At 40.4% G+C, this 144179-nt stretch overlaps 2 protein-coding genes across 2 annotated transcripts; both read right to left on the reverse strand.

Annotated features, from left to right (window-relative positions):
* Positions 1-3826: 3826 nt before the first annotated feature.
* On the reverse strand, positions 3827-45149 carry LOC131558556 (mucin-5B). Its single transcript, XM_058806377.1, has 47 exons — positions 44962-45149; positions 43061-43316; positions 41540-41654; positions 40120-40207; positions 39140-39267; positions 38514-38739; positions 37575-37700; positions 36735-36852; positions 35359-35497; positions 34660-34761; positions 34374-34443; positions 34001-34138; positions 33298-33462; positions 32351-32445; positions 30761-30887; positions 27515-27767; positions 26509-26561; positions 26025-26125; positions 25573-25724; positions 23723-23861; positions 22897-23007; positions 22255-22434; positions 21628-21864; positions 20605-20761; positions 20263-20391; positions 19748-19832; positions 19509-19546; positions 18305-18460; positions 16943-17035; positions 16074-16315; positions 15402-15579; positions 14859-15109; positions 14257-14440; positions 13544-13736; positions 12606-12784; positions 12063-12132; positions 11790-11911; positions 11388-11419; positions 10770-10947; positions 10091-10195; positions 9387-9427; positions 8706-8828; positions 7685-7780; positions 6252-6380; positions 5345-5384; positions 4547-4670; positions 3827-4001 (listed from the first exon to the last, which is right to left on the reverse strand). Exons 1-47 carry the CDS (start codon positions 45041-45043, stop codon positions 3827-3829), a joined length of 6321 nt encoding a protein of 2106 aa, XP_058662360.1. The 5' UTR covers positions 45044-45149.
* Positions 45150-53995: 8846 nt separating this feature from the next.
* MUC2 (mucin 2, oligomeric mucus/gel-forming) lies at positions 53996-116143 on the reverse strand. The gene is made up of 66 exons (XM_058807654.1): positions 116074-116143; positions 114224-114488; positions 111686-111800; positions 111446-111536; positions 110957-111066; positions 110518-110734; positions 109964-110089; positions 109148-109265; positions 108695-108833; positions 108065-108175; positions 107368-107437; positions 106867-107004; positions 106165-106329; positions 105504-105598; positions 104482-104612; positions 103580-103831; positions 102636-102688; positions 102269-102378; positions 101709-101860; positions 101131-101269; positions 100483-100593; positions 99999-100178; positions 98800-99039; positions 97429-97585; positions 96221-96349; positions 94205-94355; positions 93451-93494; positions 92677-92877; positions 92311-92340; positions 91449-91943; positions 90720-90984; positions 89461-89657; positions 87858-88316; positions 86899-87054; positions 85613-85847; positions 84327-84482; positions 83041-83196; positions 81741-81910; positions 80351-80611; positions 79284-79421; positions 77815-78150; positions 76012-76617; positions 75149-75355; positions 74065-74202; positions 72919-73056; positions 71612-71797; positions 70417-70599; positions 69187-69384; positions 66396-68140; positions 65052-65226; positions 64250-64497; positions 62963-63146; positions 62636-62840; positions 61812-61996; positions 61105-61171; positions 60665-60765; positions 60474-60505; positions 60125-60299; positions 59399-59503; positions 58760-58800; positions 58005-58127; positions 57459-57557; positions 56667-56795; positions 55948-55987; positions 55536-55665; positions 53996-54433 (listed from the first exon to the last, which is right to left on the reverse strand). The coding sequence occupies exons 1-66, from the start codon at positions 116141-116143 to the stop codon at positions 54178-54180; spliced, it is 12630 nt and encodes a 4209-aa protein (XP_058663637.1). The 3' UTR covers positions 53996-54177.
* Positions 116144-144179: the final 28036 nt, after the last annotated feature.

The raw sequence follows: 144179 nt of genomic DNA on the forward strand, positions 1-144179 counted from the left end.
CACACGAATCTGTAGAAGCATCAGGCACAGCTCTCAGATCACTCAATCTTTATTCTCCCCCTCACCCAAACGACGATCCATCGAATTTGCCAGATTCTTTTCTTTTCTGGTTCATTACTAATCAGATAACTTTCCTGAGTGATATTTAGACAAATTTTTCATGTTTACCTTGCAACTTTCCAATTGTTAAGCTGGTACACTGAAACAAAGTAGGTGTAGCATTCTTTTAAACAATCCCTTCTGTATCAGAGGGCATTTACAGTTCAGAGTCTTTGTTCTCAGCTTGAGATTCTAGATATCAGAATAGATTGATCTCGATAAAGCACATCATAGATAACACTACAGGTCGGATTCCACAGCCAGGGGATCGCTCAGTAGAGAACTAGGTCAAAGAATAGCGCCTCTCCCCAAATAAAAATTCAGAGTACAACCTGAATTTTCTACTCCTCCTTGCAAATGCCAATAACTGGTAACAAAAGCAAAAAAATAAATTAGCTAAGCTACGTGAAAGTAGTGCTGTGAACTGACCTTTCCAAGCCTCAAACCAAAAGTCAAGTCAGAGTTCATCTTATAACAGCAAACCAGATTCAGAGCACACCAGTAAAATGATAAAGTGTCTTAGGAATTGTTCACCTGACATGAGGCAGTATCTCTGACAAATATTTATTTTAGCAATATGTGACAGTACTTCCTGGTGTGCTGGCTCAGAACTGTTCAGTGAGTTGGGAGTACCATCCTCACATGATAAGGAAAGAATGGCTCCAGGCTGAAACCAGCTGAGCCCTGGCCCAGCTGGCTCAGCTGAGCTCTGGTTCTCCTGGGGTTACCCTATTGAAGTTTGTGCTGGTGTAAAGAATTCACGCAAAAGGAAGAAACAGTACTTGGAGTCATGCCACTGATTTTCCTTGAGTTGCACCAGGGAAATGTTTGACTTGCAGAGACCAGTCAGTAACTGGACGAGATGGCCTAGGGTTACAGATGAAGGCTTGACCCTGGCACACATGAGAAGCACCCACATGGCAGTGGCAGCAGGATCATGGTCAAATCAAGCTCCTTCAGACAAAGTCACCTGTGTTTAACTTTGCCTGTTCTGGTGGGGAGCTAGTGGCAACAGCCTGAAGAAGGACACACAGACTTCTGCTGCAGTCCAGCTTGCTCTGTATAAGCAGCAGTGCTGCTGCTGCGTGCAGAGGCACAGGCTCTAACCAAGAAGGGCCAGCTTGTCAGCATCTTGATCAAACAGCCTCCAGACTGATTTTTGGTTTTGTGCAGAGGGAGATGTTTGACCCATTGACTTGAGTATTGTGTGTAGTAACAGTCACCACAATGTAAGCTATTAAACTATTAGAGAGGGTCCAAAGAATGGCAACAAAGATGGTGAAGGGCCTTGAGGGAAGTTGTATGAGGAGGGGCTGAGGTCACTTGGTCTGTTCAGCATGGAGAAGAGAAGACTGAGTGGAGACCTCACTGCAGTTACAAGCTCCTCATGAGGGGAAGAGGAAAGCTAGGCACTGAATTCTTCTCTGACCAGTGACAGAACCCAAGGGAATGGCCTGAAGTTGTGTCACGGCAGGTTTAGGTTGGATATTAGCAAAAGGTTCTTCACCCAGAGGGTGGCTGAGCACTGGAAAAGGATGCCCAGGGAAGTGGTCACAGCACAAGCCTGACAGAGTTCAAGAAGCACTTGGACAATGCTCTCAGGCCCATGGTGTGACTCCAGGGAATGTCCTGTGCAGAGCCAGGAGTTGGATTCAATGATCCTTATGGGTCCCTTCCAACTCAGCATATTCTGTGATTCTATAATATTTACTGATTGTCTTTATTTACTGACTGTCTTTTAGCTGAAGAAGCTGAAGTTCTCATTAAAAAGCCTTTACCTTGCCACCAGCTAAGTAAGACTCTGCACCTTGAAACAGAGAATCAGAAAGTTCTCTTTAAAACCTGGCCATCAGGCCTCTAAGTAGTATCACACAGGCCAGTAGATGCTGGAATGAGTGAGTAAATGGGAGTGCCAGGTGTATCTGGGAATGAGGAAGGTGCATGTGAGATTTCACATGATCAAAAACATCCTGGAGATGGCAATATGCCTTTGGTTTGAGCATTTCACTCGCCTGAAAAGCAAAATGCATGCCAAAAACAAGCCAGAAAGCATGCCTTTAAATCAATGCCATTCTCAGCTTCTGTGTAAAATCTCATCATCACTGAAACAGATAAGAGAATAGAAATCTAAAGACAGCTGGTATGATTAGATTGTGGTTTATTCCCTTCTCCTACCTGAAGATAATACAGAGACGTGAAAGGTTTCTGATCTTGTTCCTGCCAAGTCATCTGGCTGACAATTATTGATTTGCAGGGTTGGTTGGCTGGTTGATTTGCATGAGTGTGTATATGACCACTTCCAGAGTCTACTTACTATCTGATGACAAAAGCACTCAAGAATGACCTCTTCCCCTCAGGGAAAGGCAAGGAGGAAAGGAAGGGATGGCTTATTTTTTTTCTTTGCATTGCAAAAGCATTTGAGCACTTGATTTGTATCAATAAAAACAGTTTTCTGGACTAATGTGAAATTTGTACATAAGCCTCAGTCAAGCAATTGTGCCTTCCAAGGGAGCTGCATTGCACAGAGAGTTAGCTGAATTATTTGGAGGTTCCTAAAACTTATAATCAAGCAACGTCAAGGATTCCCACAATTTTAAGATCAGTAACACCATGATGAGACAGTACATATCAAAGAACCATGACATCTGCTGGAAGGATTTATTATGAAAAATAAGCAAATTGAAGATTCCTTGGGGCTCAAGAGCTGCAACACTTTAAAAATGGAAAACTAAAGTATAATGAATATAATATCTACTTGGTCAGTTCAAAAGCATTCCCTGCAAAACAATTCTCAAAAAAGCCTCCTCAGCAGGCTGCAGGACACTAAGAAAGTCACTGTCTTCAACTGAAGAAGAAGTCTTCCTTCAGGCCACAAAACACAAATTGCTCAAATAACAGAACCATCTGCCTTCCTTGTGCACTCTCAAGGTATTGTTGGCTCATCTTGATCCCTGTCCACATGAAATACTGTCACCAGTACCACTGGGCATGCTAGCTGAGAACCAATTATTTGTAACACAAATCATAGTCACACAACCAGTAGCAAGACTGAACTAACACACAGATGAGGGCTTGATGTTGGCAAATAATAAAAACCCCACTGTGAGATAAGGACTCCCAATAAGGATGCAAATATATTCATTTTGTAGTGTATATGTAAGACCCATGTTTTTACACTCCTGATATAGTGCTCACAGTGAGGAAGGAAAAAAATCACCTTGACTTCCTCCAGTGATGCAGAGTCACAGCCAAAGTAGATTTGAGACAACTGGGGAGAAGAACAGAAATGTGGCCCTGAGCCAAGTCCTGCCTCTGGGTGAACTGCAGCTGTGGAAGTGATTGTTGTTTCACTTCTAAGGGAAATGAAATACATGTGGTTATGGTTTAAAAATGTGCACTTTCTTCAGGCAGGACTTTTGAAAGGCATCAGCTGTCTCTAGAGTGTCTTGCAATAACCTTGGTGTATATATCAGTGTAAGATTAAAGACATCAGCCACTTTGCCCCGTTAGCAGCATCACTAAAACAGGAGAACAAGTCCTCTTTGAAATGCAGTTTATTCTACAAACATTTAGAGTAAAATCTTAGCTAATTTCCATAACTGCATATAATACCAGAAAGAAAAAGCGCTAGTATGGTCATTTGAAGGTTACTCACAGCTGTTTTCTAAACTACTCACTTGCTAGGGAAGGACTAAATGGGGGATGAAATATTTCCTTTAGTTCACACTCATGTTATCCTCTTTGGGCATTTTGTTTCCACACATCCACATTCATCTATGTACATATATGTGAACTGGACTGTTCTATGGTTTGAGCAAACCAGTTCCACCTTCACTTTGTGGCTTCTTTTTTCATGGCAGCAAGAGCATTTGTGTTCCATTTCACTGGCCTCCAAAGAATACCTATAGAAATGAGATTTTTCATATCAGTCTGCTGCCTGTGGTCTTCCCAAACTCATCTGTACTTACTGCTCCAAATGCACATACTACTAAGGAGCAAAATTTCATGTCTATTCTTCTGCTTATTCATAACAGCCTTTCCTCAGGATCCTATTGGCCATGCAGGGCCAGATCCTTTGACATCAGCGGGGAAAATCCCAGTAACTTCAGTGGATTTTGGATTAGGCCCATTCTAGCAAGACAGAAAGGAGCAATTCATGCAGAGAACAAAAGGCAGGAAAGCCTCCTAGAGCTGTTCAAAAACCATACAAGGACATGCTTAAGAGCACGTTCAATAAATGTAGCTGACGTCCTTCCCAGGGGATCCATTTTCCTCACTAAGATAAGGCACTCTATCACACTGAAGCCATTGTTAATGACTGCTCTTCTGCACACCCAGTTTCCCAGCAAACAGCAGGAAGGGGACAAACAGCAGTAGCCCACTGGTGACAAGAGCCCAGGAAGACAAGCCACAGACGAGGACAGAGAGAGAAAGGCTTCCTACTTACACGGAGTAGGTACTGCACATCCCTTCACAAAAGGGCACTGGGACAGGAGCAGCTGACTTGCAGTTGCCATGGACGATGTACTGCTCCTTCACATTGCGTTTGCATTTGTGTGGGAGGTCAATACCTGCACAGAAGAATGCTTCTGTTAAGCTTCTTCAGACTGGGGAACAAATGTTTTGAAAGGTATCTGGTAGTAAACCAAGGACAATTCATCCTAGTAAAATTTCCCACAGTTCAAACGCACAACCAAACCCACAAATGAGAGTGCAAAGAGGCATTAATTCAGCAAAATGATTCCCCACCAGTCAATGTACTTTTCCATTTGTGGACTAGCTTTAGCATGTAAATATACTGTTGAATCAAGACCTAAAGGAGGCATGAAGGGTTTAGGTTTTTCTAACATGGCTATAAAATTACCTATGTGGCTCTATGACAACCTGGGATTTCTGAGTGGATGCTACAGAAAAAAAACCCCAAAAGTTTATTTCTATGCAATTTGCAGATGCAAGAACACAGAGAGTATCTCCTACAAGTTTTCTTATCAGGAGTATAGTTCAAGCAAACAGTAATTCAGTTATTTAAAAACACAGAAAAGAAGATAAAAAATTTTAGTGTTCCCATTGGAAGAATAAGGCAGATTTTTAGTCTTGGCTGTGAGGTACAGAACAGTTCTGCTGCTGTAAAAGTGTCTTTCAGTCTGTGAAATCTGCAGGCTCTCAATCCATGCAGAAACAGGGCTACAAGCAGGGAAGGACCAAACAGTATTGGAAAAGAGAAGCAGTGACTTAATGCACTCACATGTCTTACAACAGCCATCTGATGACACCTCAACTGTCCCCTGTATTGAAAGTAACCAGAACAGTCAGTTCAGATGCATGTAGTCCTAAGCAGACAGTAGCAATGATGAGAGTTCAGTTACAGTCCCTCATCTCTAATCCATACAAATTCCCCATCAGACCTACTTGTGTACCAATTATATATAAAGCTGCTTAAAGAACCCAAACCAGAACAAACCACTCAGCAAGGAAGGGAGAGAATTTTCTTAGAACTACATATCCTCTCACAAGCCAGGTAAGATGCCCTGTAATACATGCCTGATCTTATTTAGGTCCTATTGAAGCCAGTGTAAAAACCCCAGCCAGAGACAGAGACTGCCAGCTGTCCCTAGAATTGAGCAGCCTGGCCTGGACAGAGCCCACCCCAGAGCAAACTCAAGTACATGGCTGTCCTAGTCCCTGCTTTGATCTGCTGTGAAGTCCCAAAATGCTACTGAAAGTAACTGGAAACCACCAATAGCTGAAAGCCTGGGTATGAATATTACCCCTTGCTCATTCATGTTCCATATCCCCACTTAATAGGACACCACATATCAGAAGACATTTTGTTCATCAGTCCCACAAGGATCCATGGTGAGTCACCACTTGTTCAACTGCATTTTATAACACTGATGTTTCTCAAGTGATGAAAATCCTTCCTTGCTATTGCTCCAATACCCTTCTTTTTCAAGTTCTAATGCTTATCCCACAACAATGTAAATGATGTGGGCTTGTTTGCAAATATTTTTGGCTTATTTCCACGGGACACAGGGCTGGAAAAGCACATTTCTTTCAAACAAGGAAACATCAAGAAATACTCAGCAACTATAACTCCCAGGCCAGGATCAAGGCTCACTACAGAAGTCTTTCTCTGGCTGTAAAATACTTACTGGCACACAGTTTGCTTCTTCAAATGGCAGGCAGACCTTTATTGTACTAGTCAAGGAAAACTGGCCTGCTGATTCAGTGCATGTGTAGTGAGTACAGTTGTCATATGGATCTTTATAACTCTTTCCAACCTGATAAAAACAGGAAAAAAAATTAAAAAACAAAACCAAAAACAAACAAAGACAAACAAAACCCCCAAGCCAATGGAGTATAGCAAAAAAATTAGAAAACTGAAACAGTAATAAAGTCAATGAACTGGCAGAGACTGGGCTGCTCATATCACTCTGAAAGGACTGAGATGTCTGCAACTCATATCTACAAATTATGTACCAAGCTCACCCACTACCAGTCTACGCAAATTCACTTCTGTGGCCTCCCAGGGGGAAAGAACGAAAGAATGGCAGAATGAGCATAAAGGTATTAGCAGAAATGCCAGAAGGTAGGTGTGCTAATGTTTGTGGGCTGAGATATACACAAAAGAAAAATAACTCTTTCAATGGATTTCAGCAATTTTCTTTTTTAATATATGGAAGAAAATGAAAAGGAATGAAAGAGAAAAAAATGTCTTTGCAATAGAGACTAATGCATAACTGCAAAGCCTCCTCATGCATAGATAAAAACTATATATTGGAACAGAAAAATCTAGCTTGTAAGATAAATTATCAAGGAATAAAAGGATGAAATAGAAAATATGTAGAACTCAAGAGCTGTCAGAGAAGCAACTGCATGTAAGACAAGCCACTGGTTGAAACAGCATCATTGACCATACACAGGAGTAGCAGGCTGTAACAAAACCAAAAGAAGCTAGAATCATGAAGCCATAGTATCATTAAGGGTAGAAAAGACCAAGCCATATCATTGAGTGTAGGATCATCAAGCCCATCCCTAAAAGGTTCAGCTTCTACCTACACAATGTTACATTCACAAGACACGATGTTTTAGCTGTGTGTGTTACCAAGTCACACAACATTACAGCAGCTGTGTCACTTGACTTCTGCCTCAGCAAATTCAGAACCAGTGGCAGCACAGCCCTATCAGCTTGCTCACACTGTATCCCTGTATCTTCAGGGCAAGACAATGAAACTGCTTCAGATGGGAGCAGTGTGATGTGAAGCCAGCACAACATATCTCTGCAAGAGCAGTATCACACCATGTCACCATCCCTTCTAAATTCTTTCTTGCTATTTCATGTCAAGAGAAGTGGAGGTAACATGATTCCCATTCCTGACAGAGATTATAATTGTCAGCATGGTAGTGCCTATGAAATGCACACAGCAGGGAACAGCTATATAAACATCTACATTCACTTTGGAAACACAGATATTTTTACATCTCCTTGAGGTCCTCCCAGCCTTGAAACGCATGGCACTGATTGAAAAAATGCTGAAGTCTTTTTGATAGTTCAGCCTTGTGTGCAGAGCAAGGGAGTGCTTACCTCAATGGTCACATTGCCAAAAGGAAAATTTGCCACACATGCCACTTGCTGGCACTGGCTGCAGCACTGACCCTTCTCTTCCACATAGCGAAAACCCTGTGGGAATAAAGTTTCCATTTATCCATCTTAATCTGTGTCTTGTTGCTGAAGCATCTTTGGATCAAAGCTACACTGAAGATGGCAGAGGAAATGAGCGAGCCTTCTGGTTTCAATTCTGTTGTCTTTTGAAATCTGTTGGAACCACATTAAGCCTGACAATCAAAGCTGGTAATTTTCCTGCCTTACTGAATAATGACTTCTGGGTACTTCAGTTGCTGTGAAGACCCTGTCATTGACTATTCTTCTCTTCAGACTAGCATACAAAAGAGGTGAAATAAATTAATTTAGCACATGATTACTTGCACAATCTGCCACCACTGTTTGGTCTGATATCATTATCTACAAGAACTATTGATGTCAGACATGTGAAGATTTTCTCCCCGTGCTTTAGGTATGCATTGCTTTTCTGCTGGCTGTGGGAGTGGCTGGCTTCAGTAAAAAGTGTAATGAAAGATTTTGTCCATTTTTAACACTGGTGGTGCATCTGTCCTTATCTGGGCATGAATGGAAAAGCAACCACCCTACTTATATTCCGTAACAGACTAAACAACTTGAGTGCTAATTCTCACAATAATGAGGAGCAGTTGAGTATTCCCCATCCACAAGTGAAAGTGTCTGGAAAGATATAAACCACTGTGCAGTTTCCTCACAATCTTCATTTACGAGCTGACTATGGACAACATGAACAGAATGACACAAACATCTTTCAGCAGTCAGACTTTAACAGGTTTGCAATCATTTCCCCTCACAGCACTTTTCCAAGGGTGACCTCTTAAATTTGCTGGAGCAAAAATAACAGCACCCTAAAAAGGACTTTACAAAGCCATTAATAGAAGAGTCTATCCTGCTGTGTTGCACAGATAAAGCAGTTACACTGTCCCTGTTTCAACCCATCAGGCATTGTGGTCAAGGAGGTGCTGACCTGCTGACAGGTGGTTTGGCACTGCACAGGAAGGCACTGGATGCGGTTGGTCTGTGTCACGGGATCCTGCTCATCTGTGCACACACAGTTCTCACAAGAGCTTTTAGGCACCATTGCCCCTGGCTGGAAATACAGGGGAAAGAGAAAACCATGACAAGAATTCAGAGGGTTCTGGAATAAACACCCCCCTGGCCTATTGAAAAAACTAATGCTTATGAGGTTTACTTTTGGAAGAATTTCCTGAAATGAATACACATCCAGATCTCTAAAACTTCACCATTGGTATCACAAAATGAAGACAAGGCTGACATTCCTAAGTGTATCAGTGACGTTAAATGAGTTTTCATAAATTTCAAGCATTTTTGGACAGTTTGAGCAAGCAAGCAGTAATCTTACAACATTCAATGAGCTTTAAAATTTGTGTTTCATTACAATTCTGACCCATTGACTCTAAAGTGTAGGCAAGATCTCTTTTAGTAAGCAAGTTACTGGCTTCTAGCATTGCTATTGAATAACCTATCCCAGAATCACAGATTGCTTGGTAGGGAAACTTACTGGCAAGGAAGAATTACAAGCCATTCTAATCCTGCTTTTTGTATGAGTATTGAAAACAAGAACTTCAGATAATTCTGACTCAAGCAACATTAACTCCTAGGAAGAAGTGTCTGGAAGAAGGCCTACCTTAAATTCAACTCCTTCAGAAACACATACACCTTTTGGTACTGTAAGAAAAAAAAATGAAAAAGGTTGTGCTAGGAATGATGCAGTTTCTGTACTCCTCTCTGAATTGTGAGTGATTTAGAGAAGTCAAAGAGTAGAGCTGAACTTAATAGCTCACACAAGAGGGGGGAAAAAAGCAACTAGTACATGGTGATATTTGGTATTCAGAAGCCCATATGTAGCATCTGCTTAGATGATATGCATTAAGTGGGGATAATTCCATACTCTGGTATTTTCCATAATGTAAAATTTATTTGCCTTTGCCTTTTTTACCTACACTTGAAATCACTTGAACTTTTCTTTAGTGTTAACCACTATGCTGGTAACAAAGCTAACGGACTTATTTGTGTGAATCTGGAAATATAATTTGGCAGCAGAGCTTCTGGATGGGTTCAGTTTAACCATCATTCAGTACATGGTCAATAGCTTGACCATTATTCAGGTCAACTCCCTGAATAATGAATACAGAGAACCCTAACCAGTTATTCCAAATAAAAAATAACCCAAAAAACAACAACAAAAAAAAGGGGGGAGAAATAAAGGGAAAAAATAGCTCAATTGTAAAGGCTGAAAAGAAAGAGGCTTCTGCCATGATGCTACCTCATTTAGAAAAATCAAATACTTCAAAGAACAAATAAAACATCTTAAGGAAACAAGGTACTTACTACAGGAGAAGACAGGGCAACAACCATCCTCAGATATAGCAAGCACTGGTTGGAAACCTAAGTCACATCCTGTTTTGTTGATAATGCAGGTTTTTATATCACATTCTGCAATACACAGCAGAGACAAAGTAAGCCAAAACCTCCCATCCAGCAATGTTACTTATGGAGAGAGCTTGGAAAAAACCATCCTATTACCATTGCCAGGATTCTCTGTCCTACATCTTGATATAGATACTGGGAATGGCCAGGTTTAGGAGCAGGCCACTCCTGTGCTGGGATGGGCATTTGGGACTGGGAGGGTGCAAATGCAAAGCTGAGGGCAAACATATGTCAGGAAGCTTTAGGGAAGCCTGGAAGATGAACACATCCTCTCTTACTGGTGATGAGAGGGAAGGATCACCCTCTCATCTCAGAAGAACAAGAGCCAAAGGATCCTGTGGAACACCTGCTGGTCCCAATGATCCACAGGAGATTTTCCAGTGTAAATATATGTCAGGTCATGGCACTAATTTTAGAGAACAAGGTGGACCAGAGGAGTTTTTTTTCTGCTAGCAAGAGCTCCTGGCACATAGATGCAAAAAATGACCACTCCAGTGTGCTGTGGGGCACCACATCTCACTTAAAGATTACTGATAAAGGCAAATATTGTCATATTACAGCAAGTGAAGGATCTGCTCACCACAGACTGTCTCTGTGCAGCAGGGGTCTTCCAGACGTGGTTTTATTTTGCGTACAAAGCCTTCTTTTGTGCAGTTGAGAGTTGGAGATTTAGCACAAGGGCGGGGGAAGCAAGAGATGTTCAAGGTTGCTTCATCACAAGTACAGTATTGGCAGTCATGTTCCCAAGCCTCTCTAGGCTATAAAAACAAAAGGGATAGCAGTTCAGAGAGAAAAACCTGGAAGCATTAAATCAATGAATGCCTGCTGCAAGCCAGTGTAGGACTGAGCTGACTGAATTTATTGTGTAGGAAAATTGCAATTCAAATCCCAGAGGGAGAAGAACAGAAGAGTAAGAAAAAATGGTATTATTTGCCACCTTCCTTTTCAGGTTTATGTGTTTCCAGGAGGAAAGCCTGATAGTTCTACCAGGAAACTGATTCCCACAAACTGCTGTTTCTGTTTCTGTACCTCAAGTACAGAAACAAGTGCTGGAGTTAATAAAATCTGATTTTCTCCCCAATGTCATTGCAGTTCACTGGTTTTTAAGCTTAGAAATAAAAGAAACAACTTATGCAGTCATTTTTGCAGAAGGTCACAGAACACAAACTATAAAGACAGTATTTTCCTTTTCTCTTACCTGTTTCACTGACCCATCTTGCGCTGTGCAACCTATAAAATGAATTAGATGTTACTTTAAAGGTAACTCCATCAGGGAAAAGAACAGAAGCAGAAAAACAGGAACAGAAGGAAGGTATTGAAATCTGAGAAACAGCGACCAAGAGAAATTCAGAGTGCAAAGTCACAGGTTGTAAACACAAAAACATCTTAAACATGCTATTCTTTGTTCTTTTGAAAGTTGCATCTTTTGCATATAAGAGCAGGCAGAAGCTCTCAATCTGGAATGCTCCCAGCTTCCCCAGAAAGGGTCAGTAACAAGATCTCCCCTGTTTCCTCTGTACCCAAAACAACCTCCTTAATATGCACTTCTAGTCAGGCTCTGACCCCCATTTCCCATAGCACCATTTATACCATTTCTTACCACAGACTGACACACAAAGGCCATCATGATCATTCAGCAGAATTTTTCCATCAGGACAGTAGCATCCTTCAACAAACACTGGTGTGCTATTTTGGGAAGGAAGGGTGTTCGTAACAACTCCTCTGCACAAACAGAATATAAATGAGAATGAATGAGAGGCAAAAATTGCCCAGGGCAATCAAGGCATCTAAATCCCAAGGGAATGTGAACTTCAAATTTCCCTGGCAATCTTCACATTATGGACTTGAAAACCGCCTTATGGAAATGACCCACCTGCTGAAGCAAGTGTTTCTTTTTGCTTCCCCGCACGGCTTGTACACCTGATCCCGAGGACAGCTGGCCTCTGTGGAACATTGCAACACACACAAGTTAAGAAGCCCAGTCCCAGGTGTACCCTCCGATGCAGGGACACGAAGGGACAAAGCCCAGATACCGCGGCCACCTCCCGGGTCGGCACGGCGCGGCAAGGGGGCCCTGCAGCCCCAGCCAGAGGGGCCCATGGGGCCAGCAAGGGCCAAGCGCCAGGACCAGCAGGGCTCGCCCTGATTCACGGGGCGGCCCGAGCAGAGGGAAGCGGTGCGTTGCCATCTAGCGCCCAAGCTGCGGGGAACACACACAGCTCCTCGGCTGAGCTACTCAGGAGACACCGGGGGCTGGTTCCCCCTTGTTTTGCACCAGGTCTGGGCGGGAACGACCTCGTTGGTTTGTCCCTGCTGTTTCTGAGGTCCGGAGCAGCAGGGGAGGGAGGGCAGAGCAGACTCGCTTCTCCCCAGGGGGTGTTTTCCGCGCTAACCCGCGGCCCGTTCCCAGGCTCACCGCAGCGCCCGCCCGCCAGGCCCCGCCAGGGCACGCAGACGCCGTGGAGGCCGCAGAGCGCCGCGTAGGTCTGCACGCTCTGGCACTCGCTGCTGGGCTGCCCCTCCGAACACCCGCTGGCCACGCACGCCTCGTAGTACGGCTGGGGGGGCACCACGCCGTGGCACTCCGTCAGGGTCCTGCACAAAGCAGAGAGAAACCTTGGGCTGCTTCCAAGGAAGAGTTCAATTCAGAGCCAAACCATCCCCCCTGCTCCGGGCAAAACCTCAAGGAACAACTACAAATTGTTCTCATAGGCAACACACCCCCACAGCTTAATAAAGAATGAGCTTTGCCTGCCATTCTTTATTTACAATGCTTTGAAAGGAAACAATATTATGTTGGACTGCTACCTGCAAAGGCTCCTGCACAGCTCATAGCTGCAAGTCTAAATGCTGACTTTTTATGCCAGCATGTTTGAAAATCCTGCTTTAAACCACAAAATTGTTTTAAAAACAGACACATATATTTGCTTACTATATTCTGACTGTGTTTCATATAATTCAGAGCTTTAAGATACTAAATTTTAGCTAATTCCCACTTGCCCTCTCCAGAACTGACAGGCAGAGGGAGTGCCAAGCAGCAGATACAATTAAGAGAGGACTGATTTTGCTGATGCAGCTTAAAAATATCTGCCAAGCTCAAGAACACACACATCAGTTCACTGCTTTTTGTATTTTGTAAACACAAAAACATCTTAAACATGCTATTCTTTGTTCTTTTGAAAGTTGCATCTTTTTGCGTATAAGAGCTGGCAGAAGCTCTCAATCTGGAATGCACGAGGTATGCAAAACTTTGTATTTTCTTCATATCCTAGAATCAGTTCACCCAAGCCATTTAGTGAAGAATGAAATTACCCTGTGGATTTTTCTTTATGATACTTTTGGGAGTTGCCTTACCAGATGATTTTACACAGATTAGAAGGCACACAATGCTGATGATCGTCAGTCTTCGATGGCTGTGAGACACCAGGGTTACAGTATCTGTTGGTAGGATATGGGACTTTCCAATCTAGTGCCATCTTTTTGAAGGACTTGACGACCTCACCATTCCTCTTCATAGAATCATCAGACTTCTGGTTGGTGCAGGTACCTGGTAGCAATATAAAAATGACAGTTCAAGCACAGTTGATGCTGATGAAGCTGGTTTTAGAGAAAATCTGGGGGGAAGTTCTCTTCCTTGTGTGAAGGGAGCAACATGTGGGGTTCTGGATAAATTCTCACAAACTGTTTCTAGGAAGTGAAGGCTCAAAGAAACAGTTTGCCAGCTACTCATGAAAACCAGAATTGATGTGTTGGATGATACAGTTCTTCTGGTGGCCAGAATAACTGAGATGGCACAGGACTCTCCACATTTCCTACATTCCTATATGAAGTAGATATGATGAAAAGGAAGGGCCTAGAAAAATTCTATCTCCATCCCCCAACAGACTGTGGACAGAATGAAAGATATTACTTAAAACTACATTTCCTGACAGTGTCTTTCCATTAAATAAATTTATTAACATTTGTGAGAAATAGTGAAGTTGCAAGCATTTAGAGATTTTACAAGAGAATGAGAGATAGAGGAAAATTCAGAGCAATAATTTTTGTCAGCTGATGAGGACACTCACCACAGAGTCCCATAGTATTGTTATAAAACTTGCTGAAAGGGAGTTTTATGTAAAATGCAAGTCGACTATAGGAGATGTATACCTCTAATTCAGGTATTTCAATTATGGCATAAAGGCCAGAACTGGTTATCCTGATACCATTCTTAAAAATGTCTGGAACAACTTTCTTGTCATCAAACAAAATCTAAAAGAAAAGAAATAAAAGTTTTTTATGGGTGCTCCTTCATTGAGTAAGGAACAGGATTAGTGCAGCTGGAAAGCAGAGTGGCACAAATTCAGACCTTAGGTGCACCAAATGGTGTCTGTCAGTCATTTAAGCAGTTGTCTAATATTCCTTGTTAATATGTTGCAATTTATATTTGAATACTCCTATCAGGACAAAAACCACAATTTTCAGCTATGTGATAATTTCTCAGATTTTTAGAATATGCAGATTCTATTGATACAAAGCAAAAAAAAGAGAGAAGAAGCAAAGCAATTGCATTTGTTACCCATTCCATGTTTTACAAGCTTAATCCTTTGTCATCACAAGATGTTTGGCAGTACAGTAATATAACTACAGCAAAATAATTTTGAGAATTCATCTAAACACAATACTTTACCAAGTTTGTTTCTTTTCCATGTTCCTTAGCTTGTGTCAGAATAACAACAGAGTTGGAGTAAAAAATTATGAGGGACATTGAGCAAATTGCTCCACCAGTGGCAGCGCAGTAGTAGTTGTCTATGTGAATCCAGAAGTTGTGAGAGTCAGGGTGAATTGACTTCACAAGGACATAGGTGCAGTTTTCTTTAAAATGGTAATATGCTCCATCAAAAGTCACATAATGCTCATTTCCCCATCCACTGCAAATACCTAGAAGACAGAATGACAGGCTTCAAGTTCGACTTCTGAGCTACCTGTAAGTACAAGCTGGTTTTAACCTTTTTACTTGCTTCCAGTCAGAGACAAAAATCCAGTTTGATAAAGAAAAATTACTCTAGCAAGGACATCTGCTTTCAACAGCCAAGATTTCAGATGGGATTTCTGTTCCATTGTATCCTACTGAATTGATATGAACATAATATAGATGTTGACCAGATAGACTTTTCCTTTTTGAGGCCCAGCTGAACATAACATAAATTTGAGGAATTTTCCTGCCACTTACACTGACACTCAGAGACTTCACAGCAACCGGTTTCATCAGAGTGTTTTGTGATTGGGAAACCATTGACACAGAGTTTCAGTTGCTGAGGTGGACAAGTCATGACAGACAATTTGATATTGCTTCCTTCTCCAAGGCAAGTGGCTGTATGGCAGTTTCCAAAATTCCATGTTTCATTAAACTATTGATTAATTGAAAAAAAAAAAGGAGAGGCAAATAACAAAGCAATTTCACAAAATCTTTAAAATCACACACAGCAACTACATTCCATTCATTTAATTGTCTAGCATGGCAAAATTTGGTGTTTACTCTGGCTCTGGAAACCAGGCAATATGAACCATATAGGAATAAAGAGAGCCTCGATATCTACTCTTTTTGGTATATATGTTAGGGTCCTGATAACTTCTGGTGGTAGGACACTGCCAGATGTGGCTTCCTAGTCTTTGTTCAGCTCACATACAATCATGTAGGTGCTTCAGGTGAACAGAAGAATCTTCAGCTTATTCTTTCAGTGAGGGGTTTCTGGCATACTTCTAAATCATCTTGTTCAGCCACACCTACAGTCCAGCTGTAGTGCTGGATACCAGCATCAGAGGAGAACACCAAACCTTGGCTGCAGGCAATGCATGAATGGTGGAATGATGAAAGATTAAACACATCTTCAGAGTCTCTCACCTTTCTGGGAGGATTGAGTGCAAGACAGTCACTCACAGAAGTCCTTGTGGGAGCAGGAACTTGATTTGCTACACCAGGAGCAGGTGTTGGTGGACAGGTTTCAGCATGTGGATCACAGACCTTGAGGGTCTCAGAATGACCAGTTTTACACTCTGCCCAAATTAATTCAATCTGACATGATTTATTGCAGATGGAGTAAGCACAACGACCTGATACATTCACTGGCAGAGAAACATTTTCTCCTGCAAGGGCAAAACCCAAGTGTTAGCCTGAGGCTGCATTCTCAGCCCTGCATTTAACCATCTGTACCCAATAGCCATGCTCAGGGGACCGTCTGCAGCTCCTGGGATTCGGTGGCTGAACTGGACAGCAGTTCATCCAAAGGGCAAAGACTGAGGGAGGGCCACAAGGCCTAATCTGAAATCCTGCTCTTAGGTACCTTGGAAGGATTTGAAAATGTGTACAAGAAGAGCCACTACTGATTAAATCACCAAGTGCATCTGCTCTTCACAAACACCAGGAGCTAAGTGAAGCAGGAGCTACTAACAGATGAAGAAGAGTCTTTCCTCCTCTGCTTTTGGAATATTATTGTCAGTTACAAGCTCATGTTCAGCAGTTTGGGATTCAGGGCTCTGCTGACATCAGCAACTGCTATAAGTTTCTTTACACCAGGGGTGTTCAAACCAGAGCAGAGTTATTGGAAATTGGAGAGTTGTAGTTCTGAAGGTGTTAGCTACAGTTCAAAGATGTAACAACTTCTGGTAATATCTAATTGTGACAGGCAGAATGAGCACTTGCTGAAGCACTTTTATCTAACAATACATCTTTCCATGTCAATGGTGCAGAAAATAAATTGCATGGTTTCTCACCCATTTGTATCAATTGTCCATTGTCATTGCAGAAGCAGGGAGTGGCTACCTCTGATGAGGGAGGTGCAGATGTTATATATTTCTTATGTGGTTCTGCGGGAAATCAAATGAATTAGTATTTAAATCCTCTACTACTCTACTTTTAAGCCCTACGACATCTCTTACATTCTCTACAACTTCCAAAAAAAATTTTAAAAAATCTTTTTTTTATTTCCACTACATTCTGTACATGTCCACACGGAAACCATCTTCTGTAATTATAAACACTCCCTCTATTACACAGTAGGGTGCTGTAATACTACACACACACCCTCCCACATCGAGTTATTTTTTTTCCTATACAGAATACAATAAACACCCCTTCTTGTGTCATTTTTTCATTTCAATTTAATGTTTCTAGCCCTGCAGTACTTCACCTGACTTTGGAGAGGTGATTTCCAGTGGCACTCCATTTGGACTTTTAGTGCTTTCTTTCAAAGAAACTGTTGGTTTAAATAGAAACAGACCATGTAGACATTTTACTATGCCACCTACATTTTGCTTTCAATAATCCTGCCTTTACTAGGTACTACTCCACTGTATTTATTCAATTTTTTAACATTTTCAGTAAATACCAAACACATGGGTTCACTGTCAAGTATTTAGCTCTTCCACTCACATGGGAAGAGAAGCTAACATTTCATTTTCTTTGTTGTCCTTGTATAATTTGCGCTGCCAGGATAATATATATATATATATATATATATATATATATATATATATATATATATTTACACTTTAGCCGCTTATTTTTATTTCTAAAAATCATGTGGCAAATTCCCCACTTTTCTTTATATCTTTTAGGAAAAAGAGATAAAGAAATTTTCTGATTTTTCACATTCCATTCATGCTGGAAAATGTCTTTGGAACAGGAGTTAACTGCCAGGAAGCTTTACTTTCATAAGAAAAGTGACCTGTATAAGACTCACTTATTCCAATAGTACAATAAAAACCAGAACGTGTTATGGGTGATAAGAAGGAGAAAAAAAAGATTTAGAAGTATAGAATATTGAGACTAATGACACCAGAGTGTCAACTGTGATATGCTCAAGCTTATTGGAAACGTTGTATGAAAAATTGCTGAATCTTTCTATTCTCTCTTAGCCTCACTGACAGTAAGGTCAGCAAGAACCTATAAGATTGCACTTTTGGTCGTCACCACAAGACCCACAAGCTCTGATCCCTCCGTTTTGAAACTTCAAAAGTCTTAAATACTGTTGTTATCCTAGACATGCTGTAGGAATCTTTTTCCAGGATGGATAAATCTTATTACCATTGTGGACTTCCACAGAATCACCACCAAGTCCCTTATCAATCTGGTACCTTGTGCTGCTGTAGTTGGAGTTCTGCAGTGGGTGAGGGTTTTAATGATCTGTCCATTAGGGCCACAGACAGCTTCACCACACCTGGTCCCGGACACATGGCTGTACACAGTTTCATTTAAGGTGTAGGTCTTCCCATTGTAGCAGCACAGGCAAACTGAGGCGCCAAAAGAGAAAAAGCCATGGCAACAGAGGACACTTGCAATATAAATACAAGTGAAAAGCAAACCAAACTCTGCATTTACCCTTCTGAAGGTCACAACATCAAACATGAATTACCTGGCTAAGAAACTTTCTTAGTTGCTCTTTGAGAAGCTGCACTGTGAGTGTATCTCATTTATTTAAAGTGTGTTGGATTTTTCTGGTTCCTGGTGTTTCTTGGAGTCAGCTTGCATGGAGGAATTACTGGTTGGTAAAAGCAAGAGAACTGATACTGGCCTAACTCAGCATTGGAGCACAGGAGAACTCTCTCTGGGCAGGCAATGTGACTGGGATTATTGCCTTTCTGGGTGGCAGAACTCTGGCTCAGGAGGTGTTGCACAGCCATTTCCATCCACAAATGAGGAGCATGCAGTGGTACACAATTTCATTTAAATATATGAGAAGTTCTCCAGATTTTGGAGACTGTACATGTAAGAACCAAAGTATCTATTACTGTAACAAAATCAGCTAAACTGCAAATGTCTTATCTATTGGGTCACCCTGTGTTTTGGGATGTGCTTTCTCCCAGATATGGGAATGAACTGATACTGTACCTTAACCAAATGTGTCCTTTAGGCACACAAACACGTATCTAATAAGCTTAGTTTATTTTATTAAATGAATGGTCAGCACTTTTACAAGATTTGCCCTGTTCTGAAAGTACTTATTAAAAAAGGTACCATGAATGGTCGGCTATAGACTACTCTCTATATGTCTTCACTGACTACCAAGGAAGTGGAAAAGTGGAAAAGCAGTATTAACCTGTGTAAGATGAATCCTACATATTACACCTGTCCCCTTCCTCCTCGTGATTATCCTTTACACAGTTCTTGAGGTCAAAGGCTGCCTTTTTTCTATCAAAGTATATCTGTGCAGCTTTGCACCCTAATACTAAACTACCTGTCTGCCCTCCTATTGCTAATGTGTTTGGTAACATGTAATATGTGATGTTGGGTTGTTGCATTCCTGCCATCACTCAATGCATGGTGAGGGTGAAAAGTTACCTTTGGAGTCTTCAGCGCATAGTTTCTCTTCAGGATCACTGAAGAGAAAGAGTGAAAAAGAATTGTTTTGTTGAAATTAATTCATATATGGAATAACAATGTCTGCAACTGTACTACTTTTACAAAAAACCTACTCCTGGATTTAATGGTAATTGCCACTGCCTATAAATATTAACAGAACATCTCCTAGTTTGTCCTTTTCAGTCCTATTCTACCTTTCTCACCATCAACTGACTTACCATGAAGTGCAGTTGAGGAGGGAGACACACTCTCTGCTCTCCTCATCAAAATATGGCTTGTCAGGACTACACTCTGGGTAACAGCCTGGAAAATTAAACAAAGTATTCTTAGTCTGAGTTACATAGGCACAGGAAATTACATAAATACCTCTACCAAATATAGATTTGATCCCCAAATGAAAGTGATTCCAGTATGAATGTTCTTTTTACTACCAATTATTTTTCCAAGTCCTCTTTTTACCTCTCTCCCCAAAGTTTTAATTTACTGCATTTGTCAACAGGTAATTATTCTATAGAAATTTATATTGAATGGTATTTTATCTCTTCATATATTTAAAGGCAGCAGGCAAATGATGCTATGAATGGCACCATCACACAGTGAATTAGCAAGGCATGGTCAATGAGCTTCTGGGACAGATGGGATAACCTTTCAGTCACCTTGATGCTTCAGACATTTAAAACCAGACTAGTAGCTGTGACTCCCATAAACTGCATTAAAGTCAAGGAAGAATTACCTTCTAAACTGTACAGCAAGTTCCCACATTTCCCATGTGGGTTTCTGCAGGTCCTTAGACAAGGGGCTCCACAGGGTTTATAGAACCACTCGTGTTTGTCAGGTGGGTTGTAATAATCACAGAACACAGCTGGAACAGAAGAATAAAAAACATTTAGGTCTCAGATACTGGGCAGGGACTATTTTTAAAATCTTGTTTAAAAGATTTTAATAAGGTAAATATGATAAAAAGAGCTTGCTCAGTCACACATGCATAGCAGTGTAGGTGTTCTGCTCTTCTGTATCCCGTGTGCCTGAGCACCAGGGGCGCTGCTTTCTGTGTGCCCTTCCCTGCAGTACTCACGGCAAATGGCAGGGGTTCTCCAGTTGATGCAGACACCAGCTCTGCTGCAGCTCCTCGAGTAAGCAGCGACTGAGGTACAAAAGCACTCACAGTCTCCCACACTGTCACAGCCACAGAAGTCAGACACACAAGATTCATAATATGGAATTGGGTTCACCTGTCAAAACACCAACAGAGCTGTCACCACAGCTGTGTCTGCTGCACTGTGTTTTAATGAGGAAAAGGGTTCTGAATTTCTGTCATGTACATGGTTTGTGACAGACTGGAATTGTCATGAAGGAGCCATGATATTTCACAACAGGTAGTTTTCTATTTGCACCTGCCTGGTAGAATTGTACTCTAAATCTTACTATTCTCATATGTGCAATGCTGCTACTTACACTTAAAATGCCTTCCCAGTGTGATTTCTGCAGGACTGAACTACCTTGTTTTTGCTTAGCACAACTACACAGTGCGTACTCTTCAGCTGAGAGACAGTGATTGAGTATGAAAGAAAATCCTATTTCCACTAAACTTCTTGTCTCTTGTTTTTTAACCGTTGCCAACATAAACGAACAAAGGAAATTAAGCCAAGTTTGTTTTTAAATTTTTTTATTAAAGTGCACTGAAGCTTTTTATAGACATTCTAATTAAGAAGAGTAGCCTTATTTCTGTTTAATTAAATTTGTGAGTCAAATAAACCAAATAATTAGTCTATTTAGATAACTTGAACGAACTTCCCAAGGATCACCACACAAACAGTCCTAGACTAACTTATCTCTACATTTTACAGATACCTAACTTTCTACTTCTGGTGGCCAACTATTATCCTCTTTATCTTCAGTTGTTCAAAACAGGCACTGCTGCTTCCTCAAATACTGTGCAACAGGTTTTAATTGGCACAGCCGTGAAGTGAGGTTTTGAGAGAAGTAGCGGAGTACTACTTTAGTAGTAGCTTCACTACTAAAAAAATGCTGCAAATGTGCTGCAAAATAGCAACAAATATCTAGTGTGAAACCATTGAGGATGAGAGAACAGGATTACCTTGCTGTGACAGGCTTCAAAGATGTTACTCTTAATGATGCTGCAGTGCTTCTGTCCCAGGGCAGACTTGAAAGGCTGATCTGCACACAGGTCTGTCATGTTTATATTTGAGCAGGTGCTTGTTATTTTCCAGCTGTTTCCAAACTCCTGGATGCTCATCTCCATGGACTGCCCTCTGGTTGTGAAATCATTCCTTGAGCGGCCATCAAAGTCCCCACAAAGACCACAGACTTTTCCCTATGTAATGTGTGTAGGCACAGTTAATGCTTTTTGTTATTTTGAGTGCAGCCCACCCTTTAACAGAAATAATTTATAGAGTCTGTAAAGGCAAAATAGGTGCAAGTTTCTAAACAGAAAGCAAAAAATGGCTCAGAAAAAGTTGAACTTCAAGTGACATAACACTCCCAATGTGTTATCCATACTTCTTGCCCCAAATATTCTGGAGTGTCTTATACTGACTGAACAGTGCAATAAAACACGAGAAGTGTCCCGCTTGCTGTTTCTTCTTGTCCACTAAACCAAACTTTTTCCAAGCCTTTTTTCCAGGCTCTGGAAAAACTGGGGCTCCAGTTCTGGATGCATAACTCTGACTTTGAAATCATAACTCCCAGTCCACCCCCTACTTACCTGGAAAGAGGGTGCCACGTGAACAACAACAGTAGTCTTTTGGTCCCACATGAAGTTCATCCCTTGATTTGTTTCAATTACAATATAACCTCCTCTGAGGTCCACTTTGTAATTTTTCTCAGCTCCTGGATCAGTGGCTATCTCCTGAATTCTTCCTTCCAAAAGCCTTATTTCACTGTTCTACAAAGGAACAGATGCATTGCATGGAAGGAAAACAAATAGAAAACTTAATGCAACAGCACTGGCAATCTGTCTCTCCTTCTTTGTCTTATTTTTCTGTCATCTTCACACTCTGTCTTGGTAGATAGGTGAGCCACAGCCCCAGATGCACAGAGTCTACTGTCACAAATGAAAACACACACACACACACACACACACACACACACACGCACGCACACACACACAAATGCACATTTGTAGTGTTGTTGACTCCTTGCATCTTTCCTCTCATGCACAGAAGTGTTCAATCCCTGTTAAAATCAAATACCTAAGCCTTTCCCAAATTCCCTGCCTTAGCTTGCTGGCTGTTTGACTTCCATAGGTACTTCTAGCAGCAACTGAGGTGGAATATAAGAGAATGATTCAGTAATTACTACAAAATCAAGACCACAGCTCCTTGGTTATAACTAGTTCTAGACAAACCTCAAAAATCAGTGTGATCTTTAGGGAGCAGATGGAGCGTGACTTCCCACAGGCGTTGTTCTGAATCACAATCCGGAAGGTGCCAGCATCCATGTTATTAGGGCAAAAATCCTTAGAAAAACAGATAACATTCTATTAGATCTTGTCAGGCAACTAGACCAGTTATAAGCATTTTTAGGAGCTCTAAATGACTGACACTCTGATCTGACTTGTTAATTCACTAAAACTATAGAATTTTGGCAGTATCTGGTGGAAAATGACCTGGTGGCAGATGCATTTTTGACCAGGATTTTAAAAAAGAAAAACTAAGGGGGGAAAAGAACTTGTCATAGCAACAGTTCAAAAAGGTAAAAATATATTTTCTTAAAATTAGGAAAACCAACTGTAATTTGGGGATGACAAAATGTTTCACTGAGTGCTGTCTCATTACATTCAATGATTATATATGAGGCTCACACGTTATCCTCTGTGTGCTTCCATCACAACAAAAATAATGTCAGTCTTGCATGACTGATGGAAACACTTTTCAACACCACGTTTTCCTTTCCCTTGAAAATGGTGGAATGCCTTCAGGAAAGAGCAGTCCAACCAAGGAGTTAATCATTTGGGATCACACAGTGCCCTCTTGTGACACTTCTGAGAGTCAATTTGCTTTGTTTAATTTGGAAAATCTCACTCTATCAGCTCTAGGTGCAAGAGGAGGGGAATAGGCTCTGCTCATTGGTTTGGCTATTTTGTATGGGAGTGCCTTTTAATTACCCAGACTGAAGCCTACACTGTGGGGTGTAAAAAGCATATGGATGGGAAATTGAAAATAAATTGATACCTGAGCTAGGATATAGTCACAGTCTCCCAGGAAATCAAACTTTTCCCCATCAAAGCTCATGTAATGCCCATTTCCATACACAGTGCAGGTTCCCTTGCAGGGATTGTCCGTGCAGTTCCATTGCCTTTTGTTGCAGGTGCTGGGAAGCAAAATTCAAAGAACAACAATGTTTGCATGAAACATGGGCTTTCCTTAACCTCAAACAGGGGCAGAATAATTAAAAGGCTTGTTGTTTACAGTGCCCTCTCAACTGTTCTAAGATCATGCTATGAGATGCCATATCAATCAAAAGTTCATGTTTGCTACCCATAAACATTTATTCTATTATTTCCTTCAAATATATTTTTAATAATCGAGTCTTGGCAGCAGATGGTGGGGGTTTAGAAGAAAAATTCAGGGTGAAGAACTGAATATTTCAACCATTTCTGAATTTTAATCTGTGAAGGATCATGTTGCAGTTCTGTTACAGTGGTGTGAACAAATGTTATCTCTGTCTTTCCTTGGGTCTGGCTGAGATGGAGAGGATTTTTTTCCCTCAGCAGCCCTCACAGAGCTGTGCTTTGCATTGTCAGCTACAAAGGTGTTGGTAACACCTCAGTGTAGCGACTAGTGCTGAGCAGCACTCCCAGAGCATCAGTGCTGTGCATTCTCCCCCTCAGCAGCAGGCTGGGACATGGATAAGGTTTTGGGAGGGGACAGAGACCGGACAGCTGTCCCAAGCTGGCCAAATGGATATTCCAAACCATGTGATGTCTGCTCAGCAATAAAAGCTAAGAGAATGGGAGACTGAGGTGGGAACAGAATGGTGTATGTTATGATGTTTGTTTTCTGAAGCCCTACACTTCTGTTAGTGGGCTGGACATCACCTGCTAGTGGGGACTAGGGGATAAATATTTTGTTTGCCTTTTCTTCTGCATACAACCTTTGCTTTTGCTTTATTTTGACCCATGACCATCTCATTTTCTCCCCAACCCTGTCCTGCTGAGGAGGGTAGTGATAGAGCAGTTAGGTGGCCACCTAAGGTCCAGCCAAAGTCTACGCACCACACCTTAACAAACCTCACTTTTAGTTCAGGAGGACTGTAGACAATATTTAGTTGTTATAGCTGTGATGCAGAGACTGCATTTTCTTTCCCATGTGTGTCCTCTTCTCATGAGAAAACTAAGCCCTCACTGCAATAAAACTTCTTAATGACTCTGTGATAGCAACAACAGCTTATCAGGTTTTGACTTCACAGGTTAAACTTCACTGCCTGTACCAATGGTGATCAGACCAAAGTGTTTCTAGCTCTCATTTTCTGTGCATCCATTTGGCAGAACTATACAGTCTCATCCTTGCTAAATAATGGATAAAGATTGAAAGCATTTTACCCACCATGATCAGTAATAACAGTGAAATCTATGGCACCAGAAATTTGAGTAACTAGAGTATTAGTTTATCTTGAGAACTATGGATCTGGAAGTACTGCAAGTCTCAAGGGAGGACCATTGCAATTCTTCTTTGACTAAATTCAGTCATTTTCCAGGGTTCCAACACCCACAAACTCAATTCCCCCTTATTGAATAAGAAGCCACACACCAGCCAGAGTAAGGTTGATGTTTCTGAAGCTGGTGGGGAAACAGAAAAGGATGGAAATCGTTTAACAGAAGATATTGGTGCTTGTTCTCTCCAAGTGCAGGCTCAGTATTGCATGATGCAGAGAAATACTTCCCCTTTTATTTTTACTAGCAGCCCAATGGCTCTCATGATGAAGAGGAAGGCTTCAAAGCACACCCTGTCCCATGGGTGCACTATGGTCTGGCAGTTCTGACAAACTTTGCTATAAAGCAAGGCTCCCTGGGATAACGTACCATGTGTTGCAGTCCACTTTGATGGTTTCCCCAGGTTTATAGAAGTGTCCTCCATGAACACATGGGCACTGATCTTTGGGAATACATCCTCCACTGCCATCCAATACCAGTCCATCAGGACACATGCAGCCAGAAACACATTCTGTGACATACTGCACGTTAGAAGATATGGGAGAAGACAATTTGTTAGTGCACGGCAAGAACAGGGAACCAGCAGAGATGTGCTAGCTCTGGATGCCAAAGTGTTGGCTTTTTTAAAAATCTCCTTAATTGCAAGCTAGTGGAAATCATGCTACAAACATCACAGGTAGGTTGTTAGCTACAGCTGCTGTGTTATCAGTGAAGCATTGGTGTGTGCCCAGCATGACATGTTCCCATCGGTGCTCGATAAGGACAATCCTACATGCACAGCCCTGCTGTGCTGTGCCCCTGCTGGGAGGTGAGCTCCTTACACAGTGCATGTCCTGCGTCTTGCAGCTTTTCTGACACTCTGATCCAGTTGCTCCAGGACCTGCAGAGCTGCAGTTGAAGTAATACATAGGAGCTGGGCAATCTGCAGTAGGAGAAAACATTTCAGGAAGTAATTTAGAGAGAGCAATAAGGATGCCATCAGCAATTGCAAAACCAGTCAGAGGATTTCAGATGGCAGCAGGTGTCTATCATTTAAAGTTTCTAATAGTTTTGCTTCTGCCCAATAACAGTGAAGGGAGAAGAAGGCAGATAACTTCTAAGCTTTGGGAAATATCCTCATCATCTAAAGAGTCTAGTAAGTCTGGTGACATTTTACAAAGACAAATGTTATCAATAACTAACACATTTCAGGGAGAATGGAAAAATGTGCAGAATACTAAAATGTTACAGAAAGTGAGAGATAACACAGAAAAACATTATAAATACTGTCTGACACCATACTGACATTATTTAACAAAATCTCACCTTTCACCAAGACAGTTTCTCCAATGCAGTCTAATCTTCCTTGAATGCATTTGCTAAAGAGATTCCATAAAACAAAACACATCAGCTCTTTGCACTTTTCTCCCTCACCAGGGAGAAAGGCACTGCAAAGCTTCACTTGTCACATGAATAACAAATTCCTATCAAAATGAATATTTGTTACAGCTATCAGTTTCACAGACATGCATTACCATCCCCAGAAGGAAGATTAAAAGACCCAGCTCTTAAAATACTCTTCCTTCATCTGGCACTGGTTTATTATGTGTTTTCCCTAAATCAAATTTTTCCTAAGCATCCATTTTCTACTCCATGAGATAAGACTATTACTTTCTTAAATAAGAGATCTCTTAAATTACTAAATGAATATGTGATTACAAAATAGTGTAGAATCCTCAGTTGGAAGACAGCTAGAGAGAGAACATGTAAACATCTAAAGATAATAAAGAAGCTTCCCCTGGTGGTTGTTTCCATTGATGCAGATACAAATTAATTACATTATTTTTATTATCCCCCCCCCCCAGTTTCTCTCTCTTTTGTCTAAAAAAAAAAAGTTTAAAAACTGATAATTGGTTGTTTTTTTTTTTCATGGACCATTCTTATTTTTTAAATAGTCTGCAGGATGGTGTGGTGGTTTTCACTTTGCTTTTTCATTTCAAAGCCTGAAACTCCTCCAAGCCTTCTGTCTTCTAGAAAACTTGCTCCCACTGTTTTTGGATATTTTTTACACAACAATGAACTCTGCAAGAGATAGATTACAAATATTTTTCTACTAAACATATTTTCAGGTTCTTGTTTGCTAGCATGAATATGGGATTTTAACATTTGCTGTGGCTGCACTTCCTGCCAGGGGAAGATACAATCTAGGAAAAATTTGCCATTATTCCTAACTGTAAAATGATGCCATTCATGGATTGGAGCAGACTTCTTCCCCCATGAGCCCTGATGTCCCCAGGCACAGAGCAGCCTTTGCATCATCAGAGCAACTCACCACATGAGTTTATCCTCTTGGAAGGAGTTGCCAGGCTGAACAATCTTGCCTTTGTAGTAGCAGGGGCAGTCATCTGGAGGCACACATTCCTCCTCATCGTTGAGGTAGGTGCCTTCGGGGCAAGCACAGCCCTCCATGGGCGCGATCCGGACCTTGCACAGCGGGTCGGGCTCATCCAGCGAGCGGCAGGACTGGTTACAGTACTTCACACTATAGTTATAAACCATAGTCTCAGGACACTCCTCAGAGGGATCTTTGCAAGAGAAATAAAAGGGATGTATGGCCTTCTTTGTGCAATCATCTCTCATGACTTTAGCATGCCTTTCTGCACACTGGTAGCCGTAAACATGATTTTATCAAACCACCAGACCTTGTCTCCCAGGATTCTGGGAGAATCTACTGGCATAGCCTAAACTATATGACACTGAAATACTCAGCAGGGTGTTTATTTTTGTAATTTCCACAATTTACATTTCTATCTTATGCCAAAACCTGAAACCAGTAACTTCTGAATTGTTAAAATTTTATTTTCTGACTTTTACTAATGATTTCTTTGGCTGGGGATAACTTAAGAAATTACCCTATTTTGTAAGAGAGAAATTTTGACATTAAATGGCAGTGACAAGGAACTCTGCCAATCGATTGATGCTACCAAGAAAAGGGTGTTTCAGTTCTCACAGATGTCTTTAGCAAAACTCTTGTTGTCATCCTCTGGGGAAATGAGAAACAACAGTTTCTAAGATTTCTGGGTGAACTCAACAGATAAATAACAAAATCTAAAGAGTTAACTAACCCTGTAAGACAGTAAAAAGCTGGTTCATTTTCACGGGCTGACAGTATACACCACCATCAAAGGTCTGCCATAGAATCTGCAGTACTGACCCATAGGGATGACAACAAATTTTGTAAGGAAACATTACCCAGGTTAAGGCTGCAAGAAAGTCTGGCATCCAGATATCTTTGAAATTCGGTGAGAACTGGAGATCTAGTCATCTTGGGCCTCTTTCTAATTCTGCAGGTTTAACCCTGCAGCTGTTTTTGAGATACACACAGATGCACTAGAAGGTACAGGGGTGTTGATCATGGGCACCTGTGCTAATCAGCTTTGCAACAATGCTAATAACTTATCAGCAATAGGTTCCATGCTTAAATAAAGCTCTGTATGTTTTTCCAGTCCATGACCATGGCACACTTTTTTAGATTAGTTAGTGTGCTAGGCTTGTGTACACATTCAAAACCAGCACCCTACCACCATAAACTATTTGGTTTTCTGGTCCTAGCTGGAGCAAGCACAATATCCCCTGTGTAAGTCAGGCAAGGCATATTCTCCTACTTTTTGTTCTTTGAAGATACAGCAAGTCGTATTTGTAAGTCAAAATACGTAAAAAAATTTATTAAGATGTTGAATATGAATTTATATCTGTCTCAATTGTTAGCTATTAATACAATAAAATAGCGTGCTTACTTTCTCCCTTAAAATTTTCATAGAGGAATAATAATGTATCACTTTTGATACAGTGAGACTGGTAAGAGAAGGGTTATTTGACTGTAGTGCTCATGGTCACAGGAGTGACACGCATCTAAGATGACAAATCACAAGTGGAGGCAAGAGTGCAGAGAACATGAGCATACCAGAGATACCTTCAAGCTAGCTTGCACAGGGAGCACTAGAAAAGCCGTGCCAAGACTGCTCACCCCAGTGATCTGCTGGGCAACCAGCAACTCCAGTAATGGCTCGTGCCTCTGCTAAAGAGAGTATAGCTGGCATGCATAGGGTTTAACCAGCAGGACTTGCTTGTTTCACACACTCTGCTGACTGCAGTGCAGACATCTGCCTGGGATACAACCTGCCTTGGATGCTGCCTGCAGCTTGGCAGAGTGGATGCAGCTTCAGGAGCTGGAACAGGTTTTCCAACCCCCACAATGGGACAGAACACAGAGTGAAGGTGGTGGCTCATTGAGTCTTTCATGAACAGTGAGTCATAAACAACCATACTCTTATCACAGCCATGTTCCCAAGAGATTATTTCTTCTTAAATAAGGCCTAAAATGATTGTTCTGATTAAAACATGAGCATTTTTTTCTCAAGGCTAGTGCTCTGTTTGAGGTAGTATTACCTACTGTGCCTTAAGAACACAGATTTCAGCCAAATCCATGCTGCAAACCAGTCTTGATTTGCCATTAAAAATGTCAGTAATTCTATGTTGGGAACAAAGCTTTTGATAAACAGTGTGTCTGTGTCTAGTGCATAACTCTGCAGGATTCTAGGACAATTTACTGTGGACTACACTGTGTTCCTTTGAATTATTTCAGCACAGGTTTGTGAAATTGTTCTTATCACAGTCTTAAATGCCTCTGGCAAAGCGTCACACCAGTTACATTGTTTGCTTCTATTAAGTATCCCAGCTGGCTCCTAAGTCAGGCAATTAAATAGATCATAGCTGCATCAAGCTCCAAAAACATGATCATTGCTATGTTGTCTATTCAGATGTGCAATTAGTCAAGAACCCCATACATCTATTTTCATGTCGACAGAGGCAAATCTCACTTGACCTGTCTGACCATCAATGACAACCTGGGAATATTGAAGCAAAATTCAGAATCCAAGGCAGTGAGTTTTATTTTCAGATTTTATGTCATCTTGTAATAAGTTCTGGCAGTGCCAAAGGAAGATACATACACACATGGACTCTGAACTCAGGATTTGGTGACCATGTATATGTCCAAGAAACTTTGGTTCATTTTTTAGGTAATTCTGAGCTGAAAATGCCTTTAAAGATTTTCACATTCTCAAATATCACCAATATATATTTATTTAAAAAAAATACTATTTTACTGTAATGTGGGAAAATGTGGTTAATGAGTGATGTCATTTGTATTGTCTGGGACAAGAGGACTGAATGTGAAGCAAAAAAGGTATTGGAATTAAAATACATGGAGAAGCCCATGTCTTCAAAAGTAACTTAATTGCTAACTAAACCTAAATTAAACCAGCCCTCTTTCTGTTTAATTTGAGTAATATGCCTTATACAATTTTGCTTATCTGAGTACTGAATTCACCTAAGATTTACAAAAGGAACATGCATTGTAAGAGCATGAAGCAGTCACAAACTGAATTTTATAGAATAAATACTTATTCTGTTTTTCAAAGGCTCTCTAACTTGATGACTAAAGGCAAAAGACAGTGACTGCCACAAATGGGGCTGTTCCCCCATATCCCTGCCCAAGGGATTTCAGTTCACATACCACAGACACCCTGCCTCCAGCCCTGCAGGGACACGCCTGCTGAAGCACAGTCTCTGGAGTAAGTAGAGAGCACACTGCACAGTGCAACTTCACTCTTCTCAGCATTACAGGTGTCATACATGCATTTCTAAAGGACAGAAAAGGACAATAATGGGTATTATTATGTCTAGCTCATAGAAGAAACAGCAAAACATGTAGCAATTTAAAAAGCAGTCAACCAATATATAAACTTAATATTTTTAAGAGAAAATGTATACTAATGAAATACTATGCAAACCTGAGAAATAGCAAATCAGTTACAGAAACTGAAATGAAATTATGTCTAACTCTCATTAACAGATGAATGTTTAAAAAGTTAGAGGCACCTAGAATTCCTTAAAACACTAAGAAATGTCTTCACTAGCCTCCTATGAGGATGTACAATCTAGGACCTGTCAAAATATATAATCTGAAAATATTGCACAGTGATGACTGGCACTTTGTGTACCTATCTGGTAAGCAGCTGAGATGCACCCGATGACATGACAGGGGCATGACAGAAGATGGCTTATAGAGAGTCAGTCATATATAATGACATTTTAAGAACTAGTTATGTAAGTAAGTCTAGCTGGAGTTTAAAGCTCGAGTTCTTTTAACAGTGTGGGCTGTACAAAAGAACACAAATACAGCTAGTCAGATAGAGAGCAGTAGGATCATACTGGATAGACAGTGACTTGTCCTGCCATTACTGATGTTGTGGAAAAGCTTTCATGAATCATGGTTTAAAATCTGATGATATCAGTAGGAGTAACAGAAATATCTGTAAGAAACTGGTTATTACTTCTTCTTAACTGAAAATTGCAAAATCCTGTTTTATTTATAGCTTACATTAATTCTGAAGTATATATATTTTCTTCTGGAACAGGTAAAACATAAGCCATATTTGTAAAGATACTTGAAGACATGCTACATTCTGGGCAAAATTTCAGGGTCAGGTTTTTCTCAGTAAATTGTTTTACACACACATACACACACACCCACACGCTGCATGAACTTTCTGTGGTTTTGCAGGAACTTTTTACAATCTACATAAATGTGGCAACTCTGTAGCTCAGACAGCTTTCTCGGCAGCGTTATATAGAGCTTTACACCAAGAGAACATATGGGGAGCTTCATGCATTCAAAACACAAGGAGACTAACAAGATTCAAAGGTAATAAAAGAGATATAAGCAATGCAAATTTATATTCTCTGCCTTTATGTGAATTTTGAACCAAGTCAGAGGAAATCCATGGGGCTGGTAAAACTCTCAATTCAGTTCCACTCAAAAACACTGATTCTGCTAGTCAAAGAGTGAACTCTTTGAAACTTTGAAATCTTGAACTGATTTTTTTCATTTTGTTTCTGGATCACGCAGCAGAAGCCATTCATGCCTATCAAGTATTTATGGGGCTGTAGCCGAAAAGGCCCATCTTGCACAAACTCTTATTTTATAATTTTTCTAATTATCATCAGTGTACTTCTTTGTGACCAGTCACTACTGTAACCTATTTCACTCCCCTAGGCCAGTCTCTGGACTAGATTAAAACACCCATTTGGAGCAGTACCTTACCTTGATGTACACAGAAGGGTCTACAACAGAATGGCAGGCAGCAAACACACTGCTTGTATTGGACAGAAGAGCACACCAGTGCTGGGCAAATTTTTCTGAAGTGGGAAAAAATATCATTGTCCATAGTCACTTAAACCACATTACTGTCTGACTCAATATTCTTATCAGGTATCACATTGAACTAGAATGTCCTGAAGTATTTAGACAACGCTGGATGGAAATACAGGTCATTAACTTATCAAAGGGATGAGCATAGTTGGATGGATGACCAGCCATTTTCCTAAAAGAGAGGTTTCACCTTCTAAGCATTAACATTATTATTGCAGCTGGATTTGCAGAACATATACAGAACCTCCCCATTTTCACTGTTTTTCATCAAACTTTCTTAATTCTTTACAGCCAGATAATTCCTTATAGTCAAGCAAAAGCATGTAATAATCAGTGAGTTGTGTGGCTGTGAGCTGCAGCTTTAATTATATGTGTCAGTACTTAGGAGAGGTCAGTCCAAATAACACATATATCCAATCCAGTCAGAGTGAAAAATCAGACAGGACACCTAGTACAGTGCAATGCTTGCTTAACTCAGCACTGTTGACAACTTCCTTCTCTGGACTTCAGGACAGCTGTAACAACCTAGATTGGATGAAGAACTTCACAAATGTTGGCAACCAGTGGTGCTCTGCCTTAAGCCTAAATTGCTGTCATTTATGCTGTGTGTGCTTTTCAAGTCATCAGCGAATGTGTTGGCTCTTTCACCAGTAGTGCTGTCTTTTTGTTTTGAAAGCAAAGCTATCCTCTTAAAGACCTTCAAAACACAATATTTTTTCTCTAGTTATAGCCTCAAAGGTAGAGGGTTTTGATGTTTATGAGATTTCTAAAGCTTTTTTGATTATCCATCATGTGAAAATTATTTCGCACTGATAAGCCAGGGATGAAAAGCCTGGTACCTTTATCCACACTGTTTGAACAAGGATCTTCAAAGCTGTCCTCAACATCAAAACAGCTGGCTCTAGTTTTCCATGAGTTACCAAAAGCAGAAGCTGAATCTTCCACAGCTCCAGTGACTGTTCTGAAGTCATCAGTCTGGATGTTATTGAAATTGCCACAAAGACCTTGCGTGGGAGGCAAAAAAAAGGCAAAAGAAAAGAAGAAATCACTAGATGTGTGAAAAAAGAATGGCTTCTAGATGAACACTCTTAGCTCTGTAATGGACCTCGCCTGAAACAAATCCATTTTCCCTCAGAAACTTCCTGATGTTCCCCCAAATCTGATAGGACCCTGTGTTTAGAGTGTATTTATTATTTTTCTGCATTACAGAGGCACTTAGTGATAGCTCAAGGATGCTTCAGTAAACAGTGGCAGACAGAGAGTATTTTCCCCAAAGGCTTATAAATAAAGGAAATGGCAGAAGAAAAACAAAATGGGTCAGAGAGACAGGATGTAATCCCATTACACAGACTGGAAACAGAAGCACAAAAATCTTAAATGGTGTAAACATGAGATTAGTGGCAAAAGCAAGAACATAGTCTGCACTTCACAAGGCTCTGATGAAGGCCTGTTTTAACAGATGGAGTCTATAAGATTTGCACACACTAAACATCACAGAGATTTTCTCCAGCACATTGAAGGGTTTAGCCTTATGTGTCCTACCGGATGTGCGATTCTGAAAGGAATGATCGACTGTTACGGAGAGCTGCATTACAGGTTTCATTTGCACTCTGATCTGCACTCCAGCTGAGCTCAAGATTTTGATGAAAAATGTAGATTGTCTGAAGATGGTGATGCCATCTAAAGAAAGAGAAAAAGGAAAACATGTTGTATGCTTTTGCAAATCTTTACAAAGCTGAGTAAACAGGACCTTCCATTTGCCAGTGCATGCAGTAACACAGAGATTCCCAGGGAATCCCAGACCTAGTATCCACCTAACAGTGAGTAGGATCATGTTCTTTTCAGAGAAAGGAGCAGGAATCCTTCTGCAAAAGATGTAGGCTATTCTGTGGAAGATGTGAAGAAGGGAATTTACCTTTTCTTACAGGCAGCTTCACAATGAAATTGTTCATGTAGATATTTCCACAGGAACATATTTTTATAGTCTGCAGGGAAAAGGAAAAAAGGTCACAGTAGTGAATGCATATGATGTGAGACAGACAAGAGCAACTTGACAAGCTTCAGTAAGCACTGAGAAGCAGTGTCTTCAAAATCTCATCACCTCTGGGATCAGTGTAACTCAGTGTCCAGACACCATACAAACCATGTAAGGAAAATAGAAGTGATCTCCTATGTATTGCTGATTAAAGACAGTTACTCACAGTTCTTCCTAGTGTGACCAATACATTCTTTAGGCAAGTCATTGTCCTTGAAGTCCCACACTGAATGATCTCCCCAATCACCACAACTGTGTCATCAGTGTTCTGAGAAAATATGAGAAAGATATGTGCAGATATTGTTAGCATGTTACAGGCTGGGAGCTTGAAGAGAAAAATGTGTCATTGAAAGGCTAAGAAAGAGTAATGAAAGAACTGGGGTATTTGATATCTAACTGCAAACTATTTATTGCCAAAATCAATAATTTCACTAACTTTCCTTTGTGCTCCTTTTCCTTGCTATCAGCTTGTGTGGATCTCATTTGCAGGCATTCACAGATAATTCAATTTTTTTGAAGAAATTTTGGTTCATCCACTTTCTTTTGACAGTCACACATGAAGAAAGATTCAAAAAAATGCTTGAATCAACACTAATACATCCATTAAGAAAATTATTTAATTTAAAAAAAAAAAGTACAAGTATGTTGAAGTTGCAAAGCTTTGAAGCTAAGCATCAGCAACTGACTTGCAATCCATTGCAAATTCAAAAATTTATGGGGTTTAAGACTGAGCATGTTGCTCAGTGTTGAAGTGCTTTGCTGGATTGGTTCCATTTAATTAAATTAAGTCATATAAAGCTTCAGCACAGTTTTAAGCCTCGTGCTACCCAGGAGATTTAGGAATGAAAAGAGAAATTGCTCGTACCTTAGCTAAGACATAATGACAGTTGCCATGAAAATTGAACCTCTTATTATCAAATGTTGTTATATGGAATCCTCCATCTATGTGGCAACTTCCAGAGCAGGGCAGAGAGATACAGCTCCAGTGGCCTCCTTTGCAGGTACTGTGCAAAACCCAAAAAGCAGCCATTAGAATAAACACAGCTTCAAGGGAGCAAAGTGAAACACCATTTTAATCTGCACAGATGTGGCCTCTTTGTGTTTTAACGTCATTATCTTAGCTTCTTATTCAAACCCTGTGGGTGGAAGCCTTTATATTAGGCCTTTAAAGTGTGAGGGTTGAATTCCTATCAGTGAGAGAGTTAACTGCGCTGGGCTTTTGGCTGGCTCCCTCAGAGACACACTGAGATGGGAAAGCAAGAGATGGTTTTCTGGGCCTAAATTGTTTACTTGACTTTTTAAAGAAGAAAGAACCCCTTCAAGCAGGATCTGGCAACATCTTGTGCTGCTGATGCAACTGTTCAGCAAGTCACTGATGGGATGTTTCAGCAGCTAATTGTGGAGGGCCTCAGATAATGAGCAGTTCTCACACCTGTGCACACAAGAAGAAAACAGTCGAGCCATATAGGCTTGGGCTTTGAGGGGACTAAAGGAGGATGTGGCAAGATGGAAGCCAAAGCCACACAAAGCCCACTAAGTTCAATTACTCAAAATTTCTGGGATATGAGGAGCATTTTCTCAAAATGCAGGATAATCCAAAGGGGTTTGCAGAATGTTTGGCCATGCACCATACCACATTTCATTCCTCCCTATAGCAAAACTATGACTGATGGTTAGAAAATGATGTTGTGTCACAGGAGCCCAAATAACATATAAGAGTAAGAAATAAAACTGTTTTGAGAGTAATATACCTAAGATGTTATCACTTTTCACCAGTAGAGAATGGAGATGGGTTCAAGCTGACAGGTTTTTTTCTAAATCAAATAATTCTCAAGGACCAGGGGATCAGGACTTCTGAGACTTCTTTAAACAGTGTTGTGGAGATCCAGATGTTGTTGGAAGTGCCAGATTTAACATGGTGTGAGTTCACACCTCACTATAGTGGCCAAAGTCTCTGAATTAATCAGTAAAGAGTCTCATTTTTCTACATTCTGAAACCTTGAGCTCAGTTTTCACAAGCAGTTTCAAGTGAAGGTGGATAATAACTATGTGTGGTTGAGGAATACCTCCAAGTTTTCCTACACTGGAAATTCAGAGCAAGGTTTTGAATTGTTATTTAAGAGAAATGACAGGAAAATATTAAAAAAAAAAAAAAAAAAGGAGGAAATACAGAATGCCACTCATCAATGTTTTGAAATAAATACTTCTGCCTTCTTTGTGCAATCACGACCACAACAGTACCAGTTCTGGCAGGGAGTGGAGTAAGTTCCTCCAGATGAGTAGACTTTGCCTTGAAATGTACAGGGGCAGCTGTCTCTGGGGATGCACTTCTTGCTGCTGAGGTCATCAAGGATAGTTCCTGTTCAGACACAATGGCTAGTTAATATTCCTTCGGTGAGTCAGGGAAATGCCATCAGGGAAGATTAGAGTATGAAAAAAACTCTGGAGTATTCAGCATTTCATAAAATGAATGGGACACTTTTAAAGGAAAACACCACACCAGGCCCTTTCAGATGTTAATGAATGGGTAATATTTCTAACTAGAACTCAAATGAAAGCATTGCTAAACTCAAAGAACATTTCCTGTTACAAAATCTTTCACTGTGAGCAGGATTCTCAAGTGCCAGATTGCAAGGGTGCAAGCCAGTTTCCATCCCTTTCTAACAGTGAATCTAACAGAAATCAGAGCCTCATCTTAGACTATTTCATGTGCAAATTTATACATGCACATACCTGGAAATGCATGTGTGTTTTGTGTCACTTAAGCTACGGCTAGATTTAGTGTCATAGCAGGGAGGCATCTCATGAGACACCTTCACCTGCTTTCTTACTGTCTAGAGAGCACCTCTTCTCTTTCCACATCTGCACCATTTTTTCCCTGTCTAGTCCTTAGAAGTTTTTGCCTCCCTTCTCCAGTGTCAGGATCTCATATCTTTAGAAATCTGGCTCTTCCAAGAAGGAAGTTGGTAAATTATGCTAGAAGAAGCAGTTTATTTGTTGTGTGAAATGGTAAAGAAAGGGAACAACCTCCCTTTTTCTCCCTTGATGTGAGTGATCATTGGCAGAAGCAGCCTGCCTTACCAGGAGGACAGAAACAGCCATCTGTACATGGGGCTTTACAAATCTTGCTCCTTTCTGGATCCGCACATGTGTCAGCACAGGAATTTCCACATTCCATGTACTCCATGTTGTTTGGGCATTCCTGATCTGCAAGACCAAACCAAAATGAAATATGTTAATGATGTATTTATAATACCTCTCAAATTGTTGTGTCACTACCCAACCCCTTCTTCCTCCTTTCCTCCATATCTTGTTTGCAAGACCTTCTATGCCAATATGTTGTGTTTGTTTAATGTTTTAAAGGAATGTTTTATGGCCACTTTTACTTTATCTTTTGGACAAAAGCGTGCTGCTGGGAAATGTGAGCTATTTCACATTACTTTACTAGCTCAAGGTTGCCTGAAGTCACAATACAAGCAAAGAACATCAGAATCATTTAGGTAGTGATAACAGTTTATTTTTGCCTGAAGCATCAGTACTTCTGGCATTGATTTGCTATCCCAATCCACACCAGCATTTTTGGTGAACTACCTGTAGCCTTCCCCCTGGATTTAAAGAGATTTCCTGCCCAGTAACTGGACTACTGAGTATGAAAACACAAGGTAAGATAAGTATGAACATGTTGCTCTTCTCAGTAACTACTTGTGTCTAGTTGTCACCATGTTTAAATAAGGCTCTTTATGAGTTAACTATGCAGAGAAAAATTTAAAAAAAAAAAAAAAGAACTCATGAAAACTTAGTTGCAAGAAGGAGGTGGGCAACATCAAGCTATAGTTCTAATTTAAGGAGCAAAATCAAGTTAAATTTGCAGAAATTTTTCCATTAACAATGTTTGTGTCAAAGTATTTTCACAGATTGATTCAAGGCAGTTACCAGAGCTCCTAGCTTTGTTCTGCTGGGATCAGAATACTTGTGTAAATGTCTAACCTGAAATAAATCTCCAGACCAGTAGCTACTTACAGCAGAGTTCTTTGGTTCTCCATTCCCCAGGGTCTCCCTTCCTCAGGACACAATCTCGAGAGTACTGGTTTAAAGTGCTGCATATGCAGCTGGGAACCAAATCAGAGTGAGAAGAATTAACTGCACAGTGGCACATGTCCTCAGCACAGGTCTCTATGTAGTCATCAAAGGCAACCACTCTGGGACAGTTTCCAAAACGGGACATAAGTTTCTTGCATCCTTTTTTCTATTAAAAAAAAGGGGGGGGAAAGAAAAGCAATACTTGATATTTTACCGCCTTTCAGGTTTTTGAATACACATTTCAAGTTTTGATGACACAGTTCCAGGGTCACAGAATAATTCAAGTTGGAAGTGATCTCAGAAGATTTTCCAGTCTAACTTTCTGCCACAATGTCCTTTGCCTTGGACTGGAAGATGTCATTCAACTGGGCATTTTCCCAATAGCTATTTCTTTAATACCATAATAAGATATTCTTTCAGCTATAAGATCATAATTTTGCTCAAATTCATCTTTAGAGTTCTGAAAAATTCAGTTTAGTGCATGCTCTGTAATTAAGATTTTTTTCAACAGTCTCTTCAACACTGTAGGTTGAGAGGATTTGTACTTCTTAGTCCCACAGACTTACATAGGTGCTGCATCTATTCCTCCTGGGATGTTTTCCAGTGTGGTCATCTGGGCTCACATCAGCACACTTTTGTGATGGATCCTCTACTTTGTGGAAGTTCCCAAACTGTCTTGGATGCATTTTATACCCTGCAAAAAACCCAGATGCATTTCAGTAACTTCCCACAATTCCTTAGGTCAATTAATGGGCTATAAAAATGCACTTACTCTTTGGGCTCAAAGGCAGTATGCCCTTCATGAGATGCCCAAATTTAACCAGCATCCATCTCTTATGGAGGATGACAGCCTGATATAACCTTCTGTTGGGCTAGAGTCAGGAATCTGGCACAGATTCCTGCTGTCAGCCTGAACTTTCTGGTGCTTCTGATAATTTCCAGACTTCTCTTTGTTTTGGGTGTGTTTGATCTTACGGAGTTTTCTATTCACATGTGCAAGAGTCATACAGGTATTACATAAAGGGATGTTGTTATAACTTTGGATTCAGTCCTGCAGCTGATATCCCAGGATGAAGGTGTCTTTCCATCCATACAACCTGGTGCAGGATCAGAGGCTCAGCTATTTGCAATATCTAAAGGTGTCAGTGGATGGCACCACAGTTTCTTCAAAGATACTTTGTGTTTTCCCTGAGGCTTTCATTTCATTATAGAGTAAAAAACAATCACAAATAGCAAGATTAAAATAGAAGAACAGAAAATGCACTCTTGCATTTCCTGAAAGTAAGCTATTGTCAGTGGGGAACCTGGCAATGGTGCTGCATGATAGTCAAGTAATTAATTTTGGTCAAAGAGGACTCTTATAAATTTGAAAAGAGCAGAAAACCCCAAATATCTCAGAACCTCTTAAAATGCATCTCCTGCATATGCAAATGTTCATATGCCTGTCAGGAAATCTGAAAACCTGCTCAGAGGAAACAGATATTGAGTTTCATGTCATGTATAAGGAGGTCTGTTCTGGATGAAATATGCTGTATTTATGACCTACCTTCCAAAATCAAATCATTCTTCTCATTGCCATCATAGTTCCCACATAGACCACATATTTTTTCTTTATATGTTTCTTCCAGGTCCAGCTACAAAAGAGGAAACACAGAGTTGAAAGGCTTTTCCCCATATCAGCAGCACTTGTTGCACAGTGATTCACAGCAGAAAAGTGCAGAGGCAGAAATGCTCAGTCCTAGTTTGTAGGAATGCCTCCTTTTCTGACACAAATCTCTCATAAAACTTATCTGCAGACAGACTGAATTCAAATGGGAAGAGAATCCTCCAGCAATTGTCATTCCTACCCATTAAAGATGTACCTGAAGCATGTTGAATACTGGATTAATCCCTGGACCAGTGTCTCCCAATATAGACACTGTGTATAGAGGCATTTGGTACCTCTTGCAGGGTACCACAGCTCCTCTCTGGGCAGGTCAGATAACTGTGCTCTAATGCTGGATGTTGTAAAGAAGCAGCTTTGGTTAACTTTTAGCCATAGATAATGGGTTTTCTAGTCCATAGGGTGATGGAAAATTTTATAGCACTTCTAGGCGTGGGTCTGCCAAGCATTACTTATTTTCTCCATACTTAGTGGAAATAAACAGCCAGGTTAGCACACTATTGCCTTGCTGGATAAAACTATTGCACCCAATCATTTCTACATGCTTGGAGAACAGTCCTGGTGCCACTCAGGTCCACCCAAAAAAGGCAGTGCTTTTCCTACTGTTGTGTCCACTCTACAGTAATGTCCAAATAATACCTTTAACACTTTAGGTATTAATTAGTACATGGGAAAGGGGAAAGCAAATACTTCAATAAATCAGAATTTCAATATCACTTTTTTACTTCCTGATATCTTTTCTCTCTATCCCGCTTTTACCCTATCTCTATCTCTCTGAATGGCATAACTGGACACACAACTTCCATTTCATTAATCTCAGTCTGGATTGTGAAGGATAAGCATTCACACACAAAAGTATAAATGCACTGGTACAGAAGAGAATATTGCAGGGTAGATGTTCAGAGGAGAATTACCACATAGCATTGCTTTGGAATGAAAGAGGCCAAGGTCTGAACTGGTCACACATATCAGTTTCCCACACAATATGGGCCTGAGACAGAGTAGCAAGGCAGAGCTGGAGGGCTGTTGCTGCCAGTGCCCCATGGAGCAAGGAGCTAAATGCAGATGTGCTATATCCAGGATTAACCCTTCTGTCACAAAAAATTAGCTGGAATACCATGGGGTTGTACCTGCCCCTGCCCTGTGAAACTATTGCCCAGTTTGGTATTTTTCTATGAGTTTATGGACAGAGTGATAGCTCCCACCCATAATTTCATATATCAGCACAGTGCCTGCATCCAGCCCTGCTTTTCATTACTGATGAGGTTCACCAGGAGGAAAACAACTAACTGACTGTTCATACTAGGAGAGTGTCAGCCCAGTTCCACTTGAGTGTCAGGCCCAGCTTGGAAGTGACTTGGAAGTAAGTACAGGTGTCCTCAATCAGAATGCTCTTCAAGCTGAAAGGCATGGCAATCCTGGAAATTTGAGGGGAAAAAACAGATTGCAGTGAAAAAAAGACTGATGAAATCCTTACAGCTACATAGGAAGGAAAACTAGAGAACTAAATAAGACATGGGAACATTCTTTGCAAGGTCAGACTTTGTCCACACAATGCATTACATTGTCCACTGTGTCCTTTTACCAACCTTAATCCATAACACAATGCATTTTGGTCTTGTGTCAATGTGGCTGATGTAGATCAGCCACTCAACTTGTAGAAAGCAGCCAAACCCAAGGACCTAACCCTTATAAAAGGTTCTACATTATAAAGTTTATAAAGAGCAAGATAACAATATTGGGGAAATGACCCTCCACATGAGGACACTGCAGGTTATCATCATCCTTCCGGGACCTCCTTGGTATTTGGGATTCACAAAGAACTCTGTTCTGTTATTCATGTACTCATGCAACTCAAACCTACATGACTTTTCCATGTCTTCTTACCAAGACAATTAACGCTCATTTTACAACAGTCTAAAAACTTAGAAATTCAGAAAATGGCTAGAAGATAGGGGATTTCTTGCCCCTTTGAGTTAGGAGACACATATGGGCTTCGGTGCTATAATTACAACAGAGTGGTGCTATTCTATATTTGGTTGTTTCTAGAAGGCTGTCAAGACAGCCCATATGCTTGCAATTTTCTCTTCAACAGAATTGTGAGGGGTTTTCCCAGAGTCAAAGGTTGCCTAGGCCCTTCATAATTCTTTGCTAGGATCAGGACTTTGCACTTCTCATGGGAACTGTCCTTAATATTGTGCCTAACTTTCAGCTATTGTTGCATATGATTTTTACTTAGGGAATATTTTTTACCCTTCTCTTTGCAGTTTGTGGTTAATTGGAATTAAAGGTGTGGATTTTGACTTCTAAAAATTCTGCCTTTTCTTATAAGAAGATCCCTGACCAAGTTGTGATCTGCAAAGCAGAGAAATTTTCTAGACTAATCTATCTGGAAAAGGAAAACTGTCCCTAAAAGAACCATCTGTTCCTGAGCAGCAACATAAAACAGTAGGGTTATTACCACAGAAATAATGTTTTGAGAAAAAAGAAAAACCACCAAGCTTCTACAGATATAGAGTGTTGGGGTTTATTTACTTTCCTTCATCCCTCCCTCTCAAATCAAAGCAACATTAAGGAAACCTTAAAACACCTTTTGTTTTTGTAATATACACGTTGCTCTCTACTTAACTTGTTGGTGTTGGTCCCTGGGACGTGTAGTTTAGTTTAAATGCCTCTTGCCTTCTCAAACACTAAGGGGGGGACTCTTCACAATACCCTGTTCCTAAAGCTATACATCTCATACACAGCCACTGCTTTCCAGTCACACCACATAACACATGGCAATAAAAATGCCGCTCAAAACAACATTGCAGTCTTTACTCACTTCTTCCCGTTCACTGTGATTCCCGTCTCCTTCACCTCCAGGACCACTCCATCAATGGTGGCAGTGAAGTAGATCAGGAAGCTGTTCTTGGCACTGCGCCTGATCTGAATGTTAAAGTCCTGGTAGCTGTCATTGCAGTGCGAAGCGAAGACATATGTGCAGGTTCCAGGAAAAGTAAACTTTACATGGTCAAACGTATGGAAGTGGAAGTTGCCCCAGGTGACACATTCGCTCCTACTGACAGTAGAGACCTGGACTAAAGAAAAATCATAGTAGGGGAGCTTAGAAATTCACCCCATATGAGGTGCTTGTCCCTTTTTTTTGCTGAAAAACATTAAAGGGGCAGATTTTCAAAGGCAAAATTGATAACTCCTGGAAAATACTAGCCTTTGGGAAGTAGTTTCATCTCACTGAACTTTTGAAGTCCATTACTTTTGAAGTACAGAGACACCTGCAATGTGAGCAGATTAGCCTAGTCTCCTTTGAAGTCAACAGTGAAAAGCAGAAGTTAACAGTGAAAAGCAGAAGAGGTTCAGCTTTCTCATCTTACATATGTGCCTAGCAAGAAGATGCTGTAAACCACATGCATCTCTCCATTGTCTAAAAAGGCTGTGTCTATATTCATGCTGTAGACATATTTTCACTGTAGATATCTAAAGTGAAGTGATAAGAATCCCATTCTGGATGTCTAAATCTCATTTAACTCAGGCAAGATTTTGTGTTGAGTGCTTTCCAGGAGATACCACAGGTGGCATGAATTTACAGCAAAGTGGCAGCTGCTGATTGATCTCAGTGGTTGAGGCTGCTACCAGCTTCAGCTGTTGGCTAAGAGATACTTGGTTTTCCTTCTCGACCAGAACTCATGTTTTGGCCCTCTAAGCTTTACCTCTGTCAAAGGTATAGGTACATAGTCCAAGTGCATGTAAGACATTACTTCAGAAAGCAGTTTTCACTCCACTGAGCAGTTTTCACAAAGAAAACTAATTAATCACCTTGAATTAAATTATATATGCCCACTACAAAATACTTTCAGGTTTTCTTCTGAAAGAATGACAAATGAAACAGACAAATTTCTTTGTGTACTTCAGGTAGCATGTTTACGACTATTAACACAGATATCCACCACAGATCAAATCAAAAAGTTACTCATTTACCCAGTGAACTCTAAAATTTTATTAAATATTCTTGCCTAAGAATCAGCAGGGAAGAAATGAGAAATTCAGATCCTTATGTTATAATTGTGCAGCCCAAACTCAAGTGCCCCATAAGTCCTTGCTGAAACAGCTTTTTAAAGGGACTGCTACTGTCATAGGCGGTTGCAGCACTGGAGTAGGGCAATTTAGCACTTTCCTACGCAGTCATGAGGGCAGGTGAGAAAGTTTGGCTATCCTGGAAATGAAATTGCTGGAATTAATAAGGCAGCAATAACTGGTACATCAACTGTGTATTAAGCAGTTGGGGAAAGTGTAAGAGATTAAAAATCAAACCAGGAGTGCACCAGAGCACAAAAAACGTGATTCCTGATAATGCGGCATTTCATACTGGTCGATCAAGCCTAGCTGGTGATATGGTAAGTACTTCTTTTTGGAAGAATATGTGTGAAATGTGTTGAAAAGGGTGTCACCATTTTTTTTGTTTTGTTTGGTTTTTTTGGTGCAGAGGGTCTCCTCTTTAAGAATAGTCACTTAGAGCATAAAACATAAAACACTACCTAGTAATGAAAGAAAAAAAGATATACTTAAATGGTTGACAATCAGGATAAAAAGGTACCATGTTTAACAGTATCTGGCATGTCTACATCTCATATGAATATGTGACAAATTTTCATTTGTCAACTCTATTTCTCACCTGTGGAGAGCTATATGAGAGCAAGTAATGCAAGAATTAGATTCTTTTCTTACCTATCTGAACTGGTTCTTTGGCCTTGCAAAAACTCCAAATTAGGCAGAAGATCCAAAACGATCTCCCGTTTTTTATTTCCATCTTGCCATGAAGTTGTAACTTGAAAATCCTTTCAGGGAAGTGTTTTTTCTTGGCTTATAGGCAGATTTTTATAGTCCAGGAGTTTGGCATGGGAACAAAACACTGATGGCAGGGTCCCTGAAAGGTGGAGCTTCATTAAATTTTCTTTCAGTCATTCATTATTAGCACCCAGAAACCTCCTCTCTCTCCGACAGGACAGGTATCCAGTTCTTTATTGCTTTATGGGGACAGAGAGCTGTCTGTTTCAAATTTCCTCCTTTGAAAATAGGTCCCCTCACCCTCCTCCTACAGTTGTTATTTCTTTGGCAGCAATAGTTTTTTTTTTTGTTTGTTTGTTTTGTTTTTTTAATAACATCTGATTAGTTGCAAGCAAACACTGACCTCTTTCAGAGTTTTTCTCTGTCTTGCACATCAGCAGAATCCCCCAGCACAAGCAAATGTGTTTGTTGCCTCTACCAGCTTTACTGGCGACTTCTAAACAGAGCAAAAAGTATTATCAGGTCAAGCATAATGTATGGTTTATTTAGAGAAAAATCTTTTGTCAGAGGGCACTGTCCCTTAAGAAGTGTACTCAAAATATTTTACAAAAAAATGCCAGATTTACTGCTTCAGTAGACCAGAAACAAAACCAAAAGTGTAAAAATTCTCACCTCAACTGCACAAATGTGATTTAATTTATTCTTTATGCACACAGAAGTGGTGGATTCTCCAAACATCATAAGGGAGCAGTGTCCAAGTCCTATCATAATGTAGACCACAGTTCATTCCTTCACCACCTAGATTACACTGCTGCAAAAGAGTCCCCTGGTGCTCTCAAAGTACATTAACACCCTACCACATACCCATAAAAAGTCCAGTGAGCTCAATCATGAGCTCTACAGCCCCTTGCAGGACACCCTACAAGGATATTCTGATTTCAGTGATTTTAGAGTCCCTTCTGGAAATTTACTTGCATTGTTGACACAAACTGACCTTGCATTTCTTTTCCTCATCTGTGCCATGGGGGAACTGCTCCTGACAAGAGAGGAAGCTTCTCACCTACTCCCAGAAAATCAAACCTGGGTAACAGACATTCCCTGCTTCCAGCTGCTCCATTCCCTTTGGGAAAACAGCACAGTGATTGCCAGTAGTTAAGTGGGCACAGATACAGTTTAAGGTGGACATAGTTTTGCCCCTTCTTGCAAGGCCTCAGGTCAAGCCTGCCCATGCCCCCATTGGGAAATATGAATATGAATGCCTTTTGGTTGGCAGGCACCAAGCTGGGCCTTGGGAACAGGGTCTTGCTCACAGCTTTGCCAGACTTTGTGCTGTTGCCAAAGTGGAATGTCCCAAAGCTGGCCCACTGCTGCTGCCCTACACAGGCACAAGGTACTTTGCAGAATCACAGGTGACAGCATCTGCTAGATGAAGATTTGCTGCTTCCCTTGCTCTAAAGAAAAGTCTGCACCAGCATGCATGAGCATTGTGCAGGACATGAAACATGAGTTCGTGTTACCCCTTTGCCACTGTCCGTGTCCCATTAATTCCATTGTCAATCGCACTGGAGGCAGGGCACTACTGGAAGGTAGTTCTTGAAGCCCTGCCATTTTGGCTGGAATACAGAACCAACAGACTTTATGACACTGGTGATGGAAGGCATGGACTGCTGCTGCTTTTCCTTTTAATCACAGCACATCTTCCCTCCTGATCTCTGTCCAAATAGGTACAAAGTAAGTTAGGAGAATATCTAGTAGATAAACTTAACCATGAGAATATGACACTTGAAATATGAGGATGATCTGAAATTGAATACAGTGAAATATCAACACTCAAATACTGGTAATCAACGCTCCTGGTAATATATACTGAGTTTATACTGAGTTCCCGTTCAGGCCACAGAACAGGGCTAATGGCAAGTGTGGGGAAGGGCTGTGAAGCCCAGAAGGAAAAGCGTATAGGTCAGTAGACCACAGATACAGACTAAGAGAGCTTAGTTGAGGTAAAGGTGGATAGCTGAAATACGTTAATTTTCCATAATCAATGCTAGTGTCAAAATCCAAATGCAGAACTCTGCTGAGATAAAGTCCATATTTCTTCAGTCACTGTCCACTTCCTTTCCCATTTCCATCCAAGAAATCTAAGTATCTATTTAATTCATTTTGGTATGAGAGTGGAAGGAGGAATCAGACTCTAGGAGCATAATTCCTGACTCTGGAAAAAGCCCCCTTTATTCCCACTGAGCTGCACAAAAGCAGCAGGAACCATGTAATAACTACTTGCCAAAGATACCCTTCAGGTTGGAGTAGTTCTTTGATGACAAAGACATAGTGACCTTGACCTCTGCAACTTCCAGCCCTTTGTGTTCTACATTGTGTGGGGTGATTCAAGGTAATGGGAGGATGGGCAGGAGGAATGAGTTAGGCATCATTTACCCCTGTAAGCCCCACTTAGCACTTAGGGACCTGGGAAGAACATGAACAGCACATTAAAACTTTTCAAGGAAAAGACAGAATAAAACAAATGATTCATTGAACCAACATTCACTTATGCTCTAGTCAGCAGAGATAGTAGTATCAGTCATCTGGGATCCTCCCCTGAGAAAAGCAAGAGCAAAACTCAACTCAGAGAAATGGGAAACCCAGTCCTCTTGCTCTATACCTAGCCATTTTCTTACCTCTGCTTGTTTGCTCTGTCATTTGTGCCATTCCTTTGCCATTTCTTGGGGAGTAGAGTTTCTGTCAATGACTAACCAGAGCTGCTGCTTCTGGCTTCTCCACAGATACTGCGGGCTACACTCCTTAGAAGTCACTAGTTGCTTCAATCTTCTGCAGTGATTTCAGGGCTACTGACAGGGGAAGAATATTTGCATTCAAATTAAGTTTTTATATTCAAGAGTTGAAACACTGAGGTTTTCAGGAGAAATACATGGAAGCTTTTCAGAAGGAAATGCAGACTGACAGGGAGCTTACAGGCTGTGTTGATCACCTACCACTGAATCATTGCTATTGGCACGCAAGTTATAACTATTCCCCCCACAGTGACAAACTGGGATTAATAACTCTTCCTTTTATTGACCCTGCAGGATAGGAGACCTTCCCTCTTCTGCAGCTGTATTAGCAAAAAGAACAATTCCTCTTGGCCCCTTTACAGCCCATTTCATGGATCATTTGTCATTAAAGGGTATGTGATTTTAGTAAATACAATAGGTAAATATTAACTCAATTTCTTTATCACCACTGACTCACTGAAGATAAGCCATCATGAAGGTAATGTAATACACTGGTGACTCACAAAAATACATTTTTGCTACGAACTTGGTAAAAGACACACTCAAGCAGGAGGCATCTGGTGGATCAGTGCCCTTCATAGCCAGCCACTGTACTAAAGTCTGGCAGTTGTGTTTGTATCATATCCTTCTGTCAAAGGGGTATGATGATTCCATATGTGCTGTAAAGAGTTATGGCCATCCTGAGTAATTTCAACACTGGGAGTTAGAGTTTGGAAATCATCTAAGAACCCAGTTCATTTCAGGCAAAATTGGTACTGCTTCTTGAAATGAGTATCCACTATAAGAGTGTTTTACAAGCGCTGCCTAGAAAATAAATCTAGAGAAATTATGTGTGCTCCATTAACAAAGTAATATTAGCTAGGAAAACATTTCATTTGTCAGGCAGTTTGTGCCAATAATCCACATGATAAAAAACATCCAAAGTAATTTTGGCAAAATATTTTACATAACTGGTAGTTATAGCAATCAGTAATTGCCAGTAGAATTCAAGAACAACATGAATTATCCCTTTTAATCCTTTGCATGATATCACAGAATTTAGGAAAGTTACATTAAAGATTTATTTGATCTATCAGATTTCTGTCTACCACACAGTTTGAAACAGATGTCATTAAATATAAGGGGATCTGTGGCAGGCAGTGGGAAAGGAGGGAATGGATATCTGCCATCAATTGTCCATTAAAATACATGACAAATGCCTTCTGTATTTCAATTTTGGTAGGAGGTGGTTGAATGTTTTTTTACATTTTGCCTACGAATGGACACAAAGCTCCTTAACCTCTCGTCTTGCCATAGAGCTCCTTGACTTTTTGCGAACAGATCAAGGATATTAGTTATTCCTGTTTGCAAGGAATGAGTCCAGCTGCTCTTTTCTGTTTTTCTTTAAGATGTAGATCTTTCAAAATCCACGTACAAGGAGTAATGACACGGCTGATTGGTGTCGTGCACACAGGTCTCTTTGACCTATTGGCACTTCCTCACGTAAGAGAGACTCCCTGCATAGAAAGCCATCTCATCAGGAGGTTGGGCCCTAGAGATTTTCTACTTGAAAGGTTTTACTTTAAACAACCTTCCTGGTGGAAAAATATGGGGTAGCAGAACAAAGGGAAGCATATGAATTTTCTGCTTTAATATTTAGAACTTTTATGGGGTTTAGACTAAAGCAGATTCTACCTCTTTTTAAAAAGCATCTTCTTATTTCCTGGGTGCCAAAATAAGTCAGAAGAGGCCACTGCATGCTTAATACTGAAGCCTCTATAACCTTGAAACTACATGAAATACATACCTAGTAACCATGTCCACCATGACTGAAAGTGACTGCAAGCCAAAAGAAAGGCTAAGAGATGGGGAAGAAAACAAGTTAAGGTGGGAATCTAGGCAACCTTGGCCTAGGGTTTTTTGTGTGGAGGGTAGAATTAGCCATCCAAGAACTACCTGCCCTTACGTTTTGCTCAGACTCCCTGTACTTTTAAGGAGAAGAATGATCATACAGATCCCATAGATTCTGCAAAAAAACAGCAAGAAATGCTGGGCTACACTAGTCCAAATGGACAGGCTATTGAAATTTAACTGCTGTGTCAGGTCACAGGCACTGTGTAAAGCCACATTCCTTGATCACTGTTGCCTTTTGTTACTGCTTAAAGGAAAGCTGCATGGAGCACAGGTGCACCTTCTCAGTGCCAGCTCTGCCATACTTTCTCTCTGCTTGAGTTTTTTTCAAAGTATTAAGGTAATGAAAACATCACAGTGATGATTTTTACTGTTCTAGAGACTAGCTTGTGAAAAAAATTCAAGCATTTTATGTAAGAGTGCTGAAAAACTGGAACATTAAGGGGAATAAAGTTTGTACAAAACAGATTTTAGAAGCATGATGCTGAAAATTAACTTAAGGGATTTTCCATATTAGTGATGGAAATATGGCTTAGGTAACTTGCTTGGACGTATTTGGACCTTAGTCTGGGAGGTTGCCAGTTAAGAACATAGGTAGCCTGAAAAGAGTGAGTTAATTTTGGAAATTTGGCCCTGGAGAGGGTTGCTCAACTTTAAGAACTTGTTCTGCTTTAAAATACTGCCCTACCCCTCAAAGCTTCCACTAGGAGGTGAAATTTCAGAAATTGTATATCAATGTTGCAGTTATTTAAATGTGTTTCATTTTTGTCAGACCTAAAACTACAAGAATGTTCTTTTCTGTGATCTCAGAATTTTTAAGTCTATTTTGTCTTTTCCCAGTATCTGAGTTTGCTTTTCCAGACAAGTGCAACAGTATATAACAAGCACAGTAACTGCAGGATTATTTACTTAGGGCTTTGCCTTTGCTAAAGTCCTTTCACTGGGGCTTATGTGCAGAGTTGCATGTGCTTAGTTCAGTGAAGTGAGGTTTAGCAAAGTACACTTAAATGGTAAACACACTGAAAATTTTATCTTACCCTTCCCACAGAACAAAACAGTACTATTAAAGAACATAGTTAGATCAGAAGACAAGGTAGTTATTAGATCAGAAACCCCTACCTTGTATTATTTTGAGAAGAATTCTTCTGGTTTGCATGTGTTTTCCCCCCTCTTTCTGAATCCCATCTGCCTCACCTCATATAGCAGCAGTTATTTTTCCATATTGCTAACAATTATTTTCCTTTCTGTCTCTGGTGTTCTCAAAACACATAGCCAGTAATGCTTCATAAAAAAAACTACTCTCTTTATAAGCAAATCTTCTGTGAACTCCTTTTTAACTGCAGATGGAAGTTCTCGCTGTGTTGCTGAAGAATGCCATGAACAACATGGAGTTTCCAGTGCATGTCTAGGTAGCTACAAGGAAATTGCTTGAGATTCCAGCTATCTTGGATGAGAAGACTACAAGCAGGAATGAAACCCGTGTGATCTTGGACAGCAGGAGCTGGGACCTTAGGGTTTAGTGCCTTCAAAGGCTGTGTGACTGGAAGTCCTACTTGCCTCCCAAGAAGGCTTCCCCATTTTCCATGACAAAACTGAAACTGTTAAGTACTGGAAGAAGAAAAAGAAACAGAACAGAGGAAGAGAAACCCCTCAGCACCAATGAAAGTGGGAGGCTAGATAGAAAGTCTGGAGGAGATGAACACAGGACTCAGGCAAGGAGACAAGACATGGGCTCTTGCTACTGCTTTCTTTTTGCTAGACTCCAAAAGACAAGGCAGTTCCTGGAGAATTGAGCCATTCTTTGAGGACAGAGAGAGTCAAGCCCACTCCCTTCCAGCATTAATGCTTTCTATGGAGCTGCCAGGGTCCTTTGTGGTAGGTCCTGCCTAGAAGACAATGGGATCAGAATGTTCCACAGTCTCCTGAATCCCTAATGTGCTGATATCACCCTTTCAGAGAGGGTGATGAGAAACATTTCCTCGGGGTTTTTTTTTTTTCCTCAGGGTTTTTTCCTCATTTTCCTCAGGATTTTTCAGAAGAATCTCTTCTTGTGGCCTGCAGACCAAACAGCTCTTGCTTAAGAAACAAAATGCTTCCTGGGATCAGATAATACAGATCTCAATTTACTTCCAAGAGGGGTGTGGAAGGAAGCAAAAGTGCTGCTCACTGCCACTACTACTTTTTGTAGGGATACACAGTTAAAAGACACAGTTAAAAGTTTCTTTTCTTCCTTTCTCTCCCAAGTACTATCAGTGGATTTCTCCACTGGAGAAAGTTTAATCTGTTCAACTCTGTCATCCAGTTCCACTGGAAATGCAGGTGCAAACTGAACCACTAAGTTCTAAGGTGAATAAGAGTGCAGAAGGGAGTGGAGGTTTGGCATGTGCAGTGTGACCTGGAACTGCCAAGAACTTGTAAGTAAGAATTCTCTGACAGGGTGTGCTTGTGAACCTGCTTATGGGCAGCACTGACCCAACAACAAAACTGAGAGGGCTGCCATAACCCAGAGCACTGTGACAAATAACACCTTGTATGTAAATTCCTGTCAGAATAATTGTCTTTCCAGTGCTTACTAAGTGCTTAATAAATGTCTGTAGGGAGTGAGAAATTTCATTATTCTCAGAAATAAAACCCTCTACATGATGAAATAAAAACTCCCTTTTGAGGCAGTTGCTTTTTTGGTATGAAGGGACTTTACATTATCAGCCATAGACTGCCCTGCAGTGGTGAAGCCAAAATCTGCAGCCTTACTGACTTTTATTCAGGATCTTTAGAATTCCTCATTAAGAAATAGTTTGCCCATCACTAGAAGGGACAGAAAGAGCCTGTGCAAACTACAGACCAAATTAAAAATAAATGAAACAAGGAAGATTTCATATTTCAATGTAAATACAGTGTGGAGCAAAATTCACTATTGACTAGTAACGTTTTGTCTCTTTTTCATAAGAAACAAGGCAGATTTGATCACATCTTGTATCTGTGTCCAGAAGTTATTTGCTGACTTCAGTAAAATTTAACTGCAAAAATAAAAATCTCAAAGACAGCTAAATGTCAACAGATTTTGAGAAAAGCAGTTTCTGCAAAAAGCTCAAGGAAATATATGGTTCTAGTGTCAGCATAGAAATTTTTGGATAACAAAAAGTTAACAGAGGAGAGTGACTTTGTATGTGCCCTGGGAGAAAACTCTCAGTCACATCTTACAATGAATGTAGAGATAGAAATCCTTAGAAACCTGTACTAAAGCAGAAATTTGGCTTCATTTAATCTGCAGCTTGCTCTGTTAGTTGACAAAACTTCCTTCTTGTTAGATCAACTACCTCTCCAACTCCAGCTACCTCTCCAACTCCAGAGAAATCTGCTTTCCAATCAGAGTTTTGTAATGCTGAAAAAAATACAGGGTTTCATTTTCTGCGCATCCTTATCAGTCTTATAAAAAGGCAGAAATCTTATCTGCCTTTTAAGCTGGAGTACATTTGATAGTAGCAAAAAATGGTGCCACCAATCCTTTAGGTAGCAAAGATGACAGTATTGAGGTTGGCTATTGCCAATAAAGATTTCATTAATGGAGATAAAATAAACCAAAAGTTTTTTTTTTCCTTCACTACAACAGGTGTGGTTTACCCTCATTGTACTCTAAGATGATTCAAGAGAAATTAACATCTTCCAGTTACCTGTTTCACCTCCCCTTACAATAAGATAAGCAGGCACTCCTTTAGATTTGTCCTTTGTTGAGAGACAAATAAATGTCAAAAATGGCTATTGCTTTCCATTTTCTGCAGAGGAAGCCTAGGATTACTTAGCTTAGTGATGGGCATCTGTTTTGCAAATGTTGGAATTTGGAGAGCTCTTACTATGGTAGTAACTGTACATCCTGAAAGCACTGTGAGTAATCTTCATATAGCTGAAGGACTACTTTTTTAGTGAAAATACATTATTGCAGTTCTAACATACAGAGCCCTGCTAAAGTAAGTTCTGGTGATGAACTAAAGTTTCTCTAAGTCATCTGAATAATTTCATGACCATCATTACTCTTTGCCTTTGTTTTGGCAGACATCTTCTCTCCCACCTTATAGACTGGATCTTCTGAACGGCCCAATCTGATCAGCTTTTAAGGAGACATGAGTAGATACCCCAAAAATTTAGGAAACCACTTGACTTCCTATAACTTGAAAAACAACTTTTCTTCTCTCTTCAAACTAAAACTCATCAAGACTGTATAAAAATGAGTACAAAAGCCATGCTTTTTGAGATGTGCTTTTAATCATTCAGAGGATTTGGAAAGGACACAAGAGGTTGTGCACTTGTAAGAATACAAATTTGTGTTCTTATTTTGTGCACAAATAAATAGGGCACACTTAATTAATTAGAGAACAAACAGGATGCAGTTACTGGGAAAAGTAAAGTTGAAAAGTAGTCAAGGAAGCTAAGAATGGTTCACAGTCCTTTCAGTCAATAATGCCAGAGGGGTTTTTTGCCTTCATTTTGATGTTAAGCTGATGGCTCTCTTGATCCTGTTGAGAGTGGTCCTCTTGTCATTTACTTCATTGTTCTGCAGCTCATTGGACTCTGGCCTCTGGCATTCAGTGTCTTGACAGCTGCAGCTCTCCACGTAGATGTACTTGTGTGACACTGCGTGCCCACCAGGGCATTTCAGAACCACGTACTTCTCAGTGGTGCTTGTTTCTCTGCAGCAGGAGCAGCTGTGGTCCATGGAATTGGCCTCAGCAGAGTATCTGTCAACATGCAAAATGGCAATGTTACTCAGTGCCAGAAGCCAATGTACAGGAGAGGGTGGAATCAGGTACAGAACTCCTGTGAGAAGAGCCACAGTTGTGGCTAATGGAAGTGCTAAGCTCATCTGACAGAGCAGTGATTATAAAATGCCTAACCCAATCAGGGCAACGTTAACACAAAGGGGAAGCAGCAGCTCTTTCTGTTCCCATCTCACTGCAAAGTATTTTTTGCAATCTTGTGTTCATCAGCTTCCTAAGCACCATTCCTAACCTGAAGAATCTGTCAATATCAGGCTATAAGCTGTGACAAAATCCATCTTTTTCTTGTATTTGGTAGAAGAAACCACAACAAGACCCTAAGATGATCAGGAATTTCAAAATACTAATAAACTCCCTGGCTTCTCAAAGTTCCATGTGATACTGAAGATTAGTTTTCATCCATGTAAGGTGCACTGTGGCAAGCTCAGTGATAGGCAGTAAGTGACAGTTTCTTTGGAGAGCTAGATCTGTTTTTGCAGTGTTTTAGTAGCTCATTACCAGATGTCCTACTAACCACTTCCTTATAATCAATTTTTAATATATTTTCTCATTTCAGAGAAAAATGTACTCAAGTTACTCTACTAACACCACAACTCAAACAACCTCTCATTTCTTCACTGCATAAAAATTGTGCATATTTGAATCTTCCTTTGAAAGATGTATGTGTATTTCATTTTAGCTGTTAACTATTGAGTAGCAGCTTTTCCACTTCCAGTTGCCAAGTCTGGCTGCTCTCTGGGCTCATTCACATTACAGGAAATAATCCATGTTTTTTTTGTGACAATTTCTAGCCTAGGTGGTCTGACACAAAGCCAGCTCTTAACGGATGAATAGCCCTTATCATAGCTGTCTGAATCCCAAGCCAATTTAATACACTTTTCTGCTTTGTATTACAACAAATCAGCTCGTCGGTCACAGATTCCATGATTTTATGTCCATGATTCATGAAGCAGATAGTTCCAGGTCTTCTACCATTGTGTAGTCTACTATTTATTGTTCCTTTTATATAAACAAGCTCAGTGCCACCAGGACTTAAATCTCATTGTCTGGTGAGTTTACTTACAGCGAGAAGGTTCCACATGTTCCTTCACATTCAGTCATGTCAACTCTGTCCACGGAGCGGCAGCCATTGTAGACGATAAAGTCTTTTCTGTGGCGCACAGAGCACGGTGTGCTGCTGTCCAGAGGGGCACCTGCAGGGAAAGAGCAGAAAATACTTTCAGTGAAATAACTCCAGAAGTCCCGCGCACCTCAGCATTCCCTGGGCTTCACTAGTGCACTCAAAGAATTGCCTTAAGTGCTCTTTCTGCTTTTTAAGTTTAAACTTCTTCAGAGAGATCAGACAGTGGAGTCTTGGAATGACAAATATAAACATAGAAGTATCTATTTAAATACAAATTTATCTGGAAAATGGGCTGATTTAAGAAGACAATTCATTCTCTGTATTGTTGATTCAGATACACTGGCATACTTACATGTTCTGCAACAACCATTAGGTAAGAATGAAATAGTTCCCTAAAATAAAAAAGAAACAAAAAAAATTACATGATATTATTTTTCTATATTAAAAAGGCATTAAGGCCAAAACCTGAGGAGAGCAATACATCAGTGGCTGTAAATAACCAGTGAAAACTGATTATTGTACTGTAACATTGATCTAAATAACCAAAGATAACAGCCTCTTCCCGACTTCACAAAGGACTGTGAAAATACAAACAATTCTTTGAAGGAAGTCTACAGTTAACATCATGAAATTTTTGCTCAGAAGCAATTCCAACAAATGGTTTCTCAGAGTCCTCTGTATTTGAATGGGAACTATGCACAGTGTTACTGCCAATCTACTTACTGACTGAACAGCTTGTGTTTCAGCATTCAAGGAAACCTGGTTCTTGTTGAGACAGAACCCAAACAAAGCAGTCAGCTAAGATTCAGTATCTTGGTGCTGACCAGTATTTTGGCCACTGAGAGACAGCTACCAATTATAAACCTTGAATTCTCACCCAGGCATCTTATTTTGTATACTCTCTAGGGCTGTGCATGGGTGCATCTAGAACTTCTGCCCTAAGGACTGAGAAATTATGACGAAAGGCCATCGGAGCTAAATTTTACTTTTGTTGTTAGTTAGATGGCTGAAATAAAATTAAGTAATCTATGTATGGAGTAGAGGGGGGATAAATTTTCCATTTTTACTTACAGGTTTGCAGCTGTCTTCATTGAATGCTGGACAGGTAATCTCAGATGTGGAAGCAATAAGCTGGTCGTGGACATTCACACAGCTATAAATGGTGCAGTTGTTGTGAGGATCATTTTTAAAGTCTCCAGGCTGCAAGAGAAATGCAAAATGTAATAAGGAAAGCTGAAGGGAGCTCAGACAGAAATTTTATTGCCCTCTGATAATAACTTTCATCTTGTTTCCCAGTCAATTATTTTTAGGTTAACAGCCATTTGGGATACAGATCATGACATGTATTGCAATATGCCCTACATTGAGAGAATTTCAGTTTTATATGGTATTTTCCTTGAGAAAGAAAGAAAAATGTCTCTAAAGTACATGGAGTACTTCAACAAAATCATCCATGCCAATGGATTTTGCCTTCAAAAAGCTAGACTATTTTATATTAATTAAGAAAGACTCTAAACCTTCATCCTACTACAGCAATAGAATTGTTGCATATGCAGGCTTTAATAGTGTTTTTCAGCATACCGAAATCAAATAACATAGAAAAGCTGAAGCTTCCAGACACTGGAAGAAAACCCCTTCCAATGGTGTTGGATTTCTCATTCCAGGAAGGGCCTTACAGAAAATTTTATTTGATGAAACCTACCTTGAGGTGAAAAAATTGTAGCTAGGTTTTGAGATTTTGATATTTTGATCTTTCAGGTGCAAGCTTATACTAAAGCCTTGTCTCTGGCAATGAGGAGTTCCCTTTTTGGAACTGGGAACTTTACAGATTTGGTGGAGAACTAAGACATAGAGCATACTTACACTCAAGATGAGTTCAGAATTGTCTGATGTCTTTATAATACACTTGGTCTGCACACATTTTCCACAGCATTCGCCTTTCACTGGTTTAAGTTCATATCCCTAGAAATTAAAAGTAATTAAAAACAATAGCACTATAATTTTTGAGAAATAAATGAAAACATATGAATTCATTAATTGATTACTCTTTGAAGTGCACTTAAGATTTGTGCCTTTTTGTGTTCCAAATCAACAGGAGACAAGTGATAGAAGCAGGTTATAAATGGAATAAATTAAAGCACTAGAATAAATATGCATAGTAATTAAATATTACTCCACAATGTGGTCTACAGAAATTTCCCAGCTAATTCTGCCAGTGTGAGCTGAATGCTGACAGTTACACAGTTAATCTCAGGCAGTAGATCGCTCAAAGAACAGCTGATATCCATGCTTGAGTTGGTCTCTAGGTTTCAGCTCCCTGTCCTTTGCTTAATATCACTCACTGATTAATCTGGAGTTCACAAATATAGATATTTTGGAGTCTTGTTTATCTTTAAGTTTGCCACTTACTGGTTGACAGTATGTGTTGCAGGGGACACGTTCACAGGAGATTATATTCAATTGAGTGCTGACATTAACATCATTTGTGCAGACACAATTCTGGCACTTGTCAACAAAGACTGAGGAGTTGGGCTACACATTTAAAGGAAAAAAATCACATATTAATGAGTTATTACATGTTTAAACAGATATTTATTAATTTTTTAAAAATCTGCAAATGAAGCAATGGAAAAGGAAAAGAATCAGATAAAGACAACTGGATAGCTATTTGGCTAGTCATTTAAGAAGACAACATTTAAAATACTGAATATAATTTAATGTGTCTTTATTGAAGTCCTGTATATCAATGACAAACTCTGATATTAAAAGAAAAGGTACAATTACTAGACCCAAGAGAATTAGAAATCTAAATTTGGTTAGAATAATACTTATTTATATGGTTTTTAGTTTTTAAAAACAGAGTCTTAAAACTGCAATAATGTGCTGACATTAAATGTGGACTGACTTTTTTAAATGCTAGCACACTTAACCCAAATTCCTTTATGATACTGACGTACATGCAGCTCTTCAATTTCTTTCCTTTTGAAAAGTTTCCAGGAAACTTTTCAAAAAAGGTTTAGCTTTGTGAAATTGATAAACTCCTGGCAGAAATTTGAAAATTTATAAAATATCTATTGTACTGGATAAACCTTTTCATAGCACTTCTGATCAAATATACTAACGGTCTTTTAAGCATTTTTGAAGACTGTTGAAACAGAACTTACCAAGAACTCAGCATTCTCATGTACGCAAACCCCCTTGGGAACTGTTAATAAGCAAGGAGTTAGAAATTTAGATAGGAAAAATGAATAAAAAATGTCTTCAACCCATTCTAATCCAACTCATTTTTTCCACAATGAATCACAATTCATATGGTTATTCCCCAGTTCTGGTAGCAGATGCAACATGTATAAACTATAAAAACTAATACTGCATGTGCAAGAAGGGAAAAAGATTTGTCCCAAAATATGCAGTACAGTTTGTAGCCAAGAATGTCCACTTAACAAATACAAGTACTTCCTTGTTTCAGTTAGCAAGAACTGCAAATCTGTCTTTTACTGGGGATGCTTCTAGGGACTTTGCTAGATTAAGCTGAGACCATCATCCCAGTTAATTCTGTAGCTGTTCTTATATTTATTTATAAGCAGGAAATTGAACTTGAGTCAACTGATCTGTATCTGATTTCCTAGTTTCATAACTATAGCACTAATAACCAATTTTAATAGTAGTGAATTTGTAGAATCTGATTGTGTTTAACACCTCTTTCAAAAGGCTATTGTACAGTCTTATTAAGTGTAATGCTAAATTATGTAATAAACAGAACTATAAGGCTGATCTTTGTAATATATTTCCAAGGGACTTACCACATTGGTATACAGGACAGCACTGACCACTGGGAATATAAGAATGAACTTCAAATCCCAGTGAGCACTTGGGGGCTTTAGCTGTGCACAAGCTTGTATTGCATTCTGACAAAAAGAAAAATAAAAATCATAAGCTAGAAAATACATTAATTCACAGCTACTAGAAATAAGCACCTATCAAAGCACTTAGGATGAACTTTCTATTGTTAGGAAACAGTCCAGATCGTCTTCAAAAAAATCCAAATTGCAAATAGAGAACACATTTTTCCTCATAAATCCAGGCACTGGATATGGGGTACTGTATTAGTTTATGATTTTTTTTCTACTGTGCAATTATGCTGTGTTAATAAAGTATCACCATTCTATGCAAAGAAGTAGGGAACAACTCCTACTCTCTCCATGATCTTAGGCAACTGCTGGAAAATGAAAATCCACAGAGAATTTAATAATCTCTCTGCATTTTGCTTAAATAAAATGTGGCCCTGAACACAATAACTATAGCTTTAGTTATGTTGAGTCCCATAACTGTAAATTCAGTTATACTGATTCATTGCAATATTAAAATGTATTTTCCCTAGCACTGGGCAAGTTGATTTTTAAAAGCATGTGAAAAGATACTATTTTGTGACTCCCTGCTGTAGATCTCCAGTACTAAGGTAGTTCAGTCTCTTTTCCTTTCTATTTCCAAGAGGTATAGAAAGACTAGAAACAAGAGTATAAACTCACTGCAAGTGAAAAGAGGGCAGCAGGAGTCTTTAGGATTGACTTCAGTGACTTCATAGAAGCCTTCTCCTTCACAAGTGACCTTCTTTTGATCACATACATGAGGCTCACATACAATGCCATGTTCACCTTCCAGGCAAATACAGTCCTTACAGTCCACTGTAAACTTTTCTCCAAACTGCCATTGAAAAACAATAAAATGAGTGATTGCATAGTAACCAATTAAAAGGAACAAAAGTAAAACCAGGAATACAAAGTAAAGAGATGACAAAACAAGATTGTACCAGTGAAAACCACTCTCCTCTCCCCACCCAAACTTATACTTGAAATCCAAAAGCATACAGCATCATACCTCTCTTGATACCATATCCACTCCAACACAGCCTGGAAAATACCAAAATAAATTTCCATTACCAGTCATATAACAGGAGGCATCTGTACTATACATTGTATGAGCACTGCACACAGTCAAATCTTTGTTGTATACATGAAGGGAAACAAAGAGGAAACAATCATGCATCCAAGTGAAGCAGTAAAACTCACCACAGGTTTTCACGCAGACATCCACACCAGAGTCATACAGCATGGTTCCATTAGGACAGAAACAGCCTTCCACTTGTTTAGTTGATGTCTCATTCTGTCCTCTATAAGACAAAATGTTCAGAGAAAGGCCATTAAGGTCATAGGCACATACAGGAGGATTAAATAACATAATAATAACATGCAAAATAACCTTTCACTGAAAATACAGTGGCAAATGATCTGCCCATTTGTGACTGGGGTTTGCAGTGTCAGTTTGATATAGCCAAACAACAGAAACAGAAACAGTTCAGGCACTCAGATTTAGGGTCAACAGAATAGTGCTAATAAATTTGACTGTCAGTTTAAGAAATGAGAGGAGGTTGATTTTGCTCATTCACCTGTGCATTAGATACAACTGAATAGTTGTACAAGCTATAACTAACTGTGAAGGAATTTTTTACCTTGATTTGCAGGTCGTCTCTTTAATAGGACCACATGCTCTATATTCTTTACCTGAAGGACATTCATGAGCTGGAATGGAAGAACAAAAAGGAGGAACAGCTCAGTAACAATATTGTATAAAAGCCCCATGACCTTATGCCAAGAACTTAAACACTGTTTACTCATTTTCCTACTTATCTATAACAATCTTGAGAAGTAAAGAGGAAATATCCCAGATAGACTTATGTCTCTAAATGGAATAATTTTGTGCAATTTAGCCATAGATATAATACTGTACTTTACACTAAGGTGATAAAGCCAGGAGTCTCCATCTTGACTATAATTTTTTGCATAGTTTTAGTCTCTTTTGAGACTAAAACTCAAAAGGGAGTGTCATCCTTCCCTTTGCGCTCTTACTACAGATGAAAACTAATGTACATGTCACCAAATAGAGAGTGATCTGCTGATGCCTGCAAAGCATAGAGCTGCCTGCATACAAAAAAAGTATGTACTGATACAGATGTTTCTGGCACAGTCAATGCATGTATATTTTTGCAGGCTGATTTATCATTTCCTTTGTTAAAAATGTTACTGGAAAATTACTTAAGGTGAGCAGGTGCTGTGATTTATTGGTGTTTTCATTACTCTGAAAGCAGTATGACATTATGTGGAACTGTTTCAGCAGTAATCTTCCTTAATAATTCAAGATGAATTTTTATGTCCAGATACTTACAGCATACACCATTGGTGTGTTTTCTCCAGTCAATGCACGCGCCTTGATCAGCACAGGTGGCAGCATAGATCTGCAGACTTGAGCATTCCAGGTCTAGGTTGGGAAGTATACAGCTATCAAAAACGCAGGCTGCATAGTACTTCTCAGGCTGGACAAATGCATGGCATGGCTTGAACACACTAGAAACAGAAATATTTATCATTATTCCTTACTGAATGATTCATATCTATTTCAATGTGCTTAACATGCTATCATGTGGCAACAGTGGACACGGGAGATTAGGGAGATGTGGATGTGGACTATTGATGAGACATTTGTGCTAAGAGCACTTATCCAGATAGTAACCTTCCAACATACCTTAAAATATTCTTCCCTCCCCTATAAAACACTTCGACACCAACATTTTGAGTCCAGGAGTTGTATATTATTGGGTGCAACCATGTGCTATCTCTTTAAAGCAATTTTGATTTTTTTTCTTATTAATTTCTGACATGGTGTTCTAAAAATTAAGATTTCTATTTTCAGTTGGACTCTGTTTTCTGCTAAGTAAACGTGGGAAAAGGTAAGAACATGGGACAAGGTAGGGCAGAGAGTATAAAAGAATATGGGAACATCAACAAAGGTTAATATGGCAGCCAGAGGGTTGAAAGAAAATGTCAGCAAAAAATAATAGCCAGAAAAAGTGAAAGGAGTAGAAGCAAATCATAAAGATACAAGAAATGGAGAAACAGCTAGAGACACTTTCCACTGGTAAGCTAATCCTAAAATTTCCATTTAAATCAAAGACCAAAGGCTTGTAAAACTGAGAAGATTGTTACCTTCCCAAAATAAGCTCGCAGATGGACGATTCTTTGCAAGGCTGTGTTGGTGTTGTGCTAGGTGAACCTGTAGGAACTAGGCCTGGAGAGCACTGTGGTTTGGAAGGATCAACAACTTGCCAATGATCTGCCATGGTTTCACAGTTTTCTGCAATGTTTCCATTTGGCAGCATGCAGTCATCTGCCGTGTTGTTATTGCAAGTACCTAAGGGTGGTACAGGGAGAAAGAATTCACTCACAGATTTGCTAGGAAACACCATTCATCTTTGCATCAGGGCTGTCACTGTGATTTTCTGAGAGTGCAAAATTTGGAAGAGTGAGCCTTACCACACTGTCCCTGGGTATTGTTGCCAAACAGGCTGTAGGGCATTCTGATAGAAAAGGACAAGCCATTGTAGGTCACATTCATTTTCAGCTCAGGAATTTCCACAACACTATTTATGCCTGACTCGTAGATGCTCACACCAAACTTCTTGTAAGGCAAAGCCACGAGCTGGTTGTTTACTGTAACCTAATAAATAAAGGAAAACAGAAAAGAGGCATAAATTTGGTTTGACTTTTCAAAACAATTGACTGTTCCTTGGTTTTGCAGAGAGAATGTAAAGGTAAATAATATCCTTTTAATTTGTAACAAATGTTCCTGTGTTTCCTTTGTTACTGGAAAGTCAAACTTTTCTTCTCTGAGCCACAAAAAGTCCATTAACCTCTGACAAATGAGGTTATTCAATGTTTAAACTAGATAAATCCTAACACTCAACAGACTTATTAGAGTGACTATGGCATCAAGAACTCCTCATGAAAGTGGAATATAAAATTCTCCTAAATTCATATGGTATAAAGTTTTAGGTTTCTGGGCATAAAGGGAATGTGCTTATAGGAAAATTAAATAACAGAAATAAGACTAAACTGTATTATTTATTTTAATACAGTAGCCATGATATACCTGTGAAACTAATACTACTACTTTCACTTAGCAGAGATTTCTTTGCTTTAGAGAAAAAAGAGGTCTAAATGTTGTAAATTTTCAACAATATGTTGCAACCTAACTTGTAATATTCTCACACAGTAATGTACAGAAATAAACCAAATAAACATTAAAAAGCTAAGAGCCCCAAACACTTCTCACTAATTTTGAAGCCCAAAAACCTTGGCATCACATTTATCAGTGGAATAAAAATATAAGTGTCCTACTCTGAAAAACCAAAAAGGTGACACAAGTCAAAGCTACTAATGGTACTTTTAAAAAATGCTTCAGGCCAGCACTTTATTGTTATGTCTACCTTACATTATTTCCTCCCATTCTGCGTTGTTTTCCTTTGTTACATTATTGTTAATTATAAATTAACTTATTTTATATCCTTAACTCTTAACGATACACACTTGTGTATTTAGGAGAGATCTGCAAAGATTTGAAATTAAAAAGACAGGAAGTTGTAGAATTTTTTCTCCCCAGATTCAGAATAAAAAAATGCTTTGAAGTCCTCTGAAGCAGTCTAATTTTATAATCTAAAGTGTTACTGAATCTAAAACACACATTATTTTTTTCCCAAACCTTATGAATATAATGATCCTGTTGATGCAGTATTAATATTTGAATCGAGAAATCAATAGTACCTCTACTTGTAGAGTATTTGGTTGTGCTGTTGTTAGCCTCACTTCCTGAGTCTCATGTCTCACAATGAGCGTTCGAGGACAGGACACTACATCCCGTGCATCACAATGGTAGTTATCAATGTAGACACCAAAGTTGTCAACTTTCTTATTGATCTCTTCCACAAGGACATATGTACAATTCCCTTGATAGCTGTAGTATAGTCCATCAAAAGTCATGTAATGTGGATCTCCCCAGCCAGTGCAGTAGCCTTAAAAAACATAGTTAAGTTAGGCTCTTTTGGCAATGTACAAAATCGTATCAGACTACAAGAAAAATCTGTAGATGTGGGAAACATCTCAGTGAACTTTGGGCATTTTAATTTTAATGAAGTGTATATGTCAATGCATGAGCTCATTAGCTAGAAGTCATCAATAAAAACCAGGCACTTTCAATGCACAGTTCATCTGACATTAATGACAGACAACTGAGAATGGGATTAACTGTACCATACATATATCTTTACCAATAGTCTGAACAAGTAACAAATATATGTATGCTTCTAGCCTATAAATATCTGGATCTGGACATTTAAATCCTTCTTTGGAAGACCAATTTACTCTACTAACACAACAGTTAGGTAGAGATAATGGCAACTTAAGCCAATCACTCAATTAGCTAAAAAGAATCAACAGAGCATTCTAACCAACACTAGAAGACTGAGTCACAGCTTTGCATGATACTTGTTCCCTGATAAATATTGTTGTTCTTGACAATAGTATTGTTTCCTCAGGAGATTAAATATTCAGCAAAATATATACTTACAATCACACTCCCAATGCCAACAGCATCCATCCTCATCCATGACTGGCACAGGAGACAGTCCATTGGAACACGTGGGTTTCGGGGGTGGATTGCAGATTATTGGAATCACCTGGACAATGTTGTCTTCTATACATATAACCTTAGTGCAGTTACAGAGTATCCACGAGTCACCTTGCTGTGTTTGAAGAGAGGGGGAGCGGGAGAGAGAGATAAACCTTTAGGAAGCAGTGAGACTGACAATAGTTATGCCTGAATATCTTCTGCAGGTTTCTAAAAAAGCATATGTTTATTGACAAGTTTTCCCCCATCAGAAATCTGAAAATAGGATTGAAGTTCATCAGTCAGCGCTATCTAGATCTGCAATATGAGCTAGAACAACTGGGAGCTGCTAAATGGAAAGCATTACGCACAAAAATCAAGCCAGTAAACCAAAATGAGAATCACTTTTTCTAGTTTCAGCTGTCTAAAAGTGAGAGGTCTCACCTAATCTCCTAAGGTGTCTTCACCCTACACCCTCTCTAAAGAACAGTAAAAGACACTGATCAATATGAATGGCCAATATATGATCAATTCCCTTTCGTGAATGCCTAGAGCAGATTAACAGCTAAAACTACAATGAACACACACTGTTCAGGGAAAAATGTCCAAGGTAATTATGTCCATGCATTGTGATTGAGTTTTCTTCTATCTTCTACCAGTTTTGCAGACATGTATAATTTCCTGCAGATCTAGTGAGCAAGTTGGTAGGCATCTAAACTATGATGAGGCTTTAGATATGTACAAGACACAAATTTGTCTGTGTCAAAGGTGGAGTGTTCAAAAAAAAACCAAAACAAAACAAAAAAAACTCTGAGTCAAATTTCACAACCAGTGAATGCAGTGATCTGTTTCACAGTCCTCCCCTGAAGCAAGTCTGTGAACAAGTATGACTCATTCCAAATTCAGCCCTGTGGATTTTTGTTGGGCTGCAATGTAAACACAAAAACAACTTTTACCCACTCTGGACTTATTCAAAAGCAGAAATAGAGAAGATAGCTTAGGAGCACTAAGCTCTTGGTTTCCTCTTCATCAGAACCATCCTACAACAAAGACAAACACTGAACTGCGATCTAACTCCTTGCAGAAAGCTTTTTAAAAATTATCCTTGAAGAGCTAATTGTAATATGTAAGCTATTAATCCAAATATTGTTGGAAGTCCTGCTGATGCCCAAGAAAATGAAAGAAATAGAACAGACTGACACTTCCTTTCCTATCCAGATTAATGCTTACTCTTTACATTACTAATATTGAAGTTATGTGTCTAGTCTCCATCCAAAACATAATGAAAGTATGAAATCTACTCACCTCATAAGTTTCATTGGGGAAAATAGTACAAGTTTTTTTGGGAGTGGTTGGTGTTAGACCTGTAGTTGACCCATTAACTGGAGGAGTTGCACTGTGTGTAGAACTTCCTGTAGTGGTGACTGCAGTTGATGTTGCAGTAGGCCCAGATGTACTAGTTGAGACAGGCGGCAGAGTTTTGAAGGTTGTGGAGATGGTGGTTGTAGCATTGATTGTGATAGAACTACTAGAGGTGGTTCCTGAAGTGGTGGTAAAGCTTTCTGTTGGAGTAGTACCAGCAGTAGTGGTTGACACGCGGCTGGTTGATGTAGGTGATGTTGGAGTCGTAACAGTTGCAGAGGTTGTGGTTGGAGTACTTATTTCTGTTCCTACTGTGGTGGTAGGGGGAGTGGACACTGAGGGTGTGGGGCCTGAAGTGGTGGTCTTGGTGGTTGATCCTGTTCCAGTGAATGGAGTTGTCGATACTGGTGGCTGTGTTGCTGTAGGGCTGCTTGGTCCCGAGGTTGTGGTGGTGCCAGGGCTGGAAGTGGTGGTAGATAATCCTGTTGGAGGGCTTGAGGTCCTGGTGGTAGTGGTCTCATGGACAGGAGTTTCTGTTACTGGTGTGGTGCTGGTGGATCTTGAGGGTGTGGGGCCTGAAGTGGTGGTCTTGGTGGTTGATCCTGTTCCAGTGAATGGAGTTGTCGATACTGGTGGCTGTGTTCCTGTAGGGCTGCTTGGTCCCGAGGTTGTGGTGGTGCCAGGGCTGGAAGTGGTGGTAGATAATCCTGTTGGAGGGCTTGAGGTCCTGGTGGTAGTGGTCTCATGGACAGGAGTTTCTGTTACTGGTGTGGTGCTGGTGGATCTTGAGGGTGTGGGGCCTGAAGTGGTGGTCTTGGTGGTTGATCCTGTTCCAGTGAATGGAGTTGTCGATACTGGTGGCTGTGTTCCTGTAGGGCTGCTTGGTCCCGAGGTTGTGGTGGTGCCAGGGCTGGAAGTGGTGGTAGATAATCCTGTTGGAGGGCTTGAGGTCCTGGTGGTAGTGGTCTCATGGACAGGAGTTTCTGTTACTGGTGTGGTGCTGGTGGATCTTGAGGGTGTGGGGCCTGAAGTGGTGGTCTTGGTGGTTGATCCTGTTCCAGTGAATGGAGTTGTCGATACTGGTGGCTGTGTTCCTGTAGGGCTGCTTGGTCCCGAGGTTGTGGTGGTGCCAGGGCTGGAAGTGGTGGTAGATAATCCTGTTGGAGGGCTTGAGGTCCTGGTGGTAGTGGTCTCATGGACAGGAGTTTCTGTTACTGGTGTGGTGCTGGTGGATCTTGAGGGTGTGGGGCCTGAAGTGGTGGTCTTGGTGGTTGATCCTGTTCCAGTGAATGGAGTTGTCGATACTGGTGGCTGTGTTGCTGTAGGGCTGCTTGGTCCCGAGGTTGTGGTGGTGCCAGGGCTGGAAGTGGTGGTAGATAATCCTGTTGGAGGGCTTGAGGTCCTGGTGGTAGTGGTCTCATGGACAGGAGTTTCTGTTACTGGTGTGGTGCTGGTGGATCTTGAGGGTGTGGGGCCTGAAGTGGTGGTCTTGGTGGTTGATCCTGTTTTAGTGACCTCAGATATGGTAGCTGTCACTGGGCTTGTTGACACTGGTGATGTTGACTGTTGACTAGTGGTGCTTGCAATAGACACGGTACTTATTTCTGTCGTTCTTGTTGTTGGCAGTGGGGTAACTGAAGGAGTAACTGGAATGCTTGTTGTTGTTGGCGTCTCTGGTTCAGGTGTCTCTTTAAGATAGGAAGAAAACAGAGTATTTTAAGTAGCGAAATTGCATTTTCTTCCTAATGTCATCTCATTTTCCACGAAGCATACGTAATTCATCAAGCCTAAGCATAGGGTCTTTAGATAGAAATAAAGCAGAAATTTTTTTATTAATGGTTTTGCATCACTGAGGGATTATTAACAAAATATCCTGCCTCTTGCGTAGGAGACATTGATATAAACACTTTATCAACAATCAGTGCCAGAGGGAACATCTTCCTCAGTGTTAAAACTTTATATTGCATGGAAGAGTCCAGCAGTCCAAGATCCCAGGGGACTCCACTGATCAATGAACTCTGGTTAATACTGTATTGCTGTCATATTATATTTTATGGAAAGACCATTATTCCCTATGTTGCTTCATGAGGCACATTCATATCCCTATTGATTATGGTCAGAGTAATTTGACTCTACAGAAACTGAGCCATTGGTGGAGTAGTCTGTGTTCCATTTCTAATGCCAATGCCTTTAAGACAACTCACACACAAGCTATTTTGGGATGTTACAAACCCAAAATATACTTTTCTGCTTTTTCACATGGCCAGTTTTCATTATGGTTGTTAATGGAAACTCCTTTAAAGTAGTTTTTGATTAGGATGTTAAAAAGTGTTCATGACTCTCACAGACCAGCCTCAGAGCCATCTATTTGTGCTTTCATAACATAAGTGACACATGGTAGAGAGAGAAGCACTGTGTACACAATAAGAGTGCAGTAATAATGCTAGAGGAATTAAGATACACTGGTTCTGCCCAGGCAGCCCACAAGGATGGTCCTTCAATGAAAACTGATTTACATATGGGTGAGAACAGGCAAACTCCTTCATGCCCTTTAACAGAGGCAGATGAACTGGAACAGCAGGGGATATAACATTGCTGCTGAAAGGTTAGCTGGGATGTTTTTGAGATATAATCAACTACATTAGTGCAGAGTTTAGAAACTAAAACACATGTTAAGCTGCCAATAAACCCTGTTTTCTAAAATCAGCAACGAACATGAAACCCTGGGAATTACTTATTGCTTCAGTGGGTGGAACCAACGGGGTTTCAGTGGGTGGACTCGACGGGGTTCTGGTGTAAATATTTTCAGGAGATGTGCTGGTAGTTGGAACAGTGGTTGTGGTGCTTGGAGGGCTGGTGGTGGTGGTGAGAGTCTCCGGTGTCGAGGGAGAGGTTGTCGATTTTGGCGTGCTCAGTGTGGATGGAGGTGTGCCTGTTAGAAACAGCAGGGACAGAGAAAACAGACAAATGCACAAAGGCATCAGTGGGACTCAATGTCAACTCAACAGAAGTTGCACATGAGGCAGCAGCCACAGAGCTAGAGAGGGCAGACAACCCTAGCGCCAGTTCTTCCTTTCTGGCCCCCAAAAGCACGATATTTGAAATCCATGCACACACAGCGTAAGGTCCCTTCCCTCTTAGCAAAGACATGGTGCTGGAAGGTGCTTCTTAGAGGGACCAACCAATAGGTAAGAGATGAGGAGGAGCAATGCTTTTGATCTTGCTGGGGCTTTCTATCTCCATGTCATTATCTAGAACACCACACTAAATCCTCAGGTAAGAGCTGAGATGAGAAACTGTGATCAGGGAAGGAAGCATGCCCAGCAGTATGTTCCTGCCTGATTGGCATGTGGTTTTCTCAATGTCACCCTGATAAGTGGCTTCCCAGAATACTAGTGGATCTGATCAGCCAAAGACCACAGTTCTCAGAAAGTCACAGTCTGCAGAATTAAACTTTTTCCAAAAGCATATCCATCCTTCCTACATCTATAACAGCTGTCAAGCATTAGCACTGACAGAGCAAAGGAACAGGAGAGTGGGAAGAAGTCCTACAGAGTTATGTCAAATCAGTGCCTAAAATGTCAGTACTGAAAAACCAAAGCCATGCCACAATTGCACATATGTCCAGTGAGTATGTTCTGGCCAGCTGAGGGATGAGGTCCAGTAGCAAAAAAATGCAAGATTTCCCGTCAGTTCAAGACCTGTGTAAGCTGAGCATCAGTATGAAACACCTCCTCTGAGCCTTTTTGAGTGAGGGAAGACCAGATCTTTTGCCCAGAACCACAAAACCTTGTTCCTTCTTCAATAGTCAGATGAAAAACAAGTTTTAAGCAACAGCTCTTCCAGGGATGCTCTGCAGTTACACCCATCCGAGATCCACATGAGACACACAATTTGAGGTGCTCATGTACCTTCAGGGCAACCACAGGAAGGGATCAAGCAACAGCACAGGCCAGAGAAGTACCTGGAGTTGATGTAGTGGTGGTGTATGTTGGTGTTGGTGAGGATGTGCTTGAAGTAGTTGAGGTGGGTGTTGTTGATCCAGTAGCAGTGGTTGTTGTGCTCAGAGCGCTGGTGGCGGAGGTGGGAGTCTCTGGTGGCAGAGTCGTCGTTGATTTTTGTGTGCTCGTTGTGGATGAAGGTGGGACTGTTAGAAAAAGCAGGGACAGAGAAAACAAAGGCACGAAGGCATTAACGGGACTCAATGTGAACTCAAGAGTAGCTGCACATGAGGCAGCTGGCAGAGAGCTAGAGAGGTCAGCTTAGTACAGCAATGGTTCCTCATACCAGCCCTGGCTTTCTGGCTGTAGAAAGCAGAATATTTGAAATCAATGCACAGAAAGTATCATGACTCTCCTCTCCTAGCAGAGACTGGGCATAGTGCTGGAAGGTGATTCTCACAAAATCAGAGAGACCTACCAATAGATAGGAGATGAGGAGAAGTAACACTGTGGGTCTGGCTAGGACTTTCTATCTCTGCCTCATTGCCTGAACTAACTCATGAGGTAAGAGCTAAGATGGGAATCTGTGATCAGGGAAGGAAGTCTTTACAGCAGTATGTTCCTGCCTGATTGGCATGTGATTTTCTCAATGTCACCCTGATAAGTGGTTTCTCAGAGTACTAGTGGATCTGATCAGCCAAAGGTGCAGTTCAAAGTAACAGTCTGCAGAATAAAACTGTCCTGAAAGGATGGCAGAGGAATCCTTTTTCCTACATCTATAACCACTGAAACGTTTTTGCACTAACAGGGCAAAGGAATAGAAGAGAGGGAAGAATGTCTACACAATTATGTACAAATAGTGCCTAAAATGCCAGTGCCAAAAAAAAACAAAGCCATTCAGTGACTAAATTCTGGCCAGCTGAAGGACAAGGTCCAGAAGCAAAAAAGGCAAGATTTCCCATCAGTTCAGCATCCATGTAAGCTAGGCAGCAGCATGAAATTTTCAATAGTACGCTCTCTGTCAGGGAAGCCAAGACATTTTCTCCAGAATGACAAAACCTTTTTCCTTTTTAAACAGTCAGATGAAAGGCAAGTTTTAAGCAACGGCTGTTCCCGTGTTGCCCTGAAGTTACACTCATCCCGGTGTAACTTTGAGGTGCTCATGTAACTTCAGGGCAACAGGACAGGAGCAACCAACAGCACAGTCCAGAGAAGTACCTGGAGTTGGTGTGGTGGTGGTGTATGTTGGTGTTGGTGAGGATGTGCTTAAAGTAGTTGAGGTGGGCTTTGTTGATCCAGCAGTAGTGGTGGTTGTTGTCGGGGTGCTGATGGTGGTGGTGGGAGTCTCTGGCGGCGTAGGAGTGGTTGTCGATTGTGGTGTGCTCGGTGTGGGTGGAGATGGGGCTGTTAGAAAGAACAGGGACAGAGAAAACAGACAAAGGTACAGAGGCATGAGTGGGACTCAATGTGAATTGAGCAGAAGCTGTGCAAGAGGCAGCAGCCACAGAACTAGAGAGGTCAGCCCACCCTTGGCACAGTAATGGTCCCCAGAACCAGCCCTTCCTTTCTGGCCATAGAAAGGAAGAATCCTTGTCATCCATGCACAGAGAGGGTCATAGCCCTCCTTTCCTAGTGAAGAGATTAGAGATGGTGCTGGAAAGTGTTTCTCACAAAATCAGAAAGACCAATCAATAGGTAAGAGATGAGGAGGAGTAATGCTTTGTATCCGACTGGGGCTTTCTATCCACACCTTGCTAAATCCTGGTGTACGAGCTGAAAGGGGAAGCTGTAATCAGGGAGGGAAGCATGCACATGATTAGCATGTGATTTCTTCTGTGTTCCAATGTCAGTCTGATGCAGGGTTTCCCTGGGCACTAGTGGATCTCATCAGAGATAGCATCACCCAAAAAATTACAGTTCATAACAAGAGGCAGTCTGCAAAGTTCCCAAAAAGACTGGCAGGAGAACCACTCCTTCTTATATGTTTAACAGCTGAAAAAAACTAACACACAGTGGGCATAGGGAGAAGAGGAAAGGAGGAAGGTCTACACAACTGAACCCAAACACAGCCTGAAATGCACTTCCACAAGACCAAGTCCCACTCCAATTGCACTCCACAGGTCCAGTGACTACATTCTGGCCAGCTGAAAGACATGGTCCAACAGCTGCAAAAGCAATGTTACCCATTGGTTCAGCATCTGTCTCAGCTGGGCACCAACATGAAATACCATCTTGAAGCACTGTTGAGTCAGGAAAGACAAGACTTTCCCCCAAGAACCCCTAAATCCTTGTTCCTTATGAAATAGCCAGCCAAGGGCAATATTTGACCACAGGACTTTTCCCAAAACTCTCAGAAGTTACACCCATCCCTGATCCCATCTAGAGCCACATGTGGAGGTGCTTCATGGACTTTCACTACTCCCACAGCAAGGCCAGACATGACAACAGAACCAGAGAATTTTTTGTTAATTTTGTTCCCAGGGGAAGAGGGGTTTTGGTGAGAATTATTGGTTTTGGGAACATACTTTGAGGAGTTGAGATGGTTGTTGTTGATCCAGGACCAGTGGTTGTGGTTGGAGGGCTGGTGGTGGTGGTGGGAGTCTCTGTTGGTGAGGTAGTGGTTGTCGATTTTGGCGTGCTCAGTGTGGATGTGCTTTCTGTGCCTGTTAGGAACAGCAGGGACAGAGAAAACAGACAATGTCACAAAGGCATGAGTGGGACTCAACAGGAGATGAATGGAAGCTGCACATGAGGCAGCTGCCAGAGACCTAGAGAGGTCAGCCCACCCTTAGCACAGCAAACATGCCTAGTACCAGCCCTTCTTTTCCTAGCCCAGAAAGAAAACTCATTGACATCCATGTAAAGAGATAGTCATGGCCCTCCTTTCCCAGTGAAGAGACTGAGGATGGTGCTGGAAGGTGCTTCTCACAAAATTAGAGAGACCTACCAGTAGTTAAGAGATGAGGAGGAGTAATGCTCTGGATCTGTCTGGGGCTTTCTATCTCTGCCTCATTACCTAAATACCTCACTAACTCATAGAGTAAAAACTCAGGGGAATCTGTGCTCTAGAAATGGATCATGCAGCAGAACACATTTTAGTCATGTGATTTTCCCAACGTCACCCTGATAAAGGACATCACAGAGTACTAGTGGATCTGATTAGCCAAAGACCACAGTTCACCACAAGAGGTAGCATGTAGCCAAAAGCATGGCAGAGGAATCCTTCCTTCCTACTTCTATAACCAAAGATTACCACAGACATGGCCAAGAAGGAGAAGTGAGGGAAAAAGTTTATACAGCTGAGCCTAAAACAGTGCCTAAATGCCAGTGCCAGTGCCATCAGCTCAGCATGTGTCTTAGCTGGGCAGGAAAACGAAATACCTCCTCAGGGCACTGTTGCATCAAGAAAGACAAGAACTTCTTCCTGGGAGCCTGCATCCTCATCACTTTTGAAAGAGCCCAAATTAACTTTGGGCACATCTCATTGCCTGTAATGCCCAAAAGTTACACACATCCTTGATCCCACACAGAGCCACAAATGGATGTACTCACAGACCCTCATTACTGACACAGCCAGGCAAGAAATGACAACAGAATCAGATAATTATTTGTTGGTTCTGTGGTTAGATGCAGAGGGGTTTTTATGGGAATTACTAGCATTGGGAACATACTTTGAGGAGTTGAGATGGTTGTTGTTGATCCAGGAACAGTGGTTGTGGTCCTCGGAGGGCTGGTGGTGGTGGTGGGAGTCTCCGGCGGCAAGGTAGTGGTTGTTGATTTTGGTGTGCTCAGTGTGGATGGAGGTGTGCCTGTTAGGAACAGCAGGGTCAGAGAAAACAAAGATACAAAGGAATGAGTGGGACTCAATAGGAGCTGAACAGAAGCTGCACATGAGGCCATTGCCACAGGCCTAGAGACGTCAGCCCACCCTTAGTACAGCAAAGATCCCTAGCATGAGACCTTCCTTTCTGGCCCCCTCTCTTGAAATTTGTGCATACACAGGGTCATACCCCTCCTCTCCTAGTAAAGGGACTGGGGATGGTGCTGGAATGTGCTTTGCACAAAATCAGAAAGACCTACTAACAGGTAAGGAGATGAAAAGGAGCAAGCTTTTGATTGTGCTGGGGCTTTCTATCTCTGCCTCATTATCTAGAACACCACAGTAAATCCTCGGGAAAGAGTTGAGATGGGGAGCTGTGGTCAGAGAAGGAACCATGCACAGGAATATGTTCCTGGCTAATTGGCATGTGGTTTTCTGCTGACAGGAGTTCCCAGAGTACTAGTGAATTTGGTCAGGCAAAGACCACAGTTCACAGAAAGTCACAGTCTGCAGAGTGAAACTGTTTCCAAAAGCATGGCAGAAGAATGCTTCCTTCCTCCATCTATAATAGCTGAGAAGCATTAGTATTGACATGGGAAAGGAGGAGGAGAGAAGGAATACAGACCACAGATCGGTGCCTAAAGAGAGCTTGAAATGCAAGTGTTACAAAATCAAGCCCCACTCCATCACACTCCATGTGTCCAGGGATGCCACTCTGGCCAGCTGAAAGACAAAGTCCAACAGCAGCAAAAGCTACTAAGTTCTTGTTCCATCTGAAACAGACTGAAGGGCTAGCTTTGGGCAAAGGCTGTTTCAGGGGCTGCCCAGAAGTCAATTCATTCATAACACCACACAGAGGCAAAAAAGTAGGTGTTCACAGACCCTCAGCAGTCTCAAAGGTAAAGAACATATAACACTACAAAACTTAAAAGCACCTGGAGTTGATAAGGAGGTGGTGTATGTTGGTGTTGGTGAAGATGTGCTTGAAGTAGTTGAGGTGGGCGTTGGTGATCCAACAAGAGTGGTTGTTGTTGCTGGGGTGCTGGCGCTGGGGGTGGTGGTGGTGCTGCTGGAAGTCTCCGGTGACGTGGTGGGCAATTCTGCTGTAGGGGATGTTGTGCTTCTTGTGGATGGAGTTGTGCCTGTTAGAAAGAGCAGGCACAGAGAAAACAGACAAAGACACAAAGGCATCAGTGGGACTCAATGTGAACTCAACAGAAGCTGCACATCAGGCGGCAGCCACAGACATAGACAAGGGAGGGCACCCTTAGAACAACAAAGGTCTCCAGAGCCACCCCTCCCTTTCTGGCCATAAAAAGCAGAGTCCTTGACATCCATGCACACACAGGATGGGTCACAGCCCTCTTTGCCTAGCTAGGAGACTGGGCATAGTGCTGGAAGGCACGTCTCACAAAATCAGAGAGATCTACTGATATGGAAGAGAGGAGGAAGAGTAATGCTTTTCATCTGCTGGGGACTTTCTATCTCTACCTCATTACCTGAACACCTCACTAACTCATGGAGTAAGAGCTGAGATGGGAATCTGTGGTCACGGAAGGATGTTTGCACAGTAACAAGAGGATCAAGATCTCTACAGGAAAGGAGGACATAGAGCCCTGTATTCTTGCTCCTTCTGAAACAACCAGCCCACGGACCACCTTTGGGCAAAGGCCATTTCAGGGGATACACAACAATTAGTTCAGTCTCAGATCCCAGAGAGAGGCACAAATGGAGGGGCTGACAGACCTCCAGCTCCCCACAGCAAGGAAACACATGAGAACACAGATCAGAGAAGTACCTGGAGTTGGTGAGGTGGTGGTGGTGTAGGTTGGTGTGGGCGTGGATGTGCTTGAAGTAGTTGAAACGGGTGTTGTTGAGACAGGAGCAGTCCTTGTTGTCTCTGAGGTGCTGCCACTAGTGGTGGTGCTGCTGGGGGGCACCGTGGTGGTGGTGGTGGTGGTGGTGGTAGGGCTGCGAGTCTCCACTGATGTTGATGTTGGAGCGGTGGTTGATATTGGAGGGGAAACGCTGCTTGTGGTGGAAGCTGTGGAAGTTGTGGTGCTCGTGGTGCTTGGAGTTGGAAGACACTCTGGTTTGTTGGGGGTGCAGCACACACTGATCTCATAGTTGAGGCACACTGGCATTGGTATTATACCTCCTATCTGCTGATCTTTATTGTTACAAATGAGCCCTACGTCAACATTACATTCCACTTTCTGCCCTAAATCTGCAATGGAAGTGCTAGGGAATTTCTCTGCTCGGCATGAAATATTCTCAACTTTTGCACACTCCCAGGAGGGGTATTTCTTCCAAATGTTCTCAAAGGTTTCGAAGTCACCACTATTCCTGTCAGAAGCATCTGGGTAAGTCACATCAATCCAGTCTGTCCAGATGCACTCACATGCTGAGGAGACAACAAGACAGACAGTCAGAAACAGACAGGAGAGAGACAACAATGCAGGGCACCAGCTCACACGCAGGTGGTGCTCTGGGCATCCCCTGCACTCAGCAGTGCCCCTCAGGCTGCTACTGCACTCAGCCAACACTGGCCATAAGAAAGCTCAGTGGTCTGGCCAGGCCTCTCCTTCCTGGCCCTAAAAACCACTCCTGGCCCAAATCAGGACACAGGCACTCATGAGTTATGTGTGTGTGCCCCAGCTGTGGGGCACACTGCTTTGCATGGACTCTCGTCTGCAAAAAAACACACACCTAAGGCCCATCAGGAGGCAGAGTGTGGGACTAAGCAGAGACTCCTGCCACTCTCTCAGCTTCTTGGGCCATGCACACCACCTCAATATCTCATGGAGAAACCAACCACTGGGAAAGCATCTGACAAACGACAGGGAAAGAGGGAAAGCAGGCATAGGAGATGCGCTGCTGACAAAGCCTCAGCTGCTTCCCAGTGCTTTCCAGCACCTCTCAGCAGCACACAGATTGCTGGAGACAAGCACCAACAGGAACGCTGGTAGAATCCAGCTGCCCAGAGCCTGGGTCTGTCAAAAGTGGCAATCTGAGCTCTGAAACCAATCCCCAAACTCTGCCAGCTAAAGCCGTGGAAACACCCTACAGCCCAAACAGCTGGAAAGTCGCAGCAATGGCCACAGAAAAAAAACAGCAGAGAAAGGGAAGTAGATCTGCACAGCTGTGCCCAAACAGAGTCTGAAATGCCACTGCCACAAGCTTTAGCTCCACTCCAACTGCACACCTTGGGTCCAGTGACTACATTCTGGACAGCTGAAGGACAAGGTCCAATGGCAGCAAAAGCAACATTCCCATCACTTCAGTATCTGTCTAATCTGGGCGCAAGTATGAAATACCTCCTTGGAGCACTGTTGAGGCAGAGAAGACAAGACCTTCTCCCAAGGTCCCCTAAATCCTTGCTCCTTTCAAACAGCCAGAACAAGGGCCAGGTTTAGCCACAGGCTGCCCAGAAATTACACCCATCCCTGATCCCTTCCAGAGCCACATATGGAGGTACTCATGGATCTTCCCTACTCCCATAGCAAGGCCAGAAACAACAACAGAGCCAGAGAATTATTTGTTGGTACTGTAGTTCGAGGCACAGGGCTTTTGGCAGGAATTTTTTGGTTTAGGAACATACGTGCAGGAGTTGGGATGGTTGTTGTAACAGTTGTTGTTGTCGTCGTCGGTGCTCTGCTGGTGGTGGTGCTGGTGCTGGTGCTGGTCGTGGTGCTGCTGAGAGTCTCCGGTGACGTCGAAGTGGTTGTCCATTCCCATATGGGTGTAGGTGTGCTTGAAGTAGTTGAGAAGGTTGTTGATGAGCCAGTAACAGTTGTTGTTGTTGTCTTGCGGGTGCTGATGCTGGTGGTGCTGCTGGGGGGCATCGTGGTGCTGGAAGTGATGTTGGGAGTTTCAGATGCTGTTGGAGTGGGAGTACTTGGCATTTCTGGCGTGCTCGGTGTCTTCGTAGGTGGGGCTGTTAGAAACAGCAGAGACGGAGAAAAGAGACAAAGGCACAAAGGCATCAAGTGGGACTCAACAGAAACTCAACAAAAGCTGCACATGAGGCAGCGGGCACAGAGCTAGAGAGGTCAGCCCACCCTTAGCACAACAAAGGTCCCCAGAAACAGCGCTTCCTTTCAGGCCATAGAAAGCAGAATCCTTGACAACCATGCACAGAGAGCATCATGGCCCTCCTTTCCTAGTGAAGAGATTAGAGATGGTGCTGGAAGGTGCTTCTCACAAAATCAGAAAGACCCACCAATAGGTGAGGAGGAGCAATGCTTTCAAACTTGATGGAGCTTTCTATCTCTGCCTCATTACTGGAACACCTCACAAATTCATGGAATAGGAGATAAGAGTGGAAGCTGGGAAGGAAAGCATGCCCAGGAGTATATTTGTGCCTGATTGGCAGGTGATTCCCCCTGTATTTCAATGTCGGCCTGATGCAGGGCTTCCTAGGGCACTAGTGGATCTCACCAGGTGAGGTGATAGCCAAAGACCAAAAGCTCACGGCAAGAGGCAGTATGCTGAGTGAAACTGCTCCCTCAAAGGCTGGCAGGAAAATCATTCCTTCTTACATGTTTAACAGCTGAAAACAACTGACACTGAGAAGGCATAGGAGGAGGAGAAATGGCTGAACCCAAACACAGCCTGAAATGCACTTCCACAAGACCAAGTCCCACTCCAATTGCACTCCACAGGTCCAGTGACTACATTCTGGCCAGCTGAAAGACATGGTCCAACAGCTGCAAAAGCAATGTTACCCATTGGTTCAGCATCTGTCTCAGCTGGGCACCAACATGAAATACCATCTTGAAGCACTGTTGAGTCAGGAAAGACAAGACTTTCCCCCAAGAACCCCTAAATCCTTGTTCCTTATGAAATAGCCAGCCCAAGGGCAAGATTTGACCACAGGACTTTTCCCAAAACTCTCAGAAGTTACACCCATCCCTGATCCCATCTAGAGCCACATATGGAGGTGCTTCATGGACTTTCACTACTCCCACAGCAAGGCCAGACATGACAACAGAACCAGAGAATTTTTTGTTAATTTTGTTCCCGGGGGAAGAGGGGTTTTGGTGAGAATTATTGGTTTTGGGAACATACTTTGAGGAGTTGAGATGGTTGTTGTTGATCCAGGACCAGTGGTTGTGGTTGGAGGGCTGGTGGTGGTGGTGGGAGTCTCCGTTGGCGAGGTAGTGGTTGTCGATTTTGGCGTGCTCAGTGTGGATGTGCTTTCTGTGCCTGTTAGGAACAGCAGGGACAGAGAAAACAGACAATGGCACAAAGGCATGAGTGGGACCCAATGTGAACTCAACAGAAGCTGTGCATGAGGCAGTTGTGCTAGGGGAGGTTTAAGTTGAATGTCAGGACAAATTTCTCCAGAGAACAAATATTTAGACAGTGCAATGGACTGCCCAAGGAGGAGGCAGAGCCACAGTGTCTGTTCACTTTTAAGAAAAAAGTGGATGTGGCATTTAGTGCCATCGTCTAGGTGACATTGGGTGATCAGGCAAAGGTTGGACATAATGATCTCAGAGATCTTTTCCAACCTAACTGACTCTGTGAATATATTCCTGCCTGATCATCCTGTGATATCCCTGTGGTGCTATGAAGGCCTGATGAATGACTTCCCTGGGCACTAGTGAATCTCATCAAAGGCCACAGTCCACAGCAAGGGCCAGTCTGCAGAGAGAAACTGTTCCCAAAACTCTGGCAGGGGAATCCTTCCTTCCAACATCTCTTACAACTGACAACTGTTAGCGCTGACAGAACAAAGAAGAAAGTAAAAGGGAAAAAATATGGCACTGCTGGGCCCAAACAGAGCCTGATGTGCCACTGCCACTAGATGAAGCCCTACTCCAACTTAACTCCATGGATCCAGTGATTCCATTCTGGTTAGCAGAAGGATGGCGCAAAAACAGCATGAGCAACATTTCTCATCAGTTTAACATCTCACTAAGCTGTTTCACCAGAGTGAAACAACACCTTAGAGCCCTGTTGAGTCAGGGAAGCCAAGAAAATCTTCTAATGACCCCTGAATTCTTGTTCCTTATGAAACACTGAGCCCAAACTCACAGGTTTGGAACAGCCCAATTCCTGGAATACCTGGGAGTTATACCCATCCCTAATCCCATAAAGGGACAGAAGAAGTGCTTATGAACCATCATTACTCGAACAAGCAGGGAAACATGTGGGAGCACAAAATGTAGAAGTACCTGGAATTGATGTGGTGGTGGTGTATGTTGGTGTGGGCGTGGATGTGCTTGGAGTAGTTGAGGTGGGTGTTGGTGATCCAGTAACAGTTGTGCTCGGGGTGCTGATGCTGGTGGTGCTGCTGGGGGGCATCGTGGTACTGGCCGTGGTGGTGAGAGTCTCCGGTGTCGAGGGAGAGGTTGTCGATGGTGGTGTGCTTGGTGTGGATGGAGTTGTGCCTGTTAGAAACAGCAGGGACAAAGAAAACAGACAAAGACACAAAGGCATCAGTGGGACTCAATGTGAACTCAATAGAAGCTGCACATCAACCACAGACAGCAGCCACAGACATAGACAGGTCAGCCCACCCTTACGACAACAGAGGACACAAGAACCAGCCCTCCTATTCTGGCCCCAGAAAGCTGAATCCTTGACATCCATGCACAGAGAGGGTGAGAGCTGTCCTCTCCTAGCTAGGAGACTGGGAATGCTGCTGGATGATGCTTCTTACAATGTAAGAATGCACTACCCATAGGTAAGAAATGAGGAGCAGTAATGCTTTCAAACTTGCTGGAGCTTTCTAGCTCTGCCTCATTACCTGAACAGCTCACTAAACACTGGAGCAAAACCTGAGATGGGAACACGTGGTAAGGGAAGGAAGCATGCACAGGAATATCTTGCTGCCTGTTTGTCATGTGATTTCCCAGTGTCAGCCTGATAAAGGGCTCCCCAGTGTACTAGTGGATCTGATCAGCCAAAGACCACAGCTCACAGCAAAGGGTAGTATGCAGACTGGAATTGTTCCCAAAAGCCTGGCAGAAGAATCCTTCCTTCTTACACCTAGAGTAGCTGAACACCATTAACAGTAAAAGGGTAAGGGAGGAGCAGAAAGTAGGAAACTATACACAGCTGTGCCCAAATAGAGCCTGAAATGCAAGTGTCACAACACCAAGTCCCACTGCAATTGCACTCCATGGGTGCGGTGACTACATTCTGGCCAGCGGAAGGATTAGGATCAACAGGGGTAAAAACAAGGTTTCCATCACTTCAGAATCTGTACAAGATGAGACACCAGGATGAAATATCACCTGGGAGCACTGTTGAGTCAGGGAAGTCAAAACCGCCTGCCCAGGACCCCTAAATCATTGTTCCTTCTGAAGCAGCCAGAACAAAAGGCCAGCTTTGTGCACATGACATTTCCTAGGATGTCCAGAAGTTACACCCACCCCGGATCCCATCCAGAGTCACAAATGGAGCTACTCTCAGACCTTCAGTACTCCCAGTATAAGGTCAGAAATAACAGAACAACCAGATAATTATTTGTTGGTTGTGCAGTTAGATGCAGAGGAATTTGGTGGGAATGACTACTGCTGGGAACATACTTCCAGGACTTGATGTGGTCATTGAAGATCCAGTAACCGTTGGTGTTCTTGTTGTGGTTGTGGTTGTGGTTGGAGGGCTGGTGGTGGTGGTGAGAGTCTCCGGTGTCGAGGGAGAGGTTGTCGATGGTGGTGTGCTTGGTGTGGATGGAGTTGTGCCTGTTAGAAAGAGCAGGCACAGAGAAAACAGACAAAGACACAAAGGCATCAGCGGGACTTAATGTGAACTCAACAGAAGCTGCACATCAACCACAGACAGCAGCCACAGACATAGACAGGTCAGCCCACCCTTAGAACAACAGAGAACCCCAGAACCAGCCCTCTGGTTTTGGCCCCAGAAAGCTGAATCCTTGACGTCCATCCAGGTCCTCCTCCCCTAGCTAAGAGACTGGGAATGCTGCTGGATGATGCTTCTTACAATGTAAGAATGCACTACCCATAGGTAAGAAATGAGGAGCAGTAATGCTTTCAAACTTGCTGGAGCTTTCTAGCTCTGCCTCATTACCTGAACAGCTCACTAAACACTGGAGCAAAACCTGAGATGGGAACACGTGGTAAGGGAAGGAAGCATGCACAGGAATATCTTGCTGCCTGTTTGTCATGTGATTTCCCAGTGTCAGCCTGATAAAGGGCTCCCCAGTGTACTAGTGGATCTGATCAGCCAAAGACCACAGCTCACAGCAAAGGGTAGTATGCAGACTGGAATTGTTCCCAAAAGCCTGGCAGAAGAATCCTTCCTTCTTACACCTAGAGTAGCTGAACACCATTAACAGTAAAAGGGTAAGGGAGGAGCAGAAAGTAGGAAACTATACACAGCTGTGCCCAAATAGAGCCTGAAATGCAAGTGTCACAACACCAAGTCCCACTGCAATTGCACTCCATGGGTGCGGTGACTACATTCTGGCCAGCGGAAGGATTAGGATCAACAGGGGTAAAAACAAGGTTTCCATCACTTCAGAATCTGTACAAGATGAGACACCAGGATGAAATATCACCTGGGAGCACTGTTGAGTCAGGGAAGTCAAAACCGCCTGCCCAGGACCCCTAAATCATTGTTCCTTCTGAAGCAGCCAGAACAAAAGGCCAGCTTTGTGCACATGACATTTCCTAGGATGTCCAGAAGTTACACCCACCCCGGATCCCATCCAGAGTCACAAATGGAGCTACTCTCAGACCTTCAGTACTCCCAGTATAAGGTCAGAAATAACAGAACAACCAGATAATTATTTGTTGGTTGTGCAGTTAGATGCAGAGGAATTTGGTGGGAATGACTACTGCTGGGAACATACTTCCAGGACTTGATGTGGTCATTGAAGATCCAGTAACCGTTGGTGTTCTTGTTGTGGTTGTGGTTGTGGTTGGAGGGCTGGTGGTGGTGGTGAGAGTCTCCGGTGTCGAGGGAGAGGTTGTCGATGGTGGTGTGCTTGGTGTGGATGGAGTTGTGCCTGTTAGAAAGAGCAGGCACAGAGAAAACAGACAAAGACACAAAGGCATCAGCGGGACTTAATGTGAACTCAACAGAAGCTGCACATCAACCACAGACAGCAGCCACAGACATAGACAGGTCAGCCCACCCTTAGAACAACAGAGAACCCCAGAACCAGCCCTCTGGTTTTGGCCCCAGAAAGCTGAATCCTTGACGTCCATCCAGGTCCTCCTCCCCTAGCTAAGAGACTGGGAATGCTGCTGGATGATGCTTCTTACAATGTAAGAATGCACTACCCATAGGTAAGAAATGAGGAGCAGTAATGCTTTCAAACTTGCTGGAGCTTTCTAGCTCTGCCTCATTACCTGAACAGCTCACTAAACACTGGAGCAAAACCTGAGATGGGAACACGTGGTAAGGGAAGGAAGCATGCACAGGAATATCTTGCTGCCTGTTTGTCATGTGATTTCCCAGTGTCAGCCTGATAAAGGGCTCCCCAGTGTACTAGTGGATCTGATCAGCCAAAGACCACAGCTCACAGCAAAGGGTAGTATGCAGACTGGAATTGTTCCCAAAAGCCTGGCAGAAGAATCCTTCCTTCTTACACCTAGAGTAGCTGAACACCATTAACAGTAAAAGGGTAAGGGAGGAGCAGAAAGTAGGAAACTATACACAGCTGTGCCCAAATAGAGCCTGAAATGCAAGTGTCACAACACCAAGTCCCACTGCAATTGCACTCCATGGGTGCGGTGACTACATTCTGGCCAGCGGAAGGATTAGGATCAACAGGGGTAAAAACAAGGTTTCCATCACTTCAGAATCTGTACAAGATGAGACACCAGGATGAAATATCACCTGGGAGCACTGTTGAGTCAGGGAAGTCAAAACCGCCTGCCCAGGACCCCTAAATCATTGTTCCTTCTGAAGCAGCCAGAACAAAAGGCCAGCTTTGTGCACATGACATTTCCTAGGATGTCCAGAAGTTACACCCACCCCGGATCCCATCCAGAGTCACAAATGGAGCTACTCTCAGACCTTCAGTACTCCCAGTATAAGGTCAGAAATAACAGAACAACCAGATAATTATTTGTTGGTTGTGCAGTTAGATGCAGAGGAATTTGGTGGGAATGACTACTGCTGGGAACATACTTCCAGGACTTGATGTGGTCATTGAAGATCCAGTAACCGTTGGTGTTCTTGTTGTGGTTGTGGTTGTGGTTGGAGGGCTGGTGGTGGTGGTGAGAGTCTCCGGTGTCGAGGGAGAGGTTGTCGATGGTGGTGTGCTTGGTGTGGATGGAGTTGTGCCTGTTAGAAAGAGCAGGCACAGAGAAAACAGACAAAGACACAAAGGCATCAGCGGGACTTAATGTGAACTCAACAGAAGCTGCACATCAACCACAGACAGCAGCCACAGACATAGACAGGTCAGCCCACCCTTAGAACAACAGAGAACCCCAGAACCAGCCCTCTGGTTTTGGCCCCAGAAAGCTGAATCCTTGACGTCCATCCAGGTCCTCCTCCCCTAGCTAAGAGACTGGGAATGCTGCTGGATGATGCTTCTTACAATGTAAGAATGCACTACCCATAGGTAAGAAATGAGGAGCAGTAATGCTTTCAAACTTGCTGGAGCTTTCTAGCTCTGCCTCATTACCTGAACAGCTCACTAAACACTGGAGCAAAACCTGAGATGGGAACACGTGGTAAGGGAAGGAAGCATGCACAGGAATATCTTGCTGCCTGTTTGTCATGTGATTTCCCAGTGTCAGCCTGATAAAGGGCTCCCCAGTGTACTAGTGGATCTGATCAGCCAAAGACCACAGCTCACAGCAAAGGGTAGTATGCAGACTGGAATTGTTCCCAAAAGCCTGGCAGAAGAATCCTTCCTTCTTACACCTAGAGTAGCTGAACACCATTAACAGTAAAAGGGTAAGGGAGGAGCAGAAAGTAGGAAACTATACACAGCTGTGCCCAAATAGAGCCTGAAATGCAAGTGTCACAACACCAAGTCCCACTGCAATTGCACTCCATGGGTGCGGTGACTACATTCTGGCCAGCGGAAGGATTAGGATCAACAGGGGTAAAAACAAGGTTTCCATCACTTCAGAATCTGTACAAGATGAGACACCAGGATGAAATATCACCTGGGAGCACTGTTGAGTCAGGGAAGTCAAAACCGCCTGCCCAGGACCCCTAAATCATTGTTCCTTCTGAAGCAGCCAGAACAAAAGGCCAGCTTTGTGCACATGACATTTCCTAGGATGTCCAGAAGTTACACCCACCCCGGATCCCATCCAGAGTCACAAATGGAGCTACTCTCAGACCTTCAGTACTCCCAGTATAAGGTCAGAAATAACAGAACAACCAGATAATTATTTGTTGGTTGTGCAGTTAGATGCAGAGGAATTTGGTGGGAATGACTACTGCTGGGAACATACTTCCAGGACTTGATGTGGTCATTGAAGATCCAGTAACCGTTGGTGTTCTTGTTGTGGTTGTGGTTGTGGTTGGAGGGCTGGTGGTGGTGGTGAGAGTCTCCGGTGTCGAGGGAGAGGTTGTCGATGGTGGTGTGCTTGGTGTGGATGGAGTTGTGCCTGTTAGAAAGAGCAGGCACAGAGAAAACAGACAAAGACACAAAGGCATCAGCGGGACTTAATGTGAACTCAACAGAAGCTGCACATCAACCACAGACAGCAGCCACAGACATAGACAGGTCAGCCCACCCTTAGAACAACAGAGAACCCCAGAACCAGCCCTCTGGTTTTGGCCCCAGAAAGCTGAATCCTTGACGTCCATCCAGGTCCTCCTCCCCTAGCTAAGAGACTGGGAATGCTGCTGGATGATGCTTCTTACAATGTAAGAATGCACTACCCATAGGTAAGAAATGAGGAGCAGTAATGCTTTCAAACTTGCTGGAGCTTTCTAGCTCTGCCTCATTACCTGAACAGCTCACTAAACACTGGAGCAAAACCTGAGATGGGAACACGTGGTAAGGGAAGGAAGCATGCACAGGAATATCTTGCTGCCTGTTTGTCATGTGATTTCCCAGTGTCAGCCTGATAAAGGGCTCCCCAGTGTACTAGTGGATCTGATCAGCCAAAGACCACAGCTCACAGCAAAGGGTAGTATGCAGACTGGAATTGTTCCCAAAAGCCTGGCAGAAGAATCCTTCCTTCTTACACCTAGAGTAGCTGAACACCATTAACAGTAAAAGGGTAAGGGAGGAGCAGAAAGTAGGAAACTATACACAGCTGTGCCCAAATAGAGCCTGAAATGCAAGTGTCACAACACCAAGTCCCACTGCAATTGCACTCCATGGGTGCGGTGACTACATTCTGGCCAGCGGAAGGATTAGGATCAACAGGGGTAAAAACAAGGTTTCCATCACTTCAGAATCTGTACAAGATGAGACACCAGGATGAAATATCACCTGGGAGCACTGTTGAGTCAGGGAAGTCAAAACCGCCTGCCCAGGACCCCTAAATCATTGTTCCTTCTGAAGCAGCCAGAACAAAAGGCCAGCTTTGTGCACATGACATTTCCTAGGATGTCCAGAAGTTACACCCACCCCGGATCCCATCCAGAGTCACAAATGGAGCTACTCTCAGACCTTCAGTACTCCCAGTATAAGGTCAGAAATAACAGAACAACCAGATAATTATTTGTTGGTTGTGCAGTTAGATGCAGAGGAATTTGGTGGGAATGACTACTGCTGGGAACATACTTCCAGGACTTGATGTGGTCATTGAAGATCCAGTAACCGTTGGTGTTCTTGTTGTGGTTGTGGTTGTGGTTGGAGGGCTGGTGGTGGTGGTGAGAGTCTCCGGTGTCGAGGGAGAGGTTGTCGATGGTGGTGTGCTTGGTGTGGATGGAGTTGTGCCTGTTAGAAAGAGCAGGCACAGAGAAAACAGACAAAGACACAAAGGCATCAGTGGGACTCAATGTGAACTCAACAGAAGCTGCACATCAGGCGGCAGCCACAGACATAGACAAGGCAGGGCACCCTTAGAACAACAAAGGTCTCCAGAGCCACCCCTCCCTTTCTGGCCATAAAAAGCAGAGTCCTTGACATCCATGCACACACAGGATGGGTCACAGCCCTCTTTGCCTAGCTAGGAGACTGGGCATAGTGCTGGAAGGCACGTCTCACAAAATCAGAGAGATCTACTGATATGGAAGAGAGGAGGAAGAGTAATGCTTTTCATCTGCTGGGGACTTTCTATCTCTACCTCATTACCTGAACACCTCACTAACTCATGGAGTAAGAGCTGAGATGGGAATCTGTGGTCACGGAAGGATGTTTGCACAGTAACAAGAGGATCAAGATCTCTACAGGAAAGGAGGACATAGAGCCCTGTATTCTTGCTCCTTCTGAAACAACCAGCCCACGGACCACCTTTGGGCAAAGGCCATTTCAGGGGATACACAACAATTAGTTCAGTCTCAGATCCCAGAGAGAGGCACAAATGGAGGGGCTGACAGACCTCCAGCTCCCCACAGCAAGGAAACACATGAGAACACAGATCAGAGAAGTACCTGGAGTTGGTGAGGTGGTGGTGGTGTAGGTTGGTGTGGGCGTGGATGTGCTTGAAGTAGTTGAAACGGGTGTTGTTGAGACAGGAGCAGTCCTTGTTGTCTCTGAGGTGCTGCCACTAGTGGTGGTGCTGCTGGGGGGCACCGTGGTGGTGGTGGTGGTGGTGGTGGTAGGGCTGCGAGTCTCCACTGATGTTGATGTTGGAGCGGTGGTTGATATTGGAGGGGAAACGCTGCTTGTGGTGGAAGCTGTGGAAGTTGTGGTGCTCGTGGTGCTTGGAGTTGGAAGACACTCTGGTTTGTTGGGGGTGCAGCACACACTGATCTCATAGTTGAGGCACACTGGCATTGGTATTATACCTCCTATCTGCTGATCTTTATTGTTACAAATGAGCCCTACGTCAACATTACATTCCACTTTCTGCCCTAAATCTGCAATGGAAGTGCTAGGGAATTTCTCTGCTCGGCATGAAATATTCTCAACTTTTGCACACTCCCAGGAGGGGTATTTCTTCCAAATGTTCTCAAAGGTTTCGAAGTCACCACTATTCCTGTCAGAAGCATCTGGGTAAGTCACATCAATCCAGTCTGTCCAGATGCACTCACACGCTGAGGAGACAACAAGACAGACAGTCAGAAACAGACAGGAGAGAGACAACAATGCAGGGCACCAGCTCACACGCAGGTGGTGCTCTGGGCATCCCCTGCACTCAGCAGTGCCCCTCAGGCTGCTACTGCACTCAGCCAACACTGGCCATAAGAAAGCTCAGTGGTCTGGCCAGGCCTCTCCTTCCTGGCCCTAAAAACCACTCCTGGCCCAAATCAGGACACAGGCACTCATGAGTTATGTGTGTGTGCCCCAGCTGTGGGGCACACTGCTTTGCATGGACTCTCGTCTGCAAAAAAACACACACCTAAGGCCCATCAGGAGGCAGAGTGTGGGACTAAGTAGAGACTCCTGCCACTCTCTCAGCTTCTTGCGCCATGCACACCACCTCAATATCTCATGGAGAAACCAACCACTGGGAAAGCATCTGACAAACGACAGGGAAAGAGGGAAAGCAGGCATAGGAGACGCGCTGCTGACAAAGCCTCAGCTGCTTCCCAGTACTTTCCAGCACCTCTCAGCAGCACACAGATTGCTGGAGACAAGCACCAACAGGAACGCTGGTAGAATCCAGCTGCCCAGAGCCTGGGTCTGTCAAAAGTGGCAATCTGAGCTCTGAAACCAATCCCCAAACTCTGCCAGCTAAAGCCGTGGAAACACCCTACAGCCCAAACAGCTGGAAAGTCGCAGCAATGGCCACAGAAAAAAAACAGCAGAGAAAGGGAAGTAGATCTGCACAGCTGTGCCCAAACAGAGTCTGAAATGCCACTGCCACAAGCTTTAGCTCCACTCCAACTGCACACCTTGGGTCCAGTGACTACATTCTGGACAGCTGAAGGACAAGGTCCAATGGCAGCAAAAGCAACATTCCCATCACTTCAGTATCTGTCTAATCTGGGCACAAGTATGAAATACCTCCTTGGAGCACTGTTGAGGCCGAGAAGACAAGACCTTCTCCCAAGGTCCCCTAAATCCTTGCTCCTTTCAAACAGCCAGAACAAGGGCCAGGTTTAGCCACAGGCTGCCCAGAAATTACACCCATCCCTGATCCCTTCCAGAGCCACATATGGAGGTACTCATGGATCTTCCCTACTCCCATAGCAAGGCCAGAAACAACAACAGAGCCAGAGAATTATTTGTTGGTACTGTAGTTCGAGGCACAGGGCTTTTGGCAGGAATTTTTTGGTTTAGGAACATACGTGCAGGAGTTGGGATGGTTGTCGTCGTCGGTGCTCTGCTGGTGGTGGTGCTGGTGCTGGTGCTGGTCGCGGTGCTGCTGAGAGTCTCCGGTGACGTCGAAGTGGTTGTCCATTCCGATGTAGGGGATGCTGTGCTTGGTGTGCCTGTTGGAAACAGCAGGGACCAAGAAAACAGACAAAGACACAAAGGCATCAGTGTGACTCAGTGTGAAATGAACAGAAGTTGTCCATGAGGCAGTTGCCACAGACCTAGAGGGGTCAGACCGCTCTTAGCACAGCAAAGATCCCTAGCACCAGCCCTTCCTTTCTAGCATCAAAGAGAATAATCCTTTACATCCATGCACAGAAAGAGTGATGGCCCTCCTTTCCTAGCTAGGAGACTCGGGATGCTGCTGGAAGGTGCTTCTCACCATATCACAGAGACCTACCAGTAGGTAAGCAATGAGGACGAGTAATGCCTTTTTATGTTGCTGGGACTTTCTATCCCTGCCTCACTACCTGAGCACCTTCCAAATCCTTGCAGTAAGAGCTGTGTGGTGAATTCATCGTCAGAGATGGTAGTGTGAAAAGGAGTAAGTCCTCCCTGACTCTCATGAAATTTCCCTCTGGTGGAATCTCAGCCTGATGAATGGCTTCCCAGAGTTCTAGCAGATGTCATCAGCAAAAGGCTACAGTTCACAGGAAGTGGAATTTTTGAGGGTAAAGCTGTTTCCAAAAGTGTCCCAGTGTAATCCTTGCTTCTAAGATCTAGAACCATTTTCATCCCCTTGTACTGACATGCCAAAGGAAGACGAGAAAGGGAAGAAAGTCTGCCCAGCTGTTCCTAGAATGACAGTGTCACAGACTAAAGTCCCACTCCAATTGCCCTCCATGTGTGGGACCAGTGACTACATTCTGGCCAGTTGAAGGACAAGGTCCAACAGCAGGAAAATCAAGAATTTCCATTAGTTCAGCATCTGTCTAAGCTGGGCACCAGCATTTTGAGTCAGGGAAACCAAGACCTTCACCCTAGAACCCCTTAATCCTTGTTCTTCTTAAACAGCGGGCCGAAAGATCAGCTTTGAACACAGGGCACAGGGCACTTGAGGGGATGAACAGTAATTCCTCCAATCTGCAATCCCATGGAGACACACTGAAGGAGGGGCCAAGGCACCTTCATTTCTCCCATAGCAAAGGAACACATCAGAGAACAGTCCAGAGAAGTACCTGGAGTTGGTGTGGTGGTGGTGTATGTTGGTGTTGGTGAGGATGTGCTTAAAGTAGTTGAGGTGGGCTCTGTTGATCCAGTAGTAGTGGTGGTTGTTGTCGGGGTGCTGATGGTGGTGGTGGGAGTCTCTGGCGGCGTAGGAGTGGTTGTCGATTGTGGTGTGCTCGGTGTGGGTGGAGATGGGGCTGTTAGAAAGAACAGGGACAGAGAAAACAGACAAAGGTACAGAGGCATGAGTGGGACTCAATAGGAACTGAACAGAAGCTGTGCATGAGGCAGCCGCCACAGAGCTAGAGAGGTCAGCTCACCCTTAGCACTGCAAAGGTCTCTGGCACCAGCCCTCCCTTTCTGGCCCCAGAAAGCAGAATCCTTGACATCCATGCACAGAGAGGGTCATAGCCCTCTTTTCCTAGCTAGGAGATTAGGCATACTGCTGGAAAGTGTTTCTCACAAAATCAGCAAGACCATGTCAGCCTTAAGAAGAAAGCCTGTGCAACCCCATCCAGATAATGCCTCTAGCAACAGGAGTTTGAAGCATGGCCTACTCTTTTCTCACACAGCAAGTCCTTCTGGGAATATTGTCTCCAGCAGAAACTTAAAAGTCCAAACTCTCTTAAGTAAGACTTCCTTGCAGACCAATGTTTTCTATGATTGTGACCTGCCTTGAGTAACCAACAGCCCTATATTTCTCCAAAGGCAAAGATCATGGAATTTTTTCAGTTAAATACCTGAAGTTGTTGAAGTTAATGGAGTGAGAACTGATGGTGTATACTCACATGTTGTGGAATGGATGTCTATGGGCGGGGTGGTAATTTCTGTTGAAGTCCTGGTTGTAGTGGTGCTGGCTATTGTTGTCTGGGTGGTGGTTGAAGTTGAAGGTATAGTAGGTGTAGTTGTATGCTCACAAGGAATTTCTTGCCACTCACAACAGTTTACTCTGATTTCATAATTATAGCAAAGTGGCCACATAGTTACATCTTGCTCATCATTTTTACAGATTAGCCCATATTTAACATTGCACTCTACTTTCTGACCAAGTTCTTCTAAGCTCGCATCAGGTTTATCCTTAGCCCTGCATTCAATTTCTTCAGGAGCTGTACATATTTTGTTTCCATGTTTTCTTATTTCATCATATGTTTCGTAGTCACCACCACCTTCTTCAGGTTTACTAACATCAAACCACTCTGTCCAATCACAGATTAGTTCTGTGACTACGCATGGAGCTGCAAGAAAAGACAGAGGTTTCAGATTTTACAGGTAACATCCTGAGAAGATCCATTTTCTATTTTCTTCCATTAAGGACTAGAGGACTGCATCGCTATATGTAATCGTTCCAAAGAAAAGAGTTCTAAAATTGGTTCTGTATTACGAGATCTTTAAACTGGAAGTTTTGCATCAAAATAAAATCACCAAGCTGCATCCTTTAAAAGTCCTTCTTCTCTATATACTAACAGCACTTTTGAAATTACAAAAAATAAAATTCATTTTTGTTTAAAATATATTTTTTCTGTATTAATTGTCTTTAATTTACTCTTCCTTTAAATATTCCTTTGACATTTTTAACAACATTGTTTTGTATTTATAACTTACTTGTAGTGACTGGGCGGCTTGTAGTGGAAACTGAAATAGAACAAAAAGAGATTATAATTTCAAAAGAAATAGTATTTTTTTTGTTGACACTCCTAACATTATTTCTACTATCCATTAGGATATTGAAAAGCTAACATCTTTTTTCAAAAATAGGAAGGCATCCTATAGTATATACTTAAAATTTCTTTAATGAGAAATAAATAAACTCAAAATGCTAAAAGTCTTTCATAGTGTGGTGTGATAAAACAATCCATAAATATTGCTCTATCTGTGTCAACTATAATCCCATATAATTGTACATTCTATATTTAAAATATTTTCCTTAAAGAAAACAATTTTTAGATCACATCTGTATTCATGATTTACCTGTGGTGGTGGTGGTAAGAGTACTGTGAGGGGAGGAGGTTGAAATGGTTGTAGGTGAAGATGTTGGACAGGGATAGACTTCACCAGGAACTATAGAGCCATTTTCTGCACAAATGTATCTTATACATGTGTCACCGTCCTGTACGACTCCCACAGTAGCACCCTCTTCATAACTCGTTCCATTGATGACACAAGGACATCCTGCAAGAAAACTTTACTGTGCAATTTTTCTACTACCACGTAAGAGCCAGAGGCAAAATACTCATGGACAAGAGAGCATTTACATGAGTCATGCATGTTTTTCAGCTCCTGTTCCTCCTTAGAGGAGCTTAGATCTACTATATTGTGCTAATTTATCTTTATATTTAAAGCAATGTTAGAACATATTTAATCAAGTCCTGAATAAAATGCCTGATGGTACAGATTTAGAAAGTAGGTTTTAAAATGTTCTAAGAGAAACAATAATTGAAATTTACTATCTGACAGTTTTATATTAATAACTACATGTTCAGGAAGTGCTAACTTGTAGTGAAATCCATTAGTTTGGATATGGGATGTGGGGAGAAAGACTGAAAGGGCATGAGAAAAAGGTTTAACTAGAAGTATTAACAGCAAATTTCAAAAAAAGTGCTGCCAAATTTTCTTTAGTCACAACTTTCATTAGCACCGGAAAGAATTATTCCGAATCAATACTAAGCCTTCCTATGGTCAGAGAGAGCAGTTCTGTGCATTTGCTTTTCTTTTTGTTTCCAGAAAAAGTCAAACGTTATTTACCTGGGACCGGTTTACACTCTATGGATCCTGATGGGACACAGATACTAAAAGAAAAATTTTCAAAAATTAAAATGTTGCTGATGTTTCATTGCACCTGTTAGCAGAATCAAGAGCACAGAAACATAGATATTTGTCACTTGATCTTCATTCACACTACTGCATATTTTTCTGGGTATATTTTCTAGTATTGCCTACCATTTTTCCTTCAAACTAAGTCACCACTTTCAGTTCAATTGTGAGTTGCAATACTGCTATAACAACTGTTTTGCAGAGTGAACTTTCAGCTAGATCAGATTATTCTCTGGTCACCAAGTGGAGCCAGAGGTGTAAGTGCTGTCATTGCTAACACTCTAAGCATGAAGAGTTAGGACTCAACTATCTCTTTCAGGGCAAGAGTATTTCAGACTACAGTGATTTTGAAGTCCCAGTTTTAAGTGAGAATACAAGGCAGAGTAGCCCCTCTTCCCAAAGAGTAGTGATAATTGAAAGGTTGTTTTAGAAGTTCATTGAGGTTTCATTATATAATTTATGACAGTTGACAGGTATAATTACTGAATTTGCTAGTACATTTATTACAATAACAATACCAACCTAAAATCTGTGTTATTATGAGTTTGGAAAATTACAACATGCAAGAATACATCAGCTCTTCAGCTGAAGTTGCATCTCTATTTGTTTGAGGCCCAGTAAAGTAAATTAAGGACTCTGCATACACTAATTATTTCCTGAATTACCGCAAGTAATTTTTATATACCATGTTGTACAGTTTTCCTCTGTGGGTATTTCTTGCCAAGGGGGCACATAGGTTCCATCCTCGAGGTAACATCCACATTGATCTCCAGTCACACATTGCTTTGTGTCTTCATTGTAAATAGGCTTGTCCTTAGGGCATCTGGGGTAGCAACCTTTTGATGACAGGTAGAGCAGAATAAGGATGAAGAAAAAGTACAAAAAGTTACTTTTGTACCTTCTGAAAGTAAACTATTCTCACTGAATCAAGCATAGTGAAAGAAATCTAAAACTTCCCATTCAAATCAAGCTGTGAACAATTAGTCTTTCCAAAAGACTTCAACAGTTCTCATTGATAATACTGGCGTGAGGAGGATTAAGTAAGAAGTTTTTTTATGAAAACTAGTAAAGTTTCTTTTTCTTAGTTCAATACCTTGGAGAAACCCCTAATACATACTCATTTCTATGGGCAACTAGTAGTTTTAAGACAAAGAAATACCCCAATTTTTGTATAGATCACTATATAAATAATATTTTTGTGCAGAATATGTAAGCAGATTCACTAACAAACAGGTTTTCCACTACATTTCTTGGAACATTAGGCATTGTTTATATGCCTAGAATACACCAGGTGTCTCTATCTCAAACAGATAATTTATCTGTGGTTTCCTTTACCCATAGGCAGTGATCCAAACTTTACTGCAAGGAATTAATTGACTGTCAATTGTCATTCATTTTTTCATGTAAATACAGCTTAAAATATTATTCTGTTGTTATTACTATTATTATTATATTTCCTTCCTCCAAATAACCTCTTATTAAGTCCAATTATTAATGACATAAAGTTCTCTTTTTACTGTACTGAAGTTCTAAATAGCCTTTAAACTGAAGCACCATGTAATTAGCTGGTACTTAGAAGTCACTTTACACTGCCAGACTGTACTTAAAATGTCCTAACAAAAATGGTGTGCTCTAAATTTCTATTGAAATTAAGCAACAAAAATAATTCAGAAATATAATTGGATATATAATAATCTGCCTTCTGACACTTCCCAAATCTTATCTTCTAAGAATATAAGATAATTTATTTTAAAATACAGAGGCTTGTTGGATTTTTAAAAAATATTTTGGTTGGGGATTTTAGCTGATTTCTAGTAGGTTTTTTTGATATGTTTTTTGGGGTTTTTTTGGGTTTTTTTTCTCTGTTTTAGTTTTTTGGTTTTGTTCGGTTTGGTTTGTTCTGTTTCTCTTGAGTTTTCGTTTGTTTGATTTTTTTCTTTCAATTTTTTTACTAGCAGTTCAAAACAAAGTTAAATTCAAGGCATTTCTTGCCAGTCCCTAAACTGGAGATAACTGCTTCCAGTACAGACCAAAAAGACTTTATGGCTAAAAATACAGCTTCTTTCTCCAGCTTCACCATGTAGTAAACCAGGAGATACTTTAAAGTCTTTCACATTCTTGGATCATTAGAGTCCTTTTAATGTGAAATTCCTGTTCCATTACCAACCACAATGACTGCCACCTACTAATATCTCATCTGCAAGGAAAACAGAATCTCCAGTATGAATCCAATATAAAGCAACATCGGTGTGTCTGCTATAAAAGATATTTTCCAGTGTAAAGGTAGGTGAATGTTGCAGACTAATCTAGTAAAGGCAAGATGATCTGGTACATAAAAAATGATAAGGTTAAAAATACCCAACTATCAGTGACTTGCTTCTTTGTCATATTGAGGATTTTCCTGCTTGTAAAATACTTTTGCATGAGATTCAAAATAACCATGATGTAATAATAATGCATGTTTCAGGACATTACCCAAGCAGAGAACTAGTTTTGTGGCTGACAGCAATGTAACTACCACCCATTGATGTTAATAAATAATACATTACATTATAGGAAACATTTATGTAAGACTGGAGGCAAACTCAGCATAGCAGTTTTAGGAACATGTCATCAAGTTGACTAACTAATCCATAATTATTAAAAGATATCCGAACAAAGTTATACAAAACACAATATTAAGTGGCAAGGAATTTATTACCTTCCAGTAATGGTACTGTAAAGTTGGTGCTGACATTATTGATCATCCTGCAGGTTGTGATATTACTGCCACAAGGCTCATAGTGCCAGTCACACTCATTGCGAGGGTTGTAGTAGTCACAGAATATCGCTGATGAGAAAAGAGAGAAGCTCATTAAAAGCAAGCTTACCAGAATGCACTTCTGAGAAGGCCTTTTAAGGTACAAGCTATATCAATCTACTAAGTAAGCTGGCCAAATTTCTCTTGAGGTAAACGACCTGGACTTTTTACTACTCTGCTTGCATTTAGGATACATCAAAACACTGGTGGCCAAGACCGAAATTTTAAGTATTCAGGCCATTGGGTAAAAATGCTTCAAATCATAAAGAAAATCTATTTTTAATTTTTTTTTTGTTTAAAATTAAAGGTATATTTCTGACAGTATTTTTCTTCCGTAGCTACCAGCAAAATCCTAAATATTTTTCAGTTTCATACAAAATAGCTCCAGCTTTATCACACAGGCTGAAAGTCCAAGAGGAAGCATGTGAGCCACTATGAATACAACTTAAATTCAGCTTACACGACTAGAGACAGAGGAAGGAGTTTTTATTAACTTATATAGCAGAGCTGAATTAAACTTGCAATTTTTTTTTCACTGGCTTCTTACACTTAAAAGCTCCAATTGATCCAAAGTTTTAATCTGAATGATTTTTTAAAATTAAAAAATTATATATTTCCACTACTTAGAATCTCAACATTTTGATTTGAGCGCTTTTTGGGTAATATTAATTTAAATACTATTTTACATTAATTTATGAGGTACTGGTATGAGTACTAGCACCACTAATGGACACCGCTTAATATACGTAACGCTGATTAGGTTCAGGCCTACAGCATGGGAGTGCTATATAAAATCAAATTCTGAGTAATTTGAACAACTGAAAGAGAGAAGAGAAGAGAAGAGAAGAGAAGAGAAGAGAAGAGAAGAGAAGAGAAGAGAAGAGAAGAGAAGAGAAGAGAAGAGAAGAGAAGAGAAGAGAAGAGAAGAGCCAGGCTGAACAGAAAACAGTTGAAATATACAAATTTACTAGCCTGTTTGTTCCCTGATATGCTGAGAAAAGGTTTCACCAAGTCACCAGCATTACCTTGCAGTAACAGTACTAATGATTTATTTGACTGGTTTTCTGACAGCAGCTAGAAAGATACAGTTGTGTTTATCTGTTACTCACGGCAGATATCAGGAGTTCTCCAGAACACACAGGCCTCAGCCTTGATGCACTCTTGGGCATACGCTGCAACTGCAGAGCAGAAGCACTCGCAGTCCCCACCGCTGTCACAGGAGCAGGCATCATGAACACAAGCCTCATAGTAAGGAAGTGGGTCCACCTGTCAGGGGAAGAAATGATGCTCCAGTTCATCTCCAAATTAGTTTTCAAACTAATATGTTTGAGAGCTCTTGATATGTGGGAATTGAGCTAGGAAGGAATGAGACTGTGCCTAAGAGTTACCAAATCACAAATACAGGCTTGAAGGTGCTCAATATGTTTTGGGGAATAATAGACTTAAAATAATATAGCTCCTTCGTAAGTTGCTATAACTGAAAAAACAAAGTAAGAGTCCTTGGCAGTGCTCACATTTTCTAATAGAGTTTCATTTTAGTGCTCCCAAAACCAAGCTGAATTGATGCCAGTGAAATCTTATCTTACAGCAAGCTTTGCCAACCAAATGGTGAACAATGTCAGAAAGGCTGCATTCACAGCAAATATGAAGCATGCAATTTTGTGCCTAGCAGTTTTTGGAGTTTATCCAATGACACATTAAAAAAAGTTTGTTTTTTTTTTTTATTTGAGACTGCAAGAGGAAAACCTTAGATTGGATTTTTGCTGCTGAAGTAAACCACATGGAAATATATAACAAATTAATTAAATTAATAACTGTTTGCATCTTTTCCACTGTGAGTTAAGAACAAATTGTTGTTAATATCACCATGCATCAGGAAAGAATTGAGACATAAAAAGAAGTGCTCTCTGTGCACTGTAATCTGGAAGCTGTGGGCTGTTGCAGTGTTTGCTGTTACAGTTTGGAGGCACAGTACCAGCAGCTGTCTGTCTAAACTGTGTGATGTCAGTGGTGTCTAAAAAGATCCTTTTGTGGATTGAATACTACAAGAAGTAGTAGCCTCTTCAACAGCTACCTTTCATGTTTAGTACAAATTTCCATCAGGAGATGGATCTGATGATTGTAAGGTCCTTCAGTAATTGTAATTCTGACTGTCTCTCAACAAGAGATGGTGCAACTGCAGTGAACACAGGCCTGTTCAGGATACATTTTTGAAGCTAACTTGCAGAGTAATAGCAGTGAAACTGTGGTAATGAAAATGAGTTTGTACAGCTGGGGCTGTCACCACTACTGACACAGTCCCATTGCCACAGAGACTAAGACTGCTTTGACTAAGGCCACATGAAAGTTCTGACACCTGTAGCTGTACTCAAGACTTAACTGAAGATCAATCTATTTAACCATCTCTTCATTAATTTCTGATGGTTTTGCATTATCAGAAATGCACTGTGCTGTCCCATCACCTACTGTCTTCTACAAACCTTGGAGTGACAAATTTTGAAGACTTCACTCTGGATGATGCTGCATTCTTTCTCTGCCCAAGACTTCCGGTGTGGTTTCAGATCACAGGGCTTAATCTCTTGTGTGACATCTGGGCACATGGGAGATTGTTTCCAGGAATTTCCAAAATTCAGAGGATTATTGTCCTGCAGTCCACTCCTTGTTGTAAAATCATTGTTTGCCTTGTCATCAAAGTTGCCACACAGACCACACACTTTACCCTGGAAAAGAAAATTGAGTTTTTAAATATACCATGGAAATGAGAAACAGGCTCCGGCAAAGTAAGAGAAAAACATTGACGTGAAAAATGACAAATAACTGTCTGTGCAAATGATGACTTTCTTCTTTACTGTCAAATCATTTGTGCAGAAAATAAATTTTTATTTGTCTGTCCTCAGCAAATTATTCAGCTGCCATGTCTTCCCTCCTTGAAATCATTTATATCTAGTGTATTTCCATATCACTGTCTCCATATCCAACTTAAAACATTAAAGGGTGCCCAAGCCTCTTACAGCTGAGAAGAATTATTTATTCTCCATTCTCTGCTCAAAGCTGTTTTTATTTAAAGTTTCTAAGATAATGATCAGCATTTCTTCATTCATGGAAAAGAAATGACAGGGACCCATTTTTCTTGAAAGAAAATGTATCAATCTTCCCTCAATGGTGAATTTTTAGTAGTGTTATTTAAGGCCCACCAATCCCCTCAAGTAACAGTATGTCACTGTTTGTACAATGCCTCAATATTCTTCAATTCAGGATGCTGAATTTCAGGAACCAGAAGCATGGCCGTACATTGCATTGGGAGTTTGGTTTTAACACAGGGCTGAGATTGCACATAGGTTTCCAAGCACATGTGCAGTCAGTCCACATCCCCTAAATTATTCTGGATGATGGCTATTAATACTCAGAAACTCAGAAACATTGCCTGAGATGTTTATCTCTATTGGAATAACATCCTATGCATTCTGTGCAATGCATTGTGATATACTGCATTGTGATATACTGTAAGAAACCCCAGAAGCACTTCTGCAAGCTGTGACTGTAACAATGCAAGCTGACCATTAGTGCACAGAGGATATAGGAATTAGACATGGAGTCAGAATAAAAGAACATTTATGTTCTTTTATGTTTCCTTGTCTATTCACAATACTACTTCAGAAGAAGACAGACAAGCACTAACCTTGTAATCAGGGCTCAGCTTGATGAAAACAGTAGTCTTCTTGTCCCAGATCAGCATCACACCATTGCTAGCCTCAATAACCAGGTACAGGCCGACTGTCCTGTTCCAATACTGCACATCATCACCAACATCTCGCTGAATTTCTTTGTACTCTTTGTTCTCCAATTTCAGCTCAGTTTTCTGAAAGATAAAAGAGAAGAATTGTAACACTAATTTCTATGATGAGACAAAATATTAGATACTTGTAACAATGCAACTCATTCTGCAACCAGTATCTCAGACTCTGGGATGACTTTCAAGATGGCAGAGAGTGGTGTAGCACTTCTGTTTGAGAGAGTTTTCATCACCTGAGAACCTACACCTTTACAGAATAATTTGATAGGGTCTCTAATGCTTGTTACAGCTGCTTTTAGGGGCTTGACTTTAGAGCATTACATTTTTGGTAATACTTGAGTACTGATATGTGCTGACTGTCATCACTCACCCCTAGGAACATTTTGATAGCCTTTGAGCAGGTGACTCCTGTAGTTCCACAAGGAACATTCTCTGTGATGATACTGAATGAGCCACTGGAATTTTTGTCACCGCAGAAGTCCTATTGAAAAAGAAAAAAAAGAACATGAGAAAATTAGGTAGAATATTTCATTGTAGTCCAAGCTCATAAGAATTGCAATAATTTAAATCTTCACAGTGTATAAATAGTTACTGCTCCTTCAAATGTGAGATCCTACACACACATGTTTTTACAGATGCGTAGCCATGCATACATATAAACAGTTAACACAGTCTCAGCCTGGGAAAAAGAGTGTGACAATGAAACAAAGTAAGGAATATATCTTTAAATAAAAGTTTCAAGCTTCTAAGCTTAGAATTTGGATTTATTTCACAAATTATAATTGGCTCTCACTGTAACATAGCTCTGTTCCATGTAATTTATTATATCTATATTTGAAAAAAAAGAAAAGCCACATTCACACAGCTTGCCTGCACTGAAAATACACAATTTATCCTGGCAGAATGTGTGAAACCCTTGGGAACAATGATGACAGGCAATAAGGAATGACAAAACCAAAGAGGAAAGTAGATTTTCAAGGCAATCACATTCCTTTTCAGCCCTCCTGATGAGCATTACCTGAGTAGCCACATATTCACAGCTCCCATCAAAGTCATAGAATTTCCCATCAAAAGTGTTATAATGGCCGCTTCCATATATCATACAAGTCCCATAGCACACGTCCTCAGTGCATTTCCAAACCCCTTTCTGGCAGGTGCTAGAAGAGAGCAGAGAAGTTGAATTTTCAGATCTCACCAAGAGTGTGCTGTTTGAAGAACTGCAGAACAAACCAAGCAACTGCCTTATATAATGTGACAATATGCAAAATATCCAAGCCTCAGCTTCAACTGATAAGCCTGTTTTTAAGCCTATTACATGATTTTCACTCTGGTGAGCTACAATCTTTAGATTTGATAGCCTTTATTTTTAAAAAATGAGTGAATTTTCCCAACAAGAGATGCCTACTGAAAACAGAGGTAACCACCACCCCCATACTTCCAGCAGAATCTGTATTTTCTGAGATAGCAATAAGTATTCCTGAAAATTAAGGATGATACTTGCAGCTTTTGCAGCTGCTGTAGCACATAAGCCTAGATATGACTATGAATATAGTGCATAGAATATATTCAAGAAGAGAATATTCACTTATAACTCACCAGGTGTTGCAGTCCACTTTTATCTTGCCTCCAGAATAATACCACTCATTGTTGTGAATGCATGGGCAATCTTTTTGCTCAACACAGCCCCCTCTGCCATCATCAAACAGACCTTCAGGGCACACACAGCCTGAGACACACTCTGTCTGGAACTAAGGAATATAAGGAGAAATGGTTACCTTATGACAAAGCACTGCATCCTAATTCCACTTCTTCACACTTTAAAATCTGCATTTAGAACTACACAGTCTAGTATTGATTAGTTTTATAAGGTTTTTTTCCTAGGTTTCTAATGTTTTTCTTTTCTTTTTGGATTGTGTAAGAACTCAAATTCTTTTTTGCTTGGAAATCATAACTCTAGTGAAGATACAGTAAAGAGAAGAGGGAAACCATTGTGAAAATGGCAACAGATTATTATCATGGGGGGAGGGGGGGGGAAGTGTAGATTAAACCAAAGAGAAACAAACTGCTAGTTACAACTGTATTTGCTGTGTAGCACCATGTCATGTAAAGAATACAGAATAAAGAAAGCAAGACACAAAGAAAAGTTGAATACATACATGATCGGTTTGAGGAGTATGACAGCTAAGTTGTAGAGGTGTTTGGGAAGTCCACTTCGAGAATGCATTGCAGTCAAAGTATGTCTTGTTAGAAGAACATTCTGTTTCACCTGGAAGATAAATTGTTGGTTTAGATCAATCAAGGCAAAAGAAATGCAGTGAAAAGTGGTAGTTCCTCAGACAGAAATCTCGGTCTATCCTTATGAAAAAAATAGACTTACTGAAGAGAGAACAAAGTGATAATGTGTTACTGTTTTACATAAAGGGGAAAAAACATGCAAAACAAGTAAATGGAGAAGTCAAAAGGTTTGGGTTGGGAGGTTGGCTATAGATTTTATTCTAGTTTAGTTTATAGAATGTCACTTACTTCTCATTCTTAATTTCACTGAAGTGCACTGGATCTTTGCATTTCGGCAAACACTAGAAAAGTGAAGTAAGTAGAATTAAAAAAAAAAAAAAGCAAGCTCAATATCTTCAATTTAAGTCTAAGGACTGGTTTTTATAAATTTGAGAGTATTTATTAAAGATATCCTGCATAATTTCTACTGGAATTCTATTGAATTACAGTCATTAATATTTTTATTGGAGAAAAAGTGTAGCAGGATTTTAGGCATAATGCACAGAAATGTTATGTTTTAAGAAATGACAGTTACTCTATCAATCTTTAATACTATGTTCTATGACAACTCAGGAATTAGATAGTAATGACACATAATAATTATAATTTAAATGAAAGCCTCCATTTGGATACACAGTGTATTTTCATGACTATTGAATTTATATGTTGCAAATTTGTTGACCTATATGCTTCTTCTGCTGGATGAAAGAAGGAATTTCACAGTTTGCACTGATGACTCAGGCAGCAAACTGTTGCCCGAGACCATGGGAAAATATAAAAGAACCATAAATGTTGTTTTCAAAAGCCTATGTTATAGTGAATACATATCAAGGGACCTTCCTGCAGTGGAAAACAAGCAATCTGCGTCTGCTAGAAAAGCAAACATAACACATAGTTGGCCTTTTAGCTTCCTTTCACCATTCTGCCTAACAAAGCCTAATTAACACTGCAGCTTCAGAATAACATTTATCTGTGAAGGCCAATACTCAAATCTCCAAAGCAAGCTGCATTTCTCAATTATTGATAAATTACATTGCAATTATTGCATTGAATAATGCTTTGCTCAGCATGAAGATGATGTGAAATGCATTACAAATACTCATTAGAGTATCAAAAAACCTAAGCACCTTACACCTAACAAGTAATTTTTAAGGGCTTTTTCCCCACAAAAAAGAAGCCAAAATAAAACATACCAGCGTTCTCCATCTTTTGTGAAATACTCCCCAGGTTCCAGGTATGATCCCTTGTAATAACATGGGCACTGGGAGATGGGCACACAGTTATCCTGGTTATCCAAGTATGTATTGGATGGGCAGCCACAGCCATCCACAGGGGCAAAGTCTTGCAAGCAATACTTTTCACCATCAGCAAGGGAGCGACAGGTCTGCTGGCACATTGTAAGGTTGTAAAGAAAGACTTGATTTCCTGGGCAGGAAGATGCTTCACTGCCTGGAGGGAAAAAAACCAAACTGCTAAGTAAGGGATGCAGGATGGAAAATTTGGCCTTGACATTTTCATTTTGCTTTCTTTGGCTGTGCCGAATGTAGTGATAAAAACATTCCCTTACATCATATTAAAGTATCAGAAAAATATCAGAAGTCAAAAGTAACACTAACCTAACTTTACCAGTTGAAGACTTATTTTTAACTGCTACTAACAGTTTCTACTTTCATAGCCCTATCTGTTTCACATACTGATAATCAGATAGTGAGCACAATATAATAAACTGCTAGTCTCTAACATACTGAACTGTTGATGTAGAGCAAGCATGATCAGAAACAAAGACATTGATAAACAAATGCACAGTAAAAGCCCTGATGGCTGGGATTCCATTAGTAAATGGAAACCTATTAGCTAGACTGGGAAAACAAGATGAAAGTTAAAAATATTGCTTTCTGCTTTTAAGTACAAAAATTGCAAATTACATCTGAAGAATATAATGCGAATTTGTAAACATTATCAGCATTGTTTCATTATCTCCTTTAGATACTCCAAATCCCTTAACAGTGAGATGGAGCACTAACAACCAAATTCAAGAGAGAGCCTGCTTATTTCTCATGGTTAATTATTTCCACAGGGATTACTGTTCCATTACTTACTGCAAACACTCTTTCTCCAGTCTCCCAGTATGATCCCTTTGAAAGCACAGGCTCTTGAGTAAGAGGACAGGGCAGCACACAAACATTCTTCATTGTCTTCACAGAGGCAGGTGTCATATTTACATTTCTGAAAAAAAAGAACAAAAGGGTCAATAAGTCCACAGGAAATCAATGGGCAATTGCAACTTGATTGCTACAAAATGTCCTGTCAGCTTTTCCTGATGTTGTTTGTATTAATTCCCATGACCAGAGATCAATGAAAGGAGTGGACAAAGACCAGAGAGTTAAAGTGCTGCTTCATTTAACACACAATGAAAATACTTGGATGCTTATTCTAACCTAAGCCAAGTCTCTTGAACCTTCAAAAAGTAGTCAGCCTCCTAAGAACACATTTTTTGAAGGATATTGATACCATTCATTCTCAGTTACTAATTAGAAATTCAGAGAACCACAAAAACTACAATAATAAAGGCAAAATAATAACCAGGTCTACGAAGACCTTTACAACATTTGAGCTCACACTGACTTCCAAGTATAAGCAATGATTTTAAAATTCCTTTTCCTCAGGTGAGTCTCCATTACTGCTCAACAGAGATGAGCACAGGGGAAAAGAATTCATGGAGACTCTGGCATGAAAATGATTTGGTGTTACATTCCAACCAATATATGGTTGGAATTTCCCCCCCACTTTAGAGAAACTAATGTTTCTAAACTTAAACTGTGCACATCTGCAACTCTTGAGTCTTCTTTTCAGTCCAAATATCCAAGCCAATAAACATGTCACAAAAAGGAAAAAAGCAAAATAAAAAAATGTACTTTTTATTCAGCAGCAGCCCATAAGGATCTCATCACATGAGATACTTGGCATGCTATGTTGCTTGAATCAGTCAATAAAAAAACTTCAGCATGTCTTATGGACAAGTTACTCACTGATGTCTCAAATGTTGAAACAATGATCAAGGTCTACAGTTAACCATCTGAAATAATGCAGTACTTAAAGAGTGCAAAATTACAATACCTTATAGTATTCTGAAGGATCAACGGCTATGTGACATCTTGCAAAAGGACCCTTTGGGTTTCTCAGCAAAGAGCACCAATGCTCAGCATAATTTGCTGCAAAAAAAAGAGAAACTAATCACATTTCCTTATCTTCCTTGTGTCATGCCTAGTTATGCTGATGCATAAATGCAGTGCAGAAATATGTATGAGAGAATTGTGTGCATTTTGGGGAGTGGAGAAACTGCATGTAATCACCACACATATACTTCTAATCCTTCAGAGACATGCAATCATAAAATCAAAAACCGCACTGTAGTTTTGCAATTTGTACACATGGAATTGTGACAGCTCTTTCCATTTGGGGACCATAAATTTAGGTTAAACATAAAGATACATAATGCTAGGAGATACAAGCTGTCTTTTAAGATAGTACAAATTAATGACTGTTTGTCCCATTCTACCACTTCAGGATTCTTTTACAATCACCCCTTAAATTTTCACTTCAGTTTGATGAAGTGCTTGTATGTATACATACTTGCAGATATTAATTATTAATGTTACAGTCCTGTAAAAAATCTTCAATGCCCCACTACAACTCTTACAGGCCTGTTGCAGTAATGCACAGCAGACACTGCTCATCCTGGCAGAAGCCAAGCCTCTGAACTCATTAATGTGCTTACCACTTTCAATGCTGAGACTGCAGGGATCTTCCAGCTTTTCTACCTGGTCTGTGCAGGTGGACTGAGCTTTCCATGTGTTAGCAAAGGCAGATCCTGTAGCCTCAATCAGCCCACTGGTTGTTCTAAAGTCATCACCTTCCATTCCATTGAAGTTTCCACAAAGACCTATTTGAGAACAAGGTAAAAATTTCACATAAACATTACTTAGTCTCATACTGAAAGGCCAAAGGAAAGGGACAACTGATCACAAACACTATAAACAGCTGATTATTCCACATCAATTTAATGCATAATATAAATACTGTGGTTTTAGATGCCCTGGTTTAAATCTTCCACATATTCAAGAATAGTAACCATGAAGATATCTGTGCTTCAAGAGATTACTACTCTAGCCCAAATTTTTTATGCTTTCTGATGATATTGAAACCACAAAATACACTAAAAACCTGGTTTTGTGGATAGTTTACAAATAGACCAAATACAAAAGTAGGGAATATTCTAAGAAACACCTATGTACTGGCAATGATAGGTCATTTCAATATCAAAAAATAAAACCACATTTCTAGTTTGCTTGAGCCAGTTTTCTTTCTGTTTTCTCCCCTCAAATTAACAAGTAGCATGAGTTATCACTCCTATAAAGAATACATGATTATTCAGCGGTGAAACAGCATGACTTTGCTTCCCATTTGCATAGATACTTGCCTTGAAGTTTTCCTTTAACTGATTGATCCACAGTCACAAACAGCTGCATGACTCGAAACAGCTGGATCTGCATCTGAAGCCCAAATGGAGTTTGTACAACAAAGTAGTTGGAAGACGGCTTGAATACTGAGAAGCTGGCTGCAAAACAAAACATGAACTGTTGTAATGAACAAGTACACACAGGCTGCCAAAAGAAACACTTCTTATTAGAGTCTCATTTGTCACCCAGCATGAAATCTCTGAGACCAGGATTGAATTAATATCTTTTTTCCTTTAAAAATCACTGGCCAACTAGATATGATGCTGGTGCTTAAAGACTTAACAAGTTGATTACTTATAAAGGCTGGTCTCTGGGATCAGAACCAAATGGGCATGCCCACACCATGTAACCAGGCTTGGAAAGTGCTAAATACCCCTCTTCCACTTTTGCCTCTATAAAAATACACCTCTCCATGAGAAGCCAGGTGCGTGACACTTGACATACAAGGCTGTGTCCCTTACTTGACACATGAGGCACAGTCACTGTCATCTCGTTCAGGAGCACGCTGCCATCTGATCTGAAAACCACCACCTGTGTAACAGCAAATGGAATCAATGAGGTTCCAGGGACTGGGGAAAACGAAGATTTTACAAATACAAAGAAGATTAACAGCAAGGACGTTTACATATTTAGGATCTGTCTAGATCTCCAAATTTTTGAAAAGAAAAATCTATCTGGAAATAGAACATGGCAGCAGCTCTATAGATTATGTGGTCTATATATTCTCATAAACAAAGAGACCACTAAAGTGAATATTTGAGAAGGTTGGATTGTATCACCATTCAAAGACAAGATTTCTTCTGAAAAAGACTCAATTAGAACTATAAAATTATATCTGAATGAAGAAAAAAAATTATGAGAATGGTGGAAAAGAATAGGTACCCTTCCTTCCAGACACCTGGAATTCTGTGAGAAAAATCATAACACACAGAGCAGAGAAAAGAAGAGGGGGAAATGTCAGTTGTTTTGAATCTCATATTTTTTTAAGTTTAGGTTTATTTTGAATTCTCAGGGCAGAAATCTGAGCTGCTTGTCAGCCTGTCTGAAGTTCCTTATCTATCCACAATTATGACTCCAGAAGAAAAAAGTATTCACTCACATTAAGGGAAATATGTTCATTTTCAACATATCTAGCAGAATCCACAGAACAGCACTTACATTCTTTTTGTTATCCACTAACAGCACAACAGTCTTCAAGCAGGTCTGTTTGTCTGTGGAGCCACAGGGAGCCAGTTCTGCCAGGAGAGCATAACTCTCATTTGCAGTACCCTACAATCACAGGGAAAGAAATGTCCATTAGTCATATTAAAAATCTCATTAAATGATTTCCACAACAAAGACTAAATTCATCAGCTACAATAACTTTCCTAGCTCAACAAGATTTTCCTCATTCTCTAGAAAAACTGACACCAAATATTTTAGGGATAAATGAAACAACTGCCTACCTCTTTTCCCCACCTGACTTTGACACTCAGAAGTAGCTATTACAGAAGTGGCCAAGAAATTCTAATCCTGAGACCTTTCTATTTCATACATACAAAGGACTTCACTGGATAATGACAGCAAAGGCAGTCTTCTATTTCACTGAATTAATCACTCATTGCAATAAGTCCTCAGCTTCATCGTATGGCAATTAGAGCTAAATCCTGAATTTTCTAGTATAACTTCCAGCATTTTGACTTCCCTCACCCAATGGAAGTGGACTAGAACAATAACTCCCAGCTTATACACATTAGCCTACAGACACTGTTTTACTCTACAAGAGAATAGCCCCACTGTACACAGTACCTTGGCCAACACGTAGTAGCAGTCTCCATGGAAGGTGTATTTCTTCCCATCAAAGGTGGTAAAATGGGAACCTCCTTCCACTGAGCATGTGCCTGGGCAGGGTAGATCTTTGCAGGTCCATCTGCCTGAATTACAGGTGCTATAAACAGACAAATAATACAAAAAATACTTGTAGTTATTACAGGAGCTGAGAGCACTAAATGTATCTGTATATTTGGCAACCACCAAGCTATCTCCAGGTGTTTTAAAACTGTATCCTTGACCATTCCCTTGAGATTTTCCCTCTGACATATGCCATAGAAACTTACCAGAAATTTTGTTCTATAGACACACAACATAAACATTAAATTCAGAGAGTTTTCAGAACATCTCCTATGACCATGAGGAAATTTGAAAAATACAGGCCCATTTAAAATCATTCAAAGAAAGGTGTACAACCACCAGCAACCTTACCATTCTTCACATTCTTTGGAAATGCTTTCTCCAGGTGCATAACTCTTTCCACCAAGTTTGCAGTAGCACTGGCTAACAGGGATGCAGCCTTTTTCACTGATATCATCATACACAGTTCCTATAAAACACAACATTAACTATTCCAGCTCTTTTTCAAATAAGCAATTTCGACAGAGGAAAAACTCTAATTTGCCACACAGGCTGAGGTTATCTAAACTTTGAAGAATACTGGTTCTATTTTTTGCAATATAAGACAGATAGAAAACACTTTGATTCAGCTTTGAAAATTCAAGTCTGTTCATTTATATAGCTATACACGGATAAAAAGGTTATTGCAAGAATAAGAAATATCTGAGAAATAAGAAAAATCTGAGAATGACACATGTTTAGATTCTTAGTCTCTTTGGCTGTGAAGACTATCACTGTAATCTTTCCTAAGGTTGAGAGCAAGCCTGAGAATTTCACTCACTGCCCATCACTGCCACTCTCCGGGCAAATGGTGTCCATTGTCTCAGAACTATTCAATTTAAAAAGCATGATTTACTATATATTATCAAAAACCCACTTGTTGAGAATTAACAAGCAGGTCTATTACCTGTCACTGTGTTAATATGTTTGAACTATAAATTAATTAATTAATCAATCAATTACTACCTCCTTAGAAAATTTTCAAGTTATTTTCCTCAAGGGGGGAAAATAATGACTAGCACAACTCTTTTCTAAGATATAATTTGACTACATGTAGTATTTTTGTATGACTTCCTTAGCCAGGGCTCTTGATTTTGTCCCAAGTGCAACAGCTGGAGTGACACTTGCCTTCAGGGCAGAAACAGCCATCCATGTAGTGCTCCTCACAAAGGCTGCTGATCTGCAATTGTGAGCAAGTATCCATGCAGGGTGAGCTGCTTTCTCTATAGACCATGGTAGCAGGACAGGTCTTGGCTGAAAAAATAAGATCCCAGGAGTTATTTGAGTGTTAAGTTCATCATTCCTGAGAAACCACATCCTACTCCCTTCAAGTCAGTGGTGTCTCAAGCCACACTTTACATGGCAAAGCATGTTTATCTAAATCTGAACTGCTTTCCCTTGTTTTTATGTTTACTTCTTATGGTTTCAAATAGATCAAATTATTCCCATCTTCTACAACATCAAATCTCAGTTTTTTTAATGGGAACAGAATTTGCTGAAAAATATTTCTCAGTAGTAAAAGTAACAGAAGAAGAAAATAAGGACACCGTAATATTTTAGCACTACTTATATGAAATTTATATTACATCCCAACAGCTTTGTAAAGAAGTAATCAATTTAAATTTCATGGCGCTACATGCACGAAACCTTTGGATCTTTGTAAAATTTGTGTAGCTGCTTACGGCAGAAGCTCTGTGTCCTCCATTCTCCCGGGCGGCCGCCTGCGTGCGAGCACTGGCGGGAATACTCAGAGATGGTGCTGCAGAGGCAGAAGGAGTCGTCCTTCCCATTGCAGGCACACTTGTCCTGCATGCACGCTTGGATGTACATCTCCAAATTAAGACGCAGCCGACAATCAGCAAATGCAGAGGAGGTCAGCAACTTCTGACACTCGTCACGCTGAGGAGGAAGAGGAACAATGTTGAAGAGATTTACAGATATCTGAGCTTCTGGACATTTCTTATCTCACAAAAAAAACCTGTTGTCTTTTGAATAGCTAGGAAAAAGTAACCATATATTTTGGAAGGGACAGTCCTCCCAGCTCCTTGCAACTAACTCCCTGTTGCACAAGGATCTCTCCATGTGTCCATGTCAAGGAATTTCACCACAAGAAATACTTACATGCTCATTACAGCTTGGAAGAGCCTGAGTTTCATCTGGATCTTCACATTTGGAATTGGGTTTGCTGATCTTCTGCATATTCCCATATGTAATTGAATTGTAGCTTGCATCTATGAGAAAAAATAGAAAGAGAACTTGCAGAGCCCCAAAAATTGACAACAAGGAGCACCTGATTTCTGGAACGCTACTGATCAAGGGAAACAAATATGCCTGTTAGACACAGGTACCTGCTCTGCATGATGTCTAACTGTGCTTAAAAATGTAAAGAGGAAACAGGAAAAGAAGGCTAGTAAAGAACAAAAAGATTAATCTGGAAGAGAATAAACTTAGAATGTAGGAATTCCAGGAATGCAGAATTGGAACTTCATGTTTAGTCTGGGGCAATCACAGAAACCTCTCAAGTGAAATTTGCTCTCCTGTGATGTTTCTATGCACAGGGCTTGTCAGCCTATCTCTGGGGACAACTGTCAGCATGGTGGGATAACGCACCTCCCTTGATGAACTCATTGTAGATTTGAATGCCATTGTAATCCCCACAGAGACCACAGGTATGGTTATTAAATTTGTTGTCCAGCTCCACCTAAATAACAAAAAGTAAAATGAAAAACAGAAAAGAATTATCTTTTTCTTCTTCCTTTTTCCCCCCTCTTTTTTTTTTTCCTCCTGAGATAGAGAAATATCCCAGGAAACCCAGGAAATACCAATTAAAAATACTTTGATCATACATACCATGAGGGCATCCTGCTGGTTCCACATCAGAACCATGCCTAATTTGGCATAAATCTTGGTGTAAATTTCATTGCTCTCAATGAGGACACCAGAGGAGTAGTAAGGTGTCTTCACACTAGGAAGAAAATCACAGGCTTTGCATTAGTTAGGAAACATAAGGGCTGACATGAATGTCAGTAATAAGCCAAATACCCCAAGGAATAGAGAAACTACTCTGACTACCTCATTCTAACTGCACAGGGTGCCTTGTTTTAATGATGCATAAAGTCTTCTCTTTCTGACACTTGGGACGATAACTCATAGCAAAAACTCATTTAAGTCAAAGCCATTTCAGAGGAAAAGCCTACCCAACACTTTGGGCTCTTTAACTTAAAAAATACCAAAATGTCAGACACCTTCAAATTAATCAAAGAAAAACCATCATCATTGTGTTATTAACAGAGGATATTCAAACATTCACTAAAAATTTACATCAATGAAAGGAGCTACAACATAGTAGCTCCTTTACAGTGTTTCTTTGCCAAAATATCTCATAACCATTTCAGAGAGAATTAATGTTCCATTGCAAGAAACTGCCTCTTTTAGAAAGAGTTCAGAATGCACAGGCAGTTACAGGGACTGCCAACAAAATTTTCAAAAGAAAGGAACATGTTAAGAGGAATTCAGTAGCTCTTCTCTAGTTAGTTAGTTTTAACTGGACAGGACTGAGCTTGTTAATGGTGACAAAAGACACTTTGCAGAGGGCTAAGCATAGATATTTTTGTAGGATAACAATTTGTGTCTGTCTTACAAATAAACTGAACTGCTGAATTTCATTCAGCAATAAAATAATTGTGGCAGGCAGTCTTATCCTATAAAATCCAGAAAACTAGAGTCTGCTCAAATAGAAGCAATGTAAACTGGAGTCCAGTCAAAATAACTGGTTATTTTTTCTACAAATTTATCAATGTAATTGTTATCCATCAAGATTCATGCATGTGTATGCACATCTCTTAACTAGTCTCTTTACTGGGAGAACTTTATCTCCTGATTTGCTGTCACTGGGGTTTTTACAGCTATTTAGCTCAGGCATTTTTAACATGCCCAAATGACTTACACATTTAGATGTAAACTCAGAGATCATTATTTCTGCTTTTGACTGCATTGTTCATCAATAAACAATGAAGTCTTGAGGGATTATGTTTCTTGAGGGGAAATATAAAATGTTGGACATCTTTTCAGCTTTTAGCTATCACAGCATGGAATATTTATCTTTTTTTTCTAATAGTAGGACATTCAATCAATCAGTGGATCAGGTACCTGAAGGCTAATCCACACACTTTTCTACTTTACAGTTTTCACTTCAGCACAGTGAAATGCTATTTTGCATGACAATAGGTAATTTATCATTTCAGAAGCAATATGGAAAATTAAGTTCTACCAAAAAAAAAATTCTCAGAGCAGCAAAACAGGGATCTGCTGTTTTATGACAATAAAATCTATCTAAGACAAAAATGGCTTCGTTTAAGAGAAACAGTTTTAAAAGGACTTCTAACTTGTTTCTCATAGAGTTCTTTTTAAGACTTGAATGCACAATAAAGAGCTTTTTCAATTTGAGGCAATAATGCATTCTTTTTGTAACTTTCTGTCATTTTATTATGCATTCTAGTATGATCTTTGGAAAACTGAATGTTACCTTCAATCGTTGAACATATTTTCATTGCAGTGTCTTCCAAACGTTAGAGCAAAAGCTGAATTTTGGGCAAAACTGAGTTCTCCAATAACAAATAAAAGGTTCTCTTTTTTTCAATTATGCTAAAACATACTAATTAACTCATGAGTTTCCTCATTTGATTCAGAGTATAAAGGCACACACTACAAGGATAAGCTAATGATAGGAAAGACTAGGTTAAGACACTACTTAGCATCAGTAATGTGTCACACAAGTTTCTTGTATAATCATGTTAAAAGAGGAGAAAAACAACACTGCTCAGTCTGAAAAAGTACATAGTGCAACAGATAAATTGCTGTGAATTTTGACCTGTGTTATATCTGTTAAATTCTCTTGAGGAATGGCCATCAGATCTTTAAGAATTATGTATGAAGATCAGAAAAAACTACCTCTCTTCTGTCAGAAAATAAGAGGAGAAATGCATTTCCTTTTCAAGGATTTGCTAGACCATCTGCTAAGGTAAACTCAAGATGATGCCATTAAACTAATGAAGCTATGTCATTTTAAGCCAGTGAAAAATCTGGCTCATAAAGCTGCACTGTTTTCTGCTCAACTGGAAGAGCAATTTCCTCAAACCTATTCCTGACTTGTATTTAAATAATTCCTTATGCCAGTGTAGAAATGACAATTAGTACTAAAGCCCCGCCCCAAAGCAATTTTAATGCTGAATTTCAAAAGGCTTTTTTGTTTGTTTATTTGTTTGTTTGTCAGTGGAAATGCTTTGCAGCAGTTTCTGTAATGGCACACAGACAGTTGTGTAAAGAATCAATCCTGCTTTTATCTTGCCAGCACATTTCTCTGAATACCATTATAGCAAAGGAACTTACATCCGCCCATCCACCACAACCAGGTTGGGTTTGAGGTAGACCATTATATCCTTGATTTTCATCAGAATATACTGGATCTCAGGATGGCCATTGCTGTCGAGAGCACGCTGGATGTGGACAGAGAACTCCTTGTAAGCCTCTCGGCAGTCGGAAACAAAATTATACTCGCAAAGGCCAGGGAATTGGTAGACGTCTCCATCAAAAGTCTTGAAATGGTTGTTTCCCCAAGTGCTGCAGACATAGTGGCCATGGCTTCTTGTCCTTCCTGTTAAGTTAAGTGATGAAAAAGAAATAGAGATGAAAAGAAGTGCAAGAAATTGTCTAGCGTGAAAAATGGTAAGTGTTCCGTTTTACAGTAAGAACCACCTGCAATTATGTTCACAGTGACTCCATGGATTTCAAGCGGGATCAGGGATCTGCCAGGTCAGCAGAAAATATGGAAATCCCAAAAGCAGAAGAAGATGTTAATAAATAATTCTGAGACCAGGGTATATCCTATAATTTTCACTGAATTGAAGGAACTTATCTGCATGAAGTGGGGAAACTTAATACTGACCTCTAACTAGGCTTCTGTGTCAAGCATATGATTTTATTTTTAATCTCAGTATTATTTTTATCAATATTAAATTTTTCCAAGAACTATCTTCTTTCCTAGTGCAAGACGTACTAGAAACAAAACAGGTAGGAAAACAAGAAAGTACTACCTACTCTGGAAGGCTAATATTTTAAATGTTATGAAAGGGCTTTTGCACAACAGGAGATTTCAGTGAAATATTTATTTTCTTAAAAGCAGTAGTGATTTCTATTACTGCAAGACAGAAGTTTTTCAGAAGATAGGTCAGAAAGTAGCCATGGTAGGAGGGAAAAAAAAGTTTTTGCAATAGCAAAACACAAAGATTATTTGTTCCTTTCCCTGCCATCTATACCAACAAAAAATACAAATTAACAACAATATCTGATCTATCCCCAGATACTGTAGATCAGGGGTGAATCATAAAAGCTGAGCATCCTTGGGAATCTTAATGTTTCACAAGATTTTCTTGTAGCATTTAACATGAGAAAGCAAAACTGCTAAGAAAACCCCGAGGTTACTGTATTTTGATGGATGTATCAATCATACCAGATACATCCAGCCAAGCTGGAACACTTCCCTCCTCAGAAGGAAGGCTGCACAGAGATTCTCCCAGAACTCACAGCTGGAAGATCAAATGCAAGGTAAAGCTTTCCACCCATCGCTGAATTCAAGACATAGCAGACCAATAGCCCAAACCTGATCACTGGGTATAATTAATCACCTATTCCTCTAAAAAACAGTTTTCAGTTAGAATGCTCCATTCCATCACTTCAAATTTGATAGCAAATACAGTAAGTTAGAGCTTTTGCAAAAGGGTTAAAAATGTCCTAAATGACAAAATAAGTTTTTTTTCAATGTTATTACATTCATTTTTGAGGAACAATTTATGCTGTTCCAAAGCAACAGAAGACACAATCATCCACTTCCTTCATTACTTTAGCAATGAATGTCTCAAAGACCTACAGATCCTTTCTTGCCGTACCTAGTAAAGACTCAATGCATGGAAAGAAAAGCAACACTGAAAATATTTTCCAAGCACATCAAACTAGAAATCAATGCAGTAGAGATAGGTACTAATCTCTCCAAAGAAAGTAGGATCTACCAATTTTGTCCAAGCAATGCAGCCTCAGTATTTGAAAGCTTAAGCGATTTAAGGCGTCTTAAACTCCAGACCATTATTTAAATGCACAGCCTCCTTCTAGCTCCGCAACAATATTTTAACTCTCTCCCTCTTTTCCAGGAGGCAGTCTGCTACCATTTCATCTCCAGAGCTTACCTTTTTTTATTTCACTAGCAGAGGAAAGAGCCAGCCAGAGAAGGAAGAGGCTGGCCGCTCTTAGCCCCATGGTGGCTAAGGTGGGTGAATGGGAACTCCACTGGAAACTCAGCTTTTTATAATACCCACTGAGGCAATTGATTCTGTCACAGGGAAGGAGATTCACAGGGAGGGGGCAAAAGGAGGGGTGAAAAAACAGGTGTGATATTTGCAGAAGATAAGAAGTAAACAGACAATCATTTTTCACCATAAATGAAAGAATTCAGCATACAGGAAACTATAATATTGATTCAGTAATCAGGTAATTTTTTATTGCTCTACTTCATCTACAGGATGCTGTGCTTTTAAATCCTTCAAATGCTCACATCAAGTTTAACCTTCAGTAACTCCCATAACAAATAATGAATTTTGGGGTGGCTGAACAAAGAAATTCCTTGAAGAAATTTTAAGATGAGACCCTAAAACAAAGGCTTCAAAACCAAAGAATTTTTCATTTTTCATCATCACATAGAATCATTTCTGTAAAAATTAAGTGATGCTTGTGAAGAATGTTGTAATTAACAGTAACTCTTACAAATAAACTGGCACATCATGTGTTGTGGAATTATTTTGCAGGCAATTATTGGATTTCTTTAATTTTTACACCTCTTGGGAACATCTAAACCAAAATACTGCCCATACTGCATATTTTGCCTAAAATATAATTGAGACTGGGTGACATAGTAGTTTCAAGGATTTTACAGTACAAGAGGTGCTCTTTCAAACTTTATCATGGTGTAACAGAATGTCCATCAAAGTAGTAGAAATTCTCACATAATATTAAGCTTTAGAGAAAAAGGAAAAAGAAGGGTAAATGGAAAAACATTACTCTTCTTAATCCCCCTAAACATTCTTGCTCATTGTGGCTAACTTTCTACATAAATGATAATATTACAGTCTGCTGTCCCACATCGGATCCTACAGAAGCTGTAGGGTCAGCTTTGTTTTGTGCAGAGAAAGACATTCCTTGGGAGAAGAAGAAAGAAAGCAGAAAACAGAATCAGGAACCAGTTCGGAATGCTGCTTTAGAAATACAGGATTTCCACACGCACATTATTTTGTGCCGAAAAGTTCCTTTTAGAAGGTCTTTCTGCAGCTCTCTCCAGGAGACGAAGCACAGGCTCCTTCAGGTAAAGGCACACTTCCTTCAAGACATCTTGTAACATATCTGCTTCCACTCTCTACATTTCCTCATCAAAAAATTTTCAATGCAGTGACCAGATTTTCAATTCAGAAATCTGTAATTTTCAATGCAGAAATAATTTCATTTTTCAGTGCAGAAATCTGCAACCCACTTGATCATTTAAAGTATTTGTTACTTTCATTGATCATATTACAAGTAGAACTTTCATGTTTTTCAAAACACCAAGGAAACTTTTTACTTAGCGCTTTTGACTGCTCTTGTCAACTAGAAACATTCTCTTATCATAAAAGAATATTCTTTAGTTGCTATTTTTTTATTAAATGATTTTATCCCAACTATAGCCTAGACTTTATCTGAACATCTTCCTGTTTTCCCTCAATACATCTCAAAAGATGTATTTAGATTTTCTCCTTTCTCTATTTGAGAATACAAATTTGTGCTTCTCCTATCCTTACATAGCATATCACTCAACAATCCTGACTGAAATTAAGTAGGAACCCTTTACTCTCTCCTGAATCTATCACTGGAAGAATATAGCTTTATTTTCCTTCTTGGAAAATAAAAATAAATCCAGTAATAACCACTTAAAACCAACCACTCATAGAAAACAAAGCAAAACCACAGGCTACAAAGATCTTTGCTTAGTGGTTACTTTATCAAACCCAACTTTTTATGATAACTCAGAGACATCTCCTCACTTGGCATTTTATGTCTTTTAGGCCACCAAAACTCTTAGTTTGGAAGTGTTTTCTAAAATTACTTAGAAGATTCCCAAAGGATTTGTTTTTAAGATTTTCTTATTCTCCCTGTGTTTTTCTAGATAGTCTCCCAGCTAGAACTATCTCCTCAGAAGAAAAAGGGTTTCCATGACTTAATTCCTATACAGTCTTTGCAAACTGCAACAGCATCTCCACGTACACAGCAAACATGACCCCTTTTCAGATTGAACAGGATGTGTATGCTGACAGGTGTAAGCTGGAAACTTGCATATTTTCCATTCAGGTTTCTTTGCCACAAAACTTCTAGATCTCAATGGAATCAGTCTCATTAATTTCTTGTGACTGGGAAAGATAATCATCCCTCAATTGCAGTTGCACCATCCCTCAGTTCAATATGCTGGTATTTTTATAATTTTAATATATTCTGTGTAGGAGAAGAGCTATTTTTAGCTAAGCACTTCCAAATTTTAGAGACTGATTTACTCTGCTCCAGCTTTGTCCTGCCTGTACAGGGAGCATGATTCCTTCTTGAGCTATGAAGTTACACATGACAATTTTCCTTCTTCAGTCTTTGCTTCTCAGAGTGGCCAACAACTTCCCATTGTCCCTTCTTCTGACATATATGGGGCTTGCTGTGACACCCCTAACTGGAGAATAAGGGACATCAGCATGTCTTTCAGCACTGAGACCACTCTTACAGAATTCACAATTGAGCTTACATGGTTATGATGATCTGAAGAGAAATAAATTCAGATCCTTATCTCCAAAAGTCCTAGGTATTTGTACTTTTGCTAGCATTAGAAGGTGTCCTAAACTATACTGTCTCTGTTTCCTTATTGACAGAAGGGTAACGATCCTGTCTACCATCTGTTTTATACGTTTTTCAGAAATAATAAGTCTTTGAGTTAGACATCATAGCCTGGTTTATTTCTTGCTCAGCTACCTTAAGGGTTTTTGGACTATATATTTTAACCCAAAAGAACCTGATTGGTAATGCACAGATAACATCTTTATGCATGCAATAATTTATTTGCCATAAATTGTTTGACAACCTGAACTAACCAGTCATTTTGCAAGAAAGTTAATTCCACTTTATCATTACCATCTTTTCCCTAAGCTTACATAAGTAATATATACCTGAGTTGACCTTTCTGTAGAATTTGGTGCCATTCCTGCTTCCAGTCAGCTTAATCAGAAGTTACCTTCCTCTTTCCAATTTTGGTCAGGTGTTCAGATGCTTTTATTACCAAAGATATTACTTATAAATCTGCATGCTGTTACTATGCAAGTGGCAGCAGAGCTAGGACAAGAAGAAGGATTTCAATGTTTAGGTTCCACAGCTGAGTATTAACAGAGATGGTTTTTTAAAAGTTCCTGAAGCCCATGAGTAGTAGTACAACTTCCCATAAGCTTTCACTATATGCCTGACCTAGAAGCCCCAACACCAATGCTACAAAAATCACTGCTAAAATCCAAAGCATAAAAAAGAAAAGTTGGTTGCATGGCAAGTGTGTTTGTTGTAGCAGCAGATGCAAAAGCAGAGATAAAAGATGTGTTTTGAGTCATGGTTATGTCATTGCATTGTTTCCCTACTCTTAAAATTTTATGAGACTATTTCAAATCGTTCCATCAGCATAGCTAACATTTAATGTTCATTTAGTTACAGGGTAAATTTATTTTGTGATATACTTGTTGTTAAAAAGAGAATCTACATGGAATATTATCTTCATTCTGAATCACACTGCAGAATAAAAGAGCCTATATGTATCATTTATATAACTTTAAGATAAAATTCAGCTGAGACCTGACTGGGTTTATTGTTTTAGGAAGAATAAACAAATTTTCAAGAATGTGGGGTCTGTTTCTACCAGTTAACATATCAAGAAGAAATCTAATTGCAGTCTTGCCACAGCAATCACAGGATGACCACTGTACAAATACCTCAAAAAGTACAATTACACTTGGTGACTGAAGCCTTTTCCTTATCTGCTTTTGTAGTCCTGACTTGCTGATCACAGGCTACCAAGCCAAGCAGCAATGTTCTATCAGTAACGTTGTTCTGCAGAAGTGGCCATAGGGTTTTGTTCTCCTACTCTTCCACCTGCCAGAATTTCACCAGAGCACACACAGCCTTACACATGACCATACAACAGCACATCACTCTTTTTATTTCAAGCACAGAGATCATCTGAACTGAGTTGCTGCAACTCCCTTGGCAGCCATTGTAAAATTGCTCTGGTAAAATCCAGTCAAATTATGAATTCAGAGATGTAGCGTATACAATCACTGTATTTCCTTGACTGAGGCATTTAAGCCCCCTATGGCACACCTTGACAAAAACTTAACCAGAAATAGAGACTAGCAGCAGTAGGCTGAACAGTACATGGAAGTGTTAAAGCAATGACAGAGAAGTAATGGGAGTGAATTTCATTTTGACATGCATGCTGCCAACAGATTAATCCAAAATTATCAACACAAAAGGAGCCAGCATTTAGATGGATGTAAAACTGATATAGAATCAATTTCATCACTGTAACCTTGAGCAGCTTTTGGGTTATGTGCATTACTTTTCATTCCAAGAAATACAATATCATAAGATATCTTCCGATGCTGGCTGTAGTATAATGTTCTTACATGCCCTTCCTTAAGTGGTTTGGCATAGAAATTTTAAGAATAGCATCCATTTTCCACTCATAGTACTTCCTTCTTTGGAAGTCAGCAGCTCATCCTCTGAGACTAAAGCTGCAAAACATTTCCTTCTCTTCCAGTTAGGTACAAGTGGGGATAAACATGTGACACACAATTACTGAAGATTAGGAAGGGATGTAGGAAATAAATTAGTATGCTTTCCTACCAACAGTTAGCTTCTGGAAAATTTTAGTCTGCAAAAAGCCTCTGCATAGCAGCTTCTACATCAATACACAAGGAAAAAATGCTTGATAATTTAAAATAATATTAGAATTCTCTTTTGCTCAAGCATCGGTGGGATTTACTACAGGGAAATGGACTGAGCCAAGAAGAGATAGCATGGAAAGGGCACCAAGCGAATTACACTTCACATCTTACTCTGGTAATACACATACCATACTCTGGTAATTTTACCCCAGGAGAATGGGATTTTCCAAATCTTTTATTTTCTCTATAGGAAAAGGTGGGGAAAAATATTGGCGAAATGTACTTTTTTTCCCCCTCTGTCCTCTGGAGAAGATTTTTTCTGAAAATATAGTTCACTTAGATGCTAGAAAATATTCTAGACAAAACTCGAGTACCTAAACCTGTGCTCTCTCTCAATGGAGCTCATATATCAAGAATTTGAGCAAGAAATGAATTGAGCATATCTGTTTTAATTGCAATTTTCCTCTACTAATATTTTCTACCATCTCCTTGTCTCAAAATTCCTATTGACACTGAAGGTGGAACTGAAGTAAATTTGCATTTACTTAATATTTTTATATGGGAAATCAGACTCACTGTCACAAAAAATTGGAGAGCAAACCCTTCACTCTCTTTTTCCTTTTTGCAGCAGTGTATCAATATTGCCTCCAAGTCAACATTTGCTATGAGTTATTTTTAGCTTTTAATGAAGAATGTATGTGAGATATTTAAATATCACTGCTCAACACAGTATATTCTTGTATTTTTCAGCATGGCCATCCTAGTCACTTGGCTGGTAGATTAAACTTTTCTCATTTTTCCCCACCTTTTAATGGAATGTCTTAGTTTATGGCCTGTAGCCAACAGCTGTACTGAAGATTTTCATAAATTTAAGACTTAATATCAAATGGCTGAGATAAACAATATTCTGCGTCATTGTAAAGGTGTGGTGATGGTTCCACAGGACATGATGAAAAGCTGAGTTCATTTGAAGCAAGAATTGCTAAGAATTTTTAGTCTTCCTCTTATTACCACCAAATACTAGAATTCTGCTGGTATAATTTGCTGTCCTTGCAAAACTTGCCAGAGTTATGGTAAAGTTTAACTTTTTTCTGTTATGCAAGTCAGCAGTTACGTAGTTAATAGTGCCTCTGTTATAATAGGACGGGGAATAACTGCGTCAAACATGAGAATACGTCTGACTTGTATCCAAGTCTTCCAGCTGCCATGCACATTTCCTAACAACATTACTTTATAACTAACATTTGAGTCATTAAAAAGACAATATTGTCAATACAGCACATTATCAGAGCAACACTGTGAATATGAGAATGAATATAGAAGAATGCTTTGTGAGCTGATGAATGAGACAATCTGAGAAAAATTTTCCTTTATAGACTTCCATGATATTTTTGCACTATATGTTTATTCTCCATGCACTTTCAAAATTTGGATCAGAATACTCTCAAGGTGTCTTTTGAAAGGGGACAAAAGGAAAGCAAAACTAAAAAATACTTTTGAGCATTCCTTCCTCCTTCTCCTTTTCAGTCACTGCTTTTTCAAATGTCAATTCTGAGAAGTCATTTATCTGCACTATAAAATGCCAGTAGTGAGACTGACAGTCCATGCCATTCAGTCCAATACATCCATTGGGTCTACCTATGTTCAAATTTTGTAAGGGCTGGATAAAAAATGTTTGGAATAAAAAATCTGATTATAACTTCAAATTGTACGTAATTGATATTCAAAAGAACTGTTACTCAGAGCATCAAAATATCTCATAGTTTTGATATATGCATCTCCACAAAATTCCTGTCCCAATATGAATAACACATCCAGCATTCTGAACAAAGAGAGGCCTGCACTAGGTAAGAAAACTCTGGAGAAACTTTAAAGCACCTTCCTGAAAAGGGACCTACAAGAAAGCTGGAGAGTGACTTTTTACAAGACTTTTTACATGCAGTGATAGGCTAAAGGGAATGACTTAAAGCTAAAGGAAGGTAGATTTAGATTGGATATTAGAAAGAAGTTGATTACTTTAAGGGGTGTGAAAAACTAAGTTAGAAGCTGGGGCAGATTGCCCAGATAATCTATGGATGCCCCATCTCTGTACGTGTTCAAAGCCAGGTTAAATGGCAACCTTTGAGCAACCTGGTCTAGTGGGAGTTGTCCCTGCCCATGGTAAGGGGGTTGTAAGGAAATGATCTCTAAGGCTCCTTCCTACCCAAATCATTCTATGATTCTGTAATTTCCTGTGAGAATACAGTTGGACCAGATGTTTGTTTTAGGTCCCTTATAACTGATCAATTTTATTCTAATACCTGAGTCTCTGGGCGCTAAGGCTCTCACCTAATTTTGAAACACTTCCATTTTGCACAGAATACTTTCTTTTTCTCACTTTTCCAAGGACCAGGTAAGCAGGAAGGAGCATGACTCTACAATGCAGAAATTAGAGAGAATCTAATGTCACTGATGAGAAAAGGGAGGAGAGATGTGACCACATTTAAACATTTGATATAGCTCATGGGAATAGAAACTTTGGTATGGATATAAGCCCGAATTTTTTATCTACCTCTAAAGAGGTTTCTCAGTTCATGGAAAGAAAAAGATTATAAAAAATAAAGCTGAATTCTTAACTTGACCTGGAAAGTAAGACTTAGCTGAACATAACACAACAGAATATTGCTGATGTGAACTAGCATGAAGAACAGGGACAACAGAGTACAATCCCCTTTCTTTGCCCAGTCTGAAGAACAGTTATTTTTCTGGTGGTGCTTACGTAGGTTACAAACATTATAGAGGAAAAGTATTTCATAAAACTCGGTAACAGATGTTTGCTGAAGGCAAATATCTTAATAAAAATATTAAATCAAAAGCAAGTCTGTGAGATAAGTGATAATATCTTATGTGTACTTTCCCAACACAGAGACTGGACAAAAGCTTCCAGCTCAGAACAGTACTTCACCAATGTTGCATTAAGTGTTGCTGCAGTCTGACAAATCTGTAATTAGACACAAAGAATCTTCATTTTTCTAGCTGTGATGGGTTCAGCTTGGCTGACTGCAAACCCTCAGCCAGCAGCTCTCTCACTCTCTGTCCTCAAGAGAATATTTCTCCCTCATGTCTCTAATTGCTACACAGCATTTTAGCCTTTCTTAAATATATTTCCAACCTTTCTTAAATGTAATTCCAAACACATAAATATATTCCCAAGCCACCAGTGTGGCTGATGGGCTAATCTGCATGCTGTGCTATGTGTGGAGCCAGCTGGCCAGTGTCTGTCTGGCACAGGGCTGTCCAAGTCTCTTCCTACACAGGCCCCCCTGCAGCTCCCCTGCTACCAAAATCTTACCATGTACCACACACCTGTGCATAAATTACAACAGAAACATCTGTTCACCATCTCAGAGGGCCATATGATTAATAAAAGGTCTTTTTCAGGTAATTTTGGCCAGACTGAACATGCAGACTGAACATAACAATGCAATTAGGCATTTAGTCTGAAGGTATTGAATCCAAGCACTCTCTGACAAGAGAGGAACATTGTTCTGTAAATCACCTCTCATTCAGAAAAAGTGTTTAAAAGAAAAAAAATTATTAAACAATGGTCAGGGGCTTTAATGTAGATTTATCACAAAGTGCTCAACATATCTTAGGATATTACACACATTGAAAGAGTGAGACAGGCACACGAGTGCTTGAAGAAGAGTATTATAATAAAATAAAATGTAAATCATACTTCTAGGCTTCACTTGAAAAATTAATGTTTTCTGTTCATGTTATGTGCATTTGGGAGTTGAATATACCCTTTCTTTGCAAGAAATTTATGGTGATACAGATATTACAAAGAAAAGCCTGTTTTTCAACTCTTTTGTTTCATTTCCTAAATTTGGGATTTGTTTTGTTTTGTTTTGTCATCACAGGAATGTTTCATATTGATTCATCCAAAGCAAAGCAAAAAATACTCCTGAATTTACTGATGTTATACTAGATTTTATTTTGCTACTACTTATACAAATGACACTATTTATTATAAACAGACCTATGTCAAACACAGAATATGAATGGAAATACAGACTACAAAACATGGATTATCTGAGTTTTAACAGGAGCTACTTTGTAGCTGTCCTAGGAAAAACTCTCTCTTTGGTTGAAAATGCCATTTTCATGTCATGACCCTGCACTTGTTAGGTCTCTCTCATGTAAGCTAGTATGTGGAACTGAGCCAAAATAAACTGCAAGCACAAAAAGAATAATTTTTAACTGAGGGGACAGTGTACTTGAAAAGAGCAATTCACCTCATCATATATTAGGATGACTAGATGACATTTTCATGAAAGATACAGACAATAATTCAGTAATTTTGAACTAAAAGAATTTGATTTTATGAAGCTAAACAGTATTTACATAATCCTGTATGTTATCTCGATTCCGATTATATAAATAATATTATAGTAGTCCAGCAAACAAAGCACACCTGGATGAACTTGGAAGTGATTGATGCTTTACCTTCATAATAAATTCTCTAATTGACTAAGGAGGTGTATCCTCTTTGTGAGACTCCTGAGAAACTCCCATACAATCTGGCAACTCCCATGTCACAAAGTAAATGTAGAAAATATAAAAGGAGTCTGATGTGAACAGAAGATTAGTGTATGCTACTGAGTCATGAGCATGAGTAAGGTAAGACTTCATCCACAGTCTACATGAGACTTAAGAAAAAGCTTTCTAATTTGATTAGCTGTAAGACAGCAAAATAGCGACAAAGATACATAATTAAAATTTAAAGAATAGAAGACTTCAGTTTCTAACTGTCTACACAATCCCGGTCAGATATTTGCATTCAATCCAAGACTTGTATGTCAGAAAAAAAATTACCTAAATACTGTCATTTGGATTAAAAAAAAAACCAACCAAAACACTCTGTATCTTTCATTACCACTATTCATATTCTCATTTAATATTACCTCATATAGTAATCAAATGCATCTCACAAAAACTACTTCCCGTCCGTAACTGTGTCAATACAAATATCACTAAATATCATGAGTAAAATTTGCAAAAGAACAGTAAAAAAAAACAAAAGCTATTAAAAAAAAGAAAAAATTCAGTACAAAAATGCTTCGAACCAACAGGAAAGCAAGGCTACATTACATGCAACGGTCACCTGGCAAGACAAAATGACTGCACTTTAAATGTGTCCTTCCATTTCTTCCTTTCCTCCCAACTTTACACTGCAGAGCACGAAGCCATATAGTCTGGAATATCCCTTTGGTCAGCTGGGGTCAGCTGGGCCCCTCACAACTCCTTGTGCACCCCAGCCTCCATGCTGATGGGGCGAGGAGCAGAAAAGACCTGTACTCTGTGTAACCCCTGCTCAGAGGTAGCTAAAACATCCCTCTGTTATCAACTGTTTTCAGCACAGATCCTAAACACAACCCCAGACCAGATACTATGAAGAAAATTCAGTCTATCCCAGCCAAAACCAGCACAGTTTCATGGAAATCTTTATCTTGATTCTGTGAAAAACCTAATAAAAAGATTCACAAGATCATGAACATTGCTAGTCACAAACAAATTTCTCTGAGACAGAGCCTGATGTCTGTGTGCCTCCCCAGTTCCATGACTGAGTTTGCAATACCTCTGCAACAGCTGACAGAGACACAGTGTTAGCAAGGACAATTAGACCTAGAGGACCTGCTGGCCCAATCCGTCTATCCATATAGAAGTTGGTTACACACCAACTTCAGGAAGTTGGCACAGCTTTCAGTTACAAGAAAGGCTTATCCTTGTGGGGTGGACATTGTTCAGCTACTGAAACAGCAGGGTCAAGGAGGCTTTTAGCTACATTATCAACATTTTTTTAGAAGTTACTTTTCTTGCTGGGTAGTTTCTCAAACTCTACGGCAATACATTTAGAGCAATGACAATTTATTTTTCTTTAACTGCTAAGGTTTGGGGTTGTTTGTGGAGATTTTTTTGTTTTGTTTTTCTTGCCCATAGACATTAGCTAGGAACAAAATTTTCAATAAGGCAGAGTTTATCAGAACTACAGTGTTGGAAATCTGATTATCAAGCACAGAGAACTGAGTCTGCAATGTGTTCTTGTGGAGACTTGTCTGCTATATGTAGGAATAGAGATATGAGATGCTTTAATAATGCTTTAATGCACATAATTCTACACCTGTGGGAGTAATAAAGCCACTAATAGCAGATTAATATTTAACTTTAAAAATGGGAAATTCCTATGAACAAATCAATCAAAATAAGGAGTGATCTCGTAGCTGTTTACAGGCGCCATAGTAAAGGCTCAAATAGGCAAATAGTACAAACCAAAACAGACCTAGAAGGACTAGGAATGAAAACAAAAAACCAGCATGGCCAGGCAGAGCAGTAATAGAGACAAGATAACATATTAGTCCAAAATAAAGAAAAAGAAGATTTTAGAATAAATTTATAAACTGAACAGTAAACAAACTTCCAAGACTGGATGTCATTCCTTATATGTTCTAAAGAAGCTCAAGTACAAAACTGCCACATTTCAACAGCAGTTGGAGGGCAAGATCCCATGGGTAGTTACCTCCTGGATCATCAAATTTTCTAGATATTTAAACAAGCTGTAGGAAAGGCAATTGTCACAACAGACAGAAGTCACTGATGGGCTCTGTCAAGGTTTAAGAGCGGTGACTGTGAAGCCACATCATTTGTTAAGAACCATGATTATTCAGGAGAGCCAAAACAAAACTGAAAGACAGTTGCAGAACTAGCCTACAATGTTGAGAGGGTTAAAAACAGTAGATAAAATTCAGTGACTACCTCTATATAGTGTGAATTCAAAAGAAGAATGCCAGTGTGTCCACACAGTTTTCCAATCCTTCTTTCTTATAGACTCTCTTCTTTCCTACAGACACACAAAGGGCACAATGATATTTACCAGTTGTCACAAAAAATATCTTGAAACCAATATGACAAGTACCAAATAATACCATCTAAGTGACCAGTGACATTCAAAATGTTCACATAGTGGTATTAAAGGTATAGAGAACAAAGCACAAAATAACATTGTAATATTCTATATTGCATTCATGGAGGGACCACATTAAAAAAAAAAAAAAGCAACATTCTTATTCTGGTCATTCCATTCCAATAAGCATATTTGATGTTCACCTGTAAAGAATGCTCACCTGTAAAGTTCTAGTTCTGTTAACCATTTATAAGGACCTTGGAATGCCTCCCATTGATTGAATATGAACAGGTATGGACACTATGGATGACTGTGGGAGCCTGTATTTTCCTAGACTGCTTTCTCCATTGCTAAGTGCATACCTTCTACATGAAGTGCCACTGAGTGTGGGTTGCACCCAAAAAAATCAGTGAAAAATCAGTGATTTTTAGAACTAAACCCAGAACCAGATGATGGTAGTAGGAATGTGAATGTATGTGAAAAAGAATACGTACGTGTGGAAGCACTGGAAGAAGTGGCAGAACCAGGATGGAAAGAACAGCCCAAAATTATGATTAGGATCACTGTTTCCAAGATGTTGTTACCAGGGATAAAGTGGAATTGTGTTGTTTGCATCCAGAAAAAATAGGTCTGCACTCTGCTAAGACCACAGCACAGATGACTTGACAGGTGGGAGACCTGCATTCTGAGATCAGGATGGAAATAAGTAACACCATGTCATATATTGCATTCCTTTTCCATTAGTTCACCAAGAAAACAGACTAAAGACATATAACTTAAATAGGGGAAAACAGACAATAAGCAGTAATCAGATCTAAGATTTCTGAAAGCTGAAATAAGTCTTATTCTGTGGCAAAGGATCATGTCTTAACAGCCAGAGACTACAAAAGGATATACAGATCTGTAGTTTGCCACCACCGATCAAGGAAAAGTAATAAATGCAATGGGCATTGACAGCAACATCTCTTGTCCTCTGCTCTGCACACCACCAATCCTGGCCAAATCTAGTAAAACTTGGCAACCCAAGCTCAATGCTTGCAAAATGTGGCTGTGAAAGGGCAACCAGGAGAGAAGTAATGAAGAGGATAAAATAAACTCATCTAGAAGTTTTGTAAAAGAGAATCTCTCTCCTTTTCCAGAATATTCCACACATAGTTTTATCACAAATGGTTTCTTGCAGGGGATATGACCTGATTACTAAATGATTGGCCAGCGTGGGGAAGGGCATGAGTTATTAAGATCATTTTTATATTTGATAGAGAGGTAGAAAGAGAAGAGTAATCATGCACATCCTTAATATTATTTATTCACTACCTAAAGCTAAACTACACCTTCAGATTCAGTTTTGAGTTTCTTGAGCTTCTTGTGTTTTTTCTCATACTTGGAATAAGCTTCCTAGAATAAACATTTAAACCCCTTACTTGAGGTACTAAAGAGGAAGCTAAGCAAGGAACTGTTGAAGGGGAAATGGCCATAGTTCCTTTCAGGCATTATTATCTTTCACTTTTGTTTAAGAGTTTATAAATATGGTGCAATTTCTCTTACTTACTGTCAGATCCGACTTCCAGGAGAAACAAACATACAGTTAATGACTGACGATCAAGAGAAGGAGGAAATTAAGTAGTTTTATGCCTGGTGAATCTCGCTAATCATATGCTACTGATCATCTATATACATCTGAATATACAACCAGCAACGTGTCCACAGAAAGATTCCTTGTTATTTCAAGTATTTACACATTACCATTGTCCTTGTTACATATTCCCAACCTTTGCCCTGGCCATGGTGCTGAACACAAACACGTGCTTGGGGAAATCATGGACTCACAGAATGGCCGGGTTGGAAAGGACTTCAGAGACCATGTATTTCTAACCCCCCTGCCATGGATAGGAATACCTGTCAATGAACAAGGTTGTTTAGAGCCCCATCTAGCCTGGCCTTCAACACCTCCAGGGATGGGAAGTCCACAATGTGTCTGGGGAACCTGCCCCACTGCCTCACTATCCTCACAGTAAAAATTATTTCCTTTTATCTAATTTAAACCTACAGCTTAAGGCCAGTCCACCTTGCTCTATCACTACATGCCTTTATGAAAAATCCCACTCCAGTCTTCTTCTGAGGCCCCTTTACCTACTGCAAGGCTACTATCAGGTGAGGGCAGTCCAGTCCCACAGTTGTGTGACTGGCTTGAGAACTCACAGACAAGGTGAATACTTTCCAGAAAGAATGTCTTGTCAGCAAATCATTTTTTCAAAAGACCTTAAAAGGTTTTTTCATTTTGGGGGTGGGGGTGGTTTTTCTTCCCAGATGTGTGCGTTCAAGAATCCATTTCAGCATCTTTGAAAAAAAATTGTGAGAAAATAAAGAACCAGTTCTTTTGAAAATTGAACTGCTGTGCATGGATACTGGTAAGCAGACACATACTCTGTTCTGAAATCCATATCTTCTTTCTCTTCTTTTCCTGACTACTCCCTCCACTTCCTACTTTTCCTATGTTGCATGAATAATTAAAAGTTCTCTGAGACCTCCTTTTAACATGCAACCAAAATTATCCCTAAAGTAGGATGGGATTTTGAGTCTATAGCTCCTACAGTGATTTCTGTTAGCACAGTGATTTCTGCTCAGTTGTAGATGCCGCTCAGTGCAGAGAAAAATACAATCTGCATTGTTCCTTCAGATTTAAAGAAAAACAATGTAGGAAAGGAAAAATACATCAATATTGAGAACTTTCTCCCAGGATTTGACTCATGAAATAAAAGTCCCAGTTAGCCCCACTATTTGAACACTAACTAATCCTCTCACTCTGAAGGCTTGCCTACTCATTCCTATCTCTTCCACCTTTGCAGAGAGATGTTATGTAAGACATGAGTACTTAGTAGCCTTCTTTTACAGGGTTCATTTCTTAGACAAGACTTGTCCTCTCACCTCTATTTACCTACTTTATTTCAATGTGTTCTTTTTACAAACTAGACTGCTTATCTACACAATCATTTTATAGAAGCTGGTGTTAGATCCTTCTTACATAAGAGTTACTTCAAACTGTTAGAAAAAAAGACTCTCTGACAAATAAAAGCCACAAAAAAGAAAGACTGACTATAAAACTGTATTTGATCAATTAAACCCATATTGATAATTCCTGTCCAAGAACACAGACAACTGCAATTGAAAGGTATTCTGTAATTTATTTGAATGTGGAAGCACACGGCTCTTTATATCATCTCTGCTTTTTGCAAACATGATTACTTTCTGAAGTCTACTTTTTATTTTCTTAAATCTAGGTGTGAGTTACTCAAATGATGGCATTTCCAGGAACTTCCACTGCATAGTCACCTTCTCTTATTTTTGAACTCAGGAGAAAATTTGTATTCCATTTCATGACATCTATAGGCTTTGGGAAAGTGTTAAATTTCCATTGGTAAAAACCTGCAGCTCTAATTTTTCCTTATTCATAAGTTATTCACAGTGATACAATGAATAGTTATTCCTTTCTTAAATGCATGGCCATCTTTAGGCTGTAATAAACACACACATTTTGACAGTAGCAAATAACATATATTGTTAATACCTGCAATGCAACAAATTGTCAGGGACAATCTAATACTCCCCATCAAAGGGAAGAGGAAATGTGATAATGAATGAACTGCAACAGGATAATTATTATTATCATAAAAAACCCCAAACATGTATGACATATAGACTGACTTATTTGGTACCATTAATACCAGCTGTCTTCTAGCAGAGAAAAAATTTTACCTCAATTTTTAAAGCAATAATTGAGTTGGAGGCAGAGTGTAAGAGGTAATAAATAAGATCATGTCATAACAGCTTAGTCTTTTCTTCTTGCATGCCATCTTAAAGTCAGAGTTAATTCATCACACACCAGGTTTGAAAAGAAACCTTCACAAATAACTGCAGCTTCCCTAGCGATCAGACAAAGTAAGAATGATTGGAAAAAGGGTAAAACTCTAATACTGAGAAGGGGAAAACGGTAAAATATAAATACATAAGAAGCAAAAGCATGAAGACTGAAAGAGGTGTCATGATTTGCATAGTACCATACACTATAGACCATTAATTTTCTTAATTGTTAATGGTGCTTGGATCTTTTTTTATACATCTTGGCCAGAAACTGAAAAAACAACTGAAATAATGGTACTGAGGTTAAATCACTACAGCTTTAGCAGTATGTATATTCTGTTGTAGAAATTAAATAGAAAGTACTGTGTTCTTTCTAGTCTCTATAGGCAGACATTTATCTGACTCAAATCATAATCAAATCCATCAATAATTCATATATTTTTTCATTAGTGCCAGTGGTCATTCTGCATCAGCAAAGCAAAGAGGAGACTGTGTTGAAGCACAAAGAGGCACTGACTGTGTTGTATCAGCTATTTGGTTATGTTAAATGCTTTATACCCCCAAGCATCAACATTTATCCTACTCCTTGAATACTGAAGTAATTTTTCAAATAAAAAATGCATACACCACACCATGTTTCAGTACATACACTTATTTTCAGAACAGTGAAAACTAGAAAATAATTACTAGCTCTGTTCACTGAGTGTTCTTTTAATCTCACAAATACAGCCTGCTGCTTGTAAAACTATCTCACCAAACACAGTAACTCTAGCCTAAACAAAGGACTTCTGCCTTTTAGAACTGCATTGTAATTAGCTGCTTCAGCATGCAGCTCAGGGAAATGATATTTTATTCATCACAACATAGAAATGTACTTTCAGTTTATTGGACGTGCTTATTTTTCATTTACTGCATCTGTGGAGTAAAGCATCTCTAAATTGGATCACTTTGGTCTGAGAAAACTCAGATTAACTTTTGGGAACAACAGTGAGGACAAGCTGAATGGTTGGAAGTAGTTTCAAATTCTACAGATGCTGCAGATGCTGTAATCCTGAGATGCTGAAAATGAAAACTTTTTACAACAGAGAAAGAGCAGCTGTCATTAAAGAGCTGCCTGGCCCAAGATAAACAGCCAGTAAAGACACTCATTATTTAATCTCTGCCCAGTTTCCAAAAGGAACAAACAATACACGTTCCAGGAGGAGCTGAAGAATTAACAACAGCTGCATGCCACAGCTGATAAAAAAATAACCATTATGAGAGTGCCTATATGTGGAGTTTGCACCCATCTTTACGTTTGTGACTTGACTTATGGCAAGTTCCTGGTTCAAGGAAAGGAAGTTCCGGTTTTCTAAAAAAATGCTTCTCTTAAACTCTTTGACTATATGATTCTACTAAGAATTCCCTAAGACAAGCAGCCTCTTCCTGGAACTTAAATAAAGACAGTCCTCACACATGCTAATATGTCATGTTTGTATGCAGCAGAGCAGGTCAATGAATTTTGTGACTGTAGGTACTCTTTTGAACAGGGTATTTTGTTATGACTATCACACTGAAATGAAGTGATTCTTCAAGCATCTGGATTGAATGCAGGGCTACAAGCAGAATTTTAACCCATGAAAGGAAAGGAAAAGCCCAAACAGTATTGTTTAGCTTCTGTTCAATAGTATAATGCATTGACCACCTAAATATATCTCACTTTATTGCCTAAGTATATTTATTTTCCTTCAAAGAACATTCGAAGATTCAGTTCTCCCATTCTGTAGCAGTAGCACAGAAGAGTCCACCCACACATGAACTTGTTGTGCTAAGCAATGAAGAACCTCTCCTTCAATTATGTTCTTCTTTTAAACTCAATGTTAAAGTGAATGGCATTCACGCAGGGGTAATATTTGCATTATAAATGTGAATTTGTTAACCTTATGGCAATTATCACCACTGTGTAAAAAATTACTTTGTACACTCCAAATAATGGAGAAAAAATCTTATCTTTTTAGAACAAACTACCTTACCCAAATTGGAGTGAATGCTGTATTTTGGTTAGATCTAGCTAATGCAGTTTAGCTGTTGTGGCCAAGACTGACAGCTGAGAAATTCCACAGAAGAGTCAAGATGAATACAGCAAGAGAAGAAAACTGGAAATCTAAGGTCATGTAAGAAGCTGTGGTAGAAATCTCCCTCACAAAAATATAGTGTATTTTGAAACTTCCCACATTTTATACAAAAAGATGATTTGGCATTTGGGGTAGTAACTTTTTCGGCAACAACAGATTTTCTTGACAAGCCATACCCAAATTCTACCATTTTGTTTCACCACTTTCAAAGAAATCAAAACTGTTTGTGTCCATTTCAAATAATTCTTCAGTAGAACTTGGCTTAAGATAGCACAATAGAGAATTCAAATCCTGAGTCTTTGCATGCAATATAATTAAGTACCCATCAAAAAGGGCCAGAGTAAAATAAAATTTACTGTTCAACAGCTATGGCTCTATTGAAGTCCCACCCAGGTGGAACACAGTTGTTTTTAATCATCTGAAAATCTAATGGTAAACACAGAGATTTAATGATTAAGAAATGCATTCAAAGTTATTTGCATAGAAACTAAGTTTGCATAGAAACTCAGAAAGTTATTTCAGATTAGTTCTCATCAATCACAATGTTGATGGGTTCACAGGCACAATAATCAGAAGGCATTAGATACAATAAACAGTATAAGCCTTGTGGTCAGGGTTTCTCACTTGCAAACTAACTGGGATCTCTCTTTCCTATCAGAGCTCCCTCTGGGGTTAACTTGCTGACTTTCTCACAGTTATTTAGCCTCAGCAGGAATGAAAGGATTTACACCACCACATTCCCACAATTTTGGTGGTGAGGACCCTCTCAGGTTTATGTTTAAACCTTCTTGGGCTGCAGCAGAAAATAGGAGTATTGGGCATGCAAGGATTTTATTTTCAGTGCCAGTTCACAGAAGTACAGGGTATTGTCAGCTGACCTATTGAAAACCCAAATCACAGAACATTCATGGATAGGGGTTTTTGTATCTCTTTTGGCCTATCTTTAATTTGCCCAAGTCCCAAGTACTCAAACATGACATGGCAGAACAAAAGACTCTCCAAAACACAGAGAAATAAGGGATTTGCAATTTAATAAAAGAGCAAATAAAAATAGGTTAAAGGAAGTAACCTAGGTTACAGAAAAGTCTGCCCTAAAATTCAGGTCATCCAAGTTCCTGTTAGTCCCCTGCTCTGTCACCTCCCAGTCCCCTCCCTCTCAAATCCCAGTTCCTTACCTTTCTGTTCACTTTACCCCACTCCTTCATCCCCCCAAATTAACTATATATGCTTTAGCTTCCTGCTTCAACTCCAATGCATGTTCCTGCTATGGTTTTCCAACCTCAAAGAACATCCTGCAGGGCCTAGGGATGAAATAGTGGGAGACAGCTTTGTGCCTTAACTACAACCAAGGAATCTCCTCTTCTTCCTTCCCTTCCTGCTATCACAAAACTGAGCATATGAAGAAGCAATGGAAATTCTGATCCAGTTTCAACCAGGTGGGGCAGGGAGGATTGGCTTTCATTTTCTGCATTAATCCTCCTTTGTTTTGCAGGAGGTTTGACAAATACTTTCTCTGCAGTATACACGTGCCTAAAGACCAGTCTGTTCATCAGAAGCATGTCAGATATGCTCTGCCATGTGCAGCCCCAATCAGGTGCTTCTCCCGGGACACAAGGAAGGAGAAAAGCTCTCAGTTCAAACAATGTCACGCAACAGCTGCAATCTGAGATCTCTCAAGATCTGCTCACACTGCCATCAGCATAGGCCTAAACTAGGGAGGATTCTTTGCAAATTCCTGCCATGTTTCCTTTCTCATCCTTCCTTGAACTTAAGTAGAATTTACTACAAATTGGCCTTTAATTGCCAAAATCCTGGGAAGTCAGAATGATTTCTCTCTAGACACCGTTGCTATTTACATTCACCACTTTATCATATGATGAGATTTGCACGTTAATGGAAAGCTACAGCTTCCTCTAGTCCGCAGCATTTGATATCCAACACTTAACCAATGTCTGGGCATCAGATATAGCATTTATTTGCACAGAGAAGCAATTTATAATATTCCATTTCCAACCAAAACACATAGTTTTTCATCCAGCAGTTGGTGAAGATGACCAGCATCAGAAAAACTGTTCTCTTTTTCTGAGTGAATGGTGTGGTATCACACACCCTCCAGAGCCCCTCTGTGGTTACTCATGAAAAAGCATTCCCATAGCCTTCAAAAGGCCTGGGCTTTTCAACATCAGCTCCTGCGATACACATGAAGTCTGCAAAATTAAGCAAGGTCAAACCAGGACATTTTCTCCATCTGTCTCCTCAGCATCAGCAGTTTTATGAAAAGAGGAAGAAGAGTATCATTATTTTGTGTTCAGGAGACAAAAAAACAACAAAGTCAAATGGTGCTGTATTAAATAAAATATATTTCAGATAAGAAGAAAAGGCTGTTTGATCAAATTTATACTTTTCTTTTTCGTTTGGAGTTTTGAGTTCTGTTTTGGGTTTTTTTTTTTTTTTTTTTTTTTTTTTTTTTTTTTTTTTTTTTTTTGCTTTTCCTACATTTCTAGGAGTTGCACTGAGTTAACACTTAATATCTGGGGAAATAAGCAAAATGGGGTTATAAAACTTATCCAAGAAATGAGTTGAAGTCATTTTACAAAGGGGCAGTGGCTTGAGAGAAAAGATTTTAAAATGGAGTCTTGTGAAATAAAGTGAAGCCAGTCTTGAGAAGTTTCCCTCAAACTGAGAAGAGGAATATGAATTGCTCTTCCAAGCTAAGCTAAGAAAAGTCCTAGAAATAACCTGCCAGATATGGCATCAGACCATTAAAAGTGTCAGTGGGACATGAGTGGGTTTTTTTCTGTATCTTTCCAGACAACGGCCCAGGTCAGGGGTATCTAAGGAGTACACATTTCAAGAGCAAAGCAGAACGTGTCAATTGGCACTGAATCAGTGTCTTGTTCTGGTATCCCCATCCTTGTGAAGCAGCAACATTCCTAGTCCTATTCCTAGTCCCAGCATTCCTAGACAATATTTTAAGGCATTCATTCATGAACTAGGCATTAAAAGACAGATGAGCAGGGTGAGGTACCAGCTGTCTCTTCCTGTTGGCTCTACTGTTGAAGTCTCTGACTGAGATTAGAGGACCTGAAAAATTTTTTTATTGTGAAGGTGGCAATGAAAAGTACCTCCTGGTTTACAGCAAAGGCATACATTTATTCCCTGTTTCATAGGAAAATTTTTTTTCACCAATTAATTAAATTATAATGAGGACCACATCATTAATGTTTAATAAACTCCTTTATTAGGACAAGGCCAATGGATACTTGAAAGGAAAACTTACTATGTAGATGGTTTTCTGATCAAACCTTCATAAATAACTCATGGACCTCACACAGAAATAATTACCTCGGTGTGTTAAAGATATGACCAAGATCAATGAATCAAGCACGGGGGGAAAGAAAGGATTTGTAGCTCATCAAGGGAACCCATCAGCTTCATGAAGAAAGCACCAGAAGCAGCCTGTCCTCGTCCTCTGCCAGCAGATGGCAACATTACTTCTCATCAGGGAAAGGGATCAAGGGAAAATATCTGTGTCATCCGCAAAAGCTGTGGCCACTGTGATAGATATTTTTGCTCTTTTATTTTCACATAAAAATAGAATGCTTTGCGTAAGGTGAGTGTTGCTGATCCACTGGACAGCAGTGGATAAATGTAACCCTCTGACCACACCAGGAGGCTGAGAGAAAGAGACAGAAATACTGAAACTCATTGTAATAGCACACTACAGATCTGGAAGCTTATGCCTGAGAAAAAGGTTCATAGACAGAAGGTACAGAAAGAGATTTGCATCTAATTCAGACCCTATATAAATTGATAGATACTAAGTAATTATTAATAACGCTTTTGCATACAGAAATTATTTGATTACTTTTTTTTTAAATTCTGCTGTGCAGATGGACTCAGGCCCTGAATCACAATGCTTGTAAACAATTCTTCTATTTGTGCAAATAGATGGCAAGTGATGCAAAAAATAATGAATCATCTTATAAGACATAACTACAACCCCTGATAATACATAATGGTATGAAGCTGTGTCAAGGGACATTCAGATTGGATGGACATTAGGAAAAGGTTCTTCATCCAGAGGGTAGCTGGGCACTGGAACAGATTCCCCTTAACAACAGAGAGAGAGTAAGAAACATACTATTATACTTGTAACCAATGGCTAAGGAAAAACAAATTATCTGTGAGTTAGCATTCATTGAAAAAAAAATTAAGGCCCCTTTTCTTTTCTGCTCATATCTCCATAGATTTTGCATCCAGATTTTAAAATCTAGTGTCTCAACTGCTTTATTTATTTTCAGCAACTCCCACATCTATAGACCATCAGCTGACATTTTTTCCTTAGGTCCTTAGAGTTTCAATGCTTTATCCTATATCTCAGTAATGGCAACATAACTTTACCAAGCCAAACACTGGAAGTAACTGATGTCTTGCTAGGGATGTAGCCTCACAATATTGCTGCAATATCCAGGAGCTGTTCCACAGCATTGCCTAAATACCAAACATACATTTCTGCTTCTTAGTCTCCTCCATTTCTAAACAGAATCCAGTGGAGATCAACACCCTTTTACTACCCTAGGTTTAAGTTTTCTCTATCACAGACTGATGAGAGAAATTACTACAACTGAGCCTGCGAAAATACTCAAATACTCAAAATGTCCGATTACTAAGACTGTTCTGAATTTTTTCAAATGCTTGGTGAAGAGGTGCTAAGGTCTCAGCCTTAAAAATTCTCTGAAAGACAGAACAGAAGCAAACTAGTAAGCCAACAAAAAGGATGTGGGAGAACGATGATTTTATGTTACACTCTTCAGAAAAGCACTTTATAATAATGCTTGTATCAGATCAAATTAGATCTGATGCAACAAACTAACAGAGAGCACTGGTTTTCAGCACTGAAATAATTTTCCAACTGTACAATATAGAAAAAGTCACATTCGTACATTGCAGCTGAAGTATTGCGCTTCCACAGCTGGATGCACACAGCTGCAATGAAGCTTTTTGTTTACTATGTCTCAACATTGGGTGGGGCCAATAAATTAGGCTAATACCAGGGAAGTCTTTTTTTTTTTTTAGATTAGCTTTTTAATTACCTTTTTTTCCCCTTTAAAAATGTGTATGTAAATGTATATGCACACATATTCCTGCAGAAGTGTCCAACAAAACCCATTTACATACTTTTATCCATATATCTGGAATTTGTCCAATAGTACTATATCTACTACTTTCACTTTGGCATATCAGGTAACTACCAGGAATAATTCTTGCACTTTAATGTTATTATTTACCCACCACTGAAACACAGTTAGACCTGGTATGAAATGTAGAAGCTATTTAAGCAACAATACAAAACAGTTCTGGCAATAACATGAAAATGTAAAGTCATATGCAGAAAATTAGCCTGACTGAAGAACATAATGCCCCAGAGGATGGGACCCTATCAGGCTTTTTTTTTTACCTTCACTACACTGGGACAGGAATTTACTACTCAGAGAGAAAACATGTTATCTGTGATGTTTAAAGAACGTCGCAAGCCAAAGGTGCTTGAGCAACCAGCTCCATCTGTCTCCGCGTACACAGGAGGGGAGGTCTGGAGCTCCTCAGGCTCCCGGCTGCAGAGACCTGCCAGACTCCCAGTGCGAGCTCCCCCGCAGCCCAGCCTCATTTCTCTCGGCAAAGAGAGAGGAGCCGCTGTGCAGGTGGCGACGGGAGCTGGGGCTCCCGGTTCTGCTGGAGAGGAACCCGAAATCCCCCAGCGGCGGCGCTGGTGCAGCGATCTGCAGGCGTAGCCCGTACCCGCGGTGATTCATTCCCCGGGCCGGGCTGCCTCGGCTCCTGACTCACTGCGGCACCGGCTCTGCTGCCGCAGCCGCTCCCCGCTCCCGCTGCGACAGGGACAGGGACCGCTCCTCGCGCAGCTCCGCAGTCACGACTCCTCCATTGTGCTCCCTCACTTGTCCCCCCCACGCCATTGGCAAAGTACAGATACTAAACGGCAGGATAAATTGAACTGGTGAAGCTGTGGTAGCTGAATGATGGAAAGGGCAGGTAAAACACAGTAATTTATACAGTATTGTAATTTATACAGTAAATCCTACCATTTATCTGTTATTTTATGCTAATCTCTTTTGCATTGCATTGCCCGGAAAATGATTTTCAAAGATCAGCTGATGTTGGCAAATGCACTGCTGCTAAAATTATAATCTTATTTCTAAACTGTAAAATTTAGAAGAAGGAAGTTGTCCTTCTCAGCTTGGCACCCAGTCTCAGAGCACAGGTCAAGCAGCAGTATCACCTAATGCACTTTAGGACTGAGTACTGGCAGCTACCTGCTTTGCTTTGTACATTTCTGTCTCAATAGATATGAAGAAAGTGAGCACATGGAGCGAATGACGATGGATAAAAAGGTTGATTGGAAGAAGATAAATAGCAAAAGCATCACCGTAGGAGGAAGTCACACAGCAGAGGATTGGCTATGTCAGCCATCTGGGGATGAAGCTGGGTAGTCAGAAGAGGAGGAGCTTGAAAAAATTATTATAAGTGACTCTGACCAAATACCTCCTTTTTTCTGAAGAAAAGGGAAATTCCTTTGCTAGAAACCATTTCTATAGACAGTTTAGTACAGAGCTCTCTCTCTCTCTCTAGCAGTTATGCCAACAAACTTTGCAATCATGGATGACTCACTTCTCCATTTTCTGCTGCAGCAAAACTAACACCATTTGCCGTCCCAGCCTTGTGAGAATTTGCAAGCAGCAGACGACCTTTACACTGTGTTCCAAAGATGAAACTATTTGAATAAACATCCAGAAGTAGTATTCTGTCAAAATTCGCTGGCAACATATGGTGGGGCTGAAAAAATAAGGACATTGCACAGGAAATGGAAAATAGTAAGAAGGACCTTTCCCTGGTAGGAATTCATTTACCAAAGAAAGGGGCAAAGGACATGAAGCCTGCAAACAGTAATGCTAGTCTCTCTTCATTATCATGTTTGCTCCCTTTATTCCCGGGCAAGCCCAAAGAATACAGACCCAAACTTGTTCCCACAGGAGGGTGACAGTTGCCAGTCTCATGCCCTGTGTGACCTCTAATTAGATCCTCTGTCAGCCAACTGTGCTGTCCAAATTCCAGAATACAGGGAAAAAAAAAAAAAAGCAATAGACCAGTCTGTGACCTCTGAAAGTTTGCTATTTACTTTCCTGCCATAATGTGCTCTTCTACATGAGCTGCTGGTTTCCCATTGGCTTTTGACTGCATATATTCTACCACACTTCAAACAAGACACTGAGAACTACTTCATTGTAAAGCATGCACCATGATTCAGGTCACTGACAATAAACCAACCTGAGGGCACTGTAACTTATTAACCAACTTTCTCTCCTGGCATTGTTCGCAGTCCCTACAGCCACAGACAGAACTGCCGGGAGCCTGTTGCAATCCCCAGCAACCAGCCTGTCTCAGGAAGTTACTCATGGCTAAAGGGAAAGCTGATTTATGCAGTTCCTTGAAATTACTAATTACAGAATATGGGTTCAAATATGGCCTGTTACTGGTCCAAAATTAAGCTTTGCAGACACTTCCCCATATAATGGCTTATCCTTCATATTCACTGTCATGAGATACCTCATTGGTGTTCACTGAGAATTCACAATCTAATTTGTTTTCTTTAAGCTGCAGTATTTAAGTCAATCTAGAGCATTTTTGCTTTAGAATTATGGAAGGATAATGATGACTAGAAGACTTTAAATTTCTCCTTCTACCTGACACAGCAGGCAGAAATACAGAATAACTGTTTCCCTGGAGAGCCAAATACATCTCAGGGAAAAATGAAAAAAAAAAAAAAAAAAGGAGCCATCAAACCTTAAAAGCTAATAATCCTGGTTGTAAAAATCTTGTGATGCTACCATAGTGGTTAAAGGTGAGACTGACTTTGCTCCAAAACAGGAAGAACTGCTACTCCCAGAGGGAAGCAAGCACAGTGTTTGCTCTCTGGAATCATGACAGCAACACAATGACAATTCCAAAAGGGCAGGAACTCTACTTCCAGCCAATGAAGTTATAATTAATACCCATGAGAAAATTAGAAGCAATGTGAGCAACAAAATTGACTCAGAGAATCAGTGTAGAAGGCAGCCACACAGCTGATCTTGAATGAAGATGGAAAGAAAATGACACCATTTTCTACCACACTTTAGCATGTGATGCTTTCCCTGGTATGTAACAGATGGAAGTCACAGATACTAGGACTATTTAAATAACACCGAACAAGATAATATATTACATACAACTAGCTGGAATCAGTTTTCCCTTTCTTTTTGTGAGCCAGTAAAATCTGCCATGACACAGAACTCCACTGATTTGATTACAGAAGCCACTTCTTAAAATGTAACCAGACATTTCTGTTTCCTAAGGTTCGGATTTGGGGGGAAAAATGAACATAGAAGTAAACACTGCCTCCATTTAGATCAGCCATTGTAGAAAAAAAAAAAATGTGTGCAAACATATCTTTCAAGTGATTGGCTTCAGGATTTTAGCATTGAGATCTGTAAGCATTTAGCACTTCTGTCTTTGCAAAGGTCTGTAGTGAACACAGTATTACAGCCATGAACCTCTCTTGAACCCTGCTAATGAACCCTCCCTAGTTTGATGCCATGCTAAGTGCACTAGGACAGGCAATTTAATCCTTTTTAAACTGCACCCAAGTATGTGTGAAATTGTAATAATGCTGGTGCTGGTGACATTGTAACACAGCTAATTCCAGAATTACTCCTGGGTTTAAATGACAGCATAACATAAAATTACTGAGCTGGAGTTTTTTCAGGGCCTAACAGAGATATATTTCAACCTCCCAGATGAATGCCCTATCCCAGAAGCTAGAGGGCCATGATCCTTCTCATTTGCTTTACTTCCCCTCCATGAATCTTGCTGCACTGTGTCACAGCATCAATAAGACTGTAAAAAGGAGCATTTCTGCACAGGCTAGGAGGCAGTTTATTGGTGATCGGTGCACCCTGGTGAACCGTAAGAGACATGGGTTTGTACACCCACAGACTGGGGAGGGAACAGAACTGTCTGATTAGCTTATTAGAGAAGACAGGAGTTCCTCAGATTTGTTTTCAGCCACAAATCATTCGGTAGGCAGAAAATATTCAAGAAGCACACTGAGAATTTATCTAATGCCAACATATGTACAGTCTGGCAATTGCAAATGACAAATGTTCTCATCAGCAAAAAAAACAACAGAGTTATTCTATGTCCCAGAACAGATTGCCTGATATGGCTTGACACTATGAATAGACATTCTTCTCATCTATTGGGGTAGTTAAAGTGACTGGAGAAAATTATATTTTCTGTCTGTTCCTGCACTCTTTTCATTATTCCTAAATTTGCATCACATAGAAAGTAAAACAAGATATGGATTACTAACCCTACTAAGCAACAAACAGGCATAGCAGAATACTGTTACTTCTATTATTTGGAGTTAAAATCTTGTTCAGCTGAGCTGAAGTTATCATCAAAATGGTTTCTAGTCAATAGGCAATAGCACAGTTCTTAGCTGACAGAAATCTACAGTCTACATTTTCCAGATGCTGTAAACTGCCTTTTCAAAACATGCTAAAAATGCAGCATATCTTGCTTGATTCAAACTAAACGTCCCCCATTCGTTCCATGCAGATGCAACAGACTGAGAAAAATGTTAACACCCATCTGTGATCTGTCTTCTAGGAGCAGTAAGACTGGTCATTAACCTGAGTTTGGGAGTTCCTTGCTGTGAGTGCCTTCCCCTGCATTCCCAGCTCTGATAAATGAGCAGGTTATTTTGTTATTTGTAAATCAGTTGTAGTGCTCGGCAGGGGAGAGCCCGTTCCTTTTTTCCACAAAACTGTGCCACATAGAGTGTGCTCACTCCAACTCTACACACAGCAAGAGTTTGTCCATAAAACTTTATCACTATGAAAACAAATCCAATTCTTTTATTTTCCTTTTTTTTTTGGTTTTTTTTTTTTTTTTTGTACATTAAATCAGACTTTGTGGGCTAGATGGCCTGGCTGGTGAGGAAAAATTAAAGAATCTTATCACGTTGGATTCCAAGATTGCTGAGTGTTTACTATCTGTTAAAGCAACAGAAATAAACACATGAGGAAGAGGTTAAAACCCTGTTTCAATATCAGCTCCAGATACCTAGTGTAGTTCTTAAGCTCTTGAAATGTCAAATAGAAATTACTCACCCATGACACTACTAGCATATTTAAAACAAAAACCCTAAGCAGTATTTCTAGCTGACATGCTTCATGCATTCATGTAAAAAACCCTTAATATATGAACAGGCAGGTCCTCAATAAATATAACACTATTATTTTTATGATAAAAAAATATAAAGATATTTACTTTAA

The sequence above is a fragment of the Ammospiza caudacuta genome, chromosome 6, assembly GCF_027887145.1.
Source record: "Ammospiza caudacuta isolate bAmmCau1 chromosome 6, bAmmCau1.pri, whole genome shotgun sequence".
Classification (NCBI taxonomy): domain Eukaryota; kingdom Metazoa; phylum Chordata; class Aves; order Passeriformes; family Passerellidae; genus Ammospiza; species Ammospiza caudacuta.

Bases quoted from the DNA above. Each gene is read 5' to 3' on its own strand.
- LOC131558556 (XM_058806377.1), bottom strand. From the start codon at position 45,043: ATGGAAATAAAAAACGGGAGATCGTTTTGGATCTTCTGCCTAATTTGG. The intron at 39,268-40,119 runs GTAGGTCATAAA...GGTTTTTTGCAG, and splicing joins GAATGATTTGATTTTGGAAG to GGTATAAAATGCATCCAAGA. The intron at 12,133-12,605 runs GTGAGCCTGGGA...AATGTTCCACAG, and splicing joins CCTGGCGGGCGGGCGCTGCG to AGGCCAGCTGTCCTCGGGAT.
- MUC2 (XM_058807654.1), bottom strand. From the start codon at position 116,143: ATGGGGCTAAGAGCGGCCAGCCTCTTCCTTCTCTGGCTGGCTCTTTCC. The intron at 111,067-111,445 runs GTGCGTTATCCC...TTTTTCTCATAG, and splicing joins CAATGAGTTCATCAAGGGAG to ATGCAAGCTACAATTCAATT. The intron at 96,350-97,428 runs GTGAGTAACAGA...TTTTCTCATCAG, and splicing joins GAGAACTCCTGATATCTGCC to CGATATTCTGTGACTACTAC.